This window comes from Labrus bergylta, chromosome 23 (assembly GCF_963930695.1).
Source record: "Labrus bergylta chromosome 23, fLabBer1.1, whole genome shotgun sequence".
In the NCBI taxonomy this organism is placed as follows: Eukaryota; Metazoa; Chordata; class Actinopteri; order Labriformes; family Labridae; genus Labrus; species Labrus bergylta.
In genome coordinates, this window is record NC_089217.1 from 8,624,636 (window position 1) to 8,734,547 (window position 109,912).

The 109,912-nt window shown below is 40.1% G+C and overlaps 2 protein-coding genes across 3 annotated transcripts; one reads left to right on the top strand and one right to left on the bottom strand.

The window, feature by feature from the left end:
* The first annotated feature begins 540 nt into the window (after positions 1–540).
* Positions 541–91,748, top strand: iqsec3a (IQ motif and Sec7 domain ArfGEF 3a). Of its 2 annotated transcripts, none has more exons than XM_020652834.2 (14): positions 541–1,349; positions 18,678–18,758; positions 43,104–43,737; positions 52,691–53,958; positions 61,976–62,137; positions 66,349–66,471; positions 71,787–71,953; positions 75,683–75,822; positions 79,613–79,738; positions 80,715–80,814; positions 81,241–81,399; positions 83,557–83,649; positions 84,518–84,561; positions 88,311–88,516. In XM_020652834.2, the coding sequence occupies exons 1-14, from the start codon at positions 712–714 to the stop codon at positions 88,377–88,379; spliced, it is 3,804 nt and encodes a 1,267-aa protein (XP_020508490.2). In that variant the 5' UTR covers positions 541–711; the 3' UTR covers positions 88,380–88,516. The 2 variants fall into 2 exon arrangements, with proteins under 2 accessions (XP_020508490.2, XP_020508484.2); XM_020652828.2 differs by having other exon boundaries at positions 546–1,349; positions 88,294–91,748.
* A 1,070-nt stretch (positions 91,749–92,818) lies between these two features.
* slc6a1l (solute carrier family 6 member 1, like) lies at positions 92,819–107,645 on the bottom strand. Its single transcript, XM_029280766.2, has 15 exons — positions 107,396–107,645; positions 104,416–104,820; positions 102,047–102,178; positions 101,687–101,787; positions 101,208–101,317; positions 100,926–101,058; positions 97,561–97,695; positions 97,368–97,471; positions 97,151–97,275; positions 96,655–96,767; positions 95,938–96,069; positions 95,535–95,637; positions 95,208–95,308; positions 94,227–94,394; positions 92,819–93,674 (listed from the first exon to the last, which is right to left on the bottom strand). The coding sequence occupies exons 2-15, from the start codon at positions 104,651–104,653 to the stop codon at positions 93,579–93,581; spliced, it is 1,791 nt and encodes a 596-aa protein (XP_029136599.1). The 5' UTR covers positions 104,654–104,820; positions 107,396–107,645; the 3' UTR covers positions 92,819–93,578.
* Between the last annotated feature and the right edge of the window lie 2,267 nt (positions 107,646–109,912).

The window sequence follows — 109,912 nt, forward strand, 5'->3', positions numbered from 1 at the left end:
ATGGTTTTCAGGGGGTTTCTGGATTTTCTTTCCCCCCCAAATGCTGCACATATGCTTTCAAACTGTTGTACTATTCGTGCTTGTGTTTTGACTATTTGCATGTTTTGTGTGCAACACGTACAGGGCCACCTCACCTCAACACAGCCTGAACAAATTCTGTACAGATTGAGTTTCCTCTGAAGGGATTACTTAATGTTCCTACACGTCTGCTGTAGTCTACCAGGGGCTGTGCAGTTTAGTTCAGCTCTGAAGCGTGAGGATTATTTTAAAGGCAAATCAAAGTCCTCGGGGATTCAATTTTCAACAAATTACTTGGTGAAGTGGAACTTTCCTTGCAGGAGGAGAGAGACTGGTGTAAACACATGTTGGGCTATGTGATTCAAAGTCTGTGGATTCACATGTGAAACGTGCAAGACGTGTTGACATCACCGTCCACTACGGCCCCGCCCCCGCTGATGCTGATTCCCCCCTTGCATCAGCACCATTTAGAGGGAGAGAGAGAGAGAGAGAGAGAGAGAGAGAGAGAGAGAGAGAGAGAGAGAGGAATAGAGAGACTACCCAACCCTGGCAGAGCGTATAGAGGCGTCAGACAGCGGCCACATCATCCCGGTTACGCATCTTTTCGAGGCCTCGTCGACGGTTTGCAGCGCCAGAAAACATCCGAAGAAGGAGTCAACAAAGCCGGGCACACGGCCACAGCTACAGTCAGTGATGGAGAGCCTGCTGGATAACCCAATGAAAGCCGTTCTTTACCTGAAGGAGCTCACCACCATCGTCCAAAACCAGCAGAGCCTGATCCAAACGCAGCGCCAACGCATCGACGAGCTCGAGCGGAAGGTGGAGGATCTGATCGGAGAGAACCGGCAGCTTCGGGACCCCCATCACTACGTCCAGCAGCCCGCTCAGCACCTCCACCACCACCACCACCCACCACCGCCACAACAACAACAACAACAACAACAACATCACTCAACCCACCGCAGCGCCAGTCCCCAAGCGCCGGCCCACCTCCATCAGCACGCGGGGAAAGCTGCAGCTCACCTCGGCCAGCAGCAGGCGCAGCAGCAGCAGCAGCAGCAGGCGCAGCAGCAGCCGCCTCCACCGCAGCAGCATCCGCAGCAGATTCCCGGTCTGTCCGCCCAGCCTCAGCAGCACCAGACCCCTCCTGCTCCGTCCTCTCACCACCCGCAGCAGCTGCAGCTCGTGCCCACCTCGCCGCAGTCTCCAAAAGCGAGCCAAGGAAGCCCGGACTCCGGAGAGGAGGACAAGAGGAGCCCCTGCTGCAAGTCGCTGGTTCCGCAGACTCCCACCACGCTCTGCCGCTCGGTTGGACTGGCCAGGAAAACGGAGTAAGTATAGCTTCCATGCTCTCTGCTCCGAGTTCAAATGTTGAAATAAAGCGATCAAATGAACTTACGCACCTGAGCAAAAGTGTGCTCATTTCCGTATTACCCCCCCCCCCCCACCAACATGACCTTTATTTGAATCCTAGCATGGTAAGAAGACACTCCTAAGAAAACGAGATTTTCCTCTCAAAACAGAATCAATAATACATTCAGTGACCCTAATAAGATGGATATTTTCGCAGTGTACTCCAGCAGATTGTCACATCTAAATATAGAGAATGTACTTGGACAGAAAATAGTGTATCATCCTCAAAGGGCCATCAAAAAAAAACAAAAAACAACTAAACAAGCCTCACGAGAATAAGCTGAAATTTTGGAAACATATTCAAGGAAAGCTGTGAAGGCAAACAGAAAAAAATATGCAACACAGTGTAGTGTAATACAGTATGGTCCTGTGCTGTAAAAATCCGAGGCTGTTGGTGTTCTTCGATTAACTTCACACCCTCTCACGCCAAGCCCAGGTTGAATTTTCTGACAGGTGATTCAAGCTCCTCGTGAATTTTCACTTTATTCGCTCCGTTGTTGCCCTGTTTAATCAATTGCATGCTTAATGGATATTGATTTGTGAGGACCCATGGCTCGCCTTTTAACTGTGGTTGGTTTGTTAATTCTGCACCGAGGTGGACTGTCACTCATCTTCAGGGACTAAACACTGTGATTACGTTTTTTTTTTTTTTTTTTTTTTGGGGTGGCTTGTGACTTTTTGGGTGGCTTTTCTCCCCCCGGAGGAGGACTTGTTTCCCTTTGCCTCCTCCTGTAGTTTCCACACTTAGGATATGTTATCAGATGAGTATCTATTTATTTATTTTTCAAAGAAATGCGCCTGCTTTTAGGCTCTGCAGATGAAGCGACTTTGCAGGTGCCAGTAGAGCCCGATGACATTGTAAACAAACTTATAAAACAAGGGTAAAAGCTAATTCCTAATAGAAAATCAATGACGTTGAGATAAACGTCAGCACCTTCACATCTAAAACACCTATAATAAGGTTCTAATTTGCAAGCTGGAAGACTGTAAACGGCGGTTTCTCATTAAGACGCCTGAAAGATGTCACACTGGGAAGACAATATCTAAGAAACGACACAAATACATTAGCTGTTACCTATTAATCAAGGCTGCAGAGAGCTGCTGATAAGCCTTTAGCCTGAAGTGATAGGTTTAAAGTCACTTTCTTGTACATTAGTTGGGAGACAGTGTCGAATTTATGCCACCATTCAGAGTTGATTCTAGTTAAGTTATGTAACTCAGGCTGAAGGCTTCCTCTCGGTGTAGCTTACAGAGCTGATATACACAACTTATTTCATAACTAACGCATCATTCAGGCAATTTGTCAAGTTAAAAGACCTGATAGCCAAGTGGTTATGCACGTGCTCCATGTACAGAGGCTATAGCCCTTGTTGCTGTGGCTGTGGGTTCGAGTCCATGTCTCGCCTCCCAACATTTCCCGTCTCTCTTCAGCTGTCTTATCCAATAAAGACAAAAAGGCCCAAAAAACAACTTAAAAAAACTGTCATCTCCTTGTACCAGCTTCTCAGTTTAGTAACAGGATGCGTGGGTGTGTGGCTCAAACAAGAGTCTGTTTGAACACATGGACATGCATAATTAAGGCTTAATTTTTCACAATCTTGTATTGCTTTATTTGCATCATTTTACATATATAAACACATTTTTAGCCTTTCCTGGATAGGACAGCTGAAGACAGTAAATGATGGGAGGAAAGAGTGGGGGACGAAATGCAGCGCAAGGCGGAGGTCAGATTCAAACCTATGGTCGGTGCAACGAGAGCTGTAGCCTCTGTACATGGTGTGGGCAACAGAACTGCGAGGCTACCCGGCTTTATTTGACTCCATTAATGTTTTGAAAATAAATGTTAGATTATTTGATTTGAATCTAATTGTAAGATGCGTCAGTTTTAGTCTTTCCTTATTTCACAGACCAAATAATGATCAAATCCTGCTCCTCCAGTGTCAGGACTGTCACCTTCTATTTTGTTATGTTGCTATGTAGAATAGGATTCTTGTTGCAGGTTTCTTGCATCAACTCAAGGTTTAACTAGGGCAAAAGAGAACCGTGCATCCTCTTCGATTTCATGTAAGACGTGAAATCTTCTCATTTCTATTTGCGTTGTGTGCTTAGGAACTGTCCGTGGTGCTGACTGTTCTTTGCCCCTATCAAGGTCACATGAATTGCCTGGGCCAGAGCTGCACACAGTAACACACAATACAGAGCAGTGAGCCCCATCTGTTCCACCAGGCTGCATTTTCATTGTTTCTGTTAATCCAGATTGACTTATCATGCTATTAAGATACGATTCCTAAAGAACAGGGATCAGAAATCCTATACAGCATGATGGCTAGACAAAAAAACACACTTACACAATTGCTTGATATTGAATTGCCCAGACATGAACAGACAAGTGACAAGTGAAGTGCAATGTAGTTTCCACTTAAAGCGTTGACCCAGTCAGACAAGATGGTGTAATGCTACGCTGTCAGTGCAGCAGGAGAGGTAATATTTCAGTTAACTGGTTGATGACAAAGATATGTCGAAAACCTACCACTAAAGGTTTATACTCCATGTCAGTTTGGTTCTCCATTATGTTCCTTACTTCATGGTATCTTTTGTAAATAATAATAATAATTTGAGGAATGCAAATCTAGGCTGCCTTTAGCTTATAAAACAGTGAATGTTGTTGAAAGGTCGTTTCCAGTTCTAGCAGACTTCTCAAGTATGGGCTCCATTTCTCATATAAAGAATCTTTAGTGTTGGCGCAAGTGGTAGTAAAAGTCCCATCTTGAGCAGGCGATGTGAAAGGGGCTAATTTATCAGATTCTTTGGAATACAACCTTCAGACCCTGACCACTGTAGCAGTAAAGTATTAGAGCATTTTGGCTTCCCACCAAGTGAGTGATCTTTGTGGAAAATGGCCGTCTTGTGTGTATGTTGCATTGCTCCTTCTGTTATCTTGATTGTCCTTGTCTGTGCTTCCCATCCTCTAAACTCACTGTGCACTGTTTGATTCCTCTTCATCATTATCTCATCCTCCCTCAGTTCCCCTCCCACACCTTTTTCTGAAATCAGCAGCTTATGCTACAACTTGGATCAGCATTCATTGCCATCCTCTAACCATCAGGCTCTCAACCACTTAAACCATCTCCCTGCTGGGCTGGGGTGTTGAGTCCAACCTGTCCAAAGGTTCTCTGTATACGCTTGAGGGCCGCCAAGACTATGTGTGTTAAAATGAAAGAGTGTGAAGGCTATGCGTTCAGGAGGGAGTCAAGAAAAGTGACAGGTGTAGGAAAGGTGTTGGGGTGCATACAGGCGCATGCATGTCTGATAGGCAGCAAGCCTGTTGCCTGAGGTGGAAATCTCAGGGTCCTCATAAGGCTCCAGGTGCTTCTAAGCTGCTTCCTTGCCTCCCACACACTTGCAGATATATTAAGCTCCTGCTCTTACACACAAAGTACTCGCTAATGCATACAGACCCTAACATGCCACATGCCAACTGGCAGCCTGCACGATTTTCCACATTGGCCGTAACTCTCTGCAACCACCATGCCCTCGTTTTTTCCTCCTGCTGGACTCGGACCAGCTGGGGCGTAGAATGTATGCCATCTACCGCCTGTGCCCAATCTGCTTCAGGAATAAAGCGGGATGTATAGCTAGCTCTGAGAGGTGGGGGTTGGGGGAGGGGGGCTCAGCACACTCAAAGAGACACATACATACATTACAGGGGAACCCTGCTGAGTGCCTGCTGGATGCTGCAGTCTCTCCGTGTTCTGAAGCTCTCAGATCAATGTGCCTGGAGCACGGCCAGCTCAGGCCCCTGCCCGCAATGCTAACCCTAAGAGCCACTCAAGCCTTGATCTCATCGTGCTGTAGCCTTACCCAACAGCTCTCTGTTATCTTAAAATAACACAAGCCTTTTCCTCGATATAACATAAATAAACACGAGGTAAAACTTATAATAATGCTCAACGTATGGCCCATTGAAGGGGACTGCCCTCACTTTAAATCAATATTTTAGGCAAATATGCTCAAAAGTTGCCTCTTTAATAAGTCTGTCCCTTACAGATTTATGATTCAAATCATAAGCCAGATGACTCCTAGATGACCTCTAGTTATTATATAAGTAGAACCTAAATGCACTTTTTTTTTGTAGCTACATGAGTAGCCCTATTCAGAATGCCGTTTCAAGGTGTGATATTTTACTCCTGGGACGTTTCACCTTAAATCTAAATTATGCAGAGGTGTAACAGAAGGGGGTGGGGTGGGGCAAGTGATCTGACCTCTGTACAGTCTTCAGAGGCGTTGCAGAGGTGAGACGGTTTCAGCTGAGCCAGCAAGTTCCCGAGTTGCTTACTTAAATTCTTCATCAAGTCAAACAGTATAGTTAAAAATTCAAAACATTCAGAAAGTTGCTTAAATATCCAGCCAGTTAGCTGGTATTCTGGAGGACTTGGATAAATTAGACCTCACAGGTAACACATGAGACTCATGTGGGCTGATAGAGTCCCTTTAGTGAAGAGCTGAACTGAAAAAGAAAAGCTTTTTTGTTGAAAGCCAAATATACCTTTTTCAACTGCCAAAAAAAAGGATTCGTATTTCATGGCTAACAGATGAGTCAAACTGTAATATTACCTCTTTTTCAATCTCGGTTTTGGTCTAGATTCCTGAGGGAAATATCTGGCATTAGCCTCTAAATGCTAGGCTATGTTTGTCTGTGTGTCCCTTGTTGCTGAGCAGAATGTGAGCAGTAGGAGGGATCAGGAGAGACGCAGATAGGCTGGTGATAAATGTAAGGAGCTGAAATGGAGATATTGTTCCACTCACTTCGTCTTTTGCTCTCTCTCTCTGTCCTCCTTTCTGTAATTCCTTCCCTGCCACCATTACTCGAGAGCTAGGACCTCCCATCCTCTGCTTTTTTAGCTCACTTCCCCTCCCGTCTGCCTGAATGGGAAACCTCGGCTGCTCGGTTATGACAGGGTGGCTTGGCTCTGCTGCTGCTGGAATCCAAATCATGAATATCACATTTGGTGTGTAGTGCTTTTAAATTGCTTCATTTCTCGGAGGATGTAGCTGGCGGGTGATTCCCGACTCCCTGCTAGAATTTTAGCTGCTGTCATGCACAAGTTGAGGAAGGGGAGAGACAGTCCCAGTTGTCAGAAGTTCAGTCGTGTGTTCGTCTGTGTGCATTACAGTTGTTTGAAAAAGAAGGGAACAGGAGATATTAAGGGTCTTATTGTTTTAACAAGAGTTTCTTAATCAAGACTTCATGCTTACAATCTCGATGTGGGTCATTCAATACTTAATATGCTATCTGATATTTGTATTTTCATCGAGTAAGCAGTCATACTAAGGCTTGGAAATACAGAGAAATGTTTCTGGAATGTGCACTGATTTGGCAAAAAAAACGGTCTGTCAAATCAAAAGTCACAAACTCTTTGTTGATTTTTCTTGTAATTATTACATCAAGCTAATCCTTGGCCAAGATATTTCCTTTCAGGTGCAGAATGTACATCTTTTGACTAATGATGTGTACCATTTCTAGCCAGCAGCACTTGATTGATGTTATATTTTGGCTGCCATGCGGCACCTTCTCTTGCCAGATATCTTGTTCAAAAGTAGATGAGAAGATGATTACGTGGGAACAGATCACAGGGAAATGGAACAACACAATATAAGAGACAGGCTAAATAATTACTTTGAGAAACAAAAGGCCAAGCAAGGACAGAATGATATCACATTACATACTGAGTAGCTCCTCTATTGTCCCATTTTATTCATAACTTCGCTATTCAGAATTGTTTTTTTAATGTCCTTTGATGCTATGTTTCTCAATCAATCAAAATGACACAGTTTGGCCCATCCATGTTTTTTTTTTTTTCTGACATGGCACCAAACTGGCAGTCCTCTGTCACTTAGGCAAAATGCCCGACTCACAAAAAGACACAAGTGTCACCCTCGTCCTTGACACTTCCAGATCACATATTTTATATGCTGATGTCACACACCAAAATGTAAGCCTCTGCATACAATTTGAATAACTTTGTGCCGGTAGTCTTTTTTTCCACGAGCAGCAGAGCCAGTCGTCTCTTTTATGGTCGGATGTAAATTATTCAAATATTTGATTGATGCATTTCATTTCTGCTTCATGCAAATGCACAGTAGGCCCTAATGAGCAATCTGCAGAGAGTGTGTCATTAGTATGCAATCTACATATGTCTGGGATGTGGTTGCAAATGGCAATGTCATCAGCGGTTGTCATCTGGCGTCACTCAAACTGATTACATAATGCGAGGCGGATAATTTGATTGAACAATCAGACCATTCTGTCCAATCAATCCCTTTGAACTATGTACATTTTCACATGGTATTATTATTCTGGTACCATTTTCAACGACAGCTTTTTATTTTCTATAAAGATGAGGGACTCGAGCCTTGGTAAAAGTCATTACAGGGTATTGTAAGGAACATGCCAGTTTAACAGCTGTAATCAAAAGTACAGTTATTAAAACATTACAGTTGAAAAACTATCATTTTTTATTATGCCAGTAAAAAAGTGATAACATGCATATGTGGTAAGTGTAGCACTTCATAATAAGCCCCCTATCACACTTTTTAATGGCTCTGTAGAGCATCCAACCAGTCTTGTCTTTCAACTCAAAAAGAGCTATAAGCTGCCAACATATAAGGAGTGGTAATGGAACGCATTTATTGTCTAATACTCATTGTCCATGTCTTGAAAATGATGCATTGTTTAAAAGTGCATTCCTGCTTTGAATTCCTCGAGGGTTGGATAATGCTGTGCTGTGACTCCTACTGGTCAGTGAGCTAATAACCTCTGCAGCTCAGGGAAAAGTGGTCTTAGAAAGTGGGAACTGCGTGCTGTTATGGAAAAAATAAATGTCCGCCCATCTGTCGTGCAGATTCCACCCCGTGAGAGCTTAGTGCTGAAAATCCCTCAACAAACAATCATAATTGTCTTGCACTATGAGTACAACCAGTGTGCCACTGTGCATCTGTGAGTGTCCAATGTGGGCTAGGAGAGTGGTTCCATTTTGAATGGCTCAATGTAATTGTAGGAAAAAGACCGGGGTTGTTAAAACAAGTTTTAATACGAGTACTGATATTTTCTATAAATTGGTTTAAACGCCTTGGTTTAAACATGAGTGAGAATTCAAAGCAATGAATAGAGCTTCTGGATATTAAGAATCTTTTACAAACTAATGCAGTTGGGTTTTTTTAACGAAGGAAATATAAAGGTCTATTCTATATTTAGAAAAATATCTAAATATAGCTAAAGTTCTAATTAGTTTTGCCTGTTGCTAGGTTGATCGAATGTTTGTTTGAGTCAGCATTTCCAATATGGCGACTTCCATCATTGGGCTTCAAAGTCTGCGTCAGAAACCAATGGTTGATGTCACTGAGACTAAGTCCATGTTTTATACAGTCTATGCTGACGGCACAGATGCTCAAATGTAGAAGAAGGCTGCTGGAGATAACATGAATGTTAGCTTCTCAGAATGACTGGACGTTTCAGTTCCTCAGATATTAAGGTGAAGCTTGAAAACACAACATGATATGCTTTAAAGTTTAAATGGGAGTCTCTGACATCTTTATCTATCAGTTGTCTTTTATTTAAATTTGATAAATGCAGATATAGCTGCTAGCTATCTGTTATTTCTTGTAAAAAAAAACAACAACAACAACACGTCTTTAGATTTCTATGAACAGAAATACTCCTTAGCGTTGAGTTTTTCTTTCCCCTAAAACCAGCGTCATTAATTGAATTGTAATAATTATTTAATCTGTGGAATTCAAAAATCTTTCAGTTTCAATAAAAAAATCACGGCTCATGTTCCAAAAGCAAGTTTTCTCTCCATGTTAGTGCTTCAGGCCTTTTCATTCTTTGTTATTTATAGTTTACAGGAGGCTACATATTGCTTTTCTTAAGCACTGTTAGTACACCGTCATTTGAGTTTAGCATTATTGGGGTTCATTTGTTGGCCATTAATCTCTATCCAACATAATCTCCATGTGTGCTGTTGCATTCAGACAAACACACACCCACGCACAGGCACACACTTGCCTGGGGAAATGTCAGGTGTGGTTAACTTTACGACCCAACTCGGAGTAATGTTCAAAGTCATCCACCTAAGGCTTTGAGGCATTGCAGAGCTGATCTGAACAGGCACGCTGTGTCCAATCGGCTTCCCTGGTATTCCCAACACATCTCACAAAGCCTCAACTAAGGCTGAACCGTTATTTATCGTACTGTGTAAGAGAAATTAACTGTATGTGTGTACACATTTAACCGTTAACCATTTGCATTGAGTCTTGTAGTCACACACATCAAATTCCTTAATCATTCCTTTATTTTGAAAATGTATTATTACATGTGCTTTCTTTCTCTTTTTGGTGCATAACATTAAAGACAGGTTTTAAACCTCGCATTTAGAAATATTTTCCTAGAGGTCAGCAGCAGGATTCTCCACTTTGTACACCGTCTGCATTGACATTACCATGAATGCCCTTCCCCTGCACTGTGGTTACATCACCAGCGCCCTGTCTGTCAACCACATGATCCCAGGATTACAACACAAGGTACACAATGCCAAGGGGAGGAGTTGATGAATCTAGCATTGATGTCATCAAGGTTTTAAAATTGTAGCAAATCAAAAAGAAGGCAAAGGAAATACGATGGACATATGGTCTAAATGAGTCATATATGTGGGATTTGGATATTTTAGTATGTGGATGATGTAGTGGAAACAGGGTAAGGGTATATGGGAAGTGGAGTTTATACACATGCAAACAAATTAGCCCCTTTTGAAATCTTCATTGGGCAGAAGAATCAGGACTATCACTGCCTAAGTCTCAAGCTCTGTCCGTCCTTTAAAGTATAAATGAAAAAATAATTATTGAGCACAAAATGCATTGCTGCTTTTGCTGATCTAATGGATGGGATTTTACCTCATAAGCCCATTGGCCTGGCTCAAATTAAACAACCGTGTCAGTTTGATAGCTGCGTTCAGCGAAGAGAATACCCATGGAATTTGACCCACTGCCAAGTCCTCACTCAGCAGATGGCCCTGCAGAAACAAAAGTGAAGCGTGATGCTCGATATGAGCTGCTAAAACGGCTCAATATTGGAGGCACCAGCTGGAGATCAGACCAAAACAGAAGGAAAAGCTTCTGCTTTCATGGGAAAAATGAGTAACTGCAATTTTTTTGTTTGTTTTAGCCTCTCTCTCACCACTACTGGTTCAATTTTTTAACCGAGTAATGTTTTCTTTATGTCTTTGTGGAAAACTTTTTATGCACTCGGGTTATGATAATTTAATCATAGGCAGTCGTAGTCTCATCATTTCTGAAATCTGCAAACAGGTGACCATGGTATTCAGTAAGAATTTACATAAGTACATTTATTTTTATTTGAATATATACCAAATAGGGCCGTGATCTGATCCTGTGACCCTTGTGGATTGTAGTCTCTGTCCATGGGGCACCTGCTCTACCAACTGAGATAAACCAGCACCCCATTAGTCCCGTTTTGTCTCTACACCTGGTCAAATGCTCCAAGTTACTGAAATACAGGACAACTTCTGTTGGCGTGCAGATGGTCAAAAACCGTTAACTAAATTTCTGGCGCCATTTGGGTTCCACCAACAAACCACGTCATCACTGTGTACAAACACAAGAATGGTCATTATAGTTTGCTACCTCTGGTATACTGAGTGACTCACCGAATGCTTTCATACCATTTACACTTAGAATTAGCATGACAATAATTGCAGTGGTCAGCTAACTTTTCATTTGAATTCAGTAGGAGAAAAATGGCAGTCGGAGTACCTATATCATGATAGTTGCAACTTTACTCTTTTGGGTGCAAAAAAAAAAAAATCACTTTTTGTGGCTCTAAAAACCCAGAGATACGTCAACGTGCAGCAAAAAGTTTGTATGGACAAAATATTTTCTTTTCTGAAGACAAAGTTGTCAAGTACAAATAAATCCAGAACAGTGCCAGTCATGAACCTCTTCAGCTCACTGAGCTCTTTTTCAAAAGCAAGCACCAGGAAATGGTTCACTTCTGTTCTTCCCCCTGGGCTCAGCGCTCTTCCTTCTCTGTTTCTTTTGCCTCCTCCTGTCAAAAGCTCCTTTTTTTTTAGTTTTATTAAAGAGGGGCAAACATTTGGGAGTTGAGCTGAAGAGCTTAAAATGTTGAGAGCCTAGAAAGAAGTTCTTATTCTTTGATTTTTAGCGGGGTTGACATTAAAACTTAACATTTAAACTTGTTATTCACGATAGTGCACCGTTTTTCTATTATGGAAATCACGTAACTGTTGAAATGGATCTTAAAACAGATCACATGCCGCTCATATCTAAAAACATATCTTTGGTGTGCCACTCTTACAAGCATTAAAAACCATTACATTTCCTTGCTTGCTTTGAAGCTAAGACTAGCTTACATGCTATATCTGTGCTCTCAAGGGGAGAAGGCTTGTCTGTTGCATCATAAATGATCCTGAAATAGTATTCAAATGTAAAGTAGTGCCAACTCCCGAAATGAAATGGAGAAAGTGTGCAAAAGAACTTATCTGACACCGGCACCGTCTGGAGTTTATTTAAGGGATCAACTATGTGGCTGAAATGATTTTTCTCCCTGCTTTGTTTGCTGTCTCTTGGGAGAAGCAGTCTTGCTCTCTCGTTCATTTCCAGCGCTCTCAGTTTGGTTTGCAGAAGGTGAGCTGAGCCGCTTGGGATGGCCCAGAAGTCCATGCTGACGCAAACCTTTCAAGGAAGCCTTTTTTTTTAGTTCTCTGTGCGTGTGTGAAGGAATCGATCCATCGTGAGGTGTGTGTTTGTGTGCGGAAGATTGGTGCAGTTTTAATACAGAGGAAGCTTTACTTACTTAGTTCAAGGGTATTTTTTTTACGGTTTATAAACCACCTCAGAGTCATGATTAATGAAGTATGTTTCACTCAGAAATATACCCACAACCAGCACAAAGCACTGTGTGTTTAAATAATTTCTTCCTAAAAGCCTTAAACACTTAAAGCCTGGTAAAAAAATGATGATAAACTGCCACTTACAGCGACTGCTAATTTATCAAATGAAGACGTTTCACCAAAACATTTTGAGTCTTTTATAATTATTGAATAAGAAAATACTTGTAATGAGATCTTTGGACTTGTGGGACAAATACACAACCCCAATTTGATCTCATGGATTGTGACGATCTGCAGATGCAGCAGAAAACATGTCTATATTCAAGTAAATTCTTTTTATTTAGGCTACTTAACTCAAGGAAATGACCCCGTCTTTATTTGGGACAGGCATCAATATGTGACAGGCCTTTAACGATTTTCAAACACAACTTGTGCACAGCAAAGCTGGGAAAGATTATACAATTATAAATTTACAGTACACCACAATTTAACAGATTAAATCAGAAATCACTGATTTAATCATGCTTTGTAAGAGAGCCGATGTATGCCAACCTGCTCAGTGCGGGGGAAGTGACTCCTGTTAATACGATCCCTATCGAGTGCTGTGGCGCTATGTAAACAAACAGCATGTCTTTAGATGTATACAGCATATGTTGTAGCATCTCTAAAGCCAGCACAAGCAGCAGAGTCATCCTCCTCCCTCACTGAGGTTTACATTTGCTTTAGTCTTCATCCAGATCAGCATGCAGTCAGACTCTGGGCTACGTTCACACTGCAAGCCTTACTGCTCAATTCAGAGATTTTTGGCTTTTATTGTTTGGCTGTGCACATTGCTGCTAAAATGTGGCCTGGATCAGACACCTGTGGGAATCTACATGTGATTGGCCCAAACTGATTTGAAAAGGTCAGATTCCATGTGACCTGTGCTGTTCACACTGTCATAAAAAAAATCAAAGTCAAATCAGATCTGAGTCACATAAGAGCAAAAAAAAAGAAATCAGATTCAGGTCACTTTTGGCTGCAGTGTGAAGTCAGCCTATGAGAGGCAGTGATCACATTCTTTGAATGCAGACCTGCTTATGAATCTCAAGCTGACCTTTAACCTTCTTTCTCCCACTATAACACATACTAGCATGATTTTTTTAACAGATGTGGAATTCTTTACTTTTTTGTGTCTTGCCGTTTTTCTCCTTACTTTTGATCAGCAAACTATTTTAACACTGACTGCATAGGGACGTAAAATTGAGTCCTGGCTTTATTTGTCAAAACATGCGGCAACACCAGGCTACAAAAATGAACTGGGCCTTCAGTTGGAATTGGCTTTTATTTGAAGTTTTTTCATTATTCTGAGAATAGTGAAAACCACCAAGTGCCTCTGTCCACCAAAAAATCGCAATGTAACCCGTGAATTTGGTGTGAAACTTTTTTAGGCGACCATTTACCACTTTGTAACTCCAGCACAGCGCTAGTTTTCAATACAAAACCAATGCAGTTCAGCATCTTCAGTGGTCAGCGCCATGAACGCCAAAATGCCCTCGGCGTCAGCTCTATTTTGTCGCTGTCTGTCTGTGGACACACAGACATAGTTGAAGTAGTTCAATCACTTTAAAAGCGTTGTCTGGGAACATAATTGAGGCAGCAATTATGTTGTAATGTGTACCCAACAAACCTGAAGAAAACAGTTTAGTATTATTAGATCTATATGACACTACCTTCTGGGGATGAAGAATTCCACAAGTGCTTTTCTTTAGATGCTTCTTTAACGGTTTATACTGCTTCAGATATGTTATACTGTTGCTGAATATAAATGTCGTCTTTCAAGTCTGCACTCTATTTGTCTTTGACCTTGACTCTTCAATGCATTCAAAAGAGCAGCATTAAAACAAACATGGAGATTAACTAATGGCAATATAAAAAATCCCTTTTTCAGCAAACAGTCCTGCAACCTTAAAGAGTTGGCCCAATATTGTAAATATGTTTGCTGTCTCCAAGGTCAACTGTGTTTGTATTTACATTGTTTGGCCTCCACACTCCTAATGCCACATATTATGTTATATGGATGAGTGAACATGTTCACAGCCATTTTTTCCCTGACTGCCAAGGAAAATGGTCTGTGAAACCTAATCCGTCAATTATTCCCAGCTTTGACCCCCCCCCTCTTCTCCTTTTTCTCTCTCGTTTTGTCACATGCTTCAAATTGTGTCACTCCAGTGTGCACGGATCTTTTTCCGCCTTGAGCCGAGCCGAGATGAATCAGCCGGAGAGAGCTATTGACACAGCAAAGCTGAATCTAGCGCGAGGAGGAGCGCATCGACAAACACATTAGAAATTGGAAGTTAAAACAAAAATACGATGAAACCGTGCTGTGCAGATTACACTCTTCCTCAAACAGAGCTGGTGTGTGGAAGAGCTTATAAAAGCTTATAGATTTTTTATAGGTGGTATTAGCGAGTTAAGGCCAGGAGGGGAGCTGAGTCAGTGGTGTGGAAGAACAGAAAGCAGGTCACACGAGTTCACTTTAATCTTCGACGCAGATTGATCAAACAGCGCGTTCTGTTCTGAGGAGGGGGCGAACAAAATTTGAGGAAAGAGTTTGTAGCCTTGCAAATTTTCTGAATCATGTCTAGTGGTATAATTCCATATTCATGTTGAAGAAATGTTTGCGTGTTCTTGAGCTTTGAAATACAAGGATTGACGCGATTAATTAGGAAATTATGACTTTATTTGAACATGAACAAACATATGACTTTTAAGCCGTTTAAGCCGATTGTACTGTATAATGCCACCTCCGCATCACAGCTTTTTAAAAAGGCAGCCTCTTAATCAGCTGATATGAAATGCTTTCAATCTGTTTCCGGGTGCAGAGATGGAGGTGATAGTAAGAAGGGAGTCGGCGGGAGAAAATTGTGAGAACTCGGAGATCAAAGCAGAAAGAGATAGATGGTTAAGATGAAAGGTGGTTTATAAGATAAAGAGTTCATCCCCTTTCCATCCCAAAATACTTTCCCCGTGAAATGATTTTCTCAAATATGGGAATATCAGTGATTCAGATGTGATCTTCTCCGCTATTCTCCCCCCTAAAGGTATTAACGCATGATTGGTCGTGTGTGGATTGATGTCAGTTATTTATGTGCCCGTGCAATCTCAACAACTGTTTCATCATCCGCCCTGAGTGGCATTAGCTGTCCTTGAATTGAGCTCCTTTGGGTTAGAAGAACAGTGAACAGGTAACATGGAACGTTACTAAACCAACCACAAATGCTGTTACAACATTTATCAAACTGTGTCATTAGTACCATAACTTTGGACAGGTTTAGGAAATATTCTTAAAAAACCATCTACTATATTTGCGCTATGAATATGAAGACAAAAGGGAAGCCTGTTAGCCTAGCATAGCATAGCATAAAGACCTCAAAAATGAAAAGCCTGATCTCCTTCTAACGGGCTCCTGCCAAGCTACTTGTGAAGATTTCAGACTATTAGACTATTAGACATGAAATAATGTTAAATTGTATACTTTTTGGGGTTCTGGATAGCCGAGCGGTTTCAGTACATCTCCATGTATAGAGGCTATAGGTTCGACTCTCAATCTCAACACTTTCCCACATGTCATCCTCCACTCACAGTCTATTTGGTAAAGATTAGGCAAAATGTCTGCTTGGTTACGTTTGAGTCATGTGCAAGCGATCGTTCCCCAAAATACTGAACTCTCCCCTTTCAGGATCTATTTCCGGTAAATGAAGCTGTACACCTAATTAGCAGTGGAGCACTGTACAACAATAGCTGCCTCTTTATATGCTCAAATATCCTCAGAATGTACAAATCTAGTGTTTTTTTTGTACATCAAATATACCAGTGTTAATCCAACAAGGTCAACATGTTGTAATATTAGAGGTTCCATGCCAAAATACAAACACTAGTGATGTGTTCCCCAGACCTCATCACGTTTGTGTACATTTGCTGCAAATTTTCATCATGTAAATAAAATTAAACAAAATAAGCAACACAATTGATCGCGGTCTATTAAGCCGGACGTTTTTTATCCCCCGTCCTGGGCAACACACTCCCTTTATCAGAGCAAACATTGGGGCTCTGCTGTCTCCAACGCTCACACTAATCTGTGTCCCCTCAGAGATGGTCTGTGTTCTCCACCTATTAAAAACAGCCACAGCGGTGTCATGGTCGTTAAGGCAGAACAATTAGAAGACGCATTAACAATGGGAATTAATTTGCTGTCATGCCCTCCCTGTGCTGTCTGCTTTTTTTGTTGCTGTCGAGTACCTCCCCAAACGTCCCTCTAAAAACCTCTTTCTTTCTGCCTTGGCTCGATTTCAACCTTCAATCTGGGATTGAAGTGTTCTTGAGGTGAACCAGCCCCTCAGAGAGGCACAGAAGAAGACATTCAGGTCTCCTTGTTTTCTCTGTGCACTCCTGAGGGACCGACAGGGGGGGAAACATAAAAAGACAAGGTCAGGGAGATGGACTACAGAGCAGAAGATTGAAAGTCAGCAGAGGGGTGATAAAGGATGGAGGGGTTGCTGCAGCTGGGAACATCAGCCCCTGCTTCATCATCTTTAAGTCTCACCTTTCTTCACCGTGTTTCTGTCCAGGGATACAGAGAGCTGCTGCCCTTTTTTTTTTCTTTTTTTTTTTCACAGGCTAGAGGCTCATTTAGCAAATTCTTCTCTTGCATAATACGCAGTGCCTGTAAGACCCTAAATAGGGGGATGGGGAGTAGTAGAGAGTGATGAAAAATCAGTGTAAAAGGGGACAGAAGGAGAGGAGCGGGGGAGGGGAAGACTGAGATTGATGAAGCCTGAGAACTAAGAATGTGAAGCAGTTTGAAAGGGAGGACACACTGATGGAGCGAGGAAGGCAAAAGCACTCGTGGGTTTCTCACATGAACGTTAACATTTAATATCCTGCTCTTTCCTCTCTTCATTTCAGTATCACCTTAGCTTGAGACTTTACATCTGAACTCTGTTTCAAATAATAAATGTACTTAAATGCTTTGACACATGAGTAGCGCACTTGCTGCTTTCACTATCCTTTAAGTAATTTTTTTCTTCAGGGTTGGATGCAAGGACAGGTTTATAAATTGTGTTCCTTTAGTCTGATTGTAATTAAACCTGTATAACAGCACTTCTGAGTCATACATACAAGAGGAAAGGTGATAGTCTGCAATGCTTCATTGCACACATCATTTTGTAGAGTTGAAGACTTAAATCGATTTTTATACCTTTGCTGGAAGGGAGTTATTACCTCAAAAATCGTATTTACCACAGAGTGATTTTTATAAGAATTTAGTTCTTCCAATTTCAAGGACATGCTAACAATGACTACTGACTAAAACCAGTACTCATCGGTTCAATGTCATGATTAAATGATGTTGGGGCGCTGAGGCCTGGTGGTTAGTGCGCGACCTATGTGCGGAGGCTGTGGTCCTCAAGTTCTGGACCGACCTGTTGCTCCTTTCCTGGGTTTTTTATCTAATAGTTGGACCAAAGTTTATTTAAAAAAATATATAAATTTGTATGAGTCCATTCAGAAAGTATCATTTTCTTAGCTTTCTGAATAGCCAGATTTCTCATGTTCCTTGTCAAAACCTTTTGTATATTAGTGCTGCTGTTACAGATTTTCCATTCTTACTTGAGGTGACTAAAGGCCACAGTGTCATTCAGGAGTGATTCAGGTAGTGTATTAAGTTGAGTAAGACTAAGCACATATGACTAGATCATAAGCACAGATACTGGGGTTTAGGGGGGGGGGGATTCTTTCTTTGATATAAGGTTTTTATCTTTCCAGAAGCAGACACATTCATGCAAAGTCAGCCAGTCTCTTACTGTCTCTGTCCGTAGTGCTGGCTCATCCACTCTCTGTCTGTGTCTCTCTCTGTGGTGCTGAAACCGTCTCTTTGTGTCTATCTCCATGGTGATGAAAGCAGCTCTCGTTCTCTGCATCTCCATGTTATCATCACTTTCAGATCCTCTGAATACAGACAAACTTGAAAAAAGCAAGTGATGCACATGAAATGTGGCCCATAACTTCAACTACAGCTTCAATTCCATTTTCTTTTCTGAAGTCCTTTTCATTTCAGAATAAAAGACGGTGATAACGCTCTGCTTTTAAGATGACACACACATTGCACTACGCATTCATATTAGCTTTTTAAGTGAACAAGTTATAGTTATAATCACATTCAATGGTACTCATTAAACACCATGGGTGTACTGAAAGTGCCTTTTTGTATTTTATACAATGCTTTTACAATTCTGGACAGTGTCTTAAAATAATTTGTATTCTACTATTTTGTTTCTACAGCAACCAAACAGTGCTTCACCAGTTCTGCTGCCCCGCCCCCGAAGCCCCCGAGGGGGAAACCTCGACCGCCTGTGTCCCCAGGTAAGACAACTGCATCTTTTTTCACATCTGCACAACTATTTTTATTTATCTATTCTGAACGACTTAGTTTTTATTTCTGTAAATTTCAATTGCAGCCACTTATCATGCATCCAGTTATTAGCGGTGCTGCAGTAGCTACTTTAGGTGACACAACTACCCCAGGAGTGTTTTCTAAGTTGAAGTGGTTGTAAGTGCTTCATCTGAATCCATTCTCCTTCATGATAACAAAAAATAAAATAAGAGGGGCGACTTCTTTCTACTTGGCTTGGGTTTTGGGTCATGTTGAGGCAAAAAGGATTGTTTCCTATGTGAATCAGAGGCTTGCTGGATTTGTTAGAGCCATGTTGTTTGAGATAAATCCTCTGGGATACAGTACTAAAACCCCAATCAATCAAATCAAGACTCTGTTTCTTGGACAAGGGTCAAGTCCTTGGATGAGATTTTGGCATGAAAATTGAGTAAAAGGGAAAATATTAAACTGAGTTCAGCAAGAAAAGCAGACAGATTATGCTGTCATATATCGACGTTGGTGCTAGAGCTAAAGCTTCCAACTGGAAATCCAACTGTTTAAAAATTACCTGCAGAAATATTCCAAACTTCTTTTTGATTATTGTTTTTTTCAAATCAAATTTTCACTTCAAAAATTAAAAAGCTAAAATTATAGTTTTCAGCCAAGGTCCTGGTGAATATCAAAGTAGAACAACTAATAATTGGTTGCTGTAATGCCTTTTGTAAAATGGCTCAGGATGGAGTGTAAAAATTGATAGTGTAGATACAAAAATACAGAGTTAGATAAGCAAGAACAAAAGTGGAATAATGAAAGCTTTGGATGAGCTATTACCTTGCCCCCTTTCAAGCAGGAATCGACAGCGCAAAACGTTATGTTTACCTCCTGCTTTTGTTTACCCAAGAGCCCTCTGCCAGCAGAGTTTCACTGCAAATTATGGCATTTATCAGTTGCAATTAAGCCATCCGCCCCCAAAATGGTTTGTTTGTTGTTGACTGCACGTTCTGCAGGATTGTTCTGCTGCATTGTCTGAACTTGGCAGAAAGTAGTGGTGTAGCAAATTGATGGCTAATCGAAACCCCCCCACGGTACAGGACATTGTAAGAGGCAGAAGCCTTTAAGTGGCAAAATCACACTTTATACCACCTCAGCGGGCCGTGTTGTATTGAATGACAAACAGGAAGAGAGTAAGGGACGGAAAAATCTAGGTTGAAAAGGATTGCAGTGAACTGTTATTATTGTCTTGGCCACTTTGGAGAAAAGCAGAAAAAAGTTGCAAAAAGTGATTTATCAGAAGAAAAAAATTGTTGATGGTGACAGACGCAAAACCCAAGTCCCAAAAGAATCTGTTTTCATAAAATTCACTTCTTGTCTCTGTTAAATACGTGTTGAAAAGTCCAGAGAGAAGAGGCAGCAGTTAAAATCGAATGAGAGTGACTTTCAAAAAAATCAAAGCTGGAGGGGGGAAATTGGAAAGGTAGAGCAAAAAAAAAAATAAAAAGACAAGTATCGATCGGAGTTCAGCAACTTGAACTTCTCTTAATGGAAGCTGTTTGGTGCTGTTGTGTTTCGTGATTGCTCTGTGCTTAGGGACCATTTGCCAAAAGGTACAAACAAAGTGCACAACAGAAGGTCCTCGCTAAGTTGTCAACCCCTCCAGCCCCCCCCCCTCGAAACACAACCCCACCCCCTCACCCCCGTGCCCCGCCTAGCTCTGAAGCAAAAACCACTTCAAAGAGGACGACTCTCTGGGGCCGAGACAGAAAGCAGCTTGTGGTTTTGTCTTTTTTCGTTTTCGTTTTGTTCTTGTTGCGTCTTTATCTCTTTTTGAAAGCTGTATTCCGTTGTTGATTTTCTGTACTTCCGCATTGTTGTCAGTGATTTGTTGATCATTTACTCACGTGGCATCACCGCATTACGTCACAGCGACATAACTCCACACCGCACCCACACCTCATTGCATTCATCTTCATTCATTGGTCACTTCATTCGGGCTTGTCTCTCCACTGTGGTCACGTTAAGTTTGAAAGAGTCATGTATGAATATTACCATGTAACAAAAAGTGTAATTTCTGCAATGTAAAGCTACCATAATGCATTGATGTGTGTACTGTAGGGTCTTTCCCATTCTGGAAACTGGTGAGCCTTCTTGTTGACACATGTAATGCATCTGTGTTCATGTGAAAAAAAAAAAGTTCTTATCATGTTGCATGCTTTGGCTTGGCAGTGATCAGAACATAGCTCCCTGTCTGTCTGTCTGTCCGTGTGTGTGTGTGTGTGTGTGTGTGTGTGTGTGTGTGTGTGTGTGTTAATGTACAAGTGTGCGCTGGTGTGTACACATATATGTTTTTTTCAAACTCCAGGAAAACACACAGCCCTGTGCACTCCACCAGATCATTGGGGAATCCACGATGATAGGCAGGCTAAAGGAGCTGAGTGAGTCACTTCACCCAAACGGAACCCGAGGCTTTTGTTGCCTTGTCTTCATTTTCAGACTTTTAGCGAAGTCATTTTACGCCTAAGTCAAGTTTGGCCGTACAGTATTTCCAAAAGGGAAAACAGTGTTAGATTTCCTGGAAAAACACTCTTCTGACAGGAATGTTTGGTAGTGGTATTTTGCATCAGCTTTTTGAAGAGTTACAAATTGCAATATCTCTTCAAAAATGACAACACCAGAAAAATAGTTGAAAAGTCAAATTTGTGCATTTGCAACACCTGACTCCCAAGAAGGATTTGTATAAACAAAGACTTCAACAGCTAATTTTATAACTGTAATACTTTGTGGAAAGACCTGAGCCAATTGTCCAGTTGTCTACAGTCACCATAATGCCTTGGGATATACGTTAACAGGACGAGAATGTGGCTAAGGATTCATTTTAGTTACATTGTATGTCACATCTTGAGCCCTGTTCTTAATGTAAGCGTCTTTCTTTGACATTTCATTATTTATCTCGCCCAATGACAGCTGGGATCAGCTCCAGCCCCCCCCCCCGTGACCCCGATGATAAAAGCAGTATAGATAATGGATGGATGGATTCCATTATTTAGCATTATTAAAAGTATGTTGAATGAATAATAATGCACCCATAGATGTACAGACAATAACCACCAGACTACTTTCAAAAACATGATATAATTCAAAGGCCATTTCAGGAGCTTTATGGAGTGTTTTTCTTTGTTGTGTTGAACAACACAGTTCATGATATCTCTAGCAGCAGTCTTTAAATATGTTTATCACATCTGTGTTCATTATTTATTTAGTTCAGGCTTGCATTTTCCTGTTCACACAACTTTAAATCATTTTAAAGTATACAACCTACTAAAACCAAAAAGTGATTAAAACGTGTTTTCTAGCATGACTGATTGAAGAAAGGGTCAGCAGTAAAGGTCATCAGTGTGAGCTTCCATAAGAACTTACTGTACTAATCTGAAGCCGGTCCTGCTTTTGGTTTATATCCGTCTGTACCTGGGGAGCTTTTATCTCGTCAGTTAGGAAGCAGGAAACAAGCAGGCAACACAGTGCATGTGGGATCATTTAAATGAGAAGGAAACAGGAAGATATGAACTGAAAAAAAAAAAAAAAAAAGACGTGAGGATTTCACTGTCACATATAATGAGGACCCTGTGGAGGCTGGAAACTCACCCCGACAGTCTGGTCACTCTTGCCGGTCTTAAAGGAGGCACCGGAGGGTTTAGAGACTATAGGGGATCTGAATTTTAGGGTCACCAAGTCAGGTCCATAATCACTCATGGAAAGGGGCTGATTGTGGGGGATGGCCACAGCCTTTCAATTAGTAGTTCATCTTCTGCTGACGTCTGCTAAAGCGGGTCCTCAGGAGTTGCGTTGCTTTTCTTACAGCGGCTTTGGGGACCTAAAGTTTCACATTTTGCTTTGCGATAAAGCTGTGTCAGCTGCGGTCAGCGTTCAGAGTATTGTAGCACAGATAATGGCAGAGGAAAAGAGCTCTAAATACTGACACTTTGGATGATAACTTGTGGGCAAGTTTCCAGTGGGTATATTACTGTTCAAATGGCTGCTGTTTTGTCTAGTATCTTTTCAGGTGTCCTCTCTTTGAACCAAATAATATTCTCCAGCCTTGATGGTGACATGAGAGCAATTGGTGAAATGGATTTAAGTTTGTAAGTCCATATGATTTACATACACGTGTTCAGTGAACTCATTCAATCTGATTTGGACTGCCCCAGGATCTTAGCAACTATTCAGTGTTGTAGCAACACGAAGACATAGCAAGAAACAGCGTCTGCTTGCTCTCCCTTCAGAGGATGAAGTAAATGACCAAAGCAAACTATATTGACCTTGCTAACTTCTTAGGGTTACCAGGGGCTAGAGATGCACCCACAGACAATGTGTGCTAAAGCTTTATCTGAAAAGCAAAGCATTAAATACTCTATTCTTTACACTGCAGCACGGCAAATGGCAATGGGAGATTTTAACATGAGACTCAGAAATGAACTGCAGCGCAACATCTACAGGTCAAAACTGATGATCCAATTATTAACTAATATTCTTACTTTGTCCAATTAGGTAACAACTTTAGTCGAATTGACACAATATGCTGTCCCTGAACTTCATGCAACAAACGTACTTAAGTGAAGTGTTAAAGTAAAACAGTTTTCCTTCATGGCTGAGTCATCCTGGTCTCATCATGATGGAGCTGATTGGATAGTAAAGACCATTATTTTATTTTAGTCTCAGAGCTAAAATCAAACTGACCAGTCAGCCTTTGGCAGGTGACAGCACAAATTGTTGGCATGATACTAGAGCGCTCTCGGCTCTTCAGCTGCCAAAACCGAGTGCTTTCCGCCACATGCTCACAGTGCACACAAATAAACTGACATCTTGCACCCCATCTGAAATAATCTCTTAAATAAGTCATCCCGTCTGACAAGTGACAGGCTCACACACATACACACACCAATGCCTTAATAATAACTATCAGAAATAATTACCACATCTTATTTCTGGGGTTAGGGTTTGCTGCCAGGCAGGAAAAAAATATTCATCTAAAAGATAAAAGAATGATTTGTAGGTACATTTTGACTTGTATAATTAGAATAAATTAATTGTGATCGTCATTTTCGGACCCCGAATTAAAGTTTACAACCTTTAATTTGATGAAATGCTATAAACTCTAAAGTAGAGGAAGGATTACTGACTTTATCTGCAAAAGCACATGACGTAAGAGATCTTCATAGAAAAAAGAATTCATTCACATTCGGTTAGATTTAAGATTTAGTCGGCTTGTGCTGTAATTTGTATCTGGTCCTGAAGATCATCCTTGATCATAAATGCATTATAAATTGTTGATTGTGTCGTATGTGGTTAAGATGAGTCCTTGGCGCCTTAAGAGATCACAAGGTGGAGAATGATGGTGTGTCTGCAGGAAATTAAATCACCACTGGTCATGGCACGAGTAGACAGCTGTGTCGGCTCGCCAAGACACCTTTTTCTCTAATTAATCACAGGAATTAATAATAAACCACACTAATGAGTTGAGTCATGCTGTCTGACAAATGCAAAGGGGACGTGGGATGAATAAGGACACAGCTGGAAATGCCTTTTCACTTTGGGGAGCAGCGGAGACAAGTGGAGGATTCTTGCTGCTGGGGAGACTGTCAGAACTACAGGGACCATGATGCATTAAGACGGATGGAGGGATCGATAGAATGATTGATCTATTCTGTTGGAGGACATTCAGGGGCATGTTGGGAAAGTGTGCCTAGAGCTTTTTTTTTTTTTTTTTTTTTTTTGTCATTCAGGACCTGCCTTAGAGATGTGCAAACACACACACATACATGCCTTTATAACCACCAGGGGACCATCACTCTTATATCAACAAAACAGGGACCACTATATTTTTCACCCAAAGTACATCTGCAAGTATCCGTTTTTAAAAGTATGGAAAGAAAATGCCCAGATGGCGCAGTCTTTGTCAACCTATCAAAGTAGGGGACAGCGCGCACACACACACACACACACACACACACACACACACACACACACACACACAACACCTACTCACTGTACAGAGCCTAAGTGCAAGATCACGTCTCCTTTTTGTCCTCACACCAGCAGACACCGAGCATCAGTCTCACCTGAGCATCACAAATTGAAGTGGTTTCCTTAATCACAGTTCTGTACATTTCCGTCACCTCTCCAACCCATGATTCAGTATTTGTCCTCATCTGCCTCTCTCGGTGTTGCATAGCGTAGTCGTGCTATCACGCTGCCTCAGCTGGAGAGAGTGACCTTGTCAGCTTGCTTCTCTGTTGTCATGGGAACAGAGGGCACAACAGGAAGATATGGCATTGTGTCCATAGACTGTCTGTTGGGAGATAGGCATGTCACATGTGCTCATGTATTGAGCCATTTTTTTTATTTTATTTATCTGTCATTTTTATATTTGCACAGCCATCTGTTATTTTTGTTTATCTCTCCTCTTTCAATTGGCTTAAAATGTTTGTCTCTTAGCCAATTGAAGGAGTGTTAACAACCTCAGGGTTCCACCCATTGAGCTATTGGTTTTGTTCAAGCTCACTCCGATTTAAACACATCCAATGGGATTTGAGTTGCCTAAATTTACTTAAAAATTGAAATCAGCACTCACACTCACACTCTCCTTTTATTCCTTGGAAATTCCTCTGAGTAATTTCTAATCAAAGTGATGCTCTGACTAATGTATTATCACCCTCAGGCCTGGTGTATGCGAGACGTTCACCAAAGAACACCGACACCAAATTTGCTCAAATAACTCCTTTGTTCTTTTTTTAATAAAGGTAGACCTAAAGAAACTTCACTTCCTACATACATTGCTGTGCTGCATGTCTGTGGTGTCATGTCAGCCCGTGTCCCTCTTCAGCAGAACACTGGTACAGCGTGAACGTCAAATGTTCAGATCTAAGAGCCTCCCCTCCTCATCTCTCTCCGTTCTGCAGCTTATCTCAGCATTGTGAAGCAAGCAGAGGGTTTTATTACAGAGGAGATTTAATAAAAGCACAACATTTTGATGACTTAGCTGTAGCATCTCTAGTGTGTATGCACTTTCAAATGTTCTGTGTGAGTCTCAGTATCAGCACTCTTTTAAGTTTCAGCCTCTGTATAAATGCCAGCGCCTGGCTCTTCTAAGATCTACTTTGACACATACAAAGTGCTGTTAACGGCAGCATGACGGCTGTGTGTAGTATATCTTTATCTTTAAAGAGGCAGGCCACTGATTTCACAAGTCAAACTCTGAATATGTGTCATATGGATTGCTGCTAAGCACGTTGTTTGATGTATTCTGCGACTCTGGCGGAGCTTTGTCATGTCAAGAATGTAACCCCTAATGATTGCAACATCCCCAGGGTTGACATTAATAGTACATAATAGTATGCTAATATTGATGCTATATGAAGGATATATTGTTATGTAATCCAAACTACAGGAAAGGCAGGTGATAAGTAAAACATGAAATGCTAAATGCATGCAATTTTTTTGTGTTTGAGTTTTCTCTCTACATATATCTAACATTGCGCAATGTGACCCAACAGATTTGGTCATTTAACTGACTCACTAGTCCCAGGAGACACATCTACTCCCATAATATACCCCCAGATATGCTACAGAAAGTAATAAATCCTAAATTCAGCAATACTAAGACTTAGATGTTCTGCAGAGGCCGGCAGTTAAAAATGCTTGAAATGTCTAATGCATGCAGTTTTTATTGAGTCTAATGGTAATTTTTTATCCCTTATTGTACCGTGCTAAACAATGGTTTTTGCCATTTCCAGGAACCTACTCGCTTTTCCCTAAAGTCACAGCTCGAGTTATAATATCCGTCGAAATATGCTGCAGGAATGCTTATTATGCATTCATAGCAATTCTACGCCCGAAGATTCACGGCAAGAAACAACAATAAATGTAGCTTTTCTGTAATGTTTTCCATTTTCAGAGAAAACGAGGGATCATTAGGAGCTGAAGTTCTTTTCCGAATATCGTCGTCTTTGTTCTCAGCCTGAATTAAGATCCTTCGATTTGCTAACAGCTCTGATTAATTCTGTGTCCCAGCTAAACCCAGCTTGCATGATTTCAGATAATCAAGATTTTACTCATTACCTCACATACACCTGCAAGCACACATAGACACAATGTGCCAAGGTTGAATTAATGATTTCCCTTTCCCCTCTTTTGTTCCTTTCCTCTGCTGCCTTTAATGGTCTGCCATCTTATTAGTCTTCATCATCTCAGGGGTATCTCAGAATACCCATAGTGCCTTTCTGCAGGCCAGTCAATAGCTGAACTGCTGCCTGACTGCGCTGCGATAAAATGTCCCCTGTGAGTAGGTGAGTGTGAGTGTATGCAAGAGGGAGTGTGAGCCAAGAAAAAGGGCATAATGTTCAGGGATACGTGTGTGTTTGTGTTTCTGCTCATCGTGTGTGGCTGTCCTACTATCTAAAACACCAGCAGCTCCACAAATGGACAAATAATAACTCCCCTTTGGCCAGGAGGGGGTGCTAATGAGAGTCCTGGCAGTCAGAGACATCTGTCTGTCCACATGGTTGCTGCACATTTTGTCCTGACCTTTCTGCCTCTGGCCGTCAGCCAGGATACTCATACTGTGTTCTTCTTATTAAACTGTAAAAAAGTCAATCAGTGCTGTTGTAAAATTTGGACCCCTTTCACCCACATCATTTTAGCCAGTGCCAATGTGTAATAGCATGCCTCATTATGGAAAAGACTCAAACCAAATGCCCCCAAAAGCAGGCATCTGGTACCCTCATCTGCCCTATCCATCGGCTCAAAAGGTAGCAAAGAGGGCAGAGATTGAGCTGTAAATCTCTTCTCAGTTCAAATGGAGGAAAGGATTAGCTTCAGTCCTCATGCTACATTTTGCAGTACAAGGCAGGTAACAGATGAGGTACCAAGGGTTAGAAATGTGCAACCTTTTAAATAATAATGATTCATAACTCTATTGTGTTGAATCATATTACACTTGTGTGCTATTATCTTTTGTTGTTTCCAAGGACAGACCATTGAGGTCGAGGGTTTCAATTGAGCTCCAATCATCTCCTCACTCAACAGTTTAAGATGCAGAATCTGAATAATCAAACACCAATTATGTCTCTCACAAAAAACAGGCTTTGATATACTAGATATCTTTAAAGCTTGCTTTTAAGATAGTCCAAATTATTGATATTGAACTAAATGTTTTGTGTTTTTGTTTTTTTTTATCTGTTCCTGGGTCAGTATAGCCTTTTGTTTGACTGTGCTAGTACATGTCACAACTGACCAAATTCAAACAGCATGCTGTTATATTTTTAAAGTGCTGTGTTCCAATTTTGTAAGTTGTGTAAATGTAAGGAGGAAATCTGAAATGTCATTATAATTTAGACACTTAGAAATGTATCGGCATCTAAACAACTATCACTGAAAATCCAGAGGAATATCTGGCCATATGTAAAGTGACATGAGATATTTGGGAACCGTTTAGCTTCCATCAGACATCAGCTGATGTTAAAATTCAGCCACCTCCAAGTGAATGCCGACATAACCATTTGAAAGTGTTATATGATAGTATATAGGGCTTAGCTACCACCAGAAAACAACTAATGCTAGCATTCAACCACTTCATTGTTGTTCACTGTTGGGAAGGAAGTTTACACTTTTCTATCATATTGTGCAACACTCTCCAATCGTAACATTAGCATCGCCTTCTTAGCTAAGAAGTGGGTAAATAACATTTGCTGTGATTTGTTTACAGCTAAAGGGTTAAATATGTTCCCATTTTCCTCACGATATTGGGTATTACATTTTTTACTGAATCTTTTAGCTTCCATGAAAGCCAACCATGGATTTCTATGCATTAAGTTGCCATCCTTGGGTCCTTTTCTTAATTCATGCCTGAAGCTAGCATAACACCTCAGGAACCTGAGAGTGAAAGATCACATTCAGAGATGGGTAATACAAGTAAAAGTGTGGAAATGTGTTTCATTTATCCTGCTTTACCTCCGAGTCATTGACACGCTGAGCTAGGCTGCAATCTAAGGGGTACAGGCTGTTCCCTTACTGTTCCTTGAGAAGGGACATTAGGTGTCCGTGGCATGGATGACACTGTCAGGTTTGGCGTACATCACTAGGTAGAGTCCTTGTTCTGACAGCTCGCCAAAAAGCCTTGCAACGGTAGATCAACGAGGAAATGAGTGGAGGGAAAGAGGTGGAGGAGGAGGATGAGGGAGAAAAAAAACTGCTGACAAGGCAACCTTACCTTCTGCTGTCGCCTCGCTCCCTGTAATGAGAACTAGGGGTGACGGAGAGGAGAGCGAGGGAGACGAAGGGAAGAAAGGAAGGAGCGTGGTCTGGGTTTAGATTGTGGAATGAAGACTGAGGGAACTTTGGAATTTAATGATGAAGATACTTTGTTCCGACTCTCTTAAAAGTGATTCCATCTTCTTCCAAGTTTCAATTATGTGTGGGCAGAAATGAAGAGCGTATATGATTATAAAGTCTTATATAAAGGAAGATAAACCTATCCAAAATTAGCTCTTTGTGTCTTCTCATTACACTTAAATGAATGAACCACCTCCAGATGGTTAAATGCTAATGAAAGGAAATGTTTCCCAGCACATCTCGTTTTTACTCTGTCATGCTTTTGTGCACAGTGCGCAGCTGTTACCATGACTTTTACTCTTTTTTCATTTTTTTTTTCATGGTGAGTCATCGTCGCTGTGTTTATGTCAGGATGTGTCATTCCCTGTCTGTTTGAGCCTCCTTTTGAAGTGGTGATGGGCGGTCAAAAAGAGTTACTTGTTAAAAAACGACCAGCGGGGCTAGACCAAAATACTATTTTTTTTAACTTAAATTCAGGAGAGAAAAAGTAGCTGAAAGACTGTTAGTGACTCATGGTCCTTTTCAGTTAATGTAGCTTCTGTTTGCAGAACAAAGTTTTAATCTAATGCTATGTTTGAAAGAACATTGTGGGTATGTGAATATACAGCAGTCTTTGCTAGGAATGACCATGCAAAGTCCATGCAAAGTTAGCCGAACCTCATAGCAGATATTGTTACACTTTAATCTTTATTACTTTAAATGAAACACAAAAGTATATAATATACATTCAAAAGCTTAACTTTGCCCTAATGTTCAAATCTATTTCATGAGAAGCACTAGCTGCTCTGAATCTGCTTCGACATTGTCAGCAATGTTAGCTGACTCACTTTTATCTATGTCGTTACAAGTTTTCCCAGTCGGATGCAGACATTTTTATTCCCTTCACACCTTGATATGTCTTTTAAGTGGTGCATGTCATGTTGCCTCCGTTGACAAGATGTGCAGTGGTGGATACGCCACAGTGTCATCTTGTCTACATGATACTGTCACATCCTGTAGGTTTAAAATTGGTGTTGATGGACAGAAGACTGCACATGGTCTAGGGGGGGTTTAACACTAGAGAGACCCATGCCCAGGATCCCATTTGATCATTGTGAACACAAGCGTACCGTACTCGGCTACTGTGCACGAGTCCGCTTAAAGAGATGGTCGAAAAAAGATTAAACATGAAGGTCTACACGGGCGGGGGATGGGCTCTCTTTCCAGGAGAAAAATCTTTCACATTACACTGAGATGTAATTGAATTTTCTTCTTCTCTTATCGTCCTGATGATGGGATAGCATATCCCCTCTTTCAAGAAGGGGCAATGGAAACACAATGCAGGCCACCTCCTGACTTAACTTTATTTTTGCTTTAGAACAAACACACTGAAACAGCTTTTTTTTTCTTTTTCTTTTTTTTAAACCTTTCCTTTAAAAAGCAATTTCACCGATGAGGGGAGACTGATTTGCAGTATACGAGTGTGTATGAGCAAGGGCTTGTGTGAGTCTGAGAACAGTGGCAGATAATGGAGAATGTGCCAAGGAGTGAATAGTGCCCCTCATGCCAAGCCATGTCTCTTGTGCGTCTCGGCTCTGTCGTAACAATAAACAACCTCCTGACGCCATTTTTTCTTTTCTTTTGCAGTGCCAAGTGCTGTAGACAAATGTACCCTATGGGGAGAGGAAATAAATAACGCTACACTCCAAGTCAGCACACATAATCTAGTGAATGTCTCTTCCTGAAAAAATGACAGATTTAGTTGTTTGTAGAAACTGTTTTAAATGACTTGTGTTAACATTCAGTGCCAGCTGTTAGAAGTGTTGTATTCTTTTAGCCCAGCAAAATGAGAGTTAGTGTGTTGAAGGGTTTGTAGTACATATGATGTTTTTAATGCATTGCATAGACAACAGGGTTTGCAATGTGTATTCTAATTTTCAATACGCTCTCATTCCTGACCCATCAAATATGGCAGTGTGGTCTGTAGCCCTCAGATAAGAAATAAATGGTGCTCCACAGAACAACTCTGTACCTGGGTGGTGGAGGTGGCGTGGATATTGGGAATGAAAACCAACTGGTATGTAACTTATGACTGTAAAACGACTTACAAGCCTCTGGTCTTTTTTATATCTGAACTTGGTATGAAGGGTTATTTTATATGCGCATTGACTGAACAAACAAGAAGTGATAAACTGAATAGACTTTGACTCAACTTTTTACTGTGGTACACAAAATGTAATCCAGATAATGAAATGTATGTATGATATTCCAGGCTGTTTCTTTGTTCATGTATTTGGATTCATGAAGCGATAACAAAGGCTGTCTCGTCTTTGGTAACCAAAGGAAACATTTGTAATGTACTTAACTGATATTTGTCCGAGGTGGTCTCATGGTCCCCCTTTATTATTATTTGTCGATACCTGAGTCCCAGTTGTGATTGGCTGCATTCGGCTACGTTGTGCTGAATCAGTGAATGAGTGTGTGTGTTTGAGTGTTTAAGAGTGTCAAGACTCACTCTGGTGTGATGCTCTGAAGAGCTTACAGTGTGTTTTATCAGATGCCAAATTTGCAGTCTTGTCCCATTATCTCCTTTTGAAACATGGATCAAACAGATCATTCTCTATGTACCGGATAGCTTCCACACTGACAGTACACTTCATTAACTGACAGTATGAGTGAGTGAGTGAGTGAGTATAAGTAGACTCTTTACTAAGGTTACTGATTGTGAATTGCAGTGTAAGGATGTGGATAGACGTTTTCCATTTCTGTTATATTGGCACTATTTTGACACCGCAATACAGCAGAGTGCTTTAGAATCAGATTTGACTACAAATGTCACAGCTTTGCATTTTTCCCCCATAACGGTTAGATCATAAAATCCTTTTTTCATCACTTTTTATTCCTGAATATGTAGATAAAGCAAGAAAAACAAACAGTATTGATGCTATAACCGTAAGAGTTATAGTGCTGCTGGAGAAATTGTCAAGCCACAGCCCCGCCTTTTGTGTTGAACCTAAAGCCCAGAGCCCACAACTTTCTGGTGTAATTCAGTGTTAGCTCTCAATTCTATCTGATTGACCCACAACACAACACGTGCCTAGCACCAAACTGTATCCTTGAATTGGTAGAGATCAGTAGTACTGGACTAACAATGGCAAAGATGATCAAAACTTAACTCTAAGTGATGTAGGTCTTTGTTTTTTGGATATTGTTTGTCCTATCCTATTGACACAATACAGCTCGTTGCGTGCTTGATCTTCCTTTTTTTTATATCTCAGCCTATGTTCCATTATTTCTGTCTAAATCATTCTATAATTTTGTATTTTTCCATCCCCCCCGCTTGTCTCTGCTCTATTTGTTTTGGACATAATCTCTCAGACAATCAGTTTCAGTACTGTATTGATAATCCTCTCTGAGCTCATCCTTATCCTCCATGCAGCCCAGTCATTCTTCAACTCACCTGGGAAATTTTTTCACTAGCAGTGCCTAGTTGATTTAAATATTTTTGCTGCCACCACCATCACTTTGAGCAGTTTCTTATCATTTTGCAGGACATGTCTCTGAGTCTCTCTGTTCCATTTCTAAATCTGTCTTTTCTGCGGCCTCATCCTATCTCTGTACCATAACGATATATCACAGTCAGTTCCTGGATATTCGGAAACAAATTCCTGCTCACAAAGTAAATTTGAGCACCCTTTCTACTTGAGGATTAATGAAAAGCCTGAATTTATCTCCATGTCAGCACCAGCTGGTCTTTGACGGCCATTTTGACTATCAGACTAGCTGTTTTCTATCTGTTAACCAGGCCATGGTTTGTACCTTAATCCTTAATCCGTCTGATTTTTCATCCATCTTTCTCACCTCACAGTTCAGTTTACAGTGGTGTTATAATAATAGATGTACCCAAGTCTAGTTGGAAAAACAACTCACTAGCTAGATGCTTAAGTTGATGTTTCTTTCCATTGTAACATCTTTTGCCCTACTGCTTGGATGTTTCAGTCGTGTAACTACTCTATATTTAGTAGTGAAGTTTTTTTTGCTAGCTTACTTATAATGGTACTAACCTTATTTGTCTGGCATGCTAATGTTTGCAGTTTATATTAGAGCAGAAACCGATTTTAATAGTCAGTCGTAATAATTCTCTACACTTTTGCTTAAGTGTGTGTTTTTAAATCTGAAACCTATAATAGCTAAATGTACAGTAGAAATACTGGAAAATCTGGAAAAAATGCTAGGCTACTCTTATTGGAACTAAGCTAGGAAGCCTAGCATGTCGACTATTTTCAGCTCAAGTTAGAGTTGTAGTCATTTTTTCCCCTTCACTTGAGTGTTTTTGGATTTAAAAGAAGAAAAGACATTTGACAACCAGTCAAACTTTTAACTTAGCATTGCTCCTTTTAGAGCCCCCGGCAACAAAGTTGTAGCAGAGTGAGAAACCCTATGTTTTTGACAGTTCTTCAATGTCTAGACATGGTTGCTAAGCTAGGCTGAATTGGGTTTAGCAAATGGTCAAACCGAGGTGAGCCTTCACCATATTTTATTAAGTTTTAGATCTAGTGTTCCAGTCTGAGTGTTTCATTTTCAGAGATTTAAAGGGGGGCTTTAATTATTAAGAGCTTAGTCTACTTTTATTTTTGTGTAAACAGTTTCATCAGCATGAATTTGTTAATTCCAAGTGAAATTTTCTTACATTTGAAAGGGTAATATCTGTGTGCATGCTCGCCCACATGAAATAAAAGTGATCCAGGGAGATTGGATGGTGGGTTGCCCGTCTTCTTCCATTTAATGAGTGAATGAGTAGGCTAATACACGACTCATCTCAGTAAGCACTGAAACATTGAAGTTGTTTTCATAATAGATCAGGGGTCAATCTTTGTTCAATGTTTGTCGAGAAAGATTTTTTTTTTACTGCATGGGCAAGAGAATGACTTTTTGAAAGTTGTTTTAGAAATGTAATAAAAATCAAATCGACCATTAGAAATTCATGTCAAAAATCAAGAAAAATAAGTAGGCCTATTATTTATTAAGAGTTAAATTCCCAAAAGCCCATCAGAGCTGGGTGGGTGTGTTTTGATTAGATTGCATTAAAACCCTCCAACTTTCGTAAGATGTTGATTCAGATATTTTATTTTGATTGAGCGACCGAAGAATGTGACGGCAACATTCTCCAATTTGACCAAGTCCATCCGAAGTTGGTACTGAAATCCACATCTGTTTGAATATGGCAAAGCATTTTTATATTCATATAAGGGGCCGTGACTTACATTAGCACAATGATTAAGGAAGTTGGTCGCATTTCATAAAAGGAAAGAGTTGTGATACTCCCCCCTCTCGTTCCTGAGAGATCTCAGAAATCTAGAGTTTCTTCTTCATTTGACAGAAAAAGCTTTTTCAACTCTTTCATTTCACTTCCACGCCTCTATTACAAACTTCCTGAAAACGCAGCCAACATATAACTGTGGCTGTCAAATGGGAGCTGACAACCTGCACTTTGATCATAACCACTGTGCAGTGAAGTACAAGAAATAAAATACAGTAGAAAAGTAGTGTGTGACACTTACGATGTCATATCGCCTCTGTATGCTGACTAAATTAACACAGCCGTGTCAGAATGTATTGCACTGATAAAATTAGATCTAAAAGAAGAATCTTTTTTTGGTGAATGAGGTTTTTTTTGCTAGAGTAATGTTTATGACGTATTACATGACAAATGGGGATTTGCTATAAGCTCTTTTCCTTTGCATTTCTTTCTCTCTGTCTTCAGGTACGTTGATGATGAACAACGTGCCAGTTCCTGCACATTACTGTTAATTTACAAGATCAGCTTGAAAGTGCGAGCTGTTAATTGATACATTAACCCTAAATACAACAAAGTCAAGTCAGTTTTAACACATTTAAGGTACGAATCACAAAGCTGTAATAAACCAACTGCAGTGGAATCAATACTTTGACTTTTTCAGGTATATAAAAAAACAGTATTTCAGATATTTCACATGTAGCAAATAGAGTCTCTGTCATGTAATCCTTGATGTATTTGAACTGCGTTGCTTATTAGAGTCAAATCCAAACAAGAGATCCGTGCATTGGGGAAAACGCCTGAGGATATTTTCAAATATAGGAAAACTGAAGGGAGCCATATACAGAAGAAAAAACAGTTATTTCCCCCTGATGGGCCACGTAATAGGCAATTAGCATGTGAAATCATTGGGGTAGGGGTACGCCTCAATTGTTTGTTCCGCTCGCATCGAGGCAGAGCAGCAGCTGAATTGTTTCTTCGGGCATTGTTGTTCTTGAACGCAGCTTTTTCTCTGTGTGTCTCTGTTAGGCGCTCATAAAAAGCTGCTTCTGCCATGAGGTATAAAAATAGCACCGGGATTCATATGAGTAAGAAGATGACTATAAGACGCTGGGAAATAAGTGCGAGAGAAGACAAAGGGAAATGACATTCTAGAGCAGGCTTCATGTACCTTACTGTAACACACTTCACACTGCAGCACTGTATGGTTCACTTACTGTAAGGAGGAAGCGCCTGTCTTACCAGATATTCAAATCTTGGTTCTTGATTTTTGACAGAGAATTCTTTCTCTAAAGAAAAAACCCTGTTCATAGAAAGTCCTGGTTTACTTTTTTGACCAACATTCAGGAAATATTTAGTTGAATTTATCTACAAACTTCTAATATACAGGTTCTTTTATACAATTTTGCAAACGGGTTCATGGTTATTTGTAAGCAGCTATAAGATCCTGTGCATGGTTAGCATCTAAGCAGCCAGTACTTGACAAAATTAGCTTACTAAAAACCAAAGTCATTATTAAGAAAAGACAATTTGAGGCATACCTGATCATAAATTTGGTTTAGTTGTAGGTGTTTAGTGTTTCTTTTGGAAATGTTAGCATACTTACACGCTCAATCAAGATATGTTAGCATTTAGCTTAAAGCACCGGAGTGGCTAATTGCAGCCTCAGAGAGTAGCTAGCATGACAAAGACTATTTAATTTAGTTTGTTTGAAAGTACAAATTCTAAAACATTACTATGAGTAGACATTACATTTAGTAATTATTAGCATTGGCATGACTTGTTTATTTTCCAGATATTGTATCATTTTGTACTTTAGTAAAATTTGCTCTGTATCATTTATGCCAGTAAGGCCCTAAAGTGGAATTGGAAGTGAACTATAGACTTGCCTAAAAAACAATGACTTAATTTCACCTCTAAAGACACTGCCTAATCATGAGGGCAAACATATACCACAAAAGTGGCCCATTATATTAGTATAGAAAACTATTTTTTAGTAAGGGATATTATCAAACCAGACTCTTAAATGACATTCTGTGACATTGAATGATATTGCCAATGTCAGTCTTGTTCCAGCCTTGGTGTGCTGCCCATGAGTACTGAGCTGTGTGTACACTTGCAGTGTGTCAACCATAAATCTGCAATGCAATTTCCACTACTAGCATCTCTCTCTCTCTTTCTTTCTAGCTTTCGCTGTCTCTCCGTCCTTTTTACCCACATCCCGGGGCAGCGTCTTTTGAAGTGATTCAATTTGAAATCCCGTCTTGCATATTTCACAAGCCCAACCTGTTTTTATACCCTGTGCTCTATGTTGCCGGAGAGATGTTTCATTGACAATGCATGGGAGCGCCTGTGGTTATACAGCTCTGTGTGTATATATACTTGCATACTGTAAGTGCTGGCAGTTTGTTCCTAAATCCTTAGGGGCAACTTTTCTTGTCCAATCTCAAAATTCAACACGTTAAATTTAAGCCTAACATTTTACAACAGGAGGCACAAAAAAAATGTGTCAGCCATGCCTTTTTTCTTTTTTTTTTTAAACTAACCTCTCCCTGCTTACCCTGTTATACCGATTACAAGGCCTCCGTAAAAGAACTGAGAACCTGCAAAGCCAAAGGCTGATTCTGGGCTTTTCAAAGACATAAACTAGCACACATTGATCTCTCTTCAGTCAACTCTCAGTGCTCATAACTTATGGATTACATATAAAAATACTGTATTACAAACTGCTTCTCTTCTATGCCAGGTTTCTTTTGGTTTCTCCGCCTCTTTATTGCTAAAAAAAAAAGTGCTATTTATGAGCTATAGTGTCCCACCCAAGTGAGCACAGTATTGATTGGCATTTCCATAACCAATCCATCACTTACAGATTGATCAGAGGAGCAAAGCAGAAGGCACAAAGAGGTTACCGCCTACCATGCATCACTGCATGTCCAGTCAAGGTGAATCAAAAAGTTGTGTATTGTAGCAAAATGTTCCACATGCATATTTCAGGGGTATCTTTCTATTTAAATACATCTTTATTGTGTATGGTTTGTACAATTTAGGCAGCTTTCAACTAGTGTTCTCAAAGGGAAAATCCATTTTATGATTATTTCAAAGTGACCTCTCCCCTAGCATGCTATACATCCCACACAAGTGCAGAGGCTTTGACTTTCGCTCCACAGGGAGAAAAAAAGAAAAAAAGAAAGAAGCACAGATACTGCTAAGCATGTGACTCATCCTCAGCCTATCACATGATTTATGTATGCCATAGCTGTATTTGATAACCTCTACACTAAGAGCTCAGTCAAAATGGCCAAGACTGTGCTGCAGGCCCTCCGGTCGATTACACAATATGCAGAAAGCACATTTCATCCCATCTGGACTGTATTGTCTGCTTGGAAAAAAAGAAGAGGGACGAATGTGGGTAGATGATGTATGTTTGACCTTGATCGCGGGAAGCAAAGAGTCGAAGAAAAGACATATGGCTACTGTTGATGCGAGGAGACCCAGATGAATGCATTCGAAACCAACCAGAGACTCAAGGCTACTGTTTAATATATGTGTGAGGCTTTTATTCTCACTAAAGGCCCTGTCCTCTTTTACCACACTGTCAAAATACCAAGTGTGCAATATCTCAACAACCATTGGATGGATTGCTTTTAAATTCTGTACAGACATTTCCAGAGATGAAGCCTACCAATTGCTGCTTATTTTACTCCTCCTGTAGCGCCACCATGAGGTTGTGTTTTAATTAAAATATCTCATCATCGATTGGATGGATTTCCATGAATGCCAACATTAATTTTGTTCTGTAATAAAAGCTTTTCAGAGGTCTCTGGAATACTGGAATATGTCATTTCAGGACAATATTGAGCTTGGTAAACATAGCCAAGCCCCCTGTTCTTTGGATACATTTTTGTACAGTTATCATAATGAAATTATCATAATGAAACTGTGTTTTTATCAAATTGTGAGATCATTTGGTTTAATAAGGCTTCCATTTGAGTATTTTCTGAGTCTGAGCTTCTTCCCCCTCATACTCTGCATCATCTCTTTACCCCTAATGCAACATAAAATAAATAAAAGTCAATGTCCAATCCTGAACTTCTGTGAATACATGCTCAAAGAGAGGTTAACAAGTGGTTAGGTCATAGATTAATGTAGAGAAGAAGACATTCATTAATGTAGCATTTTTGATTGCTCAGTGTAACTCAACTTGACCTCATGATTAGAGAAACCAGAGGCTTTCTGATGCTAATGTAGAGCTGACATTGTGCATGTTAATGGCTTCTGTTTCTTTCTACTTCATCGGGATGAGTGCATCTTAAATGAAGCGGAATGGAAATGATTTGCAGTCTGCATTGAAATGGTGCAAAGCTGAACTTTTGTCACTGTCAGGGCCGGACGATATTTTTGTTGAATCTGTGTTTTTCCTGCCGCTTAAAAATCCATCAGTGTGACATCAAAGTGAATCAGCTGGAACACAGAATGCATTTTGTTCTTGGACTTAGATTTATGCCTTGTTAAGGAAATAATGCATCATTATAATGTGTTAGAAGTAATGCTTTCACTCTTTAAATGCTAAAAGTCAGTCACTGTCATGTTTTTCCTGCTTGGAGGGACTTAATGAATTTTAAATACATTCCGTAGATGCATTCAGCAAATATATCCCAGACATTACGCTCTTTATCTTTTAAAAGTAAATAAGGAATGTGCTTATTTATGCAGGATCTTGTGCTACTGTCTGCACTTGGGTTCTTCCTGAGAAAGTGATTTTTTTTTCTCTATGAGAGTCTTAAATGTGCTACGTATAGGCAAGATAAGGCAAGTTTATTTATAGAGCACCAATAATTAATAATTGTTAATAAATAAAGCTATTTAAAGTGCTTTATAGCTTTTTTATGAAGTTAAAAAAAAGAACATTTATGAGATTAAGAGCATTAAAATACATCACATTGGGCAAAAAAGCACATTATTTATAATAATCAAAATATATGATGATCCAAAAGAAAAAAGAGAGATGACATTCCTCAAGAATAAGAAACTAAAATACAAATTATTAACATTTCCTCAAATTGGAAAGTTATCTGCACATGCACTTACCCCCCTCTTAGTGCTCTTAGGTCACTGAATAGTGACTTAAGACACATATTCCCCAACAGGTCTCGCCTAATTAAAATGGATTCGGTTTAACGATCAACCCAAGCTTGTCCTCCCCAGGAATTGGGCTCAAAGTATTGCTCTGTCTGTGTCAGGTAAAGCTCTAAGCTACCCCTAAAACCCCTCTGGGGTGGGACAGTCTTTGCACCTTAACACTGGGTCAGAGGCGACGTAGGTAGGGAGAGGAAATTGAGTATGGTTGACAATGCAAATTCTGCATTTTCTTAAGTAAAATACCTTCTGGTTGACTGAAAATAGCTCACTACAAAATAAGTTCTCAATATAGAATAAAATAAAATTCATATCTACGACTGAAAGAAAACTAGTCCTTTGAGCTAGAACTGTTATCATCAGGCAGCTTCTTTAGGGATCTCATTTGCTTTGACTTGTGCTGATGTGGTTTTTCCTCCCATAATGCCCTCTTCAGCAACTCTTTGGCTGCGGTCCACCAGAGGATAGACCCTTTGAACCCCCACTGGTCACACGAGCCGATATATCTCATCGTTGTTTCTCTGCGGTGATGATGCAGCACAAAAGCTCTGTGATCAAGGTTAATGAAAGCCTGAGCTGCCCAGAGCTACCAAGTTCATGGTGAAGACATAATCAGTGGTACTCCTGCATAAAAGATGGTGGGCTTCCTGTCAGAAGTCATCATCCTGACACACTGGAAACAGATGCTATGAGGCTGCAGTCAGCACTGGGAATTTTAGCGGTATTTTACTCTCCTTCCCAATGGAACCATTTGCCCTGGCTGTTGAATATATTTTAAGCTTTATATAACCAGTAACCATCATGGCTGACAGCTGAGGTCCAAACATAGATAATGATATTACACTGCAGTAATCGTGCATTTCTTCCAGAATTTTGGGTTAAAACACCAACTTTTTATTTTATTATATTAACGAGAGTGACATGAAAAGATCATTATTGTATAGCTTTTGAAAAGGATCGGAGATTGTGCAGGATTGTGTCTTAATTAATTCAGGTACCTTACGCTTTGAAGGTCTTTTAAGTTGTTGCAACACACACCAAGGACAGACAGAACCTGATGCGATGTCAGACTACAGTAGCAGCCTGTTAGCATTCACAGCAGAGTGAGAAGAGAGACGTCTGCATGAGGTGTAATAATTATATTCCGGTCTGAATTGGTGGAGGCCAGAGCGCTCATCCGTCTTCAAAAGTGACGCACGAAAAGATGAGAGGCAAAGAGAGCGAGAGAGAAAGAGAGGCAGCGTTCCAGGACTCGTCTACGCCTCGTCAGTCACCATGACACCTGGAACCGCTCAATCTCCTTACCTGGTGGAGGACAGAGTGGCAGGACGACTTTGGCGAGTGTGCGTATGTGTGTGTGTGTGTGTGTGTGTGTGTGTACAGAGAAGATGACGGGAAGTTTGACAAAAAAAGATGAAAGGGAAAAAGGTTGAGAAAGGTGTAAATATAGAGAAAGTGAGTGACAGACTAAGAAGTTAGAGTTTTTAAGAGTTGTTTAGAGCTGATGCACCCTAACTTTACATAAACATAGAAAACCAGCAGATGCAGTATAAGCAGTGACTGCATATTTATGGTGTCCTCTGAAAAAAACAAACACTTTTTTAATTTTTTTATTCACTATTTTTTTGGTTGCCTTAGCAGGGTTCAACTCAAATCAAGCAAAACGTAACCTTTCGGTTGTCATATCATCTCTATGGCTTACCAGAAAAAGTGCTTCTGCAAACTTCAAATTAGAAAAAAATGCATTTAGATTCACAACAATGGGTAAAAACCATTGCATGCAGGGACGGTAGGCCGTACCTGATGTCCCTCCTCCTAAAGGAAGTCTTCTGTTTTACCGCGCAGGTCTATTTTTTGCACAGGAAAAAAGCTCACCTGCAGCCGAGTGTGAAAGCAGCAGACTTCATCTCTCTATTCATTATTCATCACTCATACAGGCTCTATTTTAGAAGCTGCAGACCCAGCTATATCCTCGCTAAAGATATTTTCTCCTCCAACTTATGTGCTGCCATTTGTGAAGAAAAGGAAATGCGAGTTACCTATGCAAGAAAGGAAAGTTGATATATAGACAGAAACTTTTACTATTATACTTGTTTCAACACGACTGCGTCTTTCAGCAATGCATACATTAGATGTGTCCCTGCAACTTCTTCAAAAACACAGATTTCAGCTGTTTACACTAAAAGTTTGTTGTCTCTCTGAAGTCTCCACTCTCTCATGGGAATATCCTGCAGATTTTCTTTTGCAGCACTCTGCATATGGCAGCCAGCATGTCCTGATTATATGCTCACTGACTCAGTTCTTATCACCATATCCAATAAGAGGAAAAATAAACTCTTATCTTAAGATGGGAAATAACACGGCAAGCTGTTATCTCAACCACTGTTAACTAGTGTGAATAAAAAAACCTGGTTTGAATTCAAAATGATCTTCCAGGAAAGTCTATTGGTACACACCAAGTTGGCTTAATGAATGATGGCATTGTGATTGTGATTTATTTCTCTTTATAAATCATACAAGCAGGATTAACCTTTTCAGAAAGCAATACATCTTTGAGCACATAATCGGCAAGCAAGAGCAGCAAACAATCTCCTCTTAAACATCGTCTCTCAACACCAATGCCATTGTTGCTTCTCAAGTTGCTCGTCAGTCAGCACTCAAAGGACACTCACAGAAATGCAAGTCATGACCGAAAGTTCTTTCCCCCAAACTGTTAGCTTCAACAGAAACCCTGAAAAGCTTCCCATTGTTTCCAGAGACATAACGCCTCATCAGCCGATAGGTACAGCGATTGGCCTAAGCTGTACATTTTGGATTTAGTGCATAGTCTGTACAAAACAAGTAAAAACACTAGGCGATTATGTACTAATGCAAGAAAAGCAAACAGAGAGACAGAGAAGAAAGAGGTCTGTAAAAGAAAGAGGAGAGTAAGACAAGGGTGAAGTCAGTTTTTATTAACACGTCTTAAGTCACACTGATACAGATTCCCTCCTCCCCTCTGTGTTTCATGTTGCACCTCTTGTTAATACACCATAAAAAGTCAAGTCCCACACTTACATTCATAAATGCACCAGTTCACACATATGCAAGCACACAGAGTTTAAACTGTGTAGAGACATTTGGATTGGCTGCATGATTGTCCCCCATGTACGTGTGTGTGTATGTTAGGTGTGTGTCACTATCGGCTGTCAACTTTCCTTGTTTTTTTCTCACATTTTTTCTTCTGAAGATTTTACTGAAATAAATTATCGCTTTTAACTTTTTTTTTTTTTTTTTTTACTTTTGTGTGCTCTGATTCTTGTCAGCTGTTCTGTGCTGTGTATTTTTTCTGCGTTTTATTGTCTGGCAGTGTCTAGACAGACAAGAGAAGCAGACAGAACAGAGCAGCTAGACAGATGATGAGTGAAATCAGACAAAGACAAAAAAATAAAAATGAAGGTTCAACTTCTTACCACTAAAGCAGGCAGCCTGGAGAAGAGATTCAGAGGTCACCACGGAAGCAGCAGCAACCTCACTCTGCGTTTTCTCCTCCTTTCTGCAGCGATGACCCTTCTCCAGAACCATCTTTGGGGGATGAAGGGAAGGGTGGAGAGGGGGAGCTGCAGAGTGAGGTCGAGGCACAACCACAACCACAGCCAGAGCAACAGCCGCAAGAGACTCAACCACAGCCTCAACCGCCACGGCCAGAAATTGAGCCACAGCCTCAGCAACAGTCTGAAACCAAACCTGAGCCACAACCTGAACCAAAAACCCAACCTGCAACTGAGCCCAATCCAGAGCCAGAGCCAGAGACAGAGCCAGAGCCAGAGCAAGAGCCAGAGCCGGAACCAGAACCTGAACCCCAGCCAAAAGTTGAAATTCCGAGTGAGGAAGCAGCACAGGACTCCCCTAAGTCCCCTTCACCTTGCAGAGAGGACCAGACAGTGGCGGAGCAAGAGAACCAAAATTGGGAAGAAGTTGTGGAGTCAAATAGAAAGCAAGATGGAGATGAGGCTCAGGTTGTTGCAGCACAGGAAGACGAAGAGGAGGAAGGGGGAGGAGCTAAAGGAGGTGGGGCAGGGAGGCGAGCCAGCCTGCACCACACGGCCTCGCCTTTGAGGGTGCAACGCAACGGGGCCGGCTCGCATGCAGCCACCTCCGACTATGAGCTCTCTCTTGACCTCAAAAATAAGCAGGTAGGGTTGTTCTGGGGATTTGGGGAGGGGATGACGGGAGTGGGAGTAATTGTTTGTGTGTTTTGTACGTCTAATGGTCTGACGTGTTTTCTGTCTGAGGAGGTGGAGGGCTTTTGGTTTGAGGGAAAAGCTGTTGTTGGATGAGATTTTTATTTTTGTGTTTTTCATGTTAATCCATTGGCTCCTCTGGACTTCCAAACTGTATCAACTAATGATGAGACTCCTTCTCTTCATTATCATAGATCATTGTCATCGCCATGTCATCATTTCATCAACTTCCTCACATGGTTTTGTCTTTCATCGGATTTGGATTGTTAAAGTATGTGATCTAACAATTTATTCCCAGGTATTTCACTGTTTTGTGTACTTGCCCGAGAGTAGGACAACTCTCAAAATGTTAACAAAATGTTAATTTTCGAGGTTTTAAACACTGTATAGTGGCAACGATGCATAAATACACATTCAACACGCAAACAAGCTCTACTTGTATCTGCATGGAAGAAAAGCTTTCCAATTTGTCTGTCCTTTGCTGCTTTCTGAGACACTATGGATGATGAAAATCCCCTATTTCCATGGAGAAAAAGCATGTGACCGTTATCTGTTCCCAATTTATTGCAGCCAGTTAAGCCAATTTTGTCCAAAACTGATATGTCAATGAACTGTGACTGTATTCAAATGTGCATTACCATGTTGTCATGTTTGTGTTCTTATCATGCTGTTCATCAGGAGATGGAAAATCATTACATAATCATCTCCATTTCAACAACCATGATACCCCCACCATGTGTTTCCATTGTCATCCATCTAACTGGCATTCCTCATCCATGGATCCTCAAGCAGGTAAGGCAGCAGAGTTTGGGTCTAACTTGATGGGCTCAATTTGTACTCCTGACCTAACTTGTACAACTTCAGTGCAACATTACAGTCCATTGATGCAATATTTAGTTAACTCTTAACAAGCAGAACCACAAAGCTGTTGTATAATGTCTTCTCTGCTTTGAACAGGAGATTGAAAAATGCAGGATCCCGTGTTTAATGGAGCTTATCTACTAAAATTCAGGAAGTCTCAGCCTCTTCTATTTAATTTAGACCATTGTTTTTATCAGTCTCTGGTGAGTCCTCAAATTTTCTGGAAGTGAAGTTCAGTACGTTATGGGTAGTACCTTATTTTGTAATTCTTTTTTTTTTTTTTTTTTTTACCAGAATTGCAGAGCTTTTCCTGATTACAGATTCGTAGTTGAATAGCTTTGCAGTAATTGTCAGTTTTCTAACATTAGCCATTTTAACACAGCTGATAAACAAAGCTTACTTTGTTTTTTTTTACACTGAACCAAACAACACAGTCCATTACTTTCCCAGTGTGTGATTTTACTTTGTGCTCTGGCTTCGGTAGAAAAAGACGGTAGACAGGTACACTAAGGTATCATCATCATACAGGCGCACATACAGCTCTGATCTGTCTTTCACTGCCACTGAATAACATATCCTCCTTTTCTTGTTTCATACTTTTTATACAGAGATGAATGCTTGGTAAAATGGGGCTATGTTATATTCAACTTTAGGACTCTTTTTTTGGACGAAGTTTGGAACATCTGCTTCTAACCAGGAAAACTCTATGGGCATTTATGCTCTTTTTCAACATTAAATTGAATATTTTTAACCAGATTGTCAATGATGGAACATTTTAAATTAATCAAATGCAGTCTTAAAATAACAATTGATTGGCATGCATGTTTTTGTGTCCAGTTTCTAACATTTATCGATTAATTGATTCCTTACATGACACAAGGGATGTAAGTTGGCAAAGTTTAAGTCTTGATTTCGTACACTGTCATTTGTAGTGTTGTTTGGCACATTTGACCGCATTTGAGCAATAACCAGGAGCAATTGGTTAATATAGTTATCTGTAGTTATCTAAAAATCCATCTTCTTAAGAAACCTGCCACTTAAGTGTATGTATTTGAGAAAGAATGTTGCTTTATTTAACTCCCTGTCAGCTCCATTCTCACTCAGTTTGACATAATTTCCTCACTCATTGCTTTCCTATTGGAGACTAAAGGTTATTTTGACCTAAGCTTTTTACCCACATCTCCCTCTCACATTAGTGTCACTCTTTCAATCTCACATCTAAAAGTCCCATCCTCCACTATCTCCCTGTCAACAATACTGGAGATACACGATCAGCTACATTGATCTTCTGTCTGTATGACTGGGGGTGCAAGGGCTTGATGCAGCTACTGATCAATGTCAGGGTAATTGGATCTGCAGCGGGGCAATGCCTTGATTGCTGGGGCAGGCTCATGATGAAGTATTTCAGCGTTAAGTCAGTTCAACCTCTACTACAATAATTAATTTTAGAATCTCACCTATGCCTTATTGTATATTACAATTTGGCAGTTTAAATAGGTTTTATTATAGGAGGAGTAACAATCTAAACAAAGACTTTGAAAAACACCTAGGGTCATTTTACTCTATGGCTTGGTTTGTGGGAAAAAAAGGTGAATGTTTATTAGTATGACTAATGATGAAACATAAAGTTATTCTGAAAAAGTAAAAAAAGTGGTTCCAAAATTTCTACTATCTCTGATGAGCTTTAAGTACCATTGGTGCTGAAATGTTGTTGGTTTCAATAATTGAACAATCAGTCACATATCCTACGAAGAAGAGTTCGATTTATCTTAAAAGTAGATGTCAATCCCACTCAAATAAAGATTGAATGGAAAACTTTGACAAAATCAAGGGCATATGTATAATCTCTGATATAGAAATACAATTTAGTACTCTTTCCAAAGGAATGTTGCTCATGTTTTCAATTATGTTACTGATGCATCCCACAACCGGGGCTCGACAATGGAGAGTGCATTTAAAGTTCATACTGAGCAACTTCATAGTGAAAGCTGTGCTGAGATGTGTGCAAGAGATGAGAGAGAGAGAGAGGGACTTTTTGGTGAGTTCTAAGTTCAGTCAGAGGCTGAGTTGAACAACACGGTCAGTGAAGCATATTCAATTTCAAAGAGCCTCAATTTGCAAGCAGCAGAGTGCCTGCATGTAAATCTATAGAAAATCCAGACGAGTTGTCAATCTCCTGTACTCACATGTTGTCCTTTGTTGTGAATTGACAGGAGCAAATATGCATAAGTAGAGAAGAAGTTACATTGAAGTTAAATAACAAAAACATTTGAAGATTATTTTCAGTTCTGAATCTCAATTAGAAGCTGAGCTGTACAACATGATCCTTACAGCTAGCTAACATCTGTTGCAAGCTAGCTAGCTCCCAAACATACAAACATTGGTGGTTTAAAACAGAATAGACACTAATTGTCTAATTTGAGCAAATAAAATAAAACGGTATTGTGTGAATAAAACTGGATCCATTTTTGATTAACTGTTGTTTTGTAGCTTTAACTTAATGCCATATTAATGCTACACAATGGGCACTGAACGGTTAGCAACACATTTGATAACATTTAAATTACCATTAAATACCATTAAAACAGTTAATTTAGCCAATTAGCCAATTCCTAGCTTGCATTACCTTGAACAGGCCATTTGTGAATTTCCGTATTTATTGAATCAGCTAACAATACCAACTTGTGGTGTTAGCTAGCAATCTGTTAGATATTAATAATCCAAACAAACCAACAGCTATCACCCAAAAAGGGCTTATTAGTCAGTAATTATATTGGTTTAACTTTTTATGAGGCTCGATGTCCCTCCAGATTTTAATTATTAAGTATTATTAATCTTACAATTAACACCAACTGGATTTTAAAATAATTACCATTTAAGATTACGGTAGCGGAATTTCATCCTTCTGTTGTTGTCTCAAATTATTAAAATAAATGCATTTTATCTAAGTTAATTAAAAATACTCACAAATCATTTAAAAATGCAATTAAATGCATTATAATGCAAATTGACTTAAAAATGGTTCATAAAAACATGAGAGCTCTTGGCAAAGTAAGTAATACAGGGTCGGTCTTTGCTTAGTGTGAATCCTTTTGTTCGGGAGGAGATAAAGTGATACGTGATGAATCCTGACTTTAAACAACTGCTCTGTAATTGCTGCTAATCTCTGCTTGAGTAATTATGGTGCCCATGAATCAAAAGGCAGCCATATCCATAAAGTTAAACATTAAACAGTAAAAGTCAAATTTTATGGCTTGTTTCCACCCATTACACTTACATTTGCAAATGACATGCAAGGAATATTAAAAAAGCATATGTCTTGGTAAATAACTTTTCACATCAATTAGGTCATTATGTTTCCAACAGCTGATTCAAGAAAATGTAACTGCTGAGAACAATGTAAATGTGTGAATTCTGTGCTAATGAACATAATCTTATTCTATGTTTTGTTTATTATCTGCGTCAGACTTGGTCTTTTAGGAACCACTGACCTTTTCGGTGACTGACTTTGGTTTAGGATGAATCAGCTTAACAGATCAGCATCCTCCGATGACATCAAGTCTTTTATCGTGCCCCTCATTTTGTAATAAAGTCAGCATTAGTTGTGTCCCAGTTTTGCTGTTATATAATCAGCTCATTAATCATGCAGATGTTTCTCTGCTGTAAGACAGTGTGCATGAGAATGAAAGCTAATAAACGTGGCTTTGCATTTTACCCCTGGTTTCTGCAGAGTGTTAAATCTGTTAATCTGTTTTTTAATTAAAAATATTTGTTTCCTTTCAAATTGAAAGGTAAACCACATTTATTTAGGTGTTAGTGGTTGTATGACTAACATATACAAAAAGAGGGCTATGTTTAATGTCTGTATGAAAGGATCAGAGAATGTTCACCAAATAACGATTAAATTGGTTATTATAACCTGTTTATGTTCGACTAAGAAAGAACCAAACTGTTTCACTACAAATTGTTAATTTAAAGAAAATGTAGTATCTTCAAAACTGGTATAACTGGCTTCTACAGTGACTTACAAATGGGAGAAGGAAATAAGAAGGCGGCATAATGGGGTTCTACAACTTCACTTGCTGTAGCTCCAGTTAAGGGGCTTCCTCACTTGGATCTACTACCCAGATGTCAACAAGCACAGTGAATGGATAGCATCCTGTAGGAGCAGCACCTTAACATAGAAAATGGAGATAAAAATGCTTGTAGGCTGTGTCAGGTTAAACCGCCATATCGACCGGAGCAATGTGTAATTGTATTCAGCACAGGCATGTGGATGTTAACTTTCAAGGAGCGAAGGCTGGCAGTGCTAGAAATGCAAACCTAGCTACATTTAGAATATCACATTACATTGTTTACCTGAGGACAAATAAAATACAGTGTGCTCAATTTTCAGAGTTTTCTGGCTGCTTTCTTAAAGTTGGATTAGTCAGTTAGTCTGAATTTAAGTTTCTTTATAATCGACTAAGACATTAGTCACCTAGGGACATCCCATAAGTGCAAATGTCAAGTAAAAGATAATGTCTGTCATGTGACTTTGACATTGCTTATCAAGAAGATATAAGGTAGACATTTATTATTTGGTTTTCTTTAAAAAATATGTTATAATGCTTCATGTAGGACGTTAATATGACACATGAGTCACTTAAAAGAAAATTCTGCCTCTTGAAATACCATAAAAATATGCTGAGTCATGAACTTTTGTTTGACCTTTAGAGACACATTTCCATTTGTAGCACAAAAAGTTCAGCCTTAAAGACGATCCTTTTCCAGTGATCCTGGGTATTTATACTTTCTAAGGACAGAGAAAGCAACATATTTTAAGGTGAAATATTCTCCATCATCACAGTTCTAATACATAAGATAGTACAGTAATGTACCAATTTTACCATTAAGACCATTTTTTGTGGTTATTGAGCCAATCTGACCAAAAAGTATTAGATATTTATTTATTTTTTGTCTTTGATTTATACCCCCATAGCTTGTGTTACATTTTTGAGGAACTATATTTTCCGTTTTCATAGCAGTCATATCTTCAGGTACAAGCAGAAACACATACTGCAGTGCTGAACCACTTTGCTATCGCTTGTTTTTGTTCTCTCCACCCCATCTGCCCATTCAGATGGGAACATGAGGTTGCTATGGCGCTGAACTGCCCGTCAAAATCGATAAAAGAAAACTATGGCCGAACATAGCAGTGCCATCACCGCTCACCACTGCGTCTCCGAAATAATCTCTCTCCATCAGCGCTTAGTGAAGTGATCAGAGGTAGAACTGACAGTCAGCTAATGGAGGGGATTTTCAGCAGTGACACCCTTGGCACGGTCGTCTGTCTCAGCACATCTCTATATCTTACCTTGTCCTCAATACTTTGAGCTTCTTCTCGTCTTACGTTTTTAGCTCTTTTTATCTATTGTTTTTCCCCCTTGCCTTTTTTAACACATGTGCTAAGCTATTAGTACATGTGTTAGTCATCTCCAATCTACGGACACCCAATATCCAATTTTTATGCTACCACTTAGTATGAGGCCAACACAACTTGTGGAAGACTTTAGTGAAAGATTAGTTTGTGTTTCTTAAAATAAATTAATTTTTAAGTAGTATTTTTAGGTAGAACATTTTAACATGATAGCTGTGGTTTGTGGAAGTAATTTCTGGCACATTACCTCTTCAGTTGAGTTGAAGTCAGCCCCTCGGGAAAATCAATGTGTTTGATCTTGAAGTAGGGACATTTCTTTGGTCACAGTACATCAAGTGCAATATGTATTGTATGCATGTCTTGGATTGGGCAGAGCAGCTAAATTTAGGCCAATAGATTGTCACTCTCAGAAGTCCTTATGAGACAAAACACTTGATATGATGGTTGCAGAAAATGATGGTCGCAGAAATTGATGGTCGCAGAAATTGATGAACATATCGTTGCCATTAGAACGTTTGAAAACCAGTAAACGGGCACATCTTTAGTCACAATGCAATCCTTGCTCGACTGGTATTAAGTCTACTTACATTACTTTTCTTGCTCTCCACACGTCCTTCCTCCATTGTGTACCAGCTCATTCTTGTGTGGCTGTAATTCAGTCTGAATGGCAAGGTGTATCAGATACGAACCCTGATAAAGAAAGCAACGTGACCCAAATGCTTTATTCATCACCCCCGACCAAGCTTATGCAGAAGGCAAAACAAACAAGCCGACTGCCACATTTAATCAAACAAAGCCACGCTGATGGCCCTTTTTCACATTCAAGGGCACCTCTGCAGTGGAACTCTTTGCAGAATTTGTTTTTATGAGGGAAACCTTTCTAAGTAATGGGGTCAATCATATTACCTCTTCGCCTGACTCAAAAAGAAAACTAAACAAGGTCTATTTTGGAGTGCTGTAATGGTAATAAGGCTCAGACACAGCACACCCACGGAACAATCCAGCTTAAAAAGTGATGAATATTCAGTCCGAGTCCACTCATTCTGCAAAAGCTGACAGCAACTGAGAAGTCATCATCAGTAGATACAGTAGAGCTCCAAACCAACGTCCTTTTTCAAAAACCACCTTAATATTCGTATTGCATTTTCCTTTGCTCGCAGAGGCTCTGCAGTTAAATGTAAATGAAGTAGATAGGATGGATTTTCAGTGTCATTCCACTTTTCTAAAGAGCTTTGTACGTGATTCCATTCCTCCAGTGACAACAGAACAAGCTGTATCTTGTTGAACCAACTACTTATCAGAAATTGCAAAGCCTCAAGACATTACAGCCTATCAGAGCAACGTACGTGGTGGCTGTTGACTTTGTCCAGGACTAAAGTGAAAAGAGATTAGAGGCTGAAAGTCACAATTTGATCCTTAGTGGCCATGGTAACCATTTGCTCGATTGCATTGGAATTTACAGGAGGGATAATTCACTTGAACCAAATTAATCCCCATGAACACATCAGCCTGATACAAGGAGTCTTCCAAAGAAACAAATGGCAGGAACGTCAATGATATCTAACATTTTACTGGAATTAAATGCCTAGCTATTTTTAAAATGCAATGCAGCATATGTAGATTGCAAAGTGTGACACTGTTCTTCTTTCAAAGCCAAATGCTCACCCACACTCTAGCCCTTGATAAAGTTAGAACAGAAACAGAATCATATTCATTGATTAAGTCTGAATGAAAAGGATTGCAGAGCGACAGCGGGAGATAAGAGCATTTTTCTGGGCACTTCTGAAGATACCCACACCCTGATTGTTCTGGGAAACTCAAAGAGGTCTCATCTAGTGTTTGAGCTGCTGCCGGATGAGGATAGCTATATTACAACTCAATCTATTTCCCACAGCATTTGAACAATTTTTCACAGGCAAGATTAATGGCTTGTTCAACGGCTTGGCTGTTTCAGACAATTTTAAAGTTGCGTTACGGTCCTCACTATGGAATTCAATTGAGATTATGAGTTCTCTTTGCTGAGGAAATGAACTGTTTGTCCAAATGCCATGAGTCAGCTCTTACTGTTTTGTGTCTTTCAAATTGTGGCTTTAACCAAACTGTGTATAGTTTGGATACCAACCTCAAAACGCGTTTTTTTTAAATTACTTTACTTTTTAAGGATATATTTTAAGTTCTTTAAAATGTAAACTTTCAGAATTTGGACTTCACAACCCTTTTCATCCTCTTGAGATTTTATGCGCCACTATTATATCTCAGTCCTTTTTTTATGTACTGCTCCATTCTTCTCAATCCAGACTCAGCCTTTTTTCCATTGCTATTCAACTCATCTATCATATTCATCTTCAATGTACGACAGCAAGTTCAGATAATAGTAAAGAAGTCATGGAATTCATGCTTCATTTTCATGGGAGTCACAGTTGGAGAGACTTCTTTGAACTCAGAAAAGTCTAATGCATCTTGTGTTTCTGCTGCATTATTGTTTACTTGCACTTACAACCAAGTCTTGGCAGTTAGGTTTATGCCCTGAAAGATCTATGTTGTTGCCTCTTAAATTATGAATTACAACAGAACTTTCAAATCATTCACACTAGCCTTTTGTATCCTTCCTTCTTCTATTTTTAGATCGAAATGTTAGAGCACAAATACGGTGGCCACCTCATCTCCCGCCGTGCTGCCTGCAAGATCCAGACTGCCTTCCGCCAGTACCAGCTCAGCAAGAACTTTGAGAAGATCCGGAATTCGCTGCTGGAGAGTCGTCTGCCTCGACGGATCTCCATGCGCAAGGTCCGTGTGCAAAACACAGAAGGTTTCTCTGCTGAACGGGCCCTGGCAGAAGGCTGCAACTTGGCAGGCATCCCGTTGGTACGCTCACCATCCTTGCCTGCTACAGTTGGCGGTACCCTGACCGACCTTGAAGACTCTTTCACGGAACAGGTGCAGTCACTAGCAAAGTCCATAGATGATGCACTCAGTAACTGGAGCCTGAAGACCATGTGTTCACTGCAAGAAGGTGGAACCTACCAGTTTAGTGCCGATTCCTTTAGCACAGCAGGAGTAGGAGGTGGAGGAGAAAGTGGTGTGAGAGAGCCTACTATTTCTCAAGGCCCATTGGATCCTAGTGACCTGTCAAGAAGTGCAAGCAAGTTGATGATGGCTTTCCGGGATGTGACCGTGCAGATTGACAGCCAGAATATCCGTGTTTCATCCTCTGTCATGGAATCAACATCTGTCACCCTTGGCAGCTGTGTCCAACAAGAAGGTGGCTACAGCACTGTCACAACTTCTTCCTCGACAACAACAAACTCAACGCCATCCTTTATTCCTTCTTACACCTCACAAGAACCCCCACCCCCTCCTGCAGAAGTCCCAGCTGAACCCATAGATCCCCCTCCACCCCCACAAGAACCCCCACCTCCCCCAGAATCACAGTTTGAAGAAGATGAGCAGGATGTTGAATTCCCTGCTCCTCCTCCGAGTGAAGAAGAGCTAGAGGAAGATGTGCAACCTCCTCTAACCCCCCTTGATAAGATGGCTATCCCTCAAATTCTAGAGGAGAATGTAATGGCAGCACCCCCATCCACGAAACCCTCTTATACCCTCCAACCACAGGAGACTGTACTGCTGGGAAGCTCGCCAGTGGTAGAGCCACTGGAGGTCAAAAGGAGTGGCTCAGAGACAGCCGACAACAGCTCAGAGCAGATGAGCAGCAGTAGCACATCAACAGAGGCACGCTCCACATCTGAAGCCTCGTCCAAGGAAGCACTGCAGGCCATGATCCTTAGCCTGCCACGCTACCACTGTGAAAACCCCGCTAGCTGTAAATCCCCCACTCTGTCCACAGACGTCATGCGAAAACGCCTCTACCGCATTGGCCTCAACCTCTTCAATGTGTGAGTAGCTTCTGCATTTTCATTCTTTTGTGTTTAGATTAATCCAATGAAAGTATCACTGCATTTTCCTATGTCATTTCCAATACAAAGTCAAAGAGTCAAGGTCTAGGAACTTCATTTTCCTTTTTGTGAGATGTAAAATTCATGGATCCTGCTTAATACAGACATAAGCAAAGACATCACATGGTAGTTTGAAAGTGAAACAAAAATTGTTTTATGGGTATTGAAAGAGTTCTGTAAGTACAGTGAGATTTATGAAACAGACAATACCTCAACCCCTCTTCTCAGTGTAGCTGGAGTTTGATGGGTCCCTCTGGTCTCAGAGAGCAAAGAAAAGCACTTTTACTCACCGGTCTCCATTGTGCTGCGAGAACAAACAGAAAGAAACCCAAGTCCCAAGCTAGATCTTAGGTGTCGTCTTTCTTTTCAGACAGATAAATCACGACAGGGACAAAAGAAGACACAATGACTTATTGAGGCAAAGAAGTGTGTGAAGATTGGTTCACAAGACAAAACAAATGAATTGAAAGAAATGTAGTGCAAATTAGAGACTTGTTGAGCTAACATGGGTAGTTGCAGACATAACCCTGGCATGTTAGAAATGACAGTAAGCTAGTCCCTGCTTCCTGCCAAGCATTACAACACAAAGGTAATTTTAAATGATAACAGAAGTAGATTTACCACTAAAACAATGGTTCTTGAATTCAGTCAGAGGACAACAATATCACACTTCTCCTTTCTACCAGACAACCTTTCATTTACTGGCTGAAGTAACATTTCCAAATGCTGATTAGCTGTAACTAGTTAGCTACTTAAGCTAACATTGGTCCCATGTATTTGTCAAAACAAAAGATGACAATAACATGCAGTGTGAGATATTTAGCGTTAAAATTGCATATCATTAGCTGACAGACAGAGAACAGACAACAGGCAGTTTCACTTGTGATGATACCCGAGCAAAGAAGATGAGCCTTAAGTCCAGTGGAAATTAATAGCAAATATAACAGTGCAAAAACAGAAAGGTAACTCTTTTATTCCTAACACCAGCCAACATCCTGGTGCATTTCCCTCTGTGGCTTCAGAAATTGTCAGCATTAGAAAAACAAGTCTGTGTTGAAAAGCTTGTTTATGTTTGCCAGTTACAGCTTTTCAGTCCCTGTGAATTCACTTCCCCCTCGCTGCCTAGTGAAGAGTGACAAAGTCAGAACCAGATAAGACCCCCGCTAGACGCCCTCCAGACAGGTGCAAGGTGCCTACATGGCAGACAGAGATAGGAAGAGAAAGAGTTGCCATGGTGACAGCGGTACATCTAAGCCAGCAGTGACTGAATCTGATGTGTTGATCAGTCTAGAGGAAAAAATAAATCCATAAGATATGTGTCAAACTCATATTGCTTTTTTTAAATACATGATGGGAAATTACATATCCATAGAAGCATTAAAAAAATGTGTGTTTTTTAACATAATTCATAAACAGCTCTGCCCTTATTAGTCAACACTTGCTATGGTCCATTTGAAAAAGTTAGTAACCACATTACTCCTGAAAATGTGCTTTGCAGCCTACAGCACACTTGAAGGGAATATTTATTTGTGTAGGGAGAAAATGCTCCATTAGCTTTTCACCCATAGTGTACCCTAAAGGACCAAAACACCCCACAAATTCAAATAACTATACTTGACTCCCTCACATATGCTATAAGTTGGGCTCAACCACTGACAATACAGGAGGGGTGGATTTGAAAAAAAAATGGCAATGATCCACCAAGCTCAAAATTCTCATTAGTCATTCTGCTACAAGTTGTGGATGTAATTAAAAGTTCCTTCACCACTCTGTGAACTGGAGCTTTGGAGACTGGAATGAAAAATTTGTTAACATTTCAATTCAAGCAGGGTTTTTTTTTTCCCTGTGTGTGTCAACCACCTCAATAGTTTCGGTAGAAGCTCTCTCTGCTTTCCAAAAACACCTTGCTGAAACACAAAATACACAGTGTTCCCCTGGGTACAAAAAACCACTACACGATTTTGTAAAGATATTTCCCCAATTAAGCCATTTTCTACAAATTTAGAAGATTGGAGCTCATAAACACCCATTATCTTTCTGCTCACTGCCAAGATCTGCAGTGCAATAAAGGGGCACAATAAAGCTGATTAACTTTGACTCAATGCTGGAGCGTGACACAGTAAACAAGAGGAGCAGTGAGCAAGCTTTGCTGCTACTGCATAGAAGATGCATACTGAATAGCCACACAAGAGTTCAAAATACGTGAAATAAAAAAACTGATATTAAAAGGTCACATATATCCTCCTTTTCAACAATTTTAAATAAGTGTCAGAGCTCCTCAAACCATGTCTGTGAAGTTTCTAGTTATATATACTCTGATTCTGTATTTTAGCATGCATATAAACCCCTCTATTTCAGCCCTGCTCAGAACATGCTGTTTCTGTGTCTGTAGCTTTAAATGTAAATGAGCTGTGTCTGACCACGCCCCTCTGGAAGGGATTGGGTGGCTCCGGCTTTCTCACTCCATACCCAATTGTTCACGGAGAGAAGGCAGACTCGGAGGGCAGAACAAACACCTATCTGTGGGAGTGTCACCCACCTGTGGGAGGGGTTACTTCCCTTTGTGATGTCACAAAGGGGAAAATCTCCAAACGGCCTGTTGGAGCACACATTTCCTGAAAAGTGGAGCCGACAAAAGACGGAGAGGATGGACTTTTCTCATAATTGGGGGTTTGTAGACAGACTAGTGACACATATTAGGGTTAGAAAAAACTAGTAAACTGTATTTTACAAGGCAATAAATAGGGATGTTAAACAGTCAGTTTTGAGCATGTTTTACTTTATTTTTAAAGGCAAGGAGAGTCGATTAATTGTAAATGGTGGAGGATTTCTTAAATCCGATGTTATCTGATGGAATCTAACAAAAATATATTGTCTCCTTAAGTGCTTGAAGATACATCATTACAAAGGTCCCCTAAGATGAACAGAGTAGGACCTGAGTGAAAAATAAAATGATTTAAGAGAACTTCACACTTGAATTGGATGGCAAGATTTAGTATGTGGCTCGATAATGAGAAGGAAAATAAGGTACGAGAACATCAACCCCATGTAACTTTAAAAAATGCAGCAGATATTATGGTATTGCTGACAATTTGTTTTGACTAGCCTCATCGCATTCAGGCTTATCAAATCTGCTTTGACAGTCCAAACAAAACCATCACAACTCTATATTTCTCTGTAAAATGAGTTTGTCCGCTTTGATAGTTTCCGTCTGAAAGGCACTGGAGTGGCAGAGAAAGATTGGCTGTAGCATTTATCTGTTTGTTCAGATTTTATTTGAAGCACTCTTCAGTTTTTTTCATATCTTTGAAGGGGAAGTCGGGACTACACCCTTTGGTAATGACTGTTTAAAGAAAGTTTGATTATGAGGTTCTGTGACTCTCTGGAGATATTTCCAGAAAAGGACAGGTTTCAGCCTTTTCTGTCTATATGCGATTCACTCTTCTCATTTTCCCGATCAAACACCTTGAAAAATAAGCTGACTTTTAATAAATTGGGGACAAGGGAAGAGAGATAGAGGAGCAGAAAAAAAATTAAAAAGTAGAGAGAGAGAGAGAGAGGGAGGGAGGGAAACCAAGCTTGCGGCTTATTAGTTCCACCAGTTCATATCCTTCCTCTAATACCTGCACTGTTGTATCCTTTGCATCTTAAACAGGGCTGTTTGCTCGGGGCTAAAACGTGGGTATTGCTTGATCATGCAGAGAGAAAAGCTCTCTCCTATGCACTCAGTCAGTTTAATGTAATGTGTGAAAGTGTGTGAGTGTTTGTCTTGCAGCAGGTGGCCCGTGCACCCACCTGGAAGGAGGAGTAAGAAAAGGCAGGGGAGGAAGTAAATTTAACAGAAGTTCTGGGTGTGTGTACATGTGTGTATGCAGCAGCCTGCATGAGAAAACAACAACAAAAAAAAAAAGATGGAGCAGCGAGCGATGGAAATAGAGAGCAAAAGCAACAGAGAGGAACTGAAAAAATACACAAAAAGGTAGAGCGGGGGAGAGGTTGAGGGAGGAGGCCATTTGATAAAGTTTCTACCTTGAGTGTGGATGGAATGACAATGACTCCATTACACGAGGGGAGAGTTTGTCAAGGACATGGCCAACACACAAGGGAGCTGGCACCAAACGTACAGCAGGAAAGAGTAAAAAGAAGAGGAAGAGGACGAGGTTTTGAAATAATGACCGATTCCTCAGAGCTTTCAAATGTTTGTGTGCATTCATTTTAAATTTTATGCTAACGTGATTGATATTTCCTCAATAAAACACTGATCACACATCATAGCAGCTCACATTGACTCTCCACGCGTGAACATGGAAGCACTACCAGAGGTTTATGAATTAAATACAAGTTGACGTTAGAGATGTATGCGTGAAAGGTGCAAGTGTGAAGAAAGAGTGGGAGAGAGAGAGAGAGGGATGTGAATGCATATGTCTTGGATGGCTAATTAGCTCAGCATGAAAAGCAAAGCCTGCCAAACTCCTCCAGAGATAACCTGACGACAGGAGGAGAGAGAGAGTCTCCGCAAGAAATTCAGCTGGTGTATGGTTTGTTTGTGCACACACAAACATCGTCTGTATTAACAGTCTGCCCTTGGTGCTAAATGACCCAGCACATAATTACAAATCTGAAATCCAGATGGCTAACAGAGGAAGCATTTCTGAATTCTCTTCTGCAGACAAGTGGGATATGCAAAGGTTGTACAATAGCACAACCGATTTGAAAAATAAATAACAATTTAATGATGAATTAATAGTGAGTCAGCTGCAGAAACTGAACACTTGACAAATGACAGTGATTATGCAAGCAAATAAAAAGAGTTCACATAGTTGGCTGTAGTAAGCTAAATCTAATGGATACATGGTTATTTAGATGAACGTTAAGGATAAACAGATATGCAAGTTTAAAATTGGATTGGATTAATAGTTGAAATAGGTATAGCAACTATTCACCCCTTGTATAAATGACCTGTTTGCATAGGCTGCTCACCCAGCACTGGAGAGCAGCCCTCGCATCGAAGACTTCCAGAGAGCTGGGCAATCAGAAGACAGAGAACCACATTTTTATAGTACGCTTTATGCCAATAACAAAAAGCTGATAGGTATCAAAATGTAGTGAACAAATAGTTGAAACCACATTACGGTTTAACAGTTAAGTAATTAGCTTAAACTCTCTCGTTAATGACATCTTTTTAACATTCCAATGTAATATTGATGGAGGGACTCTTATGACTGTGCTCTGAGTGTATTTGATTAAAAATATCCAGAACCACTGCTCTAGGAAACAGAAAATGCTAATTTGGGCAGGGAAAAGGAATACACTCTTACCCTTTCAGCTAAAAACATACTTGATTGTCTAGGGCAGCGCTTTGCAACAGTAAGTCTACATCACTGAAATAAATCAGACTTCTGAAGCGTCTACAGTCCCACCGCAAAATCGTGGTTCTACTCCTAAAACGCACAGAAGCGGTAACCGGGGCCATCAATCTGTCACTGGCTAGCAATGAAACAGAAAATGTGTGCATCTGAAGAAATAGGAAACATGCAGCGCTGACAGTGAAGCACTTGTAGAGGCCATAAAACACAGCTCTGAGGTGCGGACTTTGTGCACATCTGAAATAGATCTAAAATACAGAGCCAATAAAAAAGTGCATATGAAGGTCGTCTCTGAAGATGGCTTCGCATTTATGATGGGACAAGCGGTAAAGGTGTCGGCAACGAGGAGGCAAAATGTGTGATTTAGGGAGAGGGCTCTTAGGGCATGTAGCCGCTCATTTGGGACCTCTGCTTTTAGCATGACATATGGGTCCTGTCTGGCACCGTCTCCATGTTTTGTGCGTTTGTCTCGATGCCATGCTTTGTTCTCTTTTCTCACTTCAACCTTGGAAGTTTCTGTCTTCAGCTGTGAATCGCCTCCTCCGCCCCCACAAGCAAAAGTCAGTTTTTTATTCCAAAGTAAACCGTGTGACCTTCACAAAGACTTCCCACCTAAAGGTTATTTTTTTCATATTTTTTTTTTTTAAGATATGGAGACTGAATCAACTTGTTTAAGGTTAGTTTCCAACATTGATGATAGGAAAACATGCCTCCTATATACACAGAATATATTGGACACTGTTCAAAACGTTATCACTGCATGTAAGGAAATGCATTTGTTTTTATTACAATATAGGCCAGGAGCAACGAGAGCGTGGTTTAATGTCTCTGTTTATGGGCTCACTGAACATCATTTAGGTGGAAATGACTTCCACCTTTGAGTTATAACTGGGAAAACAACTAAGGAGCAGAATTTCTAGGAAACAAGATTTTGGTTTCTCAGAGACAGAAATTTTAACTAGTACATCCTGAGAGAGGACAATCATCATTTGCCTGATAACAAAAAAAACCCCAATGTGAACAGGGTTGTTTGCAGCTTTTAAACAAACTGAGGACAGCAGAATGTATCTAAATCCATCCATCCTTTATTCCCCTTTCCTATCATCTTCACTCCTTCCATTTCTGCTTACGAATAATAATCCCCATGTGTGTTCCATCTGGTGTTGGGCAAACATCACATGAGTGTTGTCTTCCAAATTCATTTGGCGAGACATCACCTTCAGCTGAGAGGGCGAGCTTGAAGCCGAGAGTGTGCCGAGGCTGTCGCAGCAGATGCTTTCAGGCAGCTCACTCATAGTCCGCCCTCTCGGTCCTCACGTTCCCATTCCCGCACATCTGCTCTGTCTGGTCCACTTCCAGCCTCCTCCTGCTATCCTGCCCTTTACACCCATTACCCCCCACCCCCATCCTGGCGCTCCCCTCTGTCCCGCCCTCGCTAAACCCATTAGCTGTGGTATACACACACACACACACACACACACACAAACACACACACACACACACACAGATCTGTTATGTAAAAGCTGTGGTTTAAACACTGAAAGAGGGCTTTGGCAACAATGTGGTAGCTTCCCTGGAGCGACTACTCTGTGTGTCTAATAGAGTTATAAATAGTTACCGTACTACTTCTTGCTTACACAAAAGTTAGCTGAACATGGAGTAGAGTCAGACCTTTTAATAATCTCAAAAAATATAATAATCAAAATAAAGATATACAGACATGTAAAAAAAAAAAAGAAAACGCATAAACTACATCTATAATGACGAAGACTGCAGTCATCTGAGAACTTTTCCAGGTGGCACTTGGCTGTTTTACATGCAGTTGATCTTTTTTTCCCCCCAAAAGATAAATGGCCTCACTTTAACTTGAAACTGCCTACATTACCTGTTAACTGTCTTTTAAAGTGACCATTTTTTTAGTTTGACGTACTATCTTCCAGGGAACCATTGAGTTCCATTAGTTTCAGAACACGGTTTAAATCAACTTAGAGAGGCTTGGCTTAGTAAATCTACCAAAATGAATAATGAATCAGTAAAATAATGAAAAGACACAGTGACAAACGCACAAGTGCAAAGTCTGGGCAACTTAGCCCAGATGTAAATCGTGCTCCCATCCATTATGATTCTGCCGGTGTCCTCTGAGTTTAGCAGTGTATCGAGGTGTTTCTAAGTCAGTAATGAATTTTGTAATTTAGCAGTGGGATGAATACAAATGAGATGTTTGCCTGTGTGTTTTATTACTTGGTATGAGCCCAGCTTGCAGGTGTACACAGTGAACGAACGGCCAACCTACAGACTAAGAATCTCATTAATGCATCATTACTTTCATTATTTCAACTCAAGTTTCCAATTTCCTTATTATGCTTTGAACAGCCGTTAGAGGATATACCAGATGAATAAGTTAAGTATAGCTCAACTTTGTGTTGGTGTGACTTGCATGCATGTCACAACTATACCTTCCTTTGGAAACTGTTAATCTGAGAAAATTAAAAGTAAATGCTCTCTAGTTATTAACCCTTCTACCACCAATGTGAAGGAGATAAAATTGTGTCCATGTCCTAACAATATTTCCCTTCCTTTGTTTCTCACAGAAACCCCGACAAGGGCCTTCAGTTCCTGATCTCCCGAGGCTTCATCCCAGACACACCCATTGGCGTCGCCCACTTCCTTCTCCAGAGGAAGGGCCTGAGCCGGCAAATGATAGGAGAGTTCCTTGGAAACAGCAAGAAGCCCTTCAACAGAGACGTCCTCGAGTGAGTAGCAAATAATATTTCCTCGTACCGTTTTAGGATCATTTAACGGTGATCGTAAAGGTGATTCTCCTCGGTAATCCCTCCATTTTCTGTGAGATCAGGGGTCGGGGTCAACAACAGGGCTGGATTCGATATGGGACTTAGCATGATAGAAAATCCTCAGCTTTAGTTGTCTCTGTTGCAAGTGGTTTTGATACATCAGTCTAGGTTTTATAGAGTTTTTCAAGTCTGTCTTTGGCTTAGAAGATTCTCTAAAGTCTACCTTTTAACCCCAAATTGTAACTTTGTATCCACTTTTGCCAAAGCTTTTGTTATTGCAGACATATTTCTAGCTTTCATTATTATAAACAAACCAAAACAGAGTTTGAAATGGAATATCACAATTCAAAAAATATGCCTTCATCTGACTTTAATTTTAACACGAGGTTGCCCTGCTAGAAGGAATTATAGAAGAAGAATAACAAACTTTTTAGACAAAAATAAAACGAGAACCTTTGCTGCTCCCTTTGTTTTTTTAGATTATTTTATCACGTCAATATCAAAACCGCAGTCGCTGCTGTGTCGGCAGTATTTGATCAGAGAGGAAGTAGGCAACAACGGGTCAACTTTTGACATTTTCTGAAAATGTAAATATTCTGTGCGTTTAAGCATGAGTTTCCTTTTAAATCTAAAAGCAATTTTTTTTTTTTTTTTTTCAACAAGTATGGTAGCAACCACAAGCGCCGGAGCAACTATGTGCTGTTGTTCTTGGTGGAACAGAAAAAGGTGAACATAGCTTAAAAAAAATAGACTTCAACTCTGCTTTAATGTTTTTCTCAGTCTCTGCTAGTAAAACGATGCAACAGACAAGATCCGCAAACGTACCTGTGACTACCTCTTACTGTCATGAGAAAAAAATAAAAAATAAAGATTCCAATTTTCAGTAAATTCTAAATATGAGGAGAGAAAAAACAAGTTTATTAACACTAAAGCCTGCTTATTGTATCAAGTGATTTCCTTTGAAGCTACTTTTGTTCCCCTTCCTTTTTATCAAACACCTTCCTCACTTTATCTCCGTAATTGTCTTTTTTATTCTATTACATTCTCCTATTCACCCATTACTTCTCAATTTGCATATCAACCCAGAGGAGGTATGGCAGATCTTTCTTTTATCCTTTTGTCGTAGTTATCAAACTGAGAACACCTTTTGCAAGGTCAGACACACACGCGACACAGCACTCTTCAAAGTTGTACACCTGAGGTCCCCTCTTATCTAATATTCTATGTTTTTAATGGCCGCCATCTTGGTTCCAAATACAATTGTATTAACACGATAATGCTTTTAAGGCTGCAATGGAGGATTCATAGACTGGGGCGAAGGTCGACTTATAGAGGTATATTTTCCGGATTTTCCAACAGAGCAGTCATACGGCCGCACTCTGAGTGATAGTGATGTTGAAGAGGAACACGATAGGCGAGTGCAAAGTGTGTGTGAGAGCACTTTCGATAAAGTGTAGTCACAGGAGAGCGGGTGAGGGATTGCAGCCTAATGTGAAAATCACTCATGTTGATTCACTGAGCCTGAATGTGTGTGCGTAATAGGCATGCGACGTGTGTTTGTGTGTGTAGGGAAGGTGTGAATGCGCGCCGATATATTGTATATTTTGTGTTTCCTTTGCATCATCTGATACGTTGCTGAGCATATCCTCCCTGTAGAAAGCTAATTGTGCCTTCTTCTCCTCCCATTTCTTCGAGCATAAACAACAACAGTTAAAATGCCTTGAGTCAATTAAGCCAAATTGTGGTTATACATTTAGTCTCCAAGAAATGTGGCACCCTGAGGACTCATTTACTGATAATGTAGTGTACTTGTTTAGTGGGAAAAATGAGTTTGCAGTGTCATGTAGTCATTGGCTGCAGAAAATATGGCTCCATCTGTCCTGCTGTTTCCTTTTATTTGCATGTGTGTGTGAACCTGCCAGAGGAGCTTTGTTAACATATGATTTAAGCCGTGCTATGCAGATAGATGTGTCTTACTTCCCTGCCAGGTATAGCATGCAGATCAAAACATAGTACGCAGGAAAACAGCCGTGTGTATAGGGGTTGTGTATGTGACAGAGAAGGAAGGAGAGGACTGATGTACTCAGGCTAGAGAGCATCGCGAGCGACGTTACATAAATAAGGAGTGACAGCCGGGAAAGAGAGAGAGAGGTGGTGGAGCGAGGAAGTGAGTCATGAGGAGGGCGATCAGAGAAGCTCGACAGTCAGGAGACGTGATGGAGAGGAGGATAGAGTCAGAGTCACTGTGTACTTAAAGCTTTACGGTCAGAGTGGGGAGAGATACATGACATATAGATGAGGGAGTATTTGTGATTAAATTGTACTAATGGCTGTTGTACTGATTGTGGAGCCTTTATCACTAAAAGATTGAGAGATAGCAGTAACTGATAACAACAGACATAGTTAATTAAGTCAGACTGAAGTCTTGTCTCCATGGACAAGGCTTTCTTGTAATTATCATTTTTCATCCGTAGTGGATTATCACAGGAAGAAGAGTAGAATAGTATTTGTCAGAGACCGAGCAATTAATCAGCCAGCCGATAATTTCCGCCGATATTAGCATAGGAAGTGACTAACAATATCCGCTAATTATATCGCAGATATGCAGCGATATTATGAGATTTATTCACCCGTCAAATAGCATTTCATTTTAGTTTCAATGTATTACACTATCAGTTCTCTGTCACCAGCAGAGGCCGCTATATGGATTACAACAAGCATTATCGATCTCTAGAGTGTCAAGCGTTGATACGCAATGAGTGACCATCTTGTCTTCATTATACTGTATACCAGAAATGTGTATATCTATATCTATCTTTCTCTAAAGATCAAACATAGATCAAAGAAAGATATCGGCAGATTTATCGGTATCAGAATTTTTCTTTTCCTAATGTCAATATCAGTATCAACCCCAAAACTCCCATATCGGTCAGGCCCTAGTATTTGTAATAGTAGTTGTAATAGTAACTTGAATTGCAGTGACAGTATAATAGTAATCAGAAGCTAGTATGACAGTTGTAGTGACTGGGATAGCTAGACGTAGCAGGCCTAGTGGTAGCAGAAGTAGAAGCAGTGACGGTGGTAGCATTAAAAGTATTTTCTAGGGCAGACAGACAGGCAGAGTTCTTGTCACATTAGCAGCAGTAATGCCAGTTCAAGTACTTAATGAAAATTCACAGTTCATGGTATTTTTTTTTTAACAATGAGCAAGTTTTGCTGTGATCTACTGTTGTGTTTCTGCAGGCTCAGCGATTTGCCTGTTTTTTTCTGCTCGAGCAGCATGAGCCACAAACAAGTACTCACCTCATTAACTCTCTTTGTTCACAGTAATCAATCTTCATGTGGTGTCTGTATGCGCTCACGCTCCCCCGACGTTTTCCTACAGCACAACAAACAGAAAAAGATCACAGGGTGAAGGCGATACCTTGACACATCTGCATACTGTACATTTTAAGGATAGACACGTCAACTGCATCGTCATCCATGAGGACCAACAGAGAGCGGAGATGAAGTTGATCTCAAACTAGTGTGGATAAGTTTGCCTCGAACCACATGAAAGCAAATCGGGGGTGTAAAAAAAAAAAATGAGACTTTAATTTCATAGTTCGATTATCGTGCCACTTTGTACATCCACAGAACATCTCACATCAAAGTGAGTAAGAACTTTTGAACCTCCCAACTTGTTTTCAAAGTCACCTTCTGCTTAAATAAACCTCACTTCACCTTCCAAATCGGCCATGTTGTATTTATCCCCCGCTGAACTCATTGGACGGGATATTTTTGCGATTTTTAATTAAAGTCATTAAGCTGAGGTTGTCAGGTAATAGGAGGATTTTCTGCTCTGAGGGATTGTTGGGGAGTGTGTGTGTGTGTGTGTGTGTGGGGGGGGGGGGCAGAGCAGATAGCCGGGCACAGCTTTATCTCTGGTGTCTTCGCATGGCTAATACCTGGAGTTAAGCAAGGTGGCCAGTTTGAACAGAATACTTCTTCATCTTTAATCTCAGCTTCACATCCACAGTTCCACCCACACCATCAGTGAGGGGGGCAGCCACTAAGAAAATATCTTTAAATGTTAATATATTTTCTCTTTCCTGTGTTTTTTTTTTCCTCTCTGTTCACCGCCCTTTCCTCTTTCCACATCTCATCCCTTCCTTTCCCACCATGCTCAACAGTTGCGTGGTGGATGAAATGGACTTCTCAGGTATGGAGCTCGATGAAGCATTGAGGAAGTTTCAGGCTCACATTCGTGTCCAGGGAGAAGCCCAGAAGGTGGAACGTCTTATCGAGGCCTTCAGGTAATTACTCAAGTGAAAGCAGCTGTGGGACTTTGGAGTTTATCTTCAAGTTTTCTCACTGGTACTGTAAGGGGAGATCGTTCTGCCTGCCGTTTCTAAATAATTCAAAACACAGCATTTGGTTATCTTGTATTCATCGAACCATTCATTAAATCGTTTCCCTGATAGTCGAGCTTCTTACCGGTGGTTAGCTTGAATTTCCAATGCATGAGGCTGCTCAAACACGAGTAATATTCATTCATTTAAAGAGTAGAGACGGTGTTTTCTTACTTTTTTTTTTACTTTCCCAAATACAAAAACTGAAAGAGCTAAGTTGTAGGTTAACACACACAAATGTTAGCATGTCCAGAAAACTCGCTCACTAGCTAGTGTTAGCAGCAAAACGTGATTTCTATGCATCATCAAGAAAGATTTGGGGTTTTATTTATTTGGGTGACAAGTTGTCAATAAAAAGCTGAATTAGTATGGGTGTGAGGAGCCTCTCAGGTCGCAAAAACAAGACGATACGAGACGGGACACAATATTGGGATCATAGGAACAAGACAAATCGGAGTATGGATACTACGCCTCGGGTGAATGTGCCAATTGTGTAAGTTAAACACCTAGCTTTAGCATACTGTCATGTAGCCATCACGTGCATATAAGGACCCCCATTTCGGATTCTACCTTTAAAAAGAGTCACCTGTGAAATACACAAAAGTAGGCCCAAGCTAGCATGTTCTACGTTCTTTAAATCTAACACTAGCTAGATTAGCTTGCTAGCTAGGGTTGATAGAATCTGCTAACGAGTTATCATCAGATCTCACCAATAAATCAAAAGCCTGGCCTTTATCTAACATAAGCCCTGCATGAAATCATGAAATTAATAATTGTTTAGTGGTGAAACTGTGACGTCATTAACCCTGTATGTTCTGTGGGAAAATTGTCCATTCATGTTGAACAAGCATGGAAGAACCAGAGCGTAAACAAGACAACAGACATGTCCAAAATCCTTCAAAGCAGCATTTCTCTTTTCTTATTCTTCTGAACCTTATCCAAAGGTTATGCCGGTGTCATTTATTCTCTTCTGTAACCCTGTGCGTGTTGATATGCGTGTGGGTGTAAAAAAGTTGTCACTCAAAAATTACCTCTGGGCTAAAACTTGTCTGGCAATGCATTAAAATGCGAGTCATAGGTCTTTGGATCCTGAAATAAGCCATCCGAACATCAAGTCTGGTTGATGCGTTAAGAGGTACAAAATTTGGATCTTTTTATGTTTTGTTTTTTGGCATAGAGACATGACCACCGACTTCTTCTTCTTTTTTTTTTTCATATATCAGGATATCTGTCCAGATGTGTTGGACATAAAAAGGGAAGATGAAAAATAAGCTGTGACAAAATGTAATCAGTCACAAACAAGCTTGTATGACAGATTTAGTCTGACACAAATAAGAGACACGTGTAAAGTATGTTCCCTTTATCCCCAAGGTAATGGAAAAATAATAGATCGGCAACTAGAAGAACCTACCTTCTCAGTCATATTGAAAACATACAAATACTCACATCGCCTCTGCTAAACATAAACAAATCCCATCTTCTATCCTTTCTGCTTGACTACAATAAAAATGTTGACAATTCAGCCCGCATCTGAATAGCCAAGCATGTAATTTCCAGCCACAATTTGCGACACGGAGACAATTTGCAGTGCAGCCGTGGCACCGCTTGTTAATGCTAACTGTTTGGCCGAGCCCCTCTGGAGTAACAACCACCTGTCACAGTTGCTGAGGTGCCCAATGAGGAGAAAAAACGACAGAGCGAGCAGAGAGGTTGGCACGACTGTTTGGACATGAGGATGGCTCTGATTGTTATCAACAGCTAAGGAGAGAACAGGGGGATGGGGGGAGAGGAGGAGAGAGAGGGAAAGGAGACACCAAGTGGGAAAAGGAAGGAACCAAGGGGAGAAAAGGAGAGAGAGTAGGAAGGTTTATAAATAACCAGCGTTGCGTAACTGTTAGTGCCTCTCTGTGCCTGCCTCCCCCTGCTCCTGGGCTTTGATATGGCTCCAAACACACACACACACACACACACACACACACACACACACACACACACACACACACACACACACACACACACAAATACACACACACACAAACACACACACATGAGCAAAAAGAGAGAAATCTCCAAAGTAAGTGAAGGGGATTTGAAGCAGCTATGAATAAAAGTAGAGGGAGAAATGAAAAAGCAGCCAGCAGCCTCGGTATCTGCTGCGTCAGTGTGCTAATGAATGAGCAAATATGAGCCAGCTCCCAATACAGCAGATTTATATTTCCAGCGTAATATCCCAGACATCCATATTTACTCACCCTGCAGTCACAAACAATCACTGCGTTTCTTCTATTATGGTTATTAAAGAAAGAGACCATGCAACTTGTTCTTATCTTGCAACAAAAGCCATCACGGCAGCGGGATAACAACTGGTAACAAAAGCAAAATTGGTTTGGAAGACAAACACTAATTTAAAAAGAAAAAAAATCTTTCCAAATGTTTTTCTGTGAGAAGCACCATGTGCTCTTTCACCCTCCTGTTTTTATTTCTTGTCAGTCGTTGCTCCATGTTTTTCAGTGCAGAGTAAGAGCACACTTAGAGAGCGGTGTAAATTGATGTTTTTTGTGTGTTTTTTCCCCCCACTGCATGGTGCTACAGTACTTTAGGATTTACAGACAAGGACATAATTACCGGTTGCTGTTGAGTCAACGTTTTCAGACACTGCGATGTGAAGGAGCGTCTGATTGCAGCCCTGTGATTAACAGGCTAAAACAAGTACAACAACTAACACACTCTGAAGTAGGAGTGCACAGTCACGCAGTAATAATCATGTAATCTTCTTCACTTAGATGAATCTATATCATCTAGCAATTAATAAGCTATGATTAAAATGGTTATTTTTACTTTCTGTAATGTTAGAATACCCACAAAACGAGGCCACACAGCTTACTGCATCACAATGCCCTGACATAATAATAATAATGTAATAATGTAGCTGTACATGGATTCTGAGTGTCGTTCTTTTGTTCAGTGAACTTTACAAAAATCATTGCAGATATAGAAAACACTTTATGGCACTTGAATGACTGCTAGTCAGTCCACTAGATGGAGCTAACTTTACTCTTATGGGGTCACCAAAGGTCATTGTCTGGTCAAAACTAAGCTGGAGGCTAAGTTTTTATTTTTTTAAATATATAGTATTGTAACTTCAATGGTCTCAAAAAAAAAAAAAAAAAAAAAATAAAAATAAAAATAAAAATGATCTCAGGTGTTGAAGGGGGGACTGTTCAGTCGTATTGTTTTCTACAGTGTTGTTCAGTTTGGGGCGTTGAATATGGTTGAAGAGAGATGAAGAGAAAGAGTATGCCAAGAGTAAAAAATATGGTGGTGAAGGGGGCAACATTTCTGGTTGAAATAAGTTCACATGTTCATAGCAATATATGTTACTACATTCAGCAGGAGCCCCGATTATGTTGCGCGTCCCATGTGCAGGGTCTGTAGTCCTCGTTGCAGCAGCTGTGGGTTTCGGGTCCGACCTCGGCCCTTTGCTGCATGTCATCCTCCACTCTCTCCTCCCAGCGTTTCCTCTCTCTTCACCTGTTCTATCTAAGGAAGACAAAAAGGTTCCCATCCCTATTACACACCCATAACGTCCTTGCCAGATACCAACACTACCTGTGATTCTTAAAGTCTTTGTACAAGAGTAGCTATTACACTGCCATCTCTAATATTACCAACAATCCTTTAAGCTCAATAATTTAGCTTTTATGAGTCCTACAAATACTGTTCGTTGAATAAGCTATCATTATGAGTTTCTGTTAGCCTTGAGCTGAGTCTGCAGTCTTTCTCACACGGATCAAACAGCCCTAACAAAACCCACCAGGAAGGTATTAAACCTTATATGTTACCTGCAGGCAAAATCTAGGGCAAAAAAAAAGTCCTCTGGTCGCATTTTCTACTGCTTTCACAGCTTAAACTCTGTAAAAAAAAAAAAAAAACACAGTAAAAGGTTACAGTGACAGTTTAGACGTTTCTAAAAACAGTCACAAACATTGTTTACCCTTTATAATCTTGCGAGGTTTATGCAGTGTTGGAAGCACATAAAAAAAAACAGTGTGTGTGAGATATGAGTGTACTTCTTACATATCAATGTGTGCATCTTTTTATCCCACAGACACATTAGATTCCAATCATGCAGCTCAGCAGGTCTGCGTAACTCTGCCACAGCCCCAACATGGAAATGATGACTTGATTAAAGTAACGATTACAGTATACACTCCCACAGAGAGCCCACGGGGGCTCCACACACAAACACACACATGCATACAAACACACACCTTCTCATTCTTTGGCATCTGTGATTACTCATAAGCAGGAGAGGTTGTACTATTGTATTATTCATTGCCTAACCAGGAAGTATCAATGCACCACACACAGAGAGAGAGCAACATTTTTCTATCCCCCCTTTTGGGCATTTTTTTTTTTTTTTTTTTTTTTTCCAGACTCACAAATGCACGCAGAGTAGGCAACTACAAATCTGCTAGATTTACGATGCATTTCTATTCTCCACCTTTTAGATTTAATGGTTTTTGCAGGGAACTAGATCATAACTGAGACTGGCTTCATGAAGGTTTTTTTCACAGAATAGTGCTGAAGTTAGTTTTTAGATTATATACCACAGACTGTGTATTTCATCTCTGCAGCACAAAAATGACAAGGGAAAAATCCCAAAAGGTCCTCAAATGTTAAAGAAATGTTTGACTTCGGCTAAGAATTCACAAATGTGAAGGAAACACTCGTGCATCCTTTGTTTTTCTGCACTATTTTCCCTTCATGTGGCCTTCCAGTTGGACAAAAAAAAAAAATGTTCATACAGAGAGACAAAGTTTCAGCGGAGCACCCGCTGTGAGGTTTATGATTGTTAAGAGGCGGTGGAAAGGCTTCACATGGAGCTACAAGCTGAATTAAGGCTGTAATTCTTATTTTGAAGGGACACTCATGCTTAGCTTGTGTCTGGGCATTTATGAGCACGTAGTGTTAAAGGATAATATATTGTCTGCCTTTTATCCCCTCCTATCTGTCCTATAAATGTCTCTTGTAATTTACTACTTCATCCTTCTCTGTGTACTTATTATCCTCTCTAAATGGCCTGAATTATTCTATTTAACATCCACCCCTCTATGTTTGTGTCCTCTGTCATGACCCACATTTGTCATCCCTCTGCTTTCTTCTTTTGCCGTCCCTTACACTAAACGTCTTGTTCTTCCTCTTTGTCTCTTTTACAGTCAGCGCTACTGCATGTGTAACCCGGACATCGTGCAGCAGTTCCACAACCCGGACACAATCTTCATCCTGGCCTTTGCCATCATTCTGCTCAACACCGACATGTACAGTCCTAACATCAAGCCTGACCGCAAGATGATGTTGGAGGACTTCATACGCAATCTGAGAGGTAAGTGATTCGGTTTCTTCTAGAGTTACAGGCACATTAAGGGAGTTAACGTGACACTAATTAGTTGACATAATCCGCAAAAGCAGTGGAGGTTCTTCTTTTTTTTTATATGTATATGTGTCACCTGAGACAGTTTTCTGAAGAGTTTAGCTGGATGCTTTTCCACTGCTTATAATGCCAACATTTTGCTCATAGTTTAGATTTAAATAGCGTCCGTCTCAGGTGTGTTTGAAGCTGAATCCTCACCAACGCTGGCGCCTGCACTCCTGAAGGACGAGTAAACAGGATCTTATGTCCCTGTTCTGAGATGTATTACTGGTAAAGCCTGTGGTGCGAATCATTGTATTTTTACAAATACAATTGGTTGGACGTCTCTCAAAGAAAGATGATACTCTAATTAGTGCTGTAGTACTAATAAGTTTGAGTCAAGACTTGCCAAGACCATCACTATTTGTTCCATGTTATTACTTTGATTCTAAGGGAAATGCTTCTTTCTAAAAGAACCATTCGCTTTAATTCATTCATTATTTATCCCCCAGTTACGGCAACAACCTTGCCGGTGTTACTGTCATTTATTGTCTTGGTCTTGACCCCTAAATGTCTCGGTCTTGTCTGGGTCTCGGAGCACTCTGGTCTTGGGTATGTCTTGGTCTGGGTTAGTGTGGTCTTGACTACAACACTAACTCTGATATCCATTTCATTCAGAACCCATCCATCACTCAGAGGAGCTTGGTCAGTAGCACAGTAATGACCGGCTCTGGCTATTTGTTCTTTAAGCGAACTTTAAAGAATACTTTGATTTAGGTGACTCCAAAACCTGAAACAAAATGTAGCTGCTCCTTGAATAAAATACACTCTGGCATTCTAGACATTTAAGGAACTTGAAGTACTGTCTGTATGTTCAACATTTCCATTTGCCATTCAAAACCTGTTTCTTTTATTAACAGCACTAACTTGTGGTTGGTTCAAGAGATGTGACTTTTTATACATCGTGCTACAAGTTTTTGTCTTGTGCTACAAGACTATCAACCTTTGGAGCACCAGTGCTATGGGTAAAAAAGTTAATGTACAGCCCTGCATTGGTTAGACTACATTAGAGAAGAAATGTAATCTGCAACACTGACTATTCCTTAAATAATTTTCTGTGGTATCTTGTGTTGAAGGCATCGACTACACCAGCGTTTCCAACAAATGAATCAGAGAAAGTGAGTCAGTATCCAACAGTCTTTGTGTTCAATCAAACGCCCTGCATTAAATGTAGATGTTAAAAAATACGGTTACATTTCCAACCTTGCCTGCCGTGCTTCACATAGTCACAACTCATAGTGACACCGACATAGAGCACCTGTAATTCTTGTCTCCCGTATGCAGACAGATGCTCATTTGGCGAGTGTTGAGGAAGAGACAGGGGCGTCGTAGCTTTTGCTCTCCCTCTGCACAATCAATCAGGGAATGCTGAAGTCGATGCAGAACAACGTTAATAGATTCATCCAGACTGTTCTCCACAATTAAATTACGTTGGAAAATCAATTTCGGCATCTTATGCAAATTAAAGTGTGCCGCTCTGTGTCTTGGCCTCTCTATTTGTCTTCTCAGTTTGCTATGTTTCTATCTCTTTTTCTTATCTTGTTTGGAGTTTGTCAGACTTTTATTTTGTCTGCTTATTTATCCGTCTTTCCTGCTTAATATTCTCTTCGTTTCGCTCGCTTCTTTTCTCCTCACTTGCGTCTCCCAAAGACACTGACAGAAGGATAGCTCACTCAACTAATTGGCTGAGGTGAAATGCAATTACGCACCAGAAACCAATAGTAATGAAGAGCCATGGAACATTAATTATCTCAATTAGAACAGACTGTCAGTGTTAAAGCGGTGCAACAATGGGCCATCTTAATATACAGCAGATTTAACCATTAATTAATCCATTATGTCAGCTCATTAAAAGTTTAAAAACATTTAGTGTCTCTGTCACAGGATGCTTTGTTGTTCCCATGTTTCCCCCCTGTTGGTTGACCCAGTCTGCTCTTGTTTCCATCATCTCCACAAAAAAAAAAAAAGTTGTGTTCTCTCGAGGCCAATTGATGAAAAGAAGCCTAAACTAAGGGTTTGAAAAGAGCAATGTGCAGATCAGGGGACCACACTACCACTATGTTAGCAGCTCTGTTGGGCAGAATGCTTATATGCTAAAAATGTCATCTAAGGGTTCTTTTAGTTCTTCCAGCTGGAGATTTCGCTCAGATGAAGGGCAAAATGTCGCCAAGAACCTCAACCAAGACTAGTCTTTGTTTTGATTAAACTTTGACTTGGCATGGCCTGGATGACTGAGAACCTACACAGACATGCTAACAATGCTAACATTAGCATGAAGCGGAGGAAATGTTTGCAGTGTTCAACCATCTTTTGTTTAGTTATTGTTAAACTAGCAATAAAATGATTAGGTGCCAGTTTTTTAAAGCCATATGTAGTCATTGGCAAAAGTTTGACAAATAGAAAACTTGACCTGATAATGGCGGCACTTGAAATGTTCAGGGATCACAGAAGTTCTGTTAATTGATTGCAAGGAAAAGAGAAATGTGTGCACCAAATTTAATGGGAATCCAGCTTACAGTCAAATTAACTTGTTGGTGGCCATAGGAAAGATTGTTTTTTTACCTAAATCTGTGCAGAATATTAAAGAAAATCTAGGGACCTCAAAATGTCTGAACATTCGGTGCTAAACCATGTTGTAGGTCTAGATGAGATAGTTCCCAGGATGAGGAAAAAGTTACACCTGCATTTGTATATAAACAATAATTTTAGGGTCAACCATCCATGAGGGTTTATCCTCTGAAAACCATGAACATACGGTCCAAACTGAAATATCCCCAAAACCAAAACTATTGGATTTGATTGACAGAGAGTTTTGTTACAAGTGGTGAATCAACCATCCAGAACTGCCATTCAAAGAATCATATTGCTAGCATGGCTTAAAAAGGCATGACACATGCAAGGAAATGATGACAAAAAAAAAAAAGGGTGACACTTAGCAAAACCATGTAGCTGATTAATCTGACACTTTGCACACATTTCCCCTGGACATTTCCTCCTCTGCCTCTATAATGTGCAGCGATGTCTCCGCGGTGTCCCAGTGTGCCTCACTGTCAACCCCATCTCTTGTGGCCGCTTCATTTTCTGCAAACACATCCTGCCCCATTGAAAACTCAATGTAGCGCACAGCGCGCCGGTGCAGCTGTTTGCATAGAATGGGGAGCATTTGGAGGGCAACCTTTCCCCATAACGACACGCAGCTGGAACCGACGTGGAAATGCCACGGCCTTGAACTGCAGCGTGTTCCAGACAGAAAATCGTCTCAGGCTGTTAACCTTTCACTTGCCAATTAACCTCGCCTTTACATCGCCTTTTGTCATCACTTAATGGAGACAACGTAAGACAGACAGTCAAAGACGGCAGGAGACTGAAAGAACGCTTTTGTGCTGAACATGGAATTTCTCTCTACTCTTTGAACGTAAAATAACATGGTGAATGTGTGTCAGTTCAACCAAGTGTGAGATATTTGGTCTGTGTGCCTCTCCTGTGTCACTGACATGTATTCTGCTGTATTTAAGCCAAAGTACACAGATCTACCACTTTACTCCCTCTATGTTCCTTCTCTGGGACTTCGATAAAAAAAAAAAAGATACCATCTGGTAGTATGTGTGTTCATGTGAGTAATAAGTGTATTCCTATTCAAAGGTGTGGATGACGGAGCAGATATCCCAAGAGACATGGTGGTGGGAATCTATGAGAGAATACAACAGAGAGAGTTGCGGTCCAACGAAGACCACGTCACCTACGTCTCAAAGGTTGAGCAATCCATCGTAGGCATGAAAACGGTGAGAGCACGTTTGTTTGTTTTCTGTACTTGTGAAGACTTTATCCAGCCCGTCCAAGATTTTGCAGGCCTTTTCTGCGTTGTTCCAGCTTAATACAGCTGATTTCACAGCAGATTTTTTATTTTTTTTTGAAGTTGCAATGAAAGTAAGAGATTTCTGTAAAAATTGGTAAAATCCAAATAAAGAGCCTCACTGGAGTTTTACGTTTTTTTTTTTTGGTTTGCTTCGTTTGTGGATCGGCAAGATTATTATTATAAAAAATATACACAGCAGTCTATACTCTTCACTCATTATTCAAGGCCTTATCACCTTGACTTTGTAGTAGCATTAGCAGAGCAAATGTATTACCCATTAAATGTCTCATCAGCATCATTACCTCTGGTCATTACTCAGTAAGATAGTGAAGATACATCATTAACAACTGCCATTATTAGTCTTTTTTTTTTAACAGTTTAAGGTTAAACAGCTCGGTCAGGGCACATGAGAAGTTTAATGTCTGAGGTTGAACCCAACACTGAGATTGTTAAGAGTCAACTTAATAGATGCTCATACAGCCACATGTGGTTTTTGTTTTGAAGTATTTCTGTGGACGTCTTTCTTTAGACTTGTAGTATTTGGCGATATAACAGACTGATGTTGCTGATTCATTTGGGAATGTGTTGTTTGCCCACACATAACACTCAAAGGCTTGTTCCAATGCTTTAACACTTCAGGGGAATCTGCTTGGTTGATGTCAGTTTAACAAGACCTTTCTATCATTTTTCATGAAACACAGATTCATGTTGCAGGTTTTGTTTTCTGATAATAAATAGTAAAATAATAATGGATTCCAAAGCAAGTGCACAAATTATCATAACAGATTTGCATTCCAAAATGACAGCTGCTAGAAAATAATAATACCCAGTGACAAAGCCTGACAGATTTGGTTGAGTCTATACTATTGTTTCAATTCTTGTGAAGTGATTAATTAATGCGTTACGTTTCGGGATTGTCTTGTGCTGGCTGAAGCTACTTTCTGATTAAATGATGAACTCACATTCAACTTTGTATTTGAGTAAATGTTAGCACCCTTAAGTAATAAGTTAAGATTGTGTAAAAAAAAAGAAAAGAAAACGTCCACCTTTCAGATAAATCCAGACTTTAGTCTTTGAATTATTATGGTAACTTTAAAAAGTCACTTAAGGACTCTGCATGTTACACCAGGAAACGTTCGGACACATTTACATAGATACACAATGGAAGCTAGCCCCTCTCTGCTCTTAAGCTCATCAGCTATAAGAATGGAAAGACAACTGTTTGTTTCACAAGATGTCGTCAAATTGGAACACAAATCAAAGTCAATTGATTGGGGGAAAACTTGGAATATATAAATTAACATCAGCTGCAAATGTTAGCATGCTAACATGTTCAGGAAATGCTTGACTAGCCTTAGCTTGTAGCTTGCGTCGTCTAACTGTGCACGTTCTCATACTGTCTTTTACGCCCTCCTATCTAGCCAACATTTGGTTGAAATTTAAAATGTTCTTTTATTTGCTTTGGATTTGATCTTTTATCTCCTGTTAACTTTCAGATTGACATTGACTCCCTGATGTTGGCTAGTTGTTTTTTTTTTATATTGGGCCTGTGCCTTTAATTGTCTCTCAGTGATGGATGAGTAGCCACAGGATGACGGAGGGAGCGTTGTCATAGCCAAAACAATGATGGATTGTTGTGACAGAAAGTGACTATTCCTGTCCCATAGGCGCTGCGTGCTACAAAAGGAAGACTTAAATAACTTTTTTCTCCCTTTGAAATATTAAAATACAATCTCAGGAAAAGAGGAAGAGTCAGCGTCGCTGTTTTGTGGTTTTCAGACGTATTAGTTCAGGTGGAGTTAGCCCACGAGAACAATTTTTATTTAAATGACCAGATGGCAATCATATAAGAACTGTAAATATTTTCCTTCTCAACTGCGGTTTAAATTGCCCTAAATATGCAATATGGGTAATATATTATATAATCAGTTATTCCCTGTCATGCTGCTTCTTAATAATCCTGTCAGTAAAGTGCTTTTTTTTTTTATGGCAACAGGCATTTCAAGCTAATGATGTCTTTACATGTTTCTGACATTAGTGTAATGAGAAAACAGGCTGTCTGTGGCAGCTGGGTGGGAGTCAGCCTGCCCTGCAGTGATGAGAGAGAGAGAGAGAGAGAAAGAGAGACAGACAGCGGATGTGTGTGCGTTGTAAACAGCTAACATGGAGCAGAGAGGGTACAAACTGGATATACAAAAGGAGAAAAACTGGACCCATGCCAGAGAATATTTGTGTTTTTTGAAGAAAGGATTAATCCATATGGAGTGACAGTCAGTCAGCTGCTGTTCAGTTTGAAGCAGAATCTGGAGGGGAAAGTGAGTGAGACACGAGTGTGAAGGGGGCGAGAACATGATTAGATCAGCCTCCAAAGGCATGAGCCATTTTTGCAGTGTAATCTGCTTTAACGGGGGAAAGCACTTAAGTCCAAAAGGAGAAGCCAGGCCTGTAGGACACAAGTGCACCATTTCATATATAATTTTTTTTTTTAAAACTCCTTACATTAGATCTACAAGTGCAGCAGGACACTCTTTGCTAATCTGATTTGATGTGGTGTCAGAGCCACTGAACTGAACAGCAAGATGTAAAGCTTACTGCAGTATATTATATATACTTATAAACAAGTTGGAGTTAAGTAAACTGTGCCACTACAAACAAGTCATTTGTAGGATTAGGATTTTTTTTTAGGTTAATCCCAATTTAAAATGGGACAAATTTTAAAATTACAGCGGTAGTTACCCAAAAAAAAAAGGGATTTATTTTTAGTCGGAATGAAATTAGTCTTTTTCTATTTAGATCATGCATCAATGTTGTGCTCTGCGTCTGAGACGAAACCATAAAGTCCATGTGTCAGTCAAAGTGATGATGTCAAAGATAAAACCTCACTCTCTGGAGGAACACGAGAGCAAAGCGGAGACGTTGCTCAGGACAGAGAAACACATAAAACAAACATAAAATACATGGCTTGCTGAACTGAAACAAGTGTGCATATATTACATTGACTCCCCACATAAAGTATTTCCTGCCTTTCTCCTGAAGAGGCAAAATTCATGCACAACAGTTTCCTGAATGTATTTCTTAATGAGGACGGCATTTTCTGAAAACTACTAGTTAATGGCCAAGTAGTTTAAGAACAAGGTAGATGAATAGCTTAATGGCTCATGAATGACTAATATGCTATTGACATGCACGCTGAAGCCTTTATTATCAGGACAAAACTGTTGTATTAGTTTGAACAGAAATGGGAATAATAATGGACAGACTGAGGGACATGCATCTATCTTTATGAATGTATCTCACCACCGAGACAAACACTTTTGCTTCTTCTCGTTTCATCGAGTAAAATCAAAAAGACTGAGCGCCCCCCATCAAGAGACCTTTTAGACCCTGAAATATCAAGCAGTCCTAATAGTTGCTCTAATTACTGCTTTGAGATGTTCTAGGTCAGCCTGCATGTCACTTATTTACCTCATTATACTGCGTTGGAGGTTTTGTTTTTCTGTAAATACTTCAGTCTCTAGCCCGGGTGAGTCATGTGCAGTGCTTCAACCAAAAAAGTCCTTTGTTCGATGAGTCTGCCTGATTCACTTCATCTTCTCTTCTCTGTCTCTAAGTGATCCTCTGAATGACTCTTAAGCCCTCTCATGCACCTCATCTGAGTGATTGACGCTCTCCTTTTCTTTCTTTTTTTTTTCTACCTGGGTCTCTTTCCCCTGCAGGTCCTGTCGGTCCCTCACAGAAGACTGGTGTGCTGCAGTCGACTGTTTGAGGTGACGGATGTCAACAAGGCCCAGAAGCAGGCGGCACACCAGAGAGAAGTCTTCCTTTTCAACGATCTCATTGTGGTAAGACTGCAAACAAATTGAGAATCATAATGAGTGGATGTAATAATAATCCCTTTCTGTCATTAAAATGTTGACAGTTTCTTTTTTAACTTCCCCTGGAGAGGCTTTCTTCTTCTTTTTTCCTTTTCTTCCCGCAGTAAACAGTCCAGCGTTAAAGCGGCTTATTTTTTGTTGTTGTTGTGACAGCTGCATTGCACCATCACTCCTCTTTTATGTTGTTCATAGCTCAGGACTCTCTGGCCATTTCCTTTAATAATAGATAGTAGCAGACGCAGTGTAGCAGCGCACTCATAAGCAAAGACGCGTCCCCTAAAGAGCAGCTTTAAGAGCCAGTAATAAAGCTTTTTTCTTTTTTCTTCTCTTGGGGCAACGGAAAAGTTGTTTATTTGTCCTGTAGAGCGGAGAATTATCAAAGTTTGGCTTAATTAATGTTCTCATTAGGAGCCACATTGGGGTTATAAATCCAAAGTGTTTAAGTACACTTAAGTATAATTGTGTCAAAGGTTGGTTTTGTACCAAAAAAAAACAACAAGCACACAAGAAACATCCCGTCTATTCCGCCCTCTCATCTGTTAGTAATTGGTGGCTTCAGGAAAAGGAGGTTAAAAGGACAAATTAGAAGTGGAATTCTGTTCCTTTGGCACTAAAATGAAGAGATGCCATATATTCCACTGAAGCATGTTTTTTTCTCTCCGGTCACTTTTGAAAGCAGGGCAGGAGTTGTCTTAGAAGATTTAAGTGCATGACGGGGACTCGTCTTTGAATTCTGGCCCCCGTTACAGCAGCCTGAACATGTCCATCTACATCGACTCTCTGCGTCTGAAAGGTCATTCAATGAAAGAGAGTCCTCAGAACGAGAGAGAGGCGCAGAATCTCAGTGACTATCACAGAAACCTGATGTGGGCCTCTCCCTCGTCATCTAAATGTGAGCGATCATAACTCTCATCATAAGCGCTCTTTTTTTCCTCTCTTGTAGATCTTGAAGCTTTGTCCAAAGAAGAAGAGTTCTGCAGCCTACAATTTCTGCAAAGCTATGGGCCTCCTCGGCATGCAGTTTCACCTGTTTGAGAATGAATGTAAGTCACAACAGTACAAAAAAAAAAAACAGGGAAAAATACCCCCATCTCACGGCCAACAAGGCTAAAGGAGTTACACATGTATTTGAAATTGAACTTGAATTCCTCTTTCCTATCAGATACACTTGTCTTCTTTTTTAGTTAATGTTAGCAGAATTCATCACTATGGAACTGGTTATCCCAAAGAATTTCTTAAAACTGATTGTGCACTTTTTAAATATTATCAACCAACCCATTCAGTCTACTTTGTATTTTAAGCTCTTTTTAAAAACTAATTCTGCCCCAACTTTGTTGACAGAGAAACATTTCCAATCGTTTTCACACCCTGAGCATTACTCCCACTTCTACCATGCACACAGTTCTTGCAGTTTGTCTTTTTTTTTACTTTTTGACTTGACAACTTAATGTTCCCGGTGCTCTCCCCAGACTACCCTCACGGCATCACCATCCTCTCGCCCTTCGGCTCAGACAAGAAGCAGGTACTAAACTTCTGTGCTCAAAGTGCAGAGGAGCTGCTCAAGTTTTTGGAAGACCTGAAGGAGTCGATCGCGGAGGTGTCGGAGATGGAGCAGATACGCATAGAATGTAAGTACCTCTCATTAACGGTTGCTTACTTCATGAAACAGTTCAGCGCGTTTTGTGTTTGTCCTTTATTACCGCTATCTCACTGGAGGTGAGACCAATCAGCTGACTACAGTTTGTCCAGCTCTTTCCTTCAGGGTCAAATCGGTACGCTTGGTACCGCAACAGAAGTAAGGCGGTACAGATCGGTTATTTTGGTACCATTTCCAACTTTTGACAGTGAAAACGCCAATAAATGAGTACCATATCATACCGAACAGAACTGAACCCGAACCGTTTGGTGGAAATGGGGCTTTTTAAGGCCCTCCTCCCCACATGCCCACTTTCTTCTGATTGGCCAGCTCTCTGGAAGCCTCCTCAGTGGTAGTAGAACAGCCGATGTAAACGACTCCACCAGCCTACATAGAGGCTTGAACTGACAAAATATTCTTTGTGGACCACAAACCCCCAGCGACTCTCCCATGTGGCCCCCCCTAATAGACAGACTAAACCAGTAATCTCACATCTTGGAAATGTGTGACCCTTCAGCGGATACTTCAGTATACTCTCAGTGGGAACGTGTGGGACCTTAGATAAAACGCACGAGTCAGAAGCCAACCTTTGTTTTTGTCCGCATCCTATTTGTGTAGGAGTAGAAGGACTTTTGCGTAGTGATTCCTTTGGTGCACTGCAGCTCAACAGACTGCAGGAGGCCAGCGAATCTGAGGTAAAGAAAAACATTTAAAAAAAGAGGCCAGTGTTCCTGAGAGCAGCCGGGCATCTGTGTTGTTTGGTTCTCTATGTGCATTTTAAATTCTCCAGACAATAAGTGATGCGCTCACACAAAGAAACGCACAAACACAGAGCATCCAGAGCCCCGGCTCGGCCTGCCAGTGGGCATCAAAGGGGAGCATCCCTGCTGGGATTTGACGCAACTGCATTACCCTTCACAGAGAGGGAGGGCCAGCAGGCAACAACATACGGAGACAGGAGGTGATCTCTCCCACTAAAAGTGGAGCAAGGATAGACAGCTGCTGCGTACCAAAATACAGCAACCCACGCACATAGTATGAACAAGAAACAGACCTCAATTTGTAACAAGAAAAAAAAAACATCAGAGTAGTGCAAACTTTTCTCAAAACAGATCGTAGGAATGAAACTTGGAGTGTGAATGGTTGCTGGCACTCGCGCAGACAAACAGCACGTCTTCTTTTCTCCTGGCAGAGCTTTGAGTCGTTGGCTCATCGGTAAACACGCCTGCAGCTCTACTGCTTTGAGATATGAAGGAGGAATTACAGTTTGTTTGTCTAAGGATGCAATTTGGTATACTCTGCCTTGATGTCGGAAATGAGGAAACTTTGAGAAAACAGTCACCTAAAGAAACCTTACATTTCACGAGATGCGTTTCGTATTTCTCCTCTACACCATATACGGCTTAACTCAAGTCTGTTACTCTGATGAAAAAATAAACTTTTTTTAAGTGAAGAGAAAGTGTATAAATACAGTTAAAGTACTAACAATAGGGAAGATATGGATTCAATATTTTTGGCATGATCAGCAAATTTCCAAAAGTGTATGATAACTGCATTAAAGGGATCAACACAATAAATGTGTATATCGGGCTATCGCTACATAGATCTAAGCTTAGACAAATATCGGCGGATATATCAGTAACAGAATTTTCCCCTCCTCAATATCGATATTAATATTGGCCCCAAAATCTCATATCCCTAATTTTTACGCAGATTTTTAAAAAATAAATCTAGATATGATCTCTAACGACAAATGTTGTTTGTCAGATGTCTAAATGAAATTGGAGGCCATTCTGCGCCGCACTCCTGGTGGTTTCAGCTGCCTGTTTTAACATCAATAATTTGGATGCAGTGCAGCAGCCGAGACAAACCAACACTAAGTCATCGTGATTGGAAATGACATGCAATTACCATCAAGTGCAAAGTTTAAATAAAGAGATAGAGAGCGGGGTTTATGAGGTTGGAGAAGAGAGTGCAGTGTGTCCAAGAGTGTGTGTGTGTGTGTGTGTGTGTGTAATGTAATAACACAGAACAAGAATAGAATGATGAGGTTTATGTTTTCATCCTCTGCTTCTGCCTCTCTCTACCTGTTCTCATCTCTGCTGTTGTGATTATAGCGACGATAATTTGTGTCTCCTGTTCTCTGCAGGGGAGCTGGAGAAGCAGCAGGGAGCCAAGACTCACTCAGTGAAGAACAACGGCACACAGCTCGAGCTGCGTGGCAAACAGGGCTCCCCTTCAGGTGTGTGTGTGTGTGTGTGTGTGTGTGTGTGTGTGTGTGTGTGTGTGTGTGTGTGTGTGTGTGTGTGTGTGTGTGTGTGTGTGTGTGTGTGTACCACAGATGCCTTTAACTCAATTGCATTCATCTACCTGCTGTTGAAAGAATCTACCTTTAACATATAAACATGAAACTAACACTGGGTTACTTTTGTTAAATGCTTAGCCTGAGATTCCTCTGGAAATAAACTCTGGCAAGTGAAAGAAGTACGTTTTTAAAGGGACTATAATGTGTATCCGATATGTTAGGCATATGTACAGTTGTACAGTGAAAAATTTGACTCAATTTGCAAAATTCAAAGAACTAAAATGTTAACCTGACGGTCTACAATCTATGGAAGCAATTTGGTAAACAAGCTTTCTTTTGTGTCACATTTAGTGCACCTGTCGGGAGCTGGTCTATGTTCCCTCAGCCCTATGTTCCCTCAGCCCTTGTTCCCTCAGCCCTATGTTCCTATGTTTAATTTGGGGGTGTAATTCTTGAGGGAACATAGGGATGGCTGGTCTCACGTAAGCTTCTGCAGAAAAAATACTAGGGGGGTGCTGGCAGGACAAAACTCTGGATAAAGTCAGAGTGAAGAATGTGTCTGTTTACGTTCACTCGTACAGCTTCAACAGAAAATATCAGGCCTTTTTCAGGATGTTTCTGCATATCATTCAGATCTGCTGCATCTTAACAAATTAAATGTCCTTTTTTTTCTTGCAGTAATTCATTACAGTGTGTCTCAAACATGTTAAGAGGCAGGGAAAAGATCAAATAACTCTCTAACCCAGACATTCTGCTGCCACCTTTTGTCTCTTTTTGTCTCTCCTTTTTTGTCCCCTCTGTCCAGGAAACCAGGAGATAGATGAGAGAAGTGGACACAATGCAGTAGAGGTAAGTACACAGTGGTAGGGCCAGGTCCTTAACAGCAGGTAAGTCAGTGTTATAAGTCAGTGCAGTGTGTCATTATCAAGGCAGGGTGAACTAGTGAGAAGCCTAGGGACTAGTCATATCTTTAGGACCAGAGGTGTCAAGCAGGAGTGGATGAAGAGTGGATGTGAGAATGAGTGCTGCGGGCGTGTGAGAACACTCAGCCAAACTAAACTTATGATAGAAAGAAAGACCCCCGCCCCTTTTCTTACCAAAAAGATTGTACATGGTGGTTTGGGGAAATTTAGTAATCACTGAAAAAGCATCAGACTCAGAGGCTGAAATATTATCTGAGCCTAAACAGGAGCCTGAAATGAGTTCCACAAGCTCGGGCAGAAAATGTGACTCCTTTAGGGCTTTCCACAGAAAATCTGAAAGCAGCCTTACTTAAAGTAGCTCATGAACGCTTCTGCTTTATGTGTGTGTGACCTTAATTAACATGCAGGCAGATAAATTTAACACTCATTTGACCCGAAGTTGTCACCTCCCCAACGCCTTTGCCAGACCTCTAGGGGAGTAACTTCCCCGTGTGAGCATCTCCGTGCGAGCTGAACTACAGTACCCATGTGGCTTTGCAATTAGCATCCCAGAGGCAGCGAGCGACCTTTCCGAGTCCTTTCCGTGGCAGTTTAGTCGAGGTTGAAAAGCCAAATACATAGAGTCAATTTGACATTCAGTGGCTTTTTAATATCCGCGCAGCTTACTGCTCAGTGTCAGACTGTAAATCTTCACTCAGGTGCAGGTCAGAGCCAAAGTAATTACATTTATATCAAACAGAAAGGCTTTTAGGCGGTATGATTTAAAGTCACAAATGGCAGTAGAACAACACAATTCACAGCAGTGTAAGCGTGCACTCGAAGCTGCACAAGAGAGGTTTAAAGACAAAGATGAATCGATTTTTATCGTTTGCACTGGAATATCATCTTTTGTTATGCAAACAAGCTCTCTCTTGAATCTTGATGATAAAAAGCCAGTTTCTCCTTTCCTGAGCCACCTTCACCAACCATGCAGCCTGAGGTAAATGTCAGTGGCTGTTGGCTAGCCGCTAGCTGTCCAAACACATTTATTTTAAAAAGGCAGGAGGGTCACACAGAGACTGCTGCCATGACTAGAGGCCTGAGGAATCTCACAGCAAGCTTAAAATCAAAACCTGACAAAGACAGTGCAGAAATGTTTTCTGGAAGACACTGGTAAGTGGGAATGACACAAAAGGTTGTAATATACATGTCCCTTTTTTTTCCCAATAACTAACATAGCTAACGAACTTCAGAGAAAGGAAAGGTGACACGTCGTCCTTTTAAGCGCTGCCAGCTTCTCCCGGGGTGCAACCAATCCAGCTAACGAGCCGTCATCTCAGCCAGTCAGCTTCACCAGGGGGAATTAGGGGGCGTGGCCTCATTAGAGCAAAGTATTATCAGCTGGTTATACAAGTCTATGTAACATAATAATACATTTAACACATATTTTCCCTCTATATAGTATAGGCCTCTTGTGCGCAAACAAACATACTGAAAAATGATGCACCTCAATTCGTATTGTTGCATTTCTTAACGTAATTAGCCAGGGCCTAAAACAACAACAACAACAACAACAACAACAACAACAAAATACATTTCTGCTTGGTTAGCACTGCAAGGTGTAGTTTACAAGTTGTCAAAAATCTAAATAATAAACCATGCGGTGCTACTGTTTGAGTTTTTAAGTTAGCAATGCCAAATTAAATTTAGCTAGCTGTAGCTCAGAATGTTTTTTCTATCAAATTTGAGGTCAACTTTATCTCCACCTTCTGGCCTGGCATGTTGGATTGAAAGTCAAACAACTACCAACCACAAAAAAGACTGAGGGATTTTAGACAAAATCTGGGTTTAACTGTTCCTATACTGGTGAATGTATACAAGTTATTCAGAAATACCCCTGATCAGAGAGTGAAGGACAGTTCTTCACTGAAAACACTCAGGACACTATACTTGCCAAGTCATCACTGAGAGCACTGCTGGAGTCCCCATCCTACCTCACATACTTCACATTAAAGAAAGGTCTATTATACTGCAGGTGAATAACTGCTGACCTTTTTCAAACAGCCTCCATTTGGAGGAATATTGGTGGGTAATTGCATTTTGATCGACTCTCAAAGCAACTTGATAGTTATTTCAAAAGTCAGATATTCCCCCTTGTACAGTACCAGAAATGTTACCAACCTAAAATATGACAAAACCTAGGTAAAGGTTTTAAACTCTAGACATCTCAGGGACATAAAAACAAAGGCATCCGGGTGAATCTTAATGTCATAAAATTGCGAAAGAAATTAGCAAGATGTTGAAAACTCCATTAACAAACTAAGAAAATGAGTTTTCTTACACAAAAAGCTGATAGCTTGAGTTGAAAAAAGAAAGATGGTGGTCGAAATGTGCAAATGGATATGTAAATACTTTCCTTCCCCTGTTCATAATAGCAAACAATTTCACTTAATCGCTTAATATGACAGCAGACAACAGACTGTGAATGTGGATGTTGCCTCTTGATAACAACAGGAAGGTCAATGCATTCTTTCTAATGGCCAGCAGGGGGCAACTACACTAGTTACAAAAAAAAAGTTACTAGGAAAAAAACATGGTTTCTCAGTTGATGCAGTACCTCAGTTAACATTTTTGCAATGAGTTTATGGTCTCAATCGTTAGTTTTTACAGTTCAAATATAAACCAGGCTATGCCATAAATGATGCAAGAGGACGCTGTCGTCCACATACACACACTTCTGTTTTTAAAATGCCAAGGTGGTGACTTTCTAAAAGCTTCCCACGAGCATGTAATGAATATCAATGTGAGATGTGTGTCGCATTATATATGTACATAAAACATAGCGGAGCTTGACATTTTGCTGATTCAGTGAATTTTAAAAATGCCCTTGTCATTTTTTTAAGTTTTGGTATACATGCCAAAAAACACAGGTCAAGGTAACGAGGAAACACGTAATGCAACCTTAAAAGAACTACATAATTAGAAAGGTTATGATAGATTGAAGAATAATATAAAGCAGAAAACAACTTTGAGGGAAGGAAAGTGTCTAGTGGAACTAAAATGTGGAAATAAATGTGACTTATGGAGGTTTGCATTCTGATGAATGTTGCCTGTGGACGTCTGTGGTTGTCAGTCTGCTCACCTCCTCTCCTCCTCTTCTTCCACCTCTCCCTCTTCTACGTATGACCTCCGTCTATTTTCTGGTAACCCCACCCCTCCCTTAAAAAATCTCCTTGTGTTCGCTGTCCCCCATTAGCGCCACACAGTGGTTTGGAAGGGAGACACGGGGGCCCTCAGTGTCCCCTTTGGAACCACCGGGACCCCGACCCCTTTAGCGTCACACTAAATTTCTCACCCATCCCTCTACCCCCCCCCCCCCCCCCCCCCTCCAACACTGTCTCACTTCTCCCCTGAACCCGATCACAGACACTGGTTTTCCCAGCATCCAACACTGTCCCCAGTCTGTTTGGAGTGGAGGGAGGGGAGTGTGCTGTAGTCACGGTGATTTTACACCTCCACCAACCTTACACCTAAGCCCCCACGCATGCCCTGTGTGTGTGTGCTGTGCATTCCACACCCCGCAAAAAAAAAAAAAAAAAAAAGAGGGCTTGACGGATTGTAGAGGAGGATCCAGTTTTATAACATTTGATGCTGTTCTCTTGGCTGTTTTCTAAACTAGGTGTCAATTCACAACAGGCTTCAGACGTACCAGCTCAGCAGCAGCAGCAGCATGGCTCCGAGTCCAGAGAGCGTGGCCCTTCTTAACCACCGGGGGGAGCTGCTTTTCCAGCAGGTGCCCCCGGGTCTGACCCAGGGGCCTCTGCTTCAGCACCCGCAGCTGCAGTCGGCGGCGAGCACCCCTTCCCACCACCTCCACCTCCACCAGCCTGCTGTCAGCATGGCCGACCTGCAGCCCGAGACGCTCATCCAGTGTCAGCAGATCGTCAAGGTCATCATGCTCGACAACAGCGGCCACGGACACATGGAGGCCTTCCTCAGCCACACGCCCACGCATCACCACTACCAGCACCACCACCACCATCACCACCAACAACAACAACAACAACAACACCACCAGCTCAGCCAGTCAGCCATGTCCACCCCGGTCCGCTCGCCGGACTGCTCCCATGGCAATGACGGCCACCAGCCCCCGCTGCCTCCTCCGCCTCCGCCTTACAACCACCCACACCAGTATATCCCCCCCGACCCTCCTCTCAGTCTACACCGGACCCCCAGCGGCTCTCGGAGCATGGTGTAAATAAATTAATTAGTATCTTCCCCCCCATACACGCACACACTTCCTCACAAACCCACCACCCTCTCTACCTATTTAAAAGTACATAATGTACATATATACATACAGAGCTATAATGAAAAAATAAATCTCACTTATATGCATATATTTAAGGAAAAAAAAAAAGAAACAAGGAAAATGAAGATTTTAAAAGAGATGCGGAGAAATGAAGTGCATATATATAAAATTTTACTTGATTCCACATGTATTTTCAAATATTATGTAGTTTTAACAAATTTCTATAACTTTTTGTCAGTTTTAACTCTTGCTAGAGAAAACACATCATCAGTTCCTGGATGGATGGATTTTCTTGTAGTTCCATTAATCAACAACGACATGCAGAGAATTATGTGAATCCTACTTTCTTCTTTTCTTTTTTTTTTCGACTGTGATGGATGGACTCTCAAAAAAGGAACTTCTCGCCTCTTGTTTTTTTTTTTTTTTGCGCTTTTATCGTCCCAAACCTCATGCCTACTGTGCTGTATGTGCGTCTGCGTGCATAGCTGACACTTGACTGAAAACGTGTGCCAAAATACATACGCCTCCACCAAGCACTGACTTCTTTGCACTTGACTTAACGCTAGGGCTAGAAGGATTTTAAAAAGAAAAAAAAAGAAGAAAACTACCTTTTGCTTTCAGAAAAACTAGTCCTTTCACGCTTCTCCCTTAAGGATCACAACAACAAAAAACTGATACTTCATTAAAACGCATCTTCTGTTAGCACTGTTGCTGATGAATCCATGTGATGGAGAGCCGCCCCGTGGAGACTTAAAAAAATCCTCTGATAAGCTGTGTCTGTTTGTCATCCTCCTCTGTAACGCTGTGGCTCTCTATCATCGTAAGGCACTCGCTCAATCGTCGCTCAATTGATCATCCTGCAGCAAAAGGATGACAGGACAAAGGCATTCAATCACGTGGATTGCTGCCAAGCCAAAATGTCCAACTGGGATCGTCCTGTTGATTGTTGTTTGTCTTTTTCTCTTCGTCTTTAATATCTTAAACCAGGACTTCTTGCCACATTTATCTGCTGATGGAGGGAAAGGTTGTTTTTCTTTTGTGTGTGGAATTCTTAGAGCTGCTCTGGAACTTTTCTAAAAACAACGACAACGATTCAGCATCTTTGGTGTAATCGATTTGAACAACACGCTCTGCTGTCTGCAAATGCTCCTTCGCTTTTACAGGAAATTGCCATAACATTTCCATGAAGATCCTTCTGCCACAACTGTGAAATGTCAAGATCTGGGTTTATTTTAATTTTCCACCTTTTGCGCGTGTCCCGGAAAAAAAAACCATCCAGACTTTGTGTCCTTATGTCAGTACAACTCCCAGGTTTTGTCCTCTCCCGTCCTAACCTTTCAGTGTGACATTTCCAGAAACTACAGAGGCACACACTCCGCTTCCATTGCAAATGCTGGCATTAATAGCATTGTTTTGTGCTGTTGGCTTTAAATAAGAATGGGACAAAAAGAATGCATTATCTGATCTGGTTTTCTCTTTCAGCCCAGCCTAGATTGTAAATACCACATTTCAAGCGGTGTCGAAAAAAAGGACAAGCAAGACACCTTTAGCCCCTCTCAAAATGCTATCGCCCCCGTCCTTCATTCTGAAAGAGGGCAGCCTCAATGCATCCATCTTTAAAACATGAGCCCCGGCAGGTATTGTGGGATGGATGTGCGGTTAACTCTGCTCCCATCTGACCCCCATCTGTCTGATTTGTTGTTTTATAATTACACAGGCTCTGTGGGAAGGTCTCTATCTCATCTTTCTGTCCTTTTCTACTCTTGATATTACCCAGCGGAGAGGGGTAAGAAAAAAAAAAAACAATCAGCACTTCTGGCTGATGTGTGTATGTGTGTGAGTGTGTTTGACCTTCTCACAATAGCATCCAAACTTTCCCATAAACAAATGCAACCCCCCTGTTTGTTTAATCTGCTACATTTTCTTCTGTCATATAAAGAATCATCACTTTCTGAATTAAATGACTGAGTGAATATTTCTCCTGGATTTGAACAAACTTGATTAAAAAAAAAAAAAAACACCAGAAATTCTGCAGTTGTGGATTTTGCAAAGATGGGTGCTGATTGTAAGATTTATTTTCTTTTTTCAAACATTCAGGTATGATGTGTTTTTTTTTCTCTTGTGCATGGAATCTGTTTTCAGGCTGATTGAACTACCCGAATATTTTTGTGCATGAATGAATTTGCTGGGAGCAAAGAAGATGATGGCAGATTTTTTTTTGTTTTTTGTTGCTATGCTTTAGTGGAACTGAAAAAGAAAAAAATATTTGAGACAGCAAACTCCCCTTGAATCTGAATTTTTTTTTTAGCTACAGCAGCAAATTATAAGTCAGAACATCTTTGTCTCCTCTTGCCTTTCACCTCCTTTTGTTTGTGTCTGCACAGTTTCTCCTACTTGACAATTTGTTCAAGCATTTTTGGAAGAAAGACGTGCTGTGTGTGCAATTAAAAGAGTCTGAGGCACACTGCAAAATCGGTGAGTTTATGTTTGAAAGGAAAACCAATGTAGCATTCTGCAGCATTATGATATGAAAGTAGCAAACTTTCGTCAAGAAAACTGAAAAAAAAAAAAAAAAAAAAAAGGGCTCTGCCATACCAGTGCACTGCATCATGAATGACGTGTGGATCTTATGTCTGGCTCTTTATCACTGTGTTTGCTTATACTAGTTTGAAAATAAAAAAGTGGACATATAAAGGGAAAGACAGGTGGAAACTGAGTGTAACAAATATCAAACATCACCTTCCTCAGCTGGCTTTGAATCCCTCTCTACCTGTCTTTGCAGTATTATCAACATGCTATTAAAGATGATTTAAGTCTATTCACCACATTGTTCTGCTTGTTGGTTCTTCAGTAAAAACAGCTCGATACCTCCAAAGTGTGAATGAATATATATATATATATATATATATATATATATTTTTTTTTTTTTATATATATATATTTAAAGTGATATGTTTTCAAAAATGTGTGTTATGTCATACAAACCAAACACTCACATCATCAAAAAGTAATTAAAATGTAATTTACATACATTATATATTATTTTGGCATAATTTTGATTAAAGTTTCATTTAGGTCTATTTACTAACAGTAGCAGCGCCACGATTTAAAAAGCTATATGTAGCAGGTGTACTGTTTTGATACAACATCAACACTAAACAATATGACTACAGAAAAGCTTCATGACGTAATACATAACACAGACCCAAACATGGGCATGGAAGTTTAGCGAAACCGCAACAACCAATCAGAATCAGAGCCACCACAGAACGCTGCGGGTTTACAAAGTCCTTCAGGTGTGAGTGAACAAAACGTCTAGATATCAGCTGTAGCTAACTTTAAGATGAAGTAGTAGTGAGGGAGGTGACTTACAGTAAGCTTGTGCAGACAGTGCTCTTCCTCGCCGTCCTCCTCATCCTCCCAGTCATCCTCCATGCGTGGGGGAAAAAAACACTACCACCTTAGCATCGGCATAGTCTTCAATCCATGACACCTTTAATGTCATCCTCGCATTCGTTTTTTTTTTAAGTTAACGCAGTCAGTATTTACCTGATAAGCTTCCACACACCAACTTTGTGTCATTCACTGATTCAATTCAACTTTTGTAGTAAGTAGGCTAAATCCTGTTTTCCCAAACAGGAAGCCGAGATGTGAACGTGCCAACCAATCAAATCATTTATTAACTTTCTTTCACCAATCAAGTCCTATGATCAAGTCCAACAACGCGCTTTTAAGTCGTCATCCCTCCCGTAAATGAAATAGGGGAGTATGAATTATATTATCATTTATTTTGAATATAATTAAACCAGTTTGTTGTTTTTTTTTTCTTCTGTTTTTCAGAGTATTTGTATTTCATTAACATTTTCATAACAAAATAAGTCATCAAATAAACTAAGCAGGTAAGCAGGTGAAGTTTATTTTTGTATGTTTTTTTACTGGGATGAATAAAGTAAGGGCAAATCCATAATACATCTCATTTGACTTATCCCCAGATTAAAAGAGGTTTTATTGTACTTTTTCAGAATCAACAGTATGAAACAAGTCATAAAAAATACATTACACACTTAACATTGTGGCATCATTATATTTACACATGACTATTAATTTAATAAAGTAAGCCACACTAAAGGCTAGTGGGCTTGTTTGAGATTATACAAAATCATTCCAATTTAATACAACTGCAGGGCCCTTATATTTACAGACATTTAAAGGTACAGGTGAAAATAATTTGGGCTGCTAAATGGACAAAAATACGACAGAGGTTGAGTTCTTCTTTAAACTACAAAATAACACGTAAATAACATTCTATACATTTTAGTTTCGGCCTCAAATCAAGTCTTACCAGATTTTATGTACAACAAAGACTTTTCTTGCTGATGAACAAAGAATAGTTTCTTGATTAGAAGAGAAATTAAAAGTAGTTTAAAGTCCGACATAAATGGTATATGTGTGAAAAATGTGCATAGGTTCAGAGCTGATCCACAGTATTCAATTTGCAGTTTTTGGATCATTTTAACAACAATTTAAAATGGAGAAAAAAACAGAATAAAATACAAGACAAGACTCCATCTTTCAAATTGTCAGATTTCATTGTAGAAGGTCCTCGCAGACGTGTGTGGGGGGGGTTAAGCCGTCAAATTATTTTGTCCTGGCTAGACAGGAGCTTCGCCCACGCTCCCTGTGTGGGTAAATTCTTCATGCCCCGATGGCTTTTTATCCTCTCGGGATGTTGTCATCTTCCGCCAACGCTGGTCAAGCAAAGAGAATAACATCAGTCTGAGATGAGTATTTGCTGATAGTAAGGCCAGATGAAAGGAATAAATAACCCACAGAGTAAACAAAATGTGCTTTTCAGTTGAAATTTAAATGACTTTAATTTAAAGAAAAGCTGAATGTTTAGAAGCAGACTTATCAAAACAAATCTCAGAGACACTACAATTCTAATATGATCTTTTACAGTGAAGAAGAAATCTGATTTTGTTGTGCAAAAAACAGAAGCAAAACATTAACTCTAACGAGCTGCGTTCACCTTCCAAACATACCTTTCTTCCAGCAAAAACAGGATAATGATGTTGGCCCCAAGCCTAACTACGTAATGTATTGTGTTTTTACTGATTTTCTGCAGCCATAATAACCTCAGCCTTTTTATACCGTCTCACTCAACCAGCATCTGCACTTTTCTTTTCAGTTTTTCTATTACCGGCTCGACAAAACTCTGAGACCTGAGTACCAAAATCCCTCTTTACAGGAAAAAGATGTTAAAACAGAGAAAACAGCATGCTGTGTATAAGGGTTTGTACCTGTTTGATGCTGCCCTTGCTGATGCAGAACATATAGACCACATAGCCTGGGATCAGTATCATTGAGGACAAAGCCATGAACCAGCCGATCACTTGGCCCCACATCGGGTACACATACTTCCCCAAGGTCAGAGGGGTCATCTCAATGGCACTGAAGGTGAACACCCCCTAAAAATACAATTGAATACAATCATTTTTATTAAGTCCATGTCATGAATTTCACCTTGCTTTTTTAACATCCAAATGTATCACTCAATGTAAATAACTAGAAAAAGAAAAAGTAGAAAGAAGTAGACAATGTAAATTTTGTAGAAAATGTAAATTTGAAAAATGGCCATCAAAAGTAACTAACCCTTGGGGCGCTGATGGCGTAATGGTTAGTGCACGCGCCCCATGTATGGAGGCCTCTAAGGTCAAATCTGACCTGTGGCTCCTTTCCTGCATTTCATTCCCCACTCTCTCTCTCTCCCTGATTTCTGACTCTATCCACTATCCTGTCTCTCTAATAGAGGCCCAAAAAGCCAAAATTTAAAAAAAAAAAAAAAAAAAAGGAACTAATTCCTATCATACACATTCATACACCGCCGACAAAGCAGCAGGAGCAACTTGGGGTTAAGTGTCTTGCCCAAGGACACATCGGACATGTAGCTGCAGGAGCTGGGGATCGAACCCCTGACCTTCTGGTTGAGTGATGACCAACTCTGCCAACTGAGCAACATCCGCCCTCGCTGAACGCTATAATTTCCTCTGGCTGACTGCACTTTATGTTTCATCTGTCTGACTTCCTGTATCACAACAGTGGTGACGATAAAGACTTGGTGAACACTGATTTCTCTGATGACCACAAGGAAGAGGAAACCGTTTAGCATTGTCATCAATTCACTCTATTGGCTCCCGCTGTAGCTTGATTGGTTCATGGATCTCCCCGGTTGAGTTTGACTCATATTGATGTTGTTGAATCAATAATCATTTCTTTCCTACCAGGCAGATCATGGGAGTGAAGAACATCCAACAGAGCTTCCACCAGCCACATGGCCTGTAGCCAATCATGTCCTCGATGTTCTTATAAAACCTCTCAGCTCCTGTTGCATAAGGAGAAAACGACAAAGACAGAGTGAGTGTGTGTTAATGTGGAGATAATGAGTGTTAGAAAAAAGCCTTATGAGGAGGAAAGCTGATTATTTTCCTGATGAAAATCAACATACTTGATTCATTTGGGGACTTGCCACAACAATCTATCTACTTTTTTTCAGCTGTATTTGTAATTTCACTTCACAGTGTTTGGGTTAAACAGAGAAAATCTCCTACCATAGAACCAGGATATGGAAATGGTTTCGAAGAAGACAAGAAACAGTAGGCACATCCCACTGGCAGAGTAGTAATCAAACAGCTTGAATACGTAGAGACCACCCTGAGGGAGTTCAACAAAACACACACGCAGTAAGACACACATATCTGCTTTGGAGGCTTTAATTTAAAATCCCCCTTTTTTATTGAATAAAATATGCGTGACGCATGTACACCTCAGGTTATTGTTAGAACGCTTTGTCATAATGCAGAAAGGAGTCTGCATTATGTCTGAGAAATATGGAACTGTACTCATGGGAATATGAGTTGAAAGATGTTTTATAATCCTGCAGTAAGAGCTCACAGCAGTGATTTCAAAAACGGAAGTTGCCGGGTGCTACACAGAGACGCACAGAGCTAATACCTGTGTGATGTTGGAGAAGCCGATGATGAAGGAAATGAAGCAGATGACGAGGATGAAGACCTTCTTCCTCTTCCTCAGATGCATTGGGTATTCATCCATCAGAGCTGTGATGAAGCCTTCCACCGTGCAGAACTAACACATGACAGCATTGAAAGACACTGGTCAGAGGGCGCTGTAGCTTGATAAACAGTAAAGTCAAAGTATTACATTCCCCATTCCCCACCATGAAATGCAACCACAGAGCAGTTCAGATCACACACTGTAAATATAAATGGACGAAGCCTGAGTGACCTGAGTGAATGTATGTCTAAATAAGCGGGGGAGGTTATTAAGTGATTTTTTTTTTTTTTTTATTAATTAAAACTCAAATTTGAAATCAAATATTGTACAATTAGATTTCCTTTTTCAATAATTTTTTTTTAAATTTAACAATTATATGTGTGATTTCTACACGTTTTTGTTTCGGGCTGATCAAGGTAGAACTGCGTTATCTGTCAAGCCTGAGAGACGAAACCCTGGGCAAAAGTTGAGAGGACACAATTGTTGCAGCTTGCCCTCCTCATCGCTTTCTAGTGACTGCATGCAATTTTCATTATGCAAAAGAATGCATAGAGTTAACACTTTGTTTTACTTATATATGGAAGCTTTACCTTAATGCTCAATAAAGGACTGTTAGGGAGGGGGAAAAACAAATCAAGATGTGTTCAGTTTATTTACCTGACTGTCGAGGCCAAGCATCATGAGCATGGAGAAGAAGAGGATGGCCCACAGAGAGGACATGGGCAGCTGGGTGACGGCCTGAGGATAAGCCAAAAACGCAAGACCTGGACCTAAAAGCCACACAAAAATCACACCATTTGAAAAACATGTTCCAGTACTTAACAGCAGGGTTCACCATTGCAGTGCTGGATTCAATTTTAGAGTCACAAGACTGATTTTGTCGGCGACATGGCAACCTGCCCGCACATCTAGTCGAGTGAGGAGGGGGGCAGGGGGGTTAGACAGCTCTCTCAAATGTTTTTAACTTATAATGCATTACCCATTTTAATGCTAGGTGTCAGAGTTACATATTGCTCCTTTACATAGAATTTTCAATGCAGGACTCTTTTCCTGTTGTGGCATGAAAGATCTGATGACTGCCTCTGCTATATATTCAAACAAAAGATGAAAGTCAGAGTATGATATTTTCAAATAGGTCGATAAGTTACTTTACCTGATGCTGCTAGTTCCTGCACGGGTTTCTTGGTGATATGGGACATGAAGCCTACGATGGAGAAGATGACGAAGCCTGCAAACATGCTGGTGCAGGAATTGATGCAGCACACAATGATGGAATCCCTGCAAAGGAAAGAAACAGAAAATTAATCGTTTTGATTTAAAAAAAAAAAAAAAAATCAAATGTACAAAGGGTATAAGATGCTTGTTCCTACTTGTATACGTCATTGTGGTACGTGTTGTAGCTTCCCAGTGCGATGAGCGATCCCAGTCCCAGTCCGTAGGAGAAGAAGATTTGAGTTGCTGCATCCAACCACACCTGTCACACAGCACATGTGCTCTTCTTATATTCACGTTTGCTTGTCTATAAGCATGTTTGTGTGATTGTGAGTATGCAAAAGTGTCTACCTCAGACCGGACGAGCTTGTTAAAGTCCGGGGTGATATAGAAACGTATCCCGTCTATGGCTCCAGGCAAGGTGACCCCGCGAAAGAAGAGGATGAAGAGCATGAAGTAGGGATACGTGGCTGAAAAATACACCACCTATGAGAAATTAGCAGAGAAAAACGTCTTTTTAGGCACTGATATTTGCACATATTTTCTGCTTATTAACTCAAAGTAAAATCCCTTGTTGCCACAGTACACAGTGAAGAATTTCTGCGAGAATATTTCCATGGCACGTCTTTGCCAAAAGATCCTGCCAGAGCCTTTAGGATGTGGCCGGCTCTTCTGTAGCATAATGATTATGTTTAATTGGTAATGTCCATCAGGGCCAGGGCCTTAGGGAATTCATTTTTCACACACACATTAAAATCCAATTATCCCTGACAGGGAATGTGTGAAAGTGTTTCTGCTCACATACATTCCTGCGACTGGATGTAATTTAAAAAACCCAAATGCAGAAGGAAGAGTTTTTCTTTTTCTAACTCTACAAGGATCAACTCTGAATAATCTGCTGGTTTGGGAATAATTAATAACTTTTAAAAAGTTTCTACTTCCCTTGGATCAGAAAGTCCTTCTCGAAGTCTTGTGAATATGGCAATTCAGTGGATGTGAAATCAAAATAAATAGACCTAGGTCATTTAAAAGTCTCCCAATGATAAAAAAAAAAAAAAAAGAAGAAAAAAAAACATTGAGGGGACTTTAACAAAATCTTATTATTATTTAGCATCACAAAAGCAGAACAGAACCTTTGTTTAAAATGAAGTGTGAATTTATACAAATGTTCAATTGAGAAAAGGGGAAGGTTCAGTAACATAAGGGTCGGTTTGTAATAGCTGGACTACTTATCGTTCCAGGCAGAGACCACCTTGACCAAAAAGACTAATAGTACAATTCACTAAAAGACCAGGAGCACCAGCTGTGTGTTTGCCTGGGTGTAACATTACGTCTGACTTAAAAACGTTAAAAACTAAAAACGTTACTTCCAAAAATGTAAACCTAAAACCTCTACTTCTTCTTTTTTTGGATCCCCATTAACACCAGCACATGAACACACAGAAAGAAAAAAAACAAGCAGATTCATTTCTTCAAGCCCAGCCGATGCACCTCTACAGACTACCTGATATAGAAACAACAAAACTACAGTCTACAGCCAAGCTAGCATTATGGGATGTAGGGTGTTAACATGCCAACATTAGGCAACAATCAGCGCTTAATGGAAAGTGCAGCTAAGGCTGATGGGAATGCTTTTAGTTTTGTACTGTACATTGATGGAAAGGTTAAGGGATCAATGCTATAAAGGATAACATTAATATCTGTACAGAATTTGAATCCAAACAATCAGTGAGTTGTCCTGACACGTCACCAAGATGAACAAAAAAAATGAACCTGTTGAAAAATTAGGCGGTTTAAGGAGAAATTCATTTGGGCAGGTTGTGAAAAATGGTGTTACTTTATTTGCCATTAGGTCACTTTTAACCAGAGGTGTAAAGAGTACTAAAATATTCTACTCAAGTAAAAGTATTGTTACTATAATACAATTTTACTTAAGTACAAGTATAAATACCAGTTTTAAAATGTACTCAAGTAAAAGTAAAAAGTAACTTGTTTTAAATGCACTTTAAGTAAAAGTTACTTCGTTACTTTTTTATAACAACACATCTCTCCTGTGTAGTGCAAAAAGGACGAGAGGATATTGATCTCAAAGTTTTTTTTAATTAAAGGCAAATTTTTACAAAGATTTATCTTTTCAGATAAACATTTTCTTTTCTACCCCATTGACAAAAACAAAATATAAATAATGATGGATAATTTAATGTCAAGACTTATATGTTCAAGTAATGAGCTGTTTTATGAAGGGAAATGTTTAAACTCCTTAAGAAAATACTAAAAGGGTCTTTGTCTCAATCATAGACAGTGTAAAGAGTATTTTAGTCTTTTTAGTTTTATTATTCTGAGGCTGTTTAGTCTCAAATGCAGCCTCAAAGGCTGACTTAGCTGCAACTAAACCTGAGCTGAAAGATAATCCATGTATTGTTTTAAAATGAACCTATATGAGTTTAAATATTAGATGTTTTAGTCACTGTTTGTTTATCTATTAGCTACTGAAGCTTCTAACTGAATCTGTTTGTGTTGAAGTATTTATTTTCACACATATGACATTTGTAAGTTGTTGCAGCTTATAACACCCAACTTCCTGATACGTCAGCTTCAAAATAAAAGCACATCACAGAGATGGAAATAAGGGCCTTTTATTGTGAAAAAACTTTCCGGAATTAAATTTGTTTATCGCTCGGAGCTGCAGACTGAAGACAATGAGACATCAGTCTATAAACAACTTCAGCAGGTAGACCTGCTGTAGTGGAGGTGCTTATCCGTGCTGCACTAGCTGAAGTGGCTCTCTCTCTCTCTCTCTCTCTCTCTCTCTCTCTCTCTCTCTCTCTCTCTCTCTCTCTCTCTCTCTCTCTCTCTCTCTCTCTCTCTGTCTCTCTGTCTCTCGTCACTCCGTTGCGACGAAGGAAAATCATTCATAGCAGGCCTATTTGTTTTACTCAGTAACGGATGTGATTTAAAATGTACCAAATTACAATACTTAACAGAAAACCTACTGAAGTAAAAGTAAAAGTACAGATTTTAAAAACGACTTAAAGTAGCAAGTACACCAAAAAACTACTCAATTACAGTAACGCGAGTCAATGTAATTCGGTACTTTTCACCTCAGCTTTTAACTGACAATGTTAGGCTATAATCCAAGAAATCATACCTGCTTCTTGAACCAAACACAATCACTGACAATTAACAAACAACAAAATCATTTTTCTCGTTCTTTTTCTTTTTCTTATAGTTATTTGGTCGTATATTTGCATATATGACTAAGGACTTACACAGTTAAATCTTAGCCCAAAAAACAATAAAATTTTGGTGCCTTGTTTTGTTTTTGCTCTATTATTCAGATACAATTGGATACCACACAATAGGATAGCATAGGATACGATATGACAGGACAGGACATGATATGATGCACTATGATTCATGTACGATTGGATACCATACAATAGGACAGAGGGGGATATGATAGGATAGGATAGGATACCATACTATACGATGCGATACAAAACACTTTGTTTCCCACTGGGGAAATTTGTTCTGGCTCATATAGCTGCCGCCACAGTAGAAATATATATTTTTAAAACTTTAGAAACAAATCCAGGCTTTGATTTGCCTGATTTGTCAGTAACAACCGTCAGAAACTCTACGTCTAAGGCTGGAGAGAGAAAAAGTAGAAAATGTAGAGGTAAAGAAAAGAAGACAACTTGGACAGAGTGTCTGACCTTTCCCGTCCACTCCACTCCTTTCCAAATTGAGAAGTAGACTAGGACCCAGGCCAGCGCCAGAGTGCCCACTAAGGGCCACCGTAGCTCCCCCGGCTCCTCCAGACCACCTGACAGCTGGTGCATGTTTCGCCTACAGGAACACAAATACACACTGAACTCAGACAGGCACAAGCACAAGAGCGTCCAGAAATAGCCTCAACACTCACAAATCCTTGTACACACACAGACACAAACACACATAGACACCCTTCATGACAGGATCATATCTGGCTGACTTACTCCCAGAACTCGGTGACAGCGCTGGTCAGGTTGGTGGTGTCTGTCAGACTGTAGTTGGAAAAACATTTCTCTGTGTTCCAGGGGTTATCGCAGCTTTGCCAAGGCAGCTCCTGCACACAATATAAAAAACCCAAACATACGCATAAACAACATTAGTTCCAGGTTTCAGCACAAAAAACATCAGAACTGAAAGAAGTTAAATGCATTTTTGGTTTCTTAACAGTAGAAATAAATATTTACCACATGTCCCCTTGTACCCGTTGTTTTAATCATAAACACTAAGCCTGAGTGAAGTCACCCATTTGTTACTGAAGGGGGCTTTCTGGTCGTTGCTGAAAGCGCTGACAACATAACTTTCAGTCACCCTGACAAACAGCTCCCATTGATCAGGTCAACTGCACACTATATGATGAATAACTCTTCTCCCTGTTAAAATGAAAACATTTTAAATTCAGGACTCCTGAAAAATGGTTACATACCGAGCCGAAGGAGTTGAATAAATAGTAGAGTGCCCAGGCGATGATGATGATATAGTAGATGTTGAGCCAGAAGGACAGAACCACTGCAGCTATACCAACACCTGGAGAAAGAAGGAGGCAAAAACATCAGAAATTTACAAAATAATGTTTAAATGTCGGCTACCATACAAAGTCGTTGACACAGAAACCACTCTTAATTTTATTTTCCTCTTACCAAAAGAAAATAAATGCCATTAAATATTCTTGATGTTATATCTGTTAGGATGCCTAAAACACACGTATCCACATCCACTAAGGAGGATGATCTCAATAACCTTATGTATATCCTTATCTTACTACATATATATATTCCAGTCTTACCTTTCATCATCGGTATGAGCTTCCACACTCCCAACCCTCCCACTGAGGTGAACTGTCCCAGAGATGTCTCCAGTAAGAAGAGAGGGATCCCAGCAAACACCAGGGTCAAGAAGTACGGGATCAGAAAGGCCCCTGATTGAGTGACAAAATGAAAGTTAAAAAAACAATCTTATCTGAAAAACAATCGCTAACCTGTCAGAGGACCACACATCATGCATTTTTACATGTAGATATACTAACATTGACAGATCATAAAATCACTCTGGCACAAATGACGCTAATACATTTATTTTTGATCATTTAAAATGGAAAATAAAGAAAGTTTGCTGTCCACATTAGTGGACGGAAAAACATACTCCTTATTCCAAAGTTTTTCAATCATGGCTTCTGCCTGGAGGTCCTTTCTATTATGAGCATTTTGTAAAAATTACCAGGAGACAGACTTGTTTGAAATATTGCACAATTTGCCTGCAGAAGACAAAAACTGTTTGGGGAATACTTTGGCCTAACAGACAATTTTACAAACGTTAAACACAGTTTCTGTTTTTCTGAATGTTTTCCAAAAACCTTTTTCCTTTAAAATATAATGTTGGTCATTACTAAAAAGAGGCACCACCAAACAACAGGGCCAAGGCAACGGTGAGAGTAGCCAATGACAAAGTATGGGATAGAAACTCAGTTTGAATCCAGATCTGACAGCTTCACTAGAAGCACCGAAATGGAAATAATTTCAAGTAAATGAGAGTATAATTAAAAATATTTTCTGGGAAATTGGGGGGTTTATGGGAGGTCAAAAATGTTAGCTTCATGGGAAGTGATGAGGCAAAAATAGAATTGAGAGGCTAGTCACTTGAGAATGAGAGCATTCTCTTGTATTGGTAATTATTGATCTCATTTTTGCCTTTGTTATCATGCAAACTGGGGAGAAAGGAAATATTGAAAGAGGAGCATCGGGATGATGAGTAGAAAAGGTATGAGAGTCAGAAACAAGCTTCAGGGCGTTCGGTCAAAGACTGTGGCCTCTAGTTAATCGGGCGAATGTGACTAAGCTAAACCAGTGCCCCCAATGATGGCATTGATCACCTTCAATCTAGTCTGGCAACTTAAAGACAAGCAGAAAGTCTTAAAAAGAAAAGAAAAAAAACAGACAGCAGATTCTTATAACAACCTGCACAAGTTTACTTTGTCAATATCTAGAAGGGAAAAAAGTTGTATACTAAAGGGAATAACAGGGAGTTGGAGGCGTTTTCAGTGAAGCTTCATACAGACAAAGATAGGGACTTGGAGTTAGGTTTACCTCTAGATGTGTCTCCCATTGGGGGAGAAACTGAGGAATGTTAAAAAATATATATATATAGGCATTTGTAAAGATTTTCCTCAAAGTGAGATATTTATATCGTGTAGATGAGAGGAACATCGTAAACACATGTAAGAGGCGCATTACTGTTATGGACTTGAAGGTGGTATGATGTGTCTACTTCAAAAGGTAGATAAGCTTAGAAAACAACAAGCTCATCTAAAAGTGGCTGGAAGCCCAATGCTACTCCATGACCAGGAATGTTGAAATGTACAAAAGTAAGGCTGGAAATAACTGTCAGACTGAAGTGAGAGGAAGAGGAGTTATATAGAGAGTTTTACAGGCTGAGGCAGCACTAAGACACAGTGTTATGTTTGCATATGATACAGCAAGGGTAAGGGGGAGCTAAGCATAACACAGCTTCTTGGAGCAAACTGCAGAACTGGTTGCAGAAGAGATTCAGAGGAAAGAGGAGGCCTCTCAGAGCATAATAGAGGAAGTTTTGGGGGAAGAAAAACAAACTCTGTTGATAAGGGATGTTCAAAAAATTTAAAAAAAAATAAAGAATTAGTTACAGAAATTAGTCAACTTAAACAAGATAATTCCTGCCTCCCTCGGAGCTGCACCAAGTCATTCATGCTCTTATTTTTTCTCACTATTGTTATTGTAATAGACATTTTACAGGTATCAGTCAGAGGCCTTTTAAATCCTTGAAAGTTCTTGCGCCCAAACATTACATGTCTTTTAGCTCCATATGTAGCTAGTAATTTCTCTACGATGTTTGGAGGTGGTTGGCTGTACTAAGGTGACCAGGCCTTCAGACTGTGAAACTCTCTGCCAATCACAATAAGGCAGGCCACATATTCAGCTTATTGTCAGACTGATCTAAAGTTAATTAAATGCTCAAAATGTCAAACTTGAGAATAAACAGCAATGACTGTTGGATAACTGAGTAGGAATCAGCCAGCAGGTTTGTTCATGAAGATACTTTCGTATTACATTTCAGTTTATAAGTGTACCATCAAATTATTTTAGCACAACCATACTTCTTCAGTCTCACAGTAGCTCTTACCTCCACCATTCTTGCCGCACAGATAAGGAAACCTCCAGACATTTCCAAGGCCAATGGCGTATCCTACACACGACAGCAGAAAGTCAAACTTTCCCTTCCAGCTTCCTCTATCAGGGGGCTCTTGTTTTTTATTTTCATCTGCAGAAGGCGCCACAGCATCCAGCTCCTCAAAGGGAACTGCTTGTTTGACTTCTGTCGGGGAGTTTAAGTCCACTGTACTCTGCCCAGTCTTCCCCATGGTGGGACCGCTACAGACCAATGGGGTCAGGAAATCCCTTGGTCCTCACTGGCTGAAATGGTGACGAGTAATAGTCCGTTTTCTTCACAGCTGTTACTCTCTCACTGAGATTGCTTCTTGGATGGACCAATTCAGGACAAATGGCTGATACTGAATGTGTAGCAAAGCTGTAAAAGGGGAAACAAACATATTTTGGCAGAGGTATTATAACAATTAAGCTTTTATTTGTGTTTGACAGTATTTTAATGTAGGGGAATAACCTCACTTTAGTCTACTGATGTTGAGTCATTTTTATAGCCTTTTACAGTCCTTTTTATGAACTTTGTGCACTATAGTGCTACAAGAAGTAAAGCCAACAACCAAAACATGAATCTGTTAGGACATCCAAAGTTCCCACACAGAATTTGAGGAAGCATACATTTTTCCCTTTTTTATAATAAAATAGAATTGAATTGAATTACTTTATTGATCCCAAAGTGGGAAATTGTGGCGTTACAGCAGCAGGTTATCCAACACACAATATGAGTAAAAAACACAATGTTAGCAAATCTAAACATAATATAATATTAAAGACAAAGTAAATAAGTACAAAACATATCAAAACTAAGAATGTGAATATATACAACCAGGATTTAACTAAGCATTACTAGTCTTAAATAGGAAGATTAAATATGGACGATTAAATGTTATGTGCAAGAACAGAGTCGTAAATGGTTGTAAATTAAATATGAAAGATTAAATGTAAATGTGCAAAAACAGAGTTGTCAATGGACAGTATAGACATAAGTAAATCTTAGATAAATCTTAATCTAAGCTGAACCCACAGGCTACTGTTAATGTGTTTGTTATCATTGTGCCCATGGGGTATGTCTGAAAAATGTTCATGAAACTTTCATTATTGGTCTTGAAAGCAAAATGAAGCAAAATAGGTGACTTAATGAGAGAGTCACTAACCTTGATATTCATTTTCATAGCATTAACTGTTGCCTAAAACAAACTTATTCTGAATTAAACAGATGTATTCTTAAAAAGAAATTGGTATCAGGGCAAGTTAAACACACCAACAAGTTTTACGCAGCCCAGCAGCTAACCAGGATGCTCAGACGCATGCTGTAATGTTTTACTACTGTATTGAAGGTTTGCAAGAGAAATCTGACAAATTGCTGCAATTTATCTGCCTCTGGGTTATTTGAAACGTGAAAGACAATGGGTTGTGAAAATCATAACTGGTAACTCATAAGGTACAGAAGTTGCTTGCTAACATTTGCATGAAACCAATTCTTAGCCGAGGCTACATTGGTTTTAGCTAGCTAAAAACAACAGTTAGCTAGGTAACATTAGCTAGGCGATTACACCCTTCATACCGTTTTGTTATCAAATGGTAATGTTAGCAAGTGGTAGCTGTAGTATTGTGGTAGCAGTAAAAGCAGTAAGTCAATCACCATTAATCTAATCCCCTATGTTTAAAAAAAAGTAGAAACCAGGACCTCAGCAGTAAATAATCCCAACAGCAGAGTTTTCAACCCTAAATTTGACGTTTGGAGAAAATGGCCACCGTGTGAATATCGTTAGTTAGTAAATCAACTCTTATTTTCAATGTGTGTGTTCCACATGTAGAAGAAGCTAACTTAAAATAAGGGTGGCATTATTACGAATGATTTGATTTGTACGTCAACTTGAGTCATACAAATAGCTCAGAGCATGCTCTGTTAAACGTATGTGTACTGGTGTAGCCTCCATGAGAATTTCTTATGGTTAAGCAAAATGATCATGCTATTTTGAGTTGGCCTGATTGGTGACGCAATCCAGGTCATCCTTGTGAAAACTGCAATGTGCCTCTTCATCACTACTGACACATCCCCTACTTCAAAGTCTTCACCTGTCTTTAATGATTACACTATGGACAACTGTGAGTGGGTTTCTAGTCAGCTGATGCGTGATCGAAAAATCAAACGTTACATTTCTATTTATTATGACAGTAATTTATTGCAGCTTCATTATCCCTCACTTCCTGTCTGGATGGAAGAGCATGGTCAGGAGGGAGGAAGTTGTTAATGATTAGCAAATTGATTGACCTATAAGTCACATCATCAACCATGTAACACAAATCACAAATCACAAAAAAAAGTGATTATTAATGGTAACCTTACAAATCTCATAATATAACATTCTTATTAAAGTACTGACAAGGTTTATTAGGACACAGATTACTCTTGCCCTTCCAAAAAAAAGTCTGAGATTGTTACATTGAGTGTGATCGGTTTGATCAAAAAGTACAACTTCTTCTATAAAAATTTGTCATTTTTCACACCATGTTAACAACGTAATCAAATTCAACAGGGCATAATAATGTGAAATGATCAAAAATGTACTTTAAAATTGTCACCTGTGTGAAATCTATCTGCTTCAAACGAAAGCCGATATAAAAACACACATCAGAGATTCCTTTTGAGGATTTTATCGGTTTAATTCAAAGTAAATCATGCTGTTTTTGACTGAGAAGGCTTTTAGAGGCCATTTCTTAACATGGCTCTCAGACATAGATATATATATATATATTTTTTTTATCTCTTTCAACATTTGCAGCCCGAACTTTTAATTGAGTTTCATCAAGTTATTGAATTTAAACTGCAGCAGTGGAAGTCCATTGTGCTAACACAGTCTTTGTTGACCCTTGTTGATGACCTTATTGGATGACAGGCAGTTTAAAGAAAGGGGAAAGGCAAATTAGGTGAATCATACCTGAGAGATTTCCAAATCCTTCGTCAGGTCATCAGCTTCAGTTTTCTGCATCAGCATGAAGAACACCATGAAACTTCAACTTTATATCCAAAGAGAAAAACTTCATCTTGGCTTCAAATGTGAAAAGCTTCAAGCCTAGGAGAAGCCACGATGTATCTGCTGTCTGTAAATCCGTTTGGAGTTTGCAGCTCTTTCCCGTGCACTGTATTTTGGTAGGACCTGTGGCTGTTCCTGCTGCTGGTATCGAGTTTTGTATATTAAAGATCGACCTGTGTGTCTGCTTTGATTACTGCTCAGTTGTGACTAGGGAGGCCCCGAGGCCATGGGGGGATATGTCAATCGCCAAAATGTGGCGGGGAACTCTGGCTACAGCAGCAGTGTGTTCGTTTGTGCTTCTTGGGTATTTGTTTGTTACGTTAGCCGAGCTTAGCTGTTTCCAGCACTGTTACCATGGTATCTCCCAACAGAGAAGGGCCTGATCAGTAAAAGAGCTCATGGGGTTGTTGAAAATGAAACTATGACTGCTGGCAAAGTCCCTGGAAATGTATGACCACAAATACGGTCATGCCAATATCAGACGCAGCAATCAAAGGGGGGGGGAGGGGATCCAATATTTATCCTAAATATCCTCTCTCAAATAAATGGAAGGAAAAGTATGAATGATCAAAGTACAGGAGCTAATTTGTAATATGCAGCATCTCTGCAAGTGTGATTGTAGCCAAGCCATATGCCTTCAATGTCAAGCAATCTCCAACCATGCATATAGCAACCCCCTTCTGTTCAAATCCCAAAACAGCTGCCAAATTGTGCCCAGATGTTAATGCAGACAAAGAGAGTTCAAAGACAATGAACTGCCATGTAAAGCCTCTGAAAACAAACACTTTGTTTCAATAAACTCGTTCTCTGACTGAAAGCGATAAGGCGTCATAGAAGTTGGTACCTCTAAACGGATATCACTGTATGACTTTGCTCAGTTCGACTTTCATAAACTTTAGCTTTGGAGCTGCCACTGAGATCACCTTTATTTCCATAGATAAAGTTGGACAAGAGCCACTCAATCCCTCTGGTGTCTTAAATGGAGCAATTGTATCTATTATTGCACATTATTTGTAAGATATTTTTTTCCTTTTTCAACTACAATGTCAGTGTTGACCAATGCCAGGTGAGTAAAAGAGTAGAACACTATGTGAGAGGTACTGCACTTTAGTCTGATGAGTGTAAGAATAAAACAAAATATGGAGAAAGCTCACCAGGTAGAGCTTTAACTATTAAACCTGAGAGTCTTTTGCTGCAGCCTGCATCGGATTCCATCCATTTTTTTTTATCTCACATCACCAGAGGAGCAAAAGCCCAAAACAAACAAACATAGAAATAGACTAAACGTACCTTATGAGCTGCATGGCATGGTCGTGGTCTTTATCACAATGACCAGCATGTTATTTTGTTTTATCATATTCACCAGAAAAATGATCCTGTTATCACGAGAAAACATGCTTTGTTAACTCGAGATTATGGCATAAATGAATCCATTATGAAGGGAAAACCAGCTGGAATTAACTCATGATAAAATAACTTATATACAAGTTTTGGACATTTAAAATCATCATACCAGACAGCTTGATTTTCAGCATTGTTAGTGTACCTGAGGTACCAAATTGTGCGTATAGATGACTTTCTCAAAATCCATACACTGAAATAAAAAAATAGCGTAGTTAAGTTAAGTGATATTAAAAAAGGGAGTGCTTTTGGACACCTCCAGTTGTATTACATGACTTGTAGTGTGTGTTTTATGAATGGTTAATGTCGCATCATTAAACCGTGTTAGGAACACAAAAACAAGGGCACTTATTAGGCCCAGAGTTAATCCAGTAAGGTTTAATTTCTCCTGTGATGTTGAAAAAAATGTCTTCATTAAAATTAATGGAATCAGATATGAAGCATTTAGCCATTTTGTTTCTCCTGGGCAGGTAACCTTCAGACGTTAATATGTGCTCCAGATATTCTATCAGCAGATGATTGCATGGACTAATGAAGAGTCAGACAATGCTCAAGCACTCTACCTATCGTTGTGCTGGTGTGTGGGGAGTGTTGTAAAGTACAGGGTTGGTAAAATGAAGATTAAATAATATAAGAGGCTTAATAACACCTGGAGCAATTTGTTCATTTCGGCAGATTCAGTGTAATCTCTGTTGTGGTTTGTTGCCCATGTGGACCCAAATGATGGTAGTTGTCTGTATTGCAGTTGTCAAAGCTGGTTTTCATCAATGTGTTTACAGCGTTCCCTGATCAATGCAGCCTAATTATGATTCCAGAGTGTCTGGAGCCAAGAATAATAGCGAGCCATTATTATGGTGACAAAGACAGAATGACAGACATAAAACGTCCGAAAGCTAAAGTTTGGTTTGTTGGAGTTTTTCTAAAGATGATATATGTTTTATATAGTCCAACTTCCTTTTTTAAAGATTGATGTTTAGATAGGAATGGGAAATAGAAATAAGGCAATGGAGGAAAGTAAAA

What these genes read in the sequence shown, in the direction of transcription:
- iqsec3a (XM_020652828.2), top strand. Translation starts at nt 712, where the DNA reads ATGGAGAGCCTGCTGGATAACCCAATGAAAGCCGTTCTTTACCTGAAG. An exon ending in TCGACCGCCTGTGTCCCCAG is followed by an intron (nt 18,759 to 43,103) that starts GTAAGACAACTG and finishes TCCTTTCTGCAG; the next exon opens with CGATGACCCTTCTCCAGAAC. An exon ending in CGTCTTATCGAGGCCTTCAG is followed by an intron (nt 66,472 to 71,786) that starts GTAATTACTCAA and finishes TCTCTTTTACAG; the next exon opens with TCAGCGCTACTGCATGTGTA.
- slc6a1l (XM_029280766.2), bottom strand. Translation starts at nt 104,653, where the DNA reads ATGGGGAAGACTGGGCAGAGTACAGTGGACTTAAACTCCCCGACAGAA. An exon ending in GTGCGGCAAGAATGGTGGAG is followed by an intron (nt 102,179 to 104,415) that starts GTAAGAGCTACT and finishes TCACTCAATCAG; the next exon opens with GGGCCTTTCTGATCCCGTAC. An exon ending in GCAAGGGCAGCATCAAACAG is followed by an intron (nt 93,675 to 94,226) that starts GTACAAACCCTT and finishes TTGCTTGACCAG; the next exon opens with CGTTGGCGGAAGATGACAAC.